At 44.2% G+C, this 144,179-nt stretch overlaps 1 protein-coding gene across 1 annotated transcript; it reads left to right on the forward strand.

Moving 5' to 3' along the window:
- Positions 1-7,549: 7,549 nt before the first annotated feature.
- On the forward strand, positions 7,550-76,744 carry LOC139750925 (roundabout homolog 2-like). Its single transcript, XM_071665838.1, has 4 exons — positions 7,550-7,836; positions 68,140-68,718; positions 68,957-70,486; positions 74,196-76,744. The coding sequence occupies exons 1-4, from the start codon at positions 7,785-7,787 to the stop codon at positions 75,302-75,304; spliced, it is 3,270 nt and encodes a 1,089-aa protein (XP_071521939.1). The 5' UTR covers positions 7,550-7,784; the 3' UTR covers positions 75,305-76,744.
- Positions 76,745-144,179: the final 67,435 nt, after the last annotated feature.

Below are 144,179 nucleotides of genomic sequence, written 5' to 3' on the forward strand. Positions count from 1 at the left end.
TATATATATATATATATATATATTTGATGATAGAGTGGCAGATATAGGGTGTTTTGGTCGAGGTGGTGTGCAAAGTGAGAGGGTTAGGGAATATGATTTGGTAAACAGAGAAGAGGTAGTGAAAGGTTTGCGGAAGATGAAAGCCGGCAAGGCAGCAGGTTTGGATGGTATTGCAGTGGGATTTATTAAAAAAGGGGTGACTGTATTGTTGACTGGTTGGTAAGGTTATTTAATGTATGTATGACTCATGGTGAGGTGCCTGAGGATTGGCGGAATGCGTGCATAGTGCCATTGTACAAAGGCAAAGGGGATAAGAGTGAGTGCTCAAATTACAGAGGTATAAGTTTGTTGAGTATTCCTGGTAAATTATATGGGAGGGTATTGATTGAGAGGGTGAAGGCATGTACTGAGCATCAGATTGGGGAAGAGCAGTGTGGTTTCAGAAGTGGTAGAGGATGTGTGGATCAGGTGTTTGCTTTGAAGAATGTATGTGAGAAATACTTAGAAAAGCAAATGGATTTGTATGTAGCATTTATGAATCTGGAGAAGGCATATGATAGAGTTGATAGAGATGCTCTGTGGAAGGTATTAAGAATATATGGTGTGGGAGGCAAGTTGTTAGAAGCAGTGAAAAGTTTTTATCGAGGATGTAAGGCATGTGTACGTGTAGGAAGAGAGGAAAGTGATTGGTTCTCAGTGAATGTAGGTTTGCGGCAGGGGTGTGTGATGTCTCCATGGTTGTTTAATTTGTTTATGGATGGGGTTGTTAGGGAGGTGAATGCAAGAGTTTTGGAAAGAGGGGCAAGTATGAAGTCTGTTGGGGATGAGAGAGATTGGGAAGTGAGTCAGTTGTTGTTCGCTGATGATACAGCGCTGGTGGCTGATTCATGTGAGAAACTGCAGAAGCTGGTGACTGAGTTTGGTAAAGTGTGTGAAAGAAGAAAGTTAAGAGTAAATGTGAATAAGAGCAAGGTTATTAGGTAGAGTAGGGTTGAGGGTCAAGTTAATTGAGAGGTGAATTTGAATTGAGAAAAACTGGAGGAAGTGAAGTGTTTTAGATATCTGGGAGTGGATCTGGCAGCGGATGGAACCATGGAAGCGGAAGTGGATCATAGGGTGGGGGAAGGGGGCGAAAATCATGGGAGCCTTGAAGAATGTGTGGAAGTCGAGAACATTATCTCGGAAAGCAAAAATGGGTATGTTTGAAGGAATAGTGGTTCCAACAATGTTGTACGGTTGCGAGGCGTGGGCTATGGATAGAGTGGTGCGCAGGAGGATGGATGTGCTGGAAATGAGATGTTTGAGGACAATGTGTGGTGTGAGGTGGTTTGATCGAGTAAGTAACGTAAGGGTAAGAGAGATGTGTGGAAATAAAAAGAGCGTGGTTGAGAGAGCAGAGGAGGGTGTTTTGAAGTGGTTTGGGCACATGGAGAGAATGAGTGAGGAAAGATTGACCAAGAGGATATATGTGTCGGAGGTGGAGGGAACGAGGAGAAGAGGGAGACCAAATTGGAGGTGGAAAGATGGAGTGAAGAAGATTTTGTGTGATCGGGGCCTGAACATGCAGGAGGGTGAAAGGAGGGCAAGGAATAGAGTGAATTGGAGCGATGTGGTATACCGGGGTTGACGTGCTGTCAGTGGATTGAATCAGGGCATGTGAAGCGTCTGGGGTAAACCATGGAAAGCTGTTTAGGTATGTATGTTTGCGTGTGTGGACGTATGTATATACATGTGTATGGGGGTGGGTTGGGCCATTTCTTTCGTCTGTTTCCTTGCGCTACCTCGCAAACGCGGGAGACAGCGACAAAGTATAATAAAAAATAAAATAATAATATATATGTATATATATATATATATATATATATATATATATATATATATATATATATATATATATATATATATATATATATATATATATATATATATATATATATATATATATATATATATATATATATTTTCCAAAAGAAGGAACAGAGAAGGGGGCCAGGTGAGGATATTCCCTCAATGGCCCAGTTCTCTGTTCTTAACGCTACCTCGCAAACGCGGGAAATGGCGAATAGTTTAAAAAAAAAAAGAAAAAAAAAATATATATATATATCCACTGACCGCACGTCAACCCCGGTATACCACATCGATCCAATTCACTCTATTCCTTGCCCGCCTTTCACCCTCCTGCATATTCAGGCCCCGATCACTCAAAATCTTTTTCACTCCATCTTTCCACCTCCAATTTGGTCTCCCACTTCTCCTCGTTCTCTCCACCTCCGACACATATATCCTCTTGGTCAATCTTTCCTCACTCATTCTCTCCATGTGCCCAAACCATTTCAAAACACCCTCTTCTGCTCTCTCAACCACGCTCTTTTTATTTCCACACATCTCTCTTACCCTTACATTACTTACTCGATCAAACCACCTCACACCACACATTGTCCTCAAACATCTCATTTCCAGCACATCCACCCTCCTGCGCACAACTCTATCCATATCCCACGCCTCGCAACCATACAACATATATATATATATATATATATATATATATATATATATATATATATATATATATATATATATATATATATATATATATATATATTAACTTTCTAAAAGGGGAAACAGAAGAAGGAGTCATGCGGGGAGTGCTCATCCTCCTCGAAGGCTCAGATTGGGGTGTCTAAATGTGTGTGGGTGTAAGCAAGATGAGAAAAAAGGAGAGATAGGTAGTATGTTTGAGGAAAGGAACCTGGATGTTTTGGGTCTGAGTGAAACGAAGCTCAAGGGGAAAGGGGAAGAGTGGTTTGGGAATGTCATGGGAATAAAGTCAGGGGTTAGTGAGAGGAGAAGAGCAAGGGAAGGAGTAACACAACTCCTGAAACAGGAGTTGTGGGAGTATGTGATAGACTGTAAGAAAGTATATTGTAGCTTGATATGGGTAAAACTGAAAGTTGATGGAGAGAGATGGATGATTATTGGTGCATATGCACCTGGGCATGAGAAGAAAGATCATGAGAGGCAAGTGTTTTGGGAGCAGCTGAATGAGTGTGTTAGTGGTTTTGATGCACAAGACCGGGTTATAGTGGTGGATGATTTGAATGCAAAGGTGAGTAATGTGGCAGTTGAGGGAATAATTGGTATACATGGGGTGTTCAGTGTTGTAAATGGAAATGGTGAAGAGCTTGGAGATTTATGTGCTGAAAAAGGACTGGTGATTGGGAATACCTGGTTTAAAAAGCAAGATACATAAGTATACGTATGTAAGTAGGAGAGATGGCCAGAGAGCGCTATTGGATTACGTGTTAATTGATTGGCGCGCGAAAGAGAGACTTTTGGATGTTAATGTGCTGAGAGGTGCAACTGGAGGGATGTCTGATCATTATCTTATGGAGGCGAAGGTGAAGATTTGTATGGGTTTTCAGAAAAGAAGAGAGAATGTTGGGGTGAAGAGAGTGGTGAGAGTAAGTGAGCTTGGGAAGGAAACTTGTGTGAGGAAGTATCAGGAGAGACTGAGTATAGAATGGAAAGAGATGAGAACAAAGGAGGTAAGGGGAGTGGGGGAGGAATGGAATGTATTTAGGGAAGCAGTGATGGGTTGTGCAAAAGATGCTTGTGCCATGAGAAGCGTGGGAGGTGGGTTGATTAGAAAGGGTAGTGAGTGGTGGGATGAAGAAGTAAGATTATTAGTGAAAGAGAGGAGAGTAGCATTTGGATGATTTTTGCAGGGAAAAAAAGGAAATGAGTGGGAGATATATTAAAGAAACAGGCAGGAGGTCAAGAGAAAGGTGGAAGAGGTGAAAAAGAGGGCAAATGAGAGTTGGGGTGAGAGAGTATCATTGAATTTTAGGGAGAATAAAAAGATGTTTTGGAAGGAGGTAAATAAAGTGCGTAAGACAAGGGAGCAAATGGGAACTTCATTGAAGGGGGCTAATGGGGAGGTGATAACAAGTAGTTGTGATGTTAGGTTTGTTGAATAGGTTTGATGATAGAGTGGCAGATATAGGGTGTTTTGGTCGAGGTGGTCTGCAAATAGAGAGGGTTAGGGAAAATGATTTGGTAAACAGAGAAGAGGTAGTAAAAGCTTTACGGAAGATGAAAGCCGGCAAGGCAGCAGGTTTGGATGGTACTGCAGTGGAATTTATTAAAAAAGGGGGTGACTGTATTGTTGACTGGTTGGTTAGGCTATTTAATGTGTGTATGATTCGTGGTGAGGTGTCTGAGGATTGGCGGAATGCTTGCATAGTGCCATTGTACAAAGGCAAAGGGGATAAGAGTGAGCGCTCAAATTACAGAGGTATAAGTTTGTTGAGTGTTCCTGGTAAATTATATGGGGGGGTATTGATCGAGAGGGTGAAGGCATGTACAGAGCATCAGATTGGGGAAGAGCAGTGTGGTATCAAAAGTGGTAGAGGATGTGTGGATCAGATGTTTGCTTTGAAGAATGTATGTGAGAAATACTTAGAAAAGCAAATGGATTTGTATGTAGCATTTATGGATCTGGAGAAGGCGTATGATAGGGTTGATAGAGTTGCTCTGTGGAAGGTATTAAGAATATATGGTGTGGGAGGCAAGTTTTTAGGAGTGAAAAGTTTTAATCGAGGATGTAAGGCATTTGCACGTGTAGGAAGAGAGGAAAGCGATTGGTACTCGGTGAAAGTAGAATTGCGGCAGGGGTGTGTGATGTCTCCATGGTTGTTTAATTTGTTTATGGATGGGGTTGTTAGGGAGGTGAATGCAAGAGTTTTGGAAAGAGGGGCAAGTATGTAGTCTGTTGGGGGATGAGAGAGCTATGGAAGTGAGTCAGTTGTTGTTTGCTGATGATACAGCGCTGGTGGCTGATTCATGTGAAAAACTGCAGAAGCTGGTGACTGAGTTTGGTAAAGTGTGTGAAAGAAGAAAGTTGAGAGTAAATGTGAATAAGAGCAAGGTTATTAGGTACAGTAGGGTTGAGGGTCAAGTCAATTGTGAGGTAAGTTTGAATGGAGAAAAACTGGAGGAAGTAAAGTGTTTTAGATATCTGAGAGTGGATATGGCAGCGGATGGAACCATGGAAGCGGAAGTGAATCATAGGGTGGGGGAGGGGGCGAAAATTCTGGGAGCCTTGAAGAATGTTTGGAAGTCGAGAACATTTTCTCGGAAAGTAAAAATGGGTATGTTCGAAGGAATAGTGGTTCCAACAATGTTGTATGGTTGCGAGGAGTGGGCTATGGATAGAGTTGTGCGGAGGAGGGTGGATGTACTGGAAAAGAGATGTTTGAGGACAATATGTGATGTGAGGTGGTTTGACCGAGTAAGTAATGTAAGGGTAAGAGGGATGTGTGGAAATAAAAAGAGTGTGGTTGAGAGAGCAGAAGAGGGTGTTTTGAAATGGTTTGGTCACATGGAGAGAATGATTGAGGAAAGATTGACCAAGAGGATATATGTGTCACAGGTGGAGGGAACGAGGAGAAGTGGGAGACCAAATTGGAGGTGGAAAGATGGAGTGAAAAAGAACATGCAGGAGGGTGAAAGGCGTGCAAGGAATAGAGTGAATTGGAACGATGTGGTACACCAGGGTCGACTTGCTGTCAATGGATTGAACCAGGGCATGTGAAGCGTCTGGGTAAACCATGGAAAGTTCTGTGGGGCCTGGATATGGAAAGGAAGCTATGATTTCGGTGCATTATTACATGACAGCTAGAGACTGAGTGTGAACGAATGGGGCCTTTGTTGTCTTTTCCTAGCGCTACCTCGCTCACATGAGGGGGGAGGGGGTGATTTCAGGTATGACTAGGTGGCGATGGGAATGAATAAAGGCAGACAATATGAATTACGTACATGTGTATATATGTATATGTCTGTGTGTGTATAAATATGTATACATTGAGATGTACAGGTATGTATATTTGCGTGTGTGGACGTGTATGTATATACATGTGTGTGGGGGGTGGGTTGGGCCATTCTTTCACCCGTTTCCTTGCTTTACCTCGCTGACAGCGACAAAGCAAAATAAATAAGAAATATAATATATATATATATATATATATATATATATATATATATATATATATATATATATATATATATATATATATATATATATATTTATATATATATATATATATAATATAATATATATATATATATATATATATATATATATATATATATATATATATATATATATATATATATATATATATATATATATATATATATATATATATATATATATATATAACGCGGGAGACAGCGACAAAGTATAAAAAAAAAAAAAAAAAAAAAAAAAAAAAAATATATATATATATGTATATATATATGTATATATATATATATATATATATATATATATATATATATATATATATATATATATATATATATATATATATATATATATTCCTTCTCTCAAACTATTCGCCATTTCCCGCATTAGCGAGGTAGCGTTAAGAACAGATGACTGGGCCTTTGAGGGAATATCCTCACCTGACCCCCTTCTCTGTTCTTTCTTTTGGAAAATTAAAAAAAAAAATAGAGAGGGGAGAATTTCCAGCCCCCTGCTCCCTCCCCTTTTAGTCGCCTTCTATATATATATATATATATATATATATATATATATATATATATATATATATATATATATATATATATATATTCCTGGGGATAGGGGATTAAGAAAACTTCCCACGTATTCCCTGCGTGTCGTAGAAGGCGACTAAAAGGGGAGGGAGCGGGGGGCTGGAAATCCTCTCCTCTTCTTTTTTTTTTTTTTCATTTTCCAAAAGAAGGAACAGAGGGGGCCAGGTGAGGATATTCCAAAAAAGGCCCAGTCCTCTGTTCTTAACGCTACCTCGCTAACGCGGGAAATGGCGAATAGTTTAAAAGAAAGAAGAAAAGATATATATATATATATATATATATATATATATATATATATATATATATATATATATATATATATATATATATTCCTATGAGTTCACGTGGAAAATGAAACACGATAAGTTCGCATGTGCACTTTCGTGTAATAATCACATCACCAGGTGAGACAGAAGAGAGAAATTAATTCAGTTGATATACAAGGAACAGACGTAGCTAGGACGCCATTTGGTAAACATGTAATTGTCCAAGACAGACAGCGAGCGTATGATAAATGTAATATGTGAAGAAGGGGAATTGTTTACAAATTTTAACAATAAAGTTATCCAATTTGTGTAGAGCTTCACTAATATTAAGATTATCATTCTTTTGTGTATCTAATATATATATATATATATATATATATATATATATATATATATATATATATATATATATATATATATATATATATATATATATATATGTATATATATATATATATATATATATATATATATATATATATATATATATATATATATATATATATATATATATATAAGCAGTGATGGATATCAAGAGGCAAAAGTCCTAGTTGGAAGTGTTAGTGGGATCCATGGTCGGCCCGTCAGCGACTGGCTCCGCCCACCACCACATTACCAATGCCTCAGACCACCAAACGCGCTCAGTGTGACGCCAGACTTCGTAAGTGATGCTCACGTTCGTCCCGGTCAACCAAGCTCGTTGACTTCTGAAGTGAAGACACTAATATTGAGAAACATTTTCATAGATTTTGAAAATAACGAGTGTGAGGTGCATCATACAGAAAATGAAACTGGAATGACTGAATCAAGTGTAATTTCATTATGGAAGAGAATATTCTTGAAATATTCATTCATAGGCTATTCATTGAAAGTTACTGAGGATATTACTGATACTTCAACATGGCTATTTTCTTGCTGCTGTATCTGTTGGGGATGACTGCCGCACAAAGAAGTAAGTAAAGTCTTGGTTATCTTTGAATGCTATATAAGGGCAGTTTACTGTACGTCTAAAGTTCTTTGAAACTCCATGACTGCAACTTCAGAAAAAAATGTTAACAATAAATTGTCAGATTTGACGTAGCACATTAAATTCGAAAAAATTCCAAACCTTTGAGGAACTCACAAAATCTGCCATTTTTATGAAGAACTGAAACTGAGCAGACTTGATGTATCTGATGACATAGCCCCACTTACTACATCAAGACTTTAGTTTTATCCAATGTCTAATATATGAAGGTAAATGATTCATACATACTTATTGTTGGGATAAGACAATGCTTCTGGGGCCTACCAAGGTTACCCGAATTAGGTCCTTTCATCCGTAAATTGATCCAGTCCCATCCTCTCATCCATGAACTGATCCAGTCCCATCCTCTCATCCATGAACTGATCCAGTCCCATCCTCTCATCCATGAACTGATCCAGTCCCATCCTCTCATCCATGAACTGATCCGGTATCATCCTCTCATCCATGAACTGATCCAGTATCTTCCTCTCATCCATGAACTGATCCAGTCCCATCCTCTCATCCATGAACTGATCCAGTCCCATCCTCTCATCCATGAACTGATCCGGTATCTTCCTCTCATCCATGAACTGATCCAGTATCTTCCTCTCATCCATGAACTGATCCAGTCCCATCCTCTCATCCATGAACTGATCCAGTATCTTCCTCTCATCCATGAACTGATCCAGTCCCATCCTCTCATCCATGAACTGATCCAGTATCTTCCTCTCATCCATGAACTGATCCAGTCCCATCCTCTCATCCATGAACTGATCCAGTATCTTCCTCTCATCCATGAACTGATCCAGTCCCATCCTCTCATCCATGAACTGATCCAGTATCTTCCTCTCATCCATGAACTGATCCAGTCCCATCCTCTCATCCATGAACTGATCCAGTATCTTCCTCTCATCCATGAACTGATCCAGTATCATCCTCTTATCCATGAACTGATCCAGTATCTTCCTCTTATCCATGATCTTATCTCTTCCTCTTATCCATGAGCATATCCAACCTGGACAAATGTGGATACACCAACCTTATTTATAACGGGGAAACATGTAAATAATTCAAACTGTGTCATTACCAATGAAAACCTTCTTTTGTAGGAAAATCATTCCTTCATGCTGTCCACAAAACCTGTTCTCGGTCACACAATAAACCTGACTACTCTACAATGTATTGCCTTTGGTGTTAGTTATAACTAACTGTCTTACTGTGAGGTGACTAGGCCTGAAGAGGGTGTGAGATGAGATCTTACACATGAAATTAATAACACGTTTCCATAACCTTGTTGCTCTCATTCGTTCGTCTAACGATGTGTCTGTTATGTTGGATCGGTGAAGGCGAACCTTATCCGCTGTGTTTCTCGCCTCTTCACACTGCATAGAAAAATCAACGATAGCAGACACAGTCAATCCTGTGTCTTGGGAATTTTCATCTTATCAGTGTTGACGTGCAAGTTCTTTATGAGTTTGGCTTATGTGAGGAGTCATATTGCATGCAACTTTATCATGAAATTCCGTACACCAATAATCTACACACGCTATCACTCCAGCACTTCTTTTTAGTTTAAAACAGTATTCGAAATCACTGACGAGAATAACCATCTTTTATATCATCTAAATGATTATAACATGTCACTTCCTATCCCAGTGTCAGATCAACTGTTATAGACCCATCATCACTGACTCATGTCGTACACCATCCCGAGCCTTAGGCCAATCATATTTCATTCCAGTAATGAAAATTATCTCTGCTTTCGATCTTTCAACCATTAACTGACCCAGTCATGAACTTAATCTAATATAACATGTAATTTTGATGCTTGAGGAGGTCCCATGCAAAATACCTGATTGAAACTTTGCTATAGTCAATATATATGATATAATCATCATTATTCATAGCATTTTTCACAGATTAGAAATGTGTGATAGACATGAGAGACACAACATACCGGACTTACACTCACTGTGAGACTGAAGGATCAGTGTGTATTCCTCCAGGTGTCTGTGTATGAGCTTACTGACAATTCTCTCTAATTACTCACATACTAATGAAGTTAGTCTAACTGGTCTACGGTTCCCTAGTTACTCTTTCCCCCTTTCCAAATAAATGGCACAAAAGTTATATTTTCTCAAGATCTGTGGAATTTCTGTGAACTGGAAACACTTAGAAAAGATATTTCCTCAAGCGAGGTAGCGCTAGGAAAAGACAACAAAGGCCCCATTCGTTCACACTCAGTCTCTAGCTGTCATGCAATAATGCCCGAAACCACAGCTCCCTTTTCACATCCAGGCCCCACACAACTTTCCATGGTTTACCCCAGACGCTTCACATGCCCTGATTCAATCCACTGACAGCGCGTCAACCCCGGTATACCACATCGATCCAATTCACTCTATTCCTTGCCCGCCTTTCACCTTCCTGCATGTTCAGGCCCCGATCACTCAAAATCTTTTCACTCCATCTTTCCACCTCCAATTTGGTCTCCCACTTCTCCTCGTTCCCTCCACCTCCGACACATATATCCTCTTGGTCAATCTTTCCTCACTCATTCTCTCCATGTGCCCAAACCATTTCAAAACACCCTCTTCTGCTCTCTCAATCACGCTCTTTTTATTTCCAAACATCTCTCTTACCCTTACATTACTTACTCGATCAAACCACCTCACACCACACATTGTCCTCAAACATCTCATTTCCAGCACATCAACCCTCCTGCGCACAACTCTATCCATAGCCCACGCCTCGCAACCATACAACATTTTTGGAACCACTATTCCTTCAAACATACCCATTTTTGCTTTCCGAGATAATGTTCTCGACTTCCAAACATTCTTCAAGGCTCCCAGGATTTTCGCCCCCTCCCCCACCCTATGATTCACTTCCGCTTCCATGGTTCCATCCGCTGCCACATCCACTCCCAGATATCTAAAACACTTTACTTCCTCCAGTTTTGCTCCATTCAAACTTACCGCCCAATTGACTTGACCCTCAACCTTACTGTACCTAATAACCTTGCTCTTATTCACATTTACTCTTAACTTTCTTCTTTCACACACTTTACCAAACTCAGTCACCAGCTTCTGCAGTTTCTCACATGAATCAGCCACCAGCGCTGTATCATCAGCGAACAACAACTGACTCACTTCCCAAGCTCTCTCATCCACAACAGACTTCATACTTGCCCCTCTTTCCAAAACTCTTGCATTCACCTCCCTAACAACCCCATCCATAAACAAATTAAACAACCATGGAGACATCACACACCCCTGCCGCAAACCTACATTCACCGAGAACCAATCACTTTCCTCTCTTCGTACACGTACACATGCCTTACATCCTCGATAAAAACTTTTCACTGCTCCTAACAACTTGCCTCCCACACCATATATTCTTAATACCTTCCACAGAGCATCTCTATCAACTCTATCATATGCCTTCTCCAGATCCATAAATGCTACATACAAATCCATTTGCTTTTCTAAGTATTTCTCACATACATTCTTCAAAGCAAACACCTGATCCACACATCCTCTACCACTTCTGAAACCACACTGCTCTTCCCCAATCTGATGCTCTGTACATGCCTTCACCCTCTCAGTCAATACCCTTCCATATAATTTACCAGGAATACTCAACAAACTTAAACCTCTGTAATTTGAGCACTCACTCTTATCCCCTTTGCCTTTGTACAATGGCACTATGCACGCATTCCGCCAATCCTCAGGCACCTCACCATGAGTCATACATACATTAAATAACCTTACCAACCAGTTAACAATACAGTCACCCCCTTTTTTAATAGATTCCACTGCAATACCATCCAAACCTGCTGCCTTGCCGGCTTTCATCTTCCGCAAAGCTTTTACTACCTCTTCTCTGTTTACCAAATCATTTTTCCTAACCCTCTCACTTTGCACACCACCTCGACCAAAACACCCTATGTCTGCCACTCTATCATCAAACACATTCAACAAACCTTCAAAATACTCACTCCATCTCCTTCTCACATCACCACTACTTGTTATCACCTCCCCATTAGCACCCTTCAATGAAGTTCCCATTTCCTCCCTTGTCTTACGCACTTCATTTACCTCCTTCCAGAACATCTTTTTATTCTCCCTAAAATTTAATGATACTCTCTCACCCCAACTCTCATTTGCCCTCTTTTTCACCTCTTGCACCTTTCTCTTGACCTCCTGTCTCTTTCTTTTATACATCTCCCACTCAATTGCATATATATATATTGACATTTACAACCTCCGGGTCTGCTATTTTTATCATATTACAAATTTCATTCCCTAGAATTACAGATGTCTGTAGAATTTAAAGTGCCTATGACATCACTTATCTTCAGAATGGTTATTCCGAGTCATAAAACAAATGCGATATATAAACATCACAATTAACTTTCTCACCACTAAACGGCAAGTTTAAAAAGACATGCACCATAAACGCATCTACTTATCACACAAACTCTCCACCCCAACATCACGTATCACACAAACTCTCCACCCCAACATCACGTATCACACAAACTCTCCACACCAACATCACGTATCACACAAACTCTCCACACCAACATCACGTATCACACAAACTCTCCACACCAACATCACGTATCACACAAACTCTCCACACCAACATCACGTATCACACAAACTCTCCACCCCAACATTACGTATCACACAAACTCTCCACCCCAACATCACGTATCACACAAACTCTCCACCCCAACATCACGTATCACACAAACTCTCCATACCAACATCACGTATCACACAAATTCTCCACCCCAACATCACGTATCACACAAATCCTCCACCCCAACATCACGTATCACACAAATCCTCCACCCCAACATCACGTATCACACAAACTCTCCACCCCAACATCACGTATCACACAAACTCTCCAACCAACACGAAATCCATCTTACAGCACAATATTGTTCTTACTCCCATACAACATGCAGGCATCCTAGTAAACATTCGCAAACATTAGCTTTACCACCATGAAACAAAATCACCTTTAAAACACCTTACAAGACCACACACACTTTATATCCGTCGTTACACCTCAACATATTCAACCTCCACATGAACCAACATGGTCCAATACCCACACAATGCTTCACATCAATATTCAACCTCCACATGAACCAACATGGTCCAATACCCACACAATGCTTCACATCAATATTCAACCTCCACATGAACCAACATGGTCCAATACCCACACAATGCTTCACATCAATATTCAACCTCCACATGAACCAACATGGTCCAATACCCACACAATGCTTCACATCAATATTCAACCTCCACATGAGTAGACATAATCCTATAACCATCCAATCTCTCACAACAATATTCAGCTTCCACTTGATGCAACATAGTCCCATAACCACACAGTGCCTCACATCAGTATAACCTCCACATGAGCAAACATGATATCATAAACAGCCAATCCCTCACATCAGTATTCAACCCCGTCATGAACCAACATGGTTCCATAACCATCCAATCCCTCACATCAATATTTAGCTTCCACATATTTGTAAGACAATAACAGACGTCTTGAAACTTAGAAGAAAGAAAATCATCTAACCTACCCTCTTCCTACCGACTCATTTCTCGCCTGTCTCCCGTCTCCTTGAAAGGCAGATTCTTAAACGAATTAACTTTGATAACCAGCTCTCCCCTCACAACACGAGTTCCGCCCCACACACTCCACCACCATACCATCACAAGACATACTAGACTAGCTTCAACCCTCCTAGATCAAGATTCTGCTTCTTACTGTTCACATGAACATAAACGAGGAATTTGTGAGACTACCTCGTCTATATTCACGCACAGACAGAATACTGTTAATCACCGCTATACTGCAGAAGAACGCCAGAAGTGGCAAGGCTTGCGTCAGCATATGTCACAAAATAGAAACTGTACAAGATATACTGGGTGAAGTTAACAACAATGAACAATTATGTACCATAAAAAGGATTCACACATAGCACAAGCCTCTCCATCCAAACTTTGAATCCTGTCCACAACACTATCATTCATATTACTAGACAACATTCAGACATCTTCATAAAAAGAAAACCTCGGAAACATAAATCACAAGTCCACAGAACCGTAAGGGAATATTACCACGAAACATTACGAAAAAAAAATATAAATTTCCGAAACTTGCAACCTCTGACAGAGCGGCGCTAAGCTCCTTCCTACCCCTACTCTCCTCTCTCCCTTCCTCCATCACCCTCCATCACTCTCCCCAACCCATGACTCTCCACCACTCTCCCTAAATCTTGACCCTCTACCACTCTCCCCAATCCTTGACTCTCCGCCACCCTCAGCAATCCCTAACCCTTCACACTCTTCCAACCAATTACCCTTCGCCACTCTCCTTAACCCATGTCCCTCCACCACACTCCCCAACCCATGAACTTCCACTCCTCTTCCCATCTCATGATCCTCCGCCATTCTCACCAACCTTTGACCATCCACCACTTCCAAACCCATCACCCTCCACCACTCTCCCAACCCATGACCATCCGCCACTCTTCCCAAAAAATGACCCTCCTCCACGCTCCCCAACCCATGACCCTCCATCATTCTCCCCAACCCATGATCATCCATCATTCTCCCCAACTCAAGGCCATCCACCACTCTCTCAACCCATGACCCTCCAGCACTCTTCCCAACCCATGACCCTCCCCACTCTCCACATCCTTTGACTCTCAGGTACTCTCCCTAATCCATGATCCTACCTTACTCTCCCCAATTCATGAACCTTCACTACTCTCCCCAGCCCATCTTCCTACCTATGGCCCTTCACTACTCACCAACCCATGACCATCCACCACTCTTCCCAACTCTTGACCCTTCACCACGCTCCCCAACCCATGACCATCCATCATTCTCTCTAACCCATGACCCTCCACCATTCTCCCAACCCGTGACCTTCCGCTACTCTCCCCAACCCATGACCATCCCTCACTCTTCCCAACTCTTCACCACGCTTGCCAACTCATGACCTTCCACTACTTTCCGCAACCCATGACCCTTCATTACTCTCCCCAGTCCAGGACCCTTCACCACTTTCCCAAGCCATGACGTCATCATCCAACACTTTTCGACCATGACCCTCCACAACTCTTCTCATCCCATAATCCTCCGCCACTCTCCCCAATCCTTGGCTCTCAGCCTCTCTCCCCAACTCATGACCCTCCACCACTCTCCCCTAACTCATGACCCTCCACTACTCTCCCCAGCCCATAACCACCCCCACTCTCCCTACCTATGACACTCCATCACTGTAACTAACCCAAGATCATCCCAAATCTCCCAACCCCTGATCATTCGCCACTCTCCCCAACCCATGATCATCCACTACTCTTCCAAACTCACGACAATCTACGACTGTCCCAACCCACACCATCCACTACTCTCCCTAACCCATGACCATTCTCACGCTCTCCAACTCATGACCTCCCACTACGCTCCTAACTCATGATCCTCCATTACTCTTCCCATTCCAGGACCCTCCACCACTCTCCCCAGTCCATGACCATCCACCACTCTTTCCGACAGTAACCCTCCAAAACTCTTTCCAACTCATGACCTTTCGCGCCACTCTCCCAAACCTTTGGCTCGGCCACTCTCCCCAACTCATGACCCTCCCCTAATCTCCCCAGCCCATGACAATCCACACTCTCCTTACCCATGCCCCTCCATCACTCTCACTAACCCAAGACCATCCACCACTTTTACCAACTCATGACCCTCCACCATGCTCCCTAACCCATGACCCTCCATCATTCTCCATAACCCTTGACCATCCACCACCCTCCCAACCCATGACGTTCCACTATTCTATTTAATCCTTGATCCTTCGCCACTATTCTGAACCCATGACCCACCATCACTCTTCCCAACCCATGACCATCCACTACTCTTCCTAACCTATGACCCTCAACCACTCTCTCCAATCCATGACACCCCCAACACTGTCTCCAACCCACCACCACTCTCTCCAAGTCATGATCCTCTACCACTTTCTCCAACTCATGACCATCCACCAATTTTCCCAACCAATGAAGCTCCACCCCTTACCTGGTCGACGACGGTCCAAAACACTTCCTAACTCATGATCCATCCACTACTCTCCAGACCCATGGCCCTTCACATCTCTATCCAACCCATGACAATCCACCACTCTTCCACACCCATAACTATCTCCCACTCTCCTAACCCAGTGCTCTCCACCACTTTCCCCAACCCATGACCTCCCGCCACTCTCCCCACCCCTTGATTCTCAGCCACTCTCTCCAACCCATGACCCTCAGTTACTTTCCCCAACTCATAACCCTCTACTACTCTCTCCAACCCCTGACCATCCCCACTCTCCCTACCCATGATCCTCTATGACTCTGTCTAACCCAAGACCATACACCAGTCTTCCCTACTCATGACCCTCCACCACGCTCCCCAAACCATGACCCTCCATCATTCTTCGTAACCCATAACCATCCACCATTCTCTCAACTCATGACCCTCCACCAACTCCACTACTCTCCCTAATCCTTGACTCTCCACTACTGTTCCCAACCCATAGCCCTCCATCACTCTCCCCAATCCATGACCATCCACTACTTCCTAACCTACGATCCTCCAAATCTCTCCCGAACCCATAGCGCTTCAACACTCTCCCAAACTCACCGCCACTCTCCCAAACTCATGACCATCCACCACTCTTCCTAACCTGTTACCCATCACCACTCTAACCAACCCATGACCCTCAGTCACTCTCTAACCCATGACCATCCACCACTTTTCCCAAACCGTGACTTTCCACTACTTTCCCCAGCCCATGACCCTCCACTACTATCTCCAGCCTTTAACCATCCACCGCGGTCCCAACCGGCGACCATCCAATACACTCCCAACCCATGATACTCCACCACTCTTCCTAACCCTTGACCCTTCAACACTTCCCAACCCATGATCCCCCATCCGTCTCACCAACCATAACCAGCCATCACTCTTCCCTGCCCACGACCATCCACCAGTCTTAGAACCCATGACCATCCACCAATCTTCCCAATCCTTGACCATCCATCACTGTTCCCAACCCATGACCATCCACCACTGTCCCCAACCCATGACCATCCACCACTCTTCCTAACCTATGAGCTTGCACTACTCTCCCAAACCCATGACCCTCCGCCACTCTCCCCAACCCTTGACTTTCAGCCACTTTCCCCAACCCATGAACCTCCACTACACTCCCCAGCCCATGACCATCCTCATTTGCTCTACCCATGACCCACCATAACTCTCACTAACTCAAGACCATCCACCACTTTTCTAAACCCATTACAATCTACCACTCTCCCAACCCATACCCCCCGCCACTCTCCCCAACCCATGACCATTCACCATGCATCTGAACTCATGACCTTCCACTCCTCTCCCCAAACAATAACCCTCCATTACTCTCCTCAATTTAGTACCCTCCACCACTCCCCCCAGTCCATGACCATCCACCACTCTATACGGCCATGACTCTCTAAAACTCTTCCTTCCCAAGCCATGACCCTCCGCCACTCTCCCAAACCCATGACTCTCAGCCACTCTCTTGAACCCATGACCCTCCGCCTCTCTCCCAAACCCTTGACTCTCAGCCACTCTCTTGAACCCATGACCCTCCGCCACTCCCCCAAACACTTAACTCTCAGTCACTTTCACCAACCTATGTTCCTCCTCCACTCCCTCCAACACATGACCCTCCACTTCTCTCCCCAGCCCATGACCACGTGACCATCCCCTCTCTCCCTACCCATGATCCTCCATCACTCTCACCAACTCAAGACCACCCACCACTCTCTCAACCCATAACCTTCCACTATTCTCCCAAATCTTAGAAACTCCACCACTATCCCACACCCATGACCCACCATCACTCTCCCCAACCCATGACCATCCACCACTCCTCTTAACCTATGACCCTCCACCACTCTCCCCAATCCATGACACCCCAACATTGTCCCGAAATCGTGGCCCACTATTATTCTTCAACCCACGGCCCTCCATCACTATCTATAACCCATGACCATCCACCAATTTTTCCAACCAAAGAATTCCACCACTTTCCCCTACCCATGATTCTCCACCGCACACCTCAGCCCATGAAAATCTACCACTCTCCTAAGCAACGACCATCCAAAACACTTCCCAGCCCATGACCATTCACCACTCTCCCGACCCATGACCCTCCACAATTCTCCCCAACGCTAAGTAAGTCATTCATCAGTATTCCAAATCCATTACTGTATACCATTCTCCCAACCCATGACCCTCCACCAAGCTTCCCAACTCATGTCCCTTGCCAGGGTCCCCAACCCATGATCACCCATCATTATCCTCAACCCATAGTATGGATGTCCACCATTGAACCCAACCCATGACTAACCAACACTCTTCCCAACCCATGACCCTCCACAACTCTTCCCAACCCATGACCCTCCGTCACTCTCCCCAACCCTTGACTCTCAGCCACTCTTCCAAACTCATAACCCTCCGCTACTTTCCCCACTTCATGACCCGCAACTACTCTCTCCAACCCTGGACCATCCCCACTCTCCCTCCTACTCATGATCCTCCAGCACTCTAACGCAGTATCATCCACCAGTCTTCCCAACTCATGACCCTTGTCCACGTTCCCCGACCCATGACCTTCCAGACTCTCCATTATTCTCCATTACCCATGACCCTCCATCATTATTCCCAACCCATAATCCTCCAACCCTCTCCCAACCCATGTCCATCCACTACTCTTCTTATCATGTGATCCTCCACCACTCTCCCAAACTCATGACCATCCACCACTCTCCCTAACCCGTGACTCACCACCACTCTCCAAAACCCATGACCCTCAATTACTCTTTAACCCATGACCATCCACCACTTTTCCCCAACCGTGACTCAAACCACACCCCCAAACCTGTGACCACCCACCTCTCTCCCTAACACTTGACCATCCACTACTCTCCCCAGCCCTGGAACTTCCACCATTCTTCTTTAACCCATGGTCACTCGTCACCCTCCCTAACCCATAACCTTTTGACACTCTCCCCAACCTTTGAACATTCCCCACCCTTCCCAACCCATTACCCTTCACCGCTCTCCCAAACCTATGACCCTCAGCCACTCTACCCAACCCGTGGCCGTCCACCACTCTCCCAACCCATGACCTTTCACCTCTCTTCCCAACCAATGATCCTCCAACACTTTCCCCATCCCATGACGATCCACCACTCTCCCCAACCTTTGACCGTCCACCATTCTCCTTAATCCATGACCCTCATCACTCTCCCCAATCTTTGCCGCTCCACTACTCTCCCCTGCCCATAACCCTCCATTACTCTCCCTAATCCATGACCATCCACCACTCTTCCTATCCTGTGGCCCTCCACCACTCTCACAAACCCATGCCACTCCAACACTCTCCCCAACTCATGACCGTCCACCACTCTCCCTAATCCATGACCATCCATCACTCTTCCTAACCCGCGACCTATCACCACTCTCCCCAACCCATAACCCTCCACCACTTTCCTTAACCCATGACCATCTATCACTTTTCCAAATCATGCTTATCCACCGCTCTTCCCAACCCATGACTGTCCATCACTTTCGTAAACCTATGTCAATTCACCACTTTTCCTAACCCATGACTGTCCATCACTTTCGTAAACCTATGTCAGTTCACCACTTTTCCTAACCCATGACCATTCACCACTCTCTCCACCCCATGATCCTTCACCGCTCTCCCAGACCCACAACTACCCACCTCTTCCCACCCATGACCATCCACCACTTCCCTACCCATGACCTTTCAGCTCTTTCCCAACCCATGACCATCCACCACTCTCCCCAACCCAGGAACCTCCACTACTCTCCTCAGTCTATGACCGTTCAATACTCTCCCTAACCTTTAACTCTCCACCATTCTTCTTAATCATGACTCCAACACTCTCCTTAACTCATGACCATCTACCACTCACTACAATCCATGATCCTCCACCATTCTTCTGAACCCATGACAATCCACCACTCTCCCAACCCATGACCCTCCACCATTTTCCCCAATCCTTGACTCTCCACTACCATTCCCAACCCATAACCGTCCATCACTCCTCCCAATTCATGATCATGCATCAACCTCCCCAACCATCAACCACTCTTCCAAACCTGTGACCAACCACCACTCGTCCCAACCCCTGATTATCCACCATTCTCCTCAACCCACGAACCTCCACCACTCTCCCCAACCCATGGCCATTCGCCGCTCTCCTAACGTATAACCTTCTACCACTCTCCTCAACCCTTGAACATTCCCCACCCTTCCCAACCCATGACCCTCCACCAGTCTCCCAAACGTATGACCTTCCACCACTCTACCGAATTCATGACCCTCCACCGCTCTCCCAAACCCATGACGATCCACCACTCTCCCCAACCTCTGACCCTCCACCGCTCTCCCCAACCCTTGACCCTCCACCAGTCTCCTTAGCCTATGACCCTCCACCACTCTCCATACCTCATGACCATCCGCCACTCACCACTACCCATAATCCTCCACCACTCTCCCGAAATCATGACAGTCCACTATCCTTCCAACCCATGACTCTCCCCTGCTCTCCCCGATCTATGACCCTCCACCACTATCCCCAGTCCATAACCCTCCATCGCTCTCCCAACCTATGACCATCCACGCTTTTCCTAACCTATGACCCTCCACCACTCTCCCACACCCATGACACTCCAACACTCTCCCCAATTCATTACCCAACACCGCTCTTCCCAACCCATGACCGTCCACTATTCTTCCTAACCCCTGACCCATCACCACTCTCCCCAACCCAAGAACTTCCACCACTCTTTCCAACCCATGATGATCCACTACTTTTCCCAACCAATGACTCCACTACTCTTCCCAGCCCATGACATTCCACTGCTCTCTCCTACCATGGACCATCCACCACTTTCCTAAACCCATGACAATCCACCATTCTTCCCAACTCATGACCATCACCCATTCTCCCCAACCCATTACCATCCACCACTTCCCTACCCATGACCCTTCAACTTTTTCCCAACCCATGACCATCCACCACACTCCTTACCCCGTGGTCATCCACTACACTCCCTACCCCGTAACCATCCACCACTCTCCCAACACATGACATTTACCGCTCTCCCCAACCCCTGACTATCCTCCAATCTCACCAACCCCGGACCATCCACCACTCTCTCCATCCCAGAACCTCCATCACTCTCCCCAACCCATGGCCATTCTTCATTCTCCCTAACCGTAACCTCCCACCACCCTTCCAACCCTTGGACATCTGCCACCCTTCACAACCCATGACCCTTCACCACTGTCCCAAACCTATGAACTTCAATCACTTTTCCCAACCCTTTACCCTCCACCACTCTCCCCAACCCACGACTCTCCGCCAGTCTCCCAACTCATGATCCTCCACCACTCTCCCCAATCCTTGACCCTTCAAACTCTCCCAAACCCATGCACCTCCACCACTCTTCTTAAACCATGAACCTCAAAAACTCTCCCAAACCCATGCACCTCCACCACTCTCCCCAGCACCTAACCCTCTTTCACTCTCCCCAATCCTTCACCTTTCACAGTCTCCCAAGCCGATAACCTTCTACCACTCTCCCCAACCCATGAACCTCCACTCTCCCCAACCCATGAACCTCCACTCTCCCCAACCCTTGACCTCGTTCTTTCACTATTGACCGTACCATCACAACACAGCTCACCAGAATACTGACTGCCACCAGTTGCTTACAACAATGCCTGAAACTTCTCGAACAATAGCGCCTCGAAAATCTCATTAAGAACCTTGAGTTATCCAGTTGATAATCGACAAACAGGAATCAGTCATACAATTGAGTATCATATTATTCAACCAACTTCTTCCACTTTGGAAAATACTGACAGAACTTGGCAACACATGTCATATATAAATGACTCGCTCTTTTTATGTTAACAATACAAAGACAACATAAACCTGAATGCTGTCATAAGCCTTGCAGGTGCAAAATTCGGCCAACAGAAGAAATCCCTTCTATAACCCAACAACGGTTCAAATGTGGCTCTAAATTGTGTTTCACCAATATTAGTCTTTCCCCATATCTAGAACAACTTGCAAAAGTTCCAAACAACATAAATCCCTAACAACCATCACGTGATGCACTCATACCTAGGTAGTGAAACCCAAATCCTACCACTCTAGACATATTTAGACATGACAGGTAAACAATTTACCTCACCACACACGACCCCATTCATCCCTGCCACCCTCTCACATAGCATCCTGAGATACGAGTCACTCCCAGCCTCACACGTGTACCACCAACTAATACAACAAAACACGTCTATGCCTTCAGTAGCAGGCAAATGCTAAAGTCTTATCTCTCCATCACCATTCTCAACATCCTCCTTCCCCGGTAAACCCCTCCAGAACCTCACTGCCCAAAAAGAAACATGTGCACCATTACTCCTCAGGCCTGGCCACCACCCACCACTACAAACATACAAACACAGAACAGACACCACACAGACCCCTCCTGTTTACGCCGTCACCATCCCACTGAGGACACAAAACATTCTGTCCTCGGCTTCCCATCACCAGCCCAACATAGACAAACAACAATTGTCTGCGACTGTTCGAAAGGCGTGGTAGACTATTTGAGCGCTGCAGGATTTCTGTAGAGTGATATTGGCGGCGTTACAAAGACAATGACACTACACTATTTCTCCTCTGAAGGCAATGAAGTATGTCGGTAATGGAGCGCGTGCGTTGGTCATGTCTTGTTTATATCATCTGTAAAGATCCCGGCATCTCTGGGAATCTGCTGAAGCTCAAGAACTGCGACGTGCCTTCTTCAGTTGGATAGTCAGTCGCTACTTCACTTTAATGTCTTCAGACTGATTATATAATCGACGATCGTAGTCTTATCCTTTACTGAGAGTCTTATAGGAAAGCAGCTTTCAATTACAGTTCTAAGTATGTACAAAATTATTCATCAGCTTCAACTTCCTAGGACTACTGGCCACTAGATGCTCACGGTGAAGGTTCCCGCCTATCCCTTACTGTGACCCGAGTTGAATCTTCATTAATTCTTCGTATCTCTTAATTGTGACAGATAGTGACTATAGATTGATTATATTAAAGTACATCAGAGAAGAAAAGAGTTTTTCGGTTATTTGATATCATTAGACTGATAACTTAAAGCATGTGACACTTGAATAAGACCCGTAAAGGTGGTATTGGTACGTAAAGATAACAGTTGATCGTAATTCTTTCCATGTATGATGATATTTTCTCCTGATACATAAGTTTTTACTTCGTACTAATGAAGCTTTATTAGATTATGATATTAGTATCCAAACGGTTGAAAACATAGAAATGATATAAGATTATATTTATCATTCATTATTTCACTATACTTAACCGCCGACTACCGCGTTAGCGATATAGCGCAAGAAAACAGACGAAGAATGGCCCAACCCACCCACATACACATGTATATACATAAACGCCCACACACGCACATATACATACCTATACATTTCAACGGATACATACATATACATACACAGACATATACATATATACACATGTACATATCCACACATGCTGCCTTCATCCATCTTCTTCGCCACCCCGCCACACACGAAATAGCATTCCTTTCATTACTTACTCAATCAAACCACCTCACACCACATATTGTCCTCAAACATCTCATTTCCAACACATCCACCCTCCAGCCGCACAACTCTATCTATAGCCCACGCCTCGCAACCATATAACATTTTTGGAACCACTATTCCTTCAAACATACCCAATTTTGCTTTCCGAGATAATGTTCTCGCCTTCCACACATTCTTCAACGCTCCCAGAACCTTGGCCCTATCCCCACCCTGTGACTCATTTCCGCTTCCATGGTTCCATCCTTTGTCAAATCCCCTCCCAGATATCTAAAACACTTCACTTCCTCCAGTTTTTCTCCATTCAAACTTACCTCCCAGTTGACTTGTCCCTCAACCCTACTGCACCTAATAACCTTGCTCTTATTCACATTTCCTCTCAGCTTTCCTCTTTCACACACTTTACCAAACTCAGTCACCCGCTTCGGCAGTTTCCCACCCGAATCAGCCACCAGCGCTGTATCATCAGCGCTGTATCATCCTTACAAATTCGTCTAAATGCCTCTCTCTTCTCTTTCACTAATAATCTTACTTCATCGCATCAGTCACTACCCTTTCTAATCTGCCCACCTCCACCTTTATCATGCCACAGGCAGCTTTTGCGCAAGCCATCACTGCTTCCCTGAATACATCCCATTCCTCCCTCCACTTCCCTTACATACTTTGCTCTCACCTTTTTCCTTTCTGACCTCAATCTCTCCTGGTACTTCCTCACACAAGTCTCCTTCCCAAGCTCACTTACTTTCACCACTCTCTGCACCTCAACATTCTCTCTTCTTTTCTGAAGACCTCTACAAATCTTCACATTCGCCTCCACAAGATAATGATTAGACATGCCTCCAGTTGCCCCTCTCAGCACATCATCATCCAGAAGTCTTTCTTTCGCGCGCCTATCAATTAACACGTAATCCAATAACGCTCTCTGGCCATCTATCCTACTTACATACGGATACTTATGTATGTCTCTCTTTTTGACCCAAGTATTTTCAATCACCAGTCCTTTTTCAGTACATAAATCTACAAGCTTTTCACCATTTCCATTTACAACGCTGAACACTCCATGTATACCAATTATTTCCTCAACTGCCAGATTACTCACCTTTGCATTCAAATCTCCCATCATTATAACCCGGTCTCGTGCATCAAAACTGCTAACACACTCACTCAGCTGCTCCCAGAACACTTGCCTCTCATGATCTTTCTTCTCATGATCGGGTGCATAGGCACTAATATTCACCCATCTCTTTCCATCCACTTGCAGTTTTACATATATCAATCCTGTTTCAGGAGTAGTGCTACTCCTTCCTTTGCTTTTGTCCTTTCAGCAACCCTGGACTTTGCTCCCAAGACATTCCCAAACCACTCTTCCCCTTTACCCTTGAGCTTCGTTTCAATCAGAGCCAAAACATCCAGGTTCCTTTCCTCAAACATACTACTACCTATCTCTCCTTTTTTCTCAACTTGGTTACATCCACACACATTTAGACACCCCAATCTGAGCCTTCGAGGAGGATGAGCACTCCTCGCATGACTCCTTCTGTGGAACATAATCGCCCTAAAAGATTTATAAGAGCTATTAACTCCTTAAAAAAAGACAAGGATATACATATTACTAAAGCAGATAAGGCTAACACTGTTGTGATTTTAGACAAATGTAACTATTTATCTAAAATGAATGATCTTTTAAATGATAACACAACGTATTCTAAACTCAGTAAAAATCCCGTAGAAGCAGTTAATTCCCATTTCAGTTAAGAAATGAAGTTGTCGTTGAAAGGTAATGGTTCTCTTATCAAAAGTTTGTCATCTTTGTCCCCTTCATTGCCATATATGTATGGACTTATCAAAACACATAAAAAGAATTTTCCAGCAAGACCTATAGTGAGTTCAGTAAGCTCCATCACATATAAATTGTCAAAATGGTTAGTTTCTCTATTAAGCCCTTTAGTGGGCAAGGTATCAAATTCTGATATCATGAACAATGTAGATTTAGTCAACAAGCTAAACAATATCAATGTTAGTTTTGATTTCAAACTAGTTAGCTTTGATCTTTACTCACTTTTCACAAAAGTTCCAGTTGATGACCTTTTAGAATATTTATTTGATGTCTTGGATGATATTCATTTACCTGTTTCAAAGTCTGTTTGCACTGAACTGATAAAATTGTGTATAAAAGACTGTGTATTTCAATTCAATGGAGATTATTATGCTCAAAAATTTGGTATGGCATTGGGTACCATTCTTTCACCTGTACTAAGTAATCTTTATATGGAATTTTTTGAAACAAAATTACTAAAGGATATCTTAGCTTCTAATGTGATTTGGTTTAGGTATGTAGATGATGTTCTTTGTGTTTGGCCAACAAATGAAAATCTACAAATATTTTTCCCCTTAACAATTTAGTACCTTCCATCAAATTTACTGTAGAAAATGAAAATAATGGTATGTTACCATTTTTAGACTGCATGATCCATAGGCAAGGAAACAAGTTAAGTTTAGCATATATCCATTATTACTCATCTCAACATGACAGAGTTAAATTATCATCATTTCAATCTATGTTCCTTACTGCATTACGTATTACAAATACGTCCAGAGTTTATTGATGATGAGTTTGAGAAGATATATTCTACTGGATCTATGTTAAAGTACCCTAGATCTTTCATTAATAAATCCCTTGAATTAGCAAATAAGTCATTTTATAGAGTTAAGCCCAAACCTCCCATTGACACCAAGAATCTTTTAGTTCTCCCTTTTAATAATAATTTTACTTTACTTCCCATGTTGCTTAAATCCTTTAATGTAAATGTTGCCTTCAGCAACAATAATACTATAAAGAATGTCTTAATCAGGAATTCACCAGAAAATTCTGGATGCATATATAAAGTTCCATGTAGAAATTGTGATACGTTTTATGTTGGGCAGACTGGTGAGGATCTTTCTGTTAGACTTAAACAACATAAGTATAGTATAAGAACGGGACAAAAATCAAATGCCTTGTTTAATCACGTTAAAAACTGTGATTATTGTATTGACAGGAGTAATGCCATCTCAGTTATTAAATCTAACTCTATTACCACGAGAAATATCATTGAATCTTCTATTATTAAATACACAAAGAATTATAATCGTAATATTAGTGATGGTCTATACAAATTAGGTAAATTTATTGTTGATAAAATTTGTAAAATAAGTTTATGAACGCTCGTTGTCTGTCTTGGACAATCGCATATTTACCAAATGGCGTCTTAGCTTCGTCTCTTCGATGTATATCAACTGACTTATATTTCTCTCATGTGTCTCCCCTGATGATGTGATAATTACACGAAAGTGCACTTGGGAACTTATCGTGTTTCATTTTCCCTGTGGACTCATAGGAATATCTTGATCACGCGCAAAATTGTGATCCTTTCCAACATGGATTCCACTCGGCTCTTCTGTTACTTCTCTACAAGCTGTCCTGGACTTTCTCCTTTCGTTACTGCTTTTTCCAAATCGTTAATCAAGACCTACCAACTGAAGTTACGATTTAGATTCCTTAGGAAATGCCTTGATGCACAAGTGATGCCTATATCTGTCCTACCCCAGCGATTGTTGCAGCTGTCTGGTCGACCATTTGACCAATTCCAAAACATCATTTTAAAGAAACACATTGAATTGAAGAAGATCGAAATGGAGGAGGCTTTTTGTATTACAAGAGAGAAGAAACGTGCCTTTCAAATGGCAATACCGACACATTGGGAGAGGCGGATGTTGGACTATTGCTATAATGAATTATGGAATGAACGTAATAGGCTACAAATGAAACTAAATTGTAAGTTGGACCATCTTATTAAAAACGTCGACTGGACTAAGAACACAAACCTTTTTTTTTGTGATAGACCTGTCTAATAAACAACTAGATAAGGATTACTTGGGTGCATTAGGCTATGGTTTAAGTTTTGTGTGCTCTAGCAGGGAAGCCAGCTGTGTTAATGTCACAAAGTCTTTTTGTAATTTAGAGAAATACAGTAATTTAACTAATAATGAAATTAATATCTGTAAGGGTGTAGTGTATGCCAGTTTGCCAAAACCAATGGAACCTAATTGCCCTAAAAGATTTATAAGAGCTATTAACACCTTAAAAAAGACAAAGATATACATATTACTAAAACAGATAAGGCTAATACTGTTGGGATTTTAGACAAATGTAACTATTTATCTAAAATGAATGATCTTCTAAATGATGACACAACATATTCTAAACTTAGTAAAAATCCCTTAGAAGCAGTTAATTCTCATTTCAATAAAGAAATGAAGTTGTTGAAAGTTAATGATTCTCTTATCAAAAGTTTGACATCTTTGTCCCCTTCATTGTCATATATGTATGGACTTATCAAAATACATAAACAAAATTTTCCATCAAGACCTATAGTGAGTTCAGTAAGCTCCATCACATATGAATTGTCAAAATAGTTAGTTTCTTTATTAAGCCCTTTAGTGGGTAAGGTATGATTTAGTCAACAAGCTTAACAGTGTCAGTGTTAATTTTGATTTCAAACTAGTTAGCTTTGATGTTTCCTCACTTTTCTCAAAAGTTGCTGTTGATGACCTTTTAGAATATTTATTTAATGTCTTGGATGATATTCATTTTGAGAATAAAAAGATGTTTTGGAAGGAGGTAAATAAAGTGCGTAAGACAAGGGAGCAAATGGGAACTTCAGTGAAGGGGGCTAATGGGGAGGTGATGACAAGTAGTGGTGATGTGAGAAGGAGATGGAGTGAGTATTTTGAAGGTTTGTTGAATGTGTTTGATGATAGAGTGGCAGATATGGGGTGTTTTGGTCGAGGTGGTGTGCAAAGTGAGAGGGTTAGGGAAAATGGTTTGGTAAACAGAGAAGAGGTAGTAAAAGCTTTGCGGAAGATGAAAGCCAGCAAGGCAGCGAGTTTCGATGGTATTGCAGTGGAATTTATTAGAAAAGGGGGTGACTGTATTGTTGACTGGTTGGTGAGGTTATTTAATGTATGTATGATTCATGGTGAGGTGCCTGAGGATTGGCGGAATGCGTGCATAGTGCCATTGTTCAAAGGCAAAGGAGATAAGAGTGAGTGCTCAATTCACAGAGGTATAAGTTTGTTGAGTATTCCTGGTAAATTATATGGGAGGGTATTGATTGAGAGGGTGAAGGCATTTACAGAGCATCAGATTGGGGAAGAGCAGTGTGGTTTCAGAAGTGGTAGAGGATGTGTGAATCAGGTGTTTGCTTTGAAGAATGTATGTGAGAAATACTTAGAAAAGCAAATGGATTTGTATGTAGCATTTATGGATCTGGAGAAGGCATATGATAGAGTTGATAGAGATGCTCTGTGGAAGGTTTTAAGAATATATGGTGTGGGAGGCAAGTTGTTAGAAGCAGTGAAAAGTTTTTATCGAGGATGTAAGGCATGTGTACGTGTAGGAAGAGAGGAAAGTGATTGGTTCTCAGTGAATGTAGGTTTGCGGCAGGGGTGTGTGATGTCTCCATGGCTTGTTTAATTTGTTTATGGATGGGGTTGTTAGGGAGGTGAATGCAAGAGTTTTGGAAAGAGGGGTAAGTATGAAGTCTGTTGTGGATGAGAGAGCTTGGGAAGTGAGTCAGTTATTGTTCGCTGATGATACAGCGCTGGTGGCTGATTCATGTGACAAACTGCAGAAGCTGGTGACTGAGTTTGGTAAAGTGTGTGAAAGAAGAAAGTTAAGAGTAAATGTGAATAAGAGCAATGTTAGGTACAGTAGGGTTGAGGGTCAAGTTAATTGGGAGGTAAGTTTGAATGGAGAAAAACTGGAGGAAGTGAAGTGTTTTAGATATCTGGGAGTGGATGTGGCAGCGGATGGAACCATGGAAGCGGAAGTGAATCATAGGGTGGGGGAGGGGGCGAAAATCCTGGGAGCCTTGAAGAATGTGTGGAAGTCGAGAAGATTATCTCGGAAAGCAAAAATGGGTATGATTGAAGGAATAGTGGTTCCAACAATGTTTTATGGTTGCAAGGCATGGGCTATGGATAGAGTTGTGCGCAGGAGGGTGGATGTGCTGGAAATGAGATGTTTGAGGACAATATGTGGTGTGAGGTGGTTTGATCAAGTAAGTAATGTAAGGTAAGAGAGATGTTTGGAAATAAAAAGAGCGTGGTTGAGAGAGCAGAAGAGGGTGTTTTGAAATGGTTTGGGCACATGGAGAGAATGAGTGAGGAAAGATTGACCAAGAGGATATATGTGTCGGAGGTAGAGGGAATGATGAGAAGTGGGAGACCAAATTGGAGGTGGAAAGATGGAGTGAAAAAGATTTTGAGTGATCGGTGCCTGAACATGCAGGAAGGTGAAAGGCGGGCAAGGAATAGAGTGAATTGGATCGCTGTGGTATACCGGGGTCGACGTGCTGTCAATGGATTGAATCAGGGCATGTGAAGCGTCTTGGGTAAACCATGGAAAGTTGTGTGGGGCCTGGATGCGGAAAGGGAGCTGTGGTTTCGGACGTTATTGCATGACAGCTAGAGACTGAGTGTTAACGAATGGGGCCTTTGTTGTCTTTTCCTAGCGCTACCTCGCACACATGAAGGGGGAGGGGGATGTTATTCCATGTGTGGCGAGGTGGCGATGGGAATGAATAAAGGCAGACAGTGTGAATTGTGTGCATGTGTATATATGTAGGTGTCCGTGTGTGTATATATATGTGTACATTGAGATGTATGGGTATGTATATTTGCGTGTGTTGACGTATGTATATACATGTGTATGGGGGGGGTTGGGCCATTTCTTTCGTCTGTTTCCTTGCGCTACCTCGCAAACGCGGGAGACAGCGACAAAGTATAATAAAAATATAATAAAAATAATATATTAATTTATTTTGCTTTGTCGCTGTCTCCCGCGTTAGAGAGGTAGCGCAAGGAAACAGACGAAAGAACAGCCCAACCCACCCAGATACACATTTATATACATACACGTCCACACACGCAAATATACATACCTGTACATCTCAGTGTACACATATATATACACACACAGACATATACATATACACACATGTACATAATTCATACTGTCTGCCTTTATTTATTTCCATCGCCACCTCGCCACACATGGAATGACAACCCCCTCCCACCCCATGTGTGCGAGGTAGCGCTAGGAAAAGACAACAAAGGCCCCATTCGTTCACACTCAGTCTCTAGCTGACATATAATAATGCACCGAAACCACAGCTCCCTTTCCACATCCAGGCCCCACAGAACTTTCCATGGTTTACCCCAGACGCTTCACATGCCCTGGTTCAATCAGTTGACAGCACGTCGACCCCGGTATACCACATCGTTCCACTTCACTCTATTCCTTGGACGCCTTTCACCCTCCTGCATGTTTAGGCCCCGACCACTCAAAATCTTTTTCACTCCATCTTTCCACCTCCAATTTGGTCTCCCACTTCTCCTCGTTCCCTCCACCTCTTTCAAATGTATCCTCTTGGTCAATCTTTCCTCACTCATTCTCTCCACTTGACCAAACCATTTCAAAACACCATCTTCTGCTCTCTCCAGCACACTCTTTTATTTCCACACATCTCTTTTACCCTTACATTGCTTACTCGATCAAACCACCTCACAACACATAATGTCCTCAAACATCTCATTTCCAGCACATCCACCTTCTTGCGCACAACTCTGCCCATAGCCCACGCCTCGCAACCATACAACATTGTTCGAAACACTATTCCTTCAAACATACCCATTTTTGCTTTCCGAGATAATGATCTCGACTTCCAAACATTCTTCAAGACTCCCAGAATTTTCGCCCCTCCCCGAACCTATGATGCACTTCTGCTTCCATGGTTCCATCCGCTGCCAAATCCACTCCCAGATATCTAAAACACTTTACTTCCTCCAGTTTTTCTCCATTCAAACTTACCTCCCAGTTGACTTGACCCTCAACCCTACTGTACCTAATAACCTTGCCCTTATTCACATTTACTCTTAACTTTCTTCTTTCACACACTTTACCAAACTCAGTCACCAGCTTCTGCAGTTTCTCACATGAATCAGCCACCAGCGCTGTATCATCAGCGAACAACAACTGACTCACTTCCCAAGCTCTCTTGTCCACAACAGACTGCATACTTGCCCCTCTTTCCAAAACTCTTGCATTCACCTCCCTAACAACCCTATCCATAAACAAATTAAACAACCATGGAGACATCACACACCCCTGCCGCAAACCTACATTCACTGAGAACCAATCACTTTCCTCTCTTCCTACACGTACACATGCATTACATCCTCGCTAAAAACTTTTCACTGCTTCTAACAACTTGCCTCCCACACCATATATTCTTAGTACCTTCCACAGAGCATCTCTATCAACTCTATCATGTGCCTTCTCCAGATCCATAAATGCTACATACAAATCCATTTGCTTTTCTGATCCACACATCCTCTACCACTTTTGAAAACACACTGCTCTTCCCCAATCTGATGCTCTGTACATGACTGCATCCTCTCAATCAATGCCCCCTCATATAATTTCCCAGAAATACTCAACAAACTTATACCTCTGTAATTTGAATACTCACCTTTATCCCCTTTCCCTTTGTACAATGGCACTATACATGCATTCCACCAATCCTCAGGTACTTCACCATGAGCCATACATACACTGAATATCCTCACCAACCATTCAACAACAGAGTCACCCCCTTTTTAAATAAATTCCACTGCAATTCCATCCAAACCTGCCGCCTTGCCGGCTTTCATGTTCTGCTCAGCCTTCTCTGCCTCTTCTCTGTTTACCATACCATTATCCGTGACCCTCTCACGTCGCACACCACCTCGACCAAAACTCCCTATATCTGCCACACTATCATCTAACACGTTCAACAAACCTTCAAAATAGGAAAGTGATTGATTCTCGCTCAACATTGGTTTGCGGCAGGGGTGCGTAAAGTTTCGAAGGTTGTTTAATTTGTGTATGGATGGGGTTGTTAGGGAGGTGAATGCAAGAGTGTTAGAGAGAGGGGACAAGTATGCAGTCTGTTGTGGATATTTAGATATCTGGGGGTGGATTTAGCAGCGGATGGAGCCATGGAAGCGGAAGTGAGTCACAGGGTGGGTGAAGGGGCGAAGCTTCTGGGAGCGTTGAAGAATGTGTGGAAGACCAGATCGTTATCTCCGAGAGCAAAAATAGGTATGTTTGAAGAAATATTCGTTCCAACAAATTTATATGGTTGCGAGGCATGGGCTATAGATAGGGTTGTGCAGAGTAGGATGGATGTATTGGAAATGAAATGTTTGAGGACAGTATGTGGTGTGAGGTGGTTTGATCAAGTAAGTAATGAAAGGGTAAGAAAGATGTGTGGTAATAAAAAGAATGTGGTTGAGAGAGCAGAAGAGGGTGTATTGAATTTTTTGGTCACATGGAGAGAATAAGTGAGGAAAGATTGACAAAGAGGATATATGTGTCAGAGGTGGAGGAAACGAGGAAAAGTGGAAGACCAAATTGGAGGTGGAAGGATGGAGTGAAAAAGATTTGAGTGACTGGGGCCTGGACATGTAGGAGGGTGAAAGGCATGCAAGGAATAGAGTGAATTAGAACGATGTGGTACACCGGGATCGACGTGCTGTCAGTGGATTGAACCAGGGCATGTGAAGCGTCTTGGATAAACCATGGAAAGTCTTATGGAGCCTAGAAGTATGTTCAAGCCTCGATCGCTCAAAATTGTTTTCACTCCATCCTTCCACCTCCAATTTGGTCTCCCACTTCTCCTCGTTCCCTCCACATCTGGCATATATATCCTCTTTGTCAATCTTTCCACACTCATTCTCTCCATGTGACCAAACCATTTGAATACACCCTCTTCTGCTCTCTCAACCACACTCTTTTTATTACCGTACATCTCTCTTACCCTTTGATTACTTACTCGATCAAACCACCTAACACCACATATTGTCCTCAAACATCTCATTTCCATCACATCCACGCTCCTCCACACAACCATATCTATCGCCCATTCCTCACAACCATATATCATTGTTGGCAACCACTATTCCTTCAAACATACCCATTTTTCCTCTCCGAGACAAAATTCTCGCCTCCACACATTCTTCACCGCTCTCAAAACCTTTGCTCCCTCCCCCACCCTCTGACTCACTTCCGCTTCCATGGTTCCCTCCGATGCTAAATCCACTCCCAGATATCTAAAACACTTCAATTCCTCCAGTCCATTCAAACTTTCCTTCTAGTTGACTTGTCCCTCAACCCTACTGAACCTAATATCCTTGCTCGTATTCATATTTGTTCTCAGCTTCCTTCTTTCACACACTTTACCAAACTCAGTTACCAGCTTCTGCAGTTTCTCACCCGAATCAGGCACCAGCGCTGTATCGTCAGCGAAGAACAACTGACTCATTTCTCAAGCCCTCTTATCCACAACAGACTGCTTACTTGCCCCTCTCTCCAAAACTTTTGCATTCACCACCCTATCAACCTCATACTTAATCACCGTCTCCCGCGTTTGCAAGGTAGCACAAGGAGACACACGAGAAAATGGCCCAACCCACGTACATTGATATGTATATACATAAACGCCCACACACGCACATATACATGCATATACATTTCACCGTATACATATATATACATACAGAGACATATACATAAACACACATGTACATATCCATGCTTGCTGCCTTCATCATTTCTCGTCGTCACCCCGCCACACACGAAATAGCATCCCCCCCTTCAGTGACGCAACGCCAGGAACAGACGAAAAAAGCCAAATTCCTTCACACTCAGTCTCTAGCTGTCATGTGCAATGCACCGAAACTACAGCTCACTTTCCACATCCAGGCCCCACAAAACTTTCCATGGTTTACCCCAGAAGCTTCACATGCCCTGGTTCAATTCATTGACAGCACGTTGACCCCGGTATATCACATCGTTCCAATTCACTCTATTCCTTGCACGCCTTTCACCCTCCTATATGTTTAGGCCCCGATCGCTCAAAATCTTTTTCACTCCAGCCTTCCTCCTCCAGTTTGATCTCCTGCTTCTTCTTCCCTCGACCTCTGACACATATATCCTCTTGTCAATCTTTCTTCTCTCATTCTCTCCATGTGTCCAAACCATTTCAAACACTCCCTCTTGTGCTCTTTCAACCACACTTTTCTATTATCACACATCTCTCTTACCCTTTCATTACTTACTCGATCAAACCACCTCACACCACATATTGTCCTCAAACATCTCATTTCCAGCACATCCACCCTCCTCTGCACAAATCTATCTATAGCCCATGCCTCGCAACCATTTAACATTGTTGGAAACACTATTCCTTCAAACATACCCATTTTTGCTTTCCGAGATAATTCTGTCGACTTCCACACATTCTTCAAGGCTCTCAGAATTTTCGCCCCATCCCCCACCCTATGATTCACTTCCGCTTCCATGGCTCCATCCGCTGCCAAATCCACTCCCAGATATCTAAAACACTTCACTTCCAGTTTTTCTTCATTCAAACTTACCTCCCAGTTGACTTAACCCTCAACTCTACTGTACCTAATAGCCTTGCTCTTATTCACTTTTACTCAGCTTTCTTCTTTCACACACTTTACCAAACTCAGTCACCAGCTTCTGCAGTTTCTCACATGAATCAGCCACCAGCGCTGTATCATTAGCGAACAACAACTGACTCACTTCCCAAGCTCATTCATCTACAACAGACTACATACTTGCCCCTCTTTGCAAAACCCTTGCATTCACCTCCCTAACAACCCCATTAATAAACAAATTAAACAACCATGGAGACATCACACACCCCTGCCGCAAACCTACATTCACTGAGAACCAATCACTTTCCTCTCCTCCTACACGTACACATGCCTTACATCCTCGATAAAAACTTTTCACTGCTTCTAACAACTTGCCTCCCACACCATACATTCTTAGTACCTTCCACTGAGCATCTCTATCAACTCTATCATATGCCTTCTCCAGATCCAGAAATGCTACATACAAATCCATTTGCTTTTCTAAGTATTTCTCACATTCTTCAAAACAAACACCTGATCTACACATCCTCTACCACTTCTGAAACTAAACTGCTCTTCCCCAATCTGATGCTCTGTACATGCTTTCACCCTCTCAATCAATACCCTCCCATATAGTTTCCCAGGAATACACAACAAACTTATACCTCTGTAAATTGAGCACTCACTTTTATCCCCTTTGCCTTTGTACACTGGCACTATGCAAGCATTCCGCCAATCCTCAAGCACCTCACCATGAGTCATACATACATTAAACAACCTCACCAACCAGTCAACAATACAGTCACCCCCTCTTTTAATAAATTCCACTACAATACCATCGAAACTCGCTGCCTTGCTGGCTTTCATCTTCCGCAAAGCTTTTACTAACTCTTCTCTGTTTACCAAATCATTTTTCCTAACCCTCTCACTTTGCACACCACCCCGACCAAAACACCCTATATCTGCCACTCTATCATCAAACACATTCAACAAACCTTCAAAATACTCACTCCATACCCTTCTCACATCACCGCTACTCGTTATCACCTCCCCATTAGCCCCCTTCACTGAAGTTCCTATTGATTCCCTCGTCTTACGCACTTTATTTACCTCCTTCCAAAACTTGTTTTTATTCTCCCTAAAATTTAATGATACTCTCTCACCCCAACTCTAATTTGCCCTTTTTTCACCTCTTGCACCTTTCTCTTGACCTCCTGCCTCTTTCTTTTATACATCTCCCATTCATTAGCATTATTTCCCTGCAAAAATCGCCCAAATTCCTCTCTCTTTTCTTTCACTAATAATCTTACTTCTTCATTCCACTACTGACTACCTTTTCTAATCTGCTCACCTCCCACACTTCTCATGCCACAAGCATCTTTCGCGCAAGCCATCACTGCTTCCCTAAATACATCCCATTCCTCCCCCACTCCCCTTACGTCCTTTGTTCTCACCTTCTTCCATTCTGTACTCAGTCTCTCCTGGTACTTCCTCAAACAAGTCTCCTTCCCAAGCTCACTTACTCTCACCACTCTTTTCACCCCAGCATTCTCTCTTCTTTTCTCGAAACCTCTACAAATCTTCACCTTCGCCTCCACAAGATAATGGTCAGACATCCTTCCAGTTGCACCTCTCAGCACATTAACATCCAAAAGTCTCTCTTTCCCGCGCCTATCAATTAACACGTAATCCAATAACGCTCTCTGGCCATCCCTCCTGCTTACATACGTATACTTATGTATATCTCTCTTTTTAAACCAGGTATTCCCAATCACCAGTCCTTTTTCAGCACATAAATCTACAAGCTCCTCACCATTTCCATTTACAACACTGAACACCCCATGTATACCAATTATTCCCTCAACTGCCAGATTACTCACCTTTGCATTCAAATGTCCCATCGCTATAACCCGGTCTTGTGCATCAAAACTACTAACACACTCAGCTGCTCCCATAACACTTGCCTCTCATGATCTTTCTTCTCATGCCCAGGTGCATATGCACCAATAATCACCCATCTCTCTCCATCAACTTTCAGTTTTACCCATATCAATCTAGAGTTTACTTTCTTACACTCTATCACATACTCCCACCACTCCTGTTTCAGGAGTAGTGCTACTCCTTCCCTTGCTCTTGTCTCCTCACTTACCCCTGACTTTACTCCCAAGACATTCTCAAACCACTCTTCCCCTTTACCCTTCAGCTTCGTTTCACTCAGAGCCAAAACTTCCAGGTTCCTCTCCTCAAACATACGACCTATCTCTCCTTTTTTCTCATCTTGGTTACATCCACACACATTTAGACACCCCACCCTGAGCCTTCGAGGAGGATGAGCAGTCCCCGCGTGACTTTTTTCTTTCAAACTATTCGCTATTTCCCACGTTAGCGAGGTAGCATTAAGAACAGAGGACTGGGCCTTTGAGGGAATATCCTCACCTGGCCCCCTTCTCTGTTCCTTCTTTTGGAAAATTAAAGAAAAAACGAGAGGGGAGGATTTCCAGCCCCCCACTCCCTCCCCTTTTAGTCGCCTTGTACGACACGCAGGGAATACGTGGGAAGTATTCTTTCTCCCCTATCCCCAGGGATATATATATATATATATATATATATATATATATATATATATATATATATATATATATATATATATATATATGATACTAGATCGCCATTTCCCGCGTCAGCGCAAGGAAATAGGCGAAGAAGTCACACCCACTCACAGTCGCATATATAGATACATATATGCACATACATTTGCATACATATACTGATACTTATACATTTATACATATGTATATATTCCCTCATCTTCATCCATTCCCAGTGCTACCCCGCCCCATAGGAAACAGCACAAATGCATGAAGTAAAAGAATAAGTATAACATTACTTCTCCTTTCTCCCACACTTGTTGGCCGCCCCCTACTTTTGCGAGGTAGGACAATGAAACAGACGAAGAAAGGCGACATTCTTTCATTTCCATTCTCTAGATCTCATGAGTAATGCACCAACACTACAGCTTCCTATCCATAACCAGGCCCCACAGACCTTTTCACGGTTTACCCCGTGCGTTGCACATGCCCTGGTTCAACCCATTGACGGCACGTTGACTCAGTATACCACATCTTTCCAATTTACTCTATTACATGCACGCCTTTCACCCTTCTGCATGTTCAGGCCCCGATTGCGAAATTTTTTTTAAATTCACCCTTCCATCTCCAATTCGGTCTCCAGTTTCTCCTTGTTTCCTCCACTGCTGACTCATATATCCTCTTTATCAACCTTACCTCACTCATTCTATACATATATCTGAACCATTTCAGCATACCCTCTTCTGCTCTCTCAACACCACTCTTTTCACTGCTATACATCTCTCTTACCCTTTCATTATTCACACCACCTCACACCACATTTTGTCCTCAAACATTTCATTTCCAACACATCCACCCTCCTTCGTACAACCCTGTCTATTGCCCATGCCTCACAACCATATTTTGTTGGAATTACTATTCCTTCAAACATTGCCTCCCATCCTATAACACACTTCCACTTCTATGGTTCCATTGGCTGCCAAGTCCACTCCCAGATATCTAAAAGACTTCACTTCCTCCAGTTTTTCTCCATTCAAACTTAGTACATCCGAGGTAACTTATCGCCGAACCCCGCTGAACCTAATAACCTTGCTTTTATTCTCATTTACTCTCAACTTTTTCCTATTACACACTCTCCCAAACTGAATCACCAGCTTCAGCAATTTCTCATTCCGATCTGCTGCCAGCTCTGTGTCATCAGCAAACAACAAATGACTTACTTCCCAGATCCCTTCACTCCCTACAGACTGCATACTTGTCCCTCTCTCCAAGACTCTTGCATTTACCTCCCTAACCATCCCATCCATAAAACAAAAGAAACAACCATAATGACATCACACAACCCCTGCCGCAGACCAACATTCACTCTCCTACTCGTACACACGCCTTACACTCTAAGTAAAAACATCTTACTTCTTTTAAGTTTTCCTTAAAACCATCTTAAAACCCTTCTTGAATCGTTCCAAAACGCGTATCTATCAGTGTTGTCATATGCTTTCTCCAGATCTATGAATGCCACATACAAATAATTTTGTTTCGTTATTTCTCTCACATAGTATTTACAGCAACCATCTGATACACACATCGTCTACCACTTTCGAAACACACTTCTCCTCCCCTTTCTGAGGCTCTATACATGTCCTCACCCTGTTAGTCACTACTCTTCGGTTCAACTTACCCAGTACACCAGGGAAACTAATGTTTCTGTAGTTTGAACAATCACCCTTATTTCCCTTGCCTTAATAGAATGACACTGTGAGTGCATTCTGCCAACCCTCAGGCACCTCACCATGATCCATACTAACTAACCAATCAACAACGCAATCACTCCCTTCTTTAAGAAATTCAACTGCAGTGCCATCAACTCCAGTCGCCTTGCTCCATTTCATCTTACGTAAGACTTTCACTACGTCTTTCTTCTTCTCTGAACCATCCTTCATGACTCTTTCACTTCGCATAGCAATCTGTCCCGAACACCCTGTCTCTACCATCCTATAGTCAAACACATTGAACAGTCTTTCATAATACCTACTCCATCCCCTCCTCACTTCATTCCTATATATTACCACTTTCCCATTTGCCCCCTTTACCTTTGTTCTTATCAGTTCTTATGTTTTTTTTTTTCTTTCACACAATCAGCCTCCTTCCAAAACATCTTTCAATTCTGCCTGAAGTTTGCTAATACTTAGTCACAAAAGCAATGTTTGAAGGGAATAATAGCCTTTTTACTAATTGCCTAGGAACACAAAATGTGTTACACAGTGAATTATCCGCCTCAGTTCATATATCTTTGATCTGTTAAGCCCGTCCCGAGACCCGCTCATGATCAGCTACTAGACGTTAATTTTCCTCCTTCAGAGTAAGTCAAGGACGCAAAAAGACCGCAGGAAAAGAATATATTGTTACGGCGAACAGTGCTCTCTATACCACACTCCAGCAAAGTCTTGGGTTATTAATCATAGTACCTGTGCACACCCGCAGAACAATGGCGCCCTCAACATAGTGGCATTGTGTGGACGTGACTCGACATTTACACCTGGTAACCTGTTGTTCTCCTGGCGTGATATCCATTAACATAATGGTTCCTTTGTGGAGAAGATCTACAATAACGTATATCGTCCGTGGACTCTTGTGTCCCTCACGTGGTTCCCCAACAGAATGGTCTCATTATGAACGTGTCATAACTAGTTAAATATGGTGAGCCCTAACCATGCCAGTCCCTGTATGATAGCATCCTCACAAAACCTGAGAAAAATGGGTACTAAGTTGATTGTACAGTCAAAGGAAGAGAAACAGATTTCGCAATAAGGAAAGTATACGTCACAAGCTTCTAGCGTATTATCTATATATTTCTCAACACCAACACAACTTTCATTTTTCTCAACACTAACACGACTTTCTATTCAGCCTTTGAAATCAATCAACTTAGACACACTACACAGCACTACGCTACGCTCTCTAAATGCAACACCCATTATGACTCTTTTTGTGACTCTTTTGAACTCGACGTCATATTATACGATTATGCTGATCACATCTGTTGATCTACTTCAGAATTGTTATACTTTCGGCTTTCATGGCGTTTACTCTTGCCTGTCTTTACTAAGTTCGCCGATTTTAACTCTAAAATTTCCCTCTGTTGTCTGTAGAGACATAAACGTGATTACCATTATTCCATCCAATTTAGCTTAGAAATGCGATGAAAGTTCAAAGTAACCAAAAAACCTGCTCGGAAAGACATTCAATTTGGCTGCCATTTGGGTTCTACAGATTTGACTAAACAGATGTAAATTTTCTGTAAACGCTTCGGACATTCCCAGAGAATGTGATATAAAATGACTAAGTACAAGCAATCCTCTATATCCTTCTTTAAAAAGTGGTGTTGACTAACTAAGGTTGCAAAGATATTAACTAAAAAACAAAACTTGAAACATTTCAGTATTGGCTCTTCGTCTGTGGTTACGAAGGTCTGTAGGATTATCAGTTTTGGTGAATCATTGACTTAGAAAGGGTTGTGATTGGAAAAAAGATGGTGTATATGGGCAATACCTACAGGATAGTAGTGCAAATGATTGGAACATGTTGGAGAAAAGCGGCAAGAGGTAGAGGAAGGTGCAGGAGTGGAAAAGGAGGGCAAATGAGAGTTGGGGTGAGCAAGTCAACCAGCTCCACATAGTTTTCGGCCTTGTGATCGCCCAGGAAGCCCCACACCACTGTAACACAGCTGAACCAAGCTGCTCTCTCCTTCCTAGTGAGCTTCTTGGGGAATTCTTCGCACTCCAGGATCTTCTTTATCTGTGTCCGACGAAGACACCGGCTTTGACCTTTGCCTCAGACAGCTTAGGGAAGAAGTCTTGCAGGTACTTGAGGGTTGCAAACTCCTTATCTAGATCTGTGACAAATTGTTTCATAAAGCCGGATTTCATATGTAGTGAAGGTCCGGATACGTGTTAGCAGATGCAGTCTTGCCAGTCCGACGCTTCAGTGGTCAGTGGGTTTCCGCCAAATTTTTGGGATAGAAAACTTCATGGCTCTTTTCTCTCCTCTGTACCATCCTGGAAAAAATAGGAAACTGCAATTACGAAAAGAAAATTGTATACTTATAAATTTATTTCATCCAATATATTCCATATATGATATTTCTTTTTAATGATATTGAAAATTTCAAAAAGATTTAGATTAAAAGAATTATGTGTGAAGAATTCTAAAAAATTCTATAAAAAAATTTCGTCGTCCAAACGAGCAACAATTTTTTATCTTACCTTCCAGATTGTTGCAATCCTTGCAGGTGAAATGACGTGCCTAAAATTTGTCTTAATTCCCGAAAGTCATGACCAAATATACCTTGTAGACCTCGTACATCTTAGCTGATGCTGCCACGCAGACATAACAAACTGCGTCTGCCGGATGCCTGTAGCCTCAAGATGCCATCTAAGACACATGTGTGTATATGTCTTGACTTAGGCAGCTTGATTAAACTGAACTGGTTGGCTTAAGGCTCTTACATTGTACTACTATCTATATTGCTAGAAACTTCTAGAAAGTTCTATATCACCTACTCAGCGCTGAATCTATGTGGAATGTTCTGAAAAATGGGTAAATTTGATAGTATCACGGTCCTGATCACAAAGCAAATTTTCAAGGGAATGATAGACATCTTCTATACTTTTTAGACATAATCAGCTGGAGTGATATATGATGGAGATGACGTGATGCTATCGCTGGAGAGTGTGGGTGTGCAGACAAGTCAGTGTGAGCTGGTATGCTCAGGTGATGTGAGCTGAGGTAATCTCATGAGAGGTGAGAGTGTGTAGGGAGGTTATACATTTGAGCTAAAGCGGGAGACATGTGGTAGTGTAGTTTCGCCTGAGGGAGTAGACAGAGACCGCAAAGATTAGCTAGGGGTGTGGACGGTCCGATGTGCGCAAAGGCAGGGAAGGAAGCCATGCGGTTTTCGCTGGAGTAGGTGAAAACCACTGATGAAGGTGGCCTGAAATGAGTTAAGGGTACAGAGAGGTGACCCAGTGTGAGCTGAAAGGGTCACAGGAGGCGACTGACCTGAGAAAACTGGTGCATTCAACCAGGTGTGATGACGACCGACGTAGACAGACAGACAGTAGAGAGGAAGCGTCCGTCCGTTGTTCTACCCGACACCATGCATGCCATCATATCATGACATCGTTCTCCTCTTACCACCACCACCACAGGAGGGTAGGAATTCATATGTGGTCTTGTAGTGACACATGGAGGGAGATATTCAGTCCCTCTCGTCGTCCATTTAGACTCGTCGATCTTGACATGGTGTAGTGATGATTCCTCTCGTTTTATTCTGTACCGAGGAAGTTAGTGCTTCTGTAGTCATTATATTCCATGGACTGTGTACACACAGGTTGTGCTTGACTCACAGTTTTCTCTGTGTTACGTGTCAGTTCTGTACGTTGAACTGATATCCATTTCTGCAGGTCAGACTGTACACAACAACACTCACACTACAGCTAGTCTCCTGTATCTTCATCACATTCCGCTGTCCCTAAAGACGGTCATAGATCTAAAGAGGGAAACTAATCCTTGTATTACCATAAGATGGCAGAGAAATTATGGTTCCCTCATAATATTATGCAAGAGTTATCGTGCAAGGGTTGAATAAGAGGGCAAATGAGAGTTGGAGGGAGAGAGTATTATTAAACATTAGGGAGAGTAAAAACATGTTTTAGAAGGAGGTAAATAACGTGCGTAAGACAAGAGAACAAATGGGAACATCGGTGAAGGGCTCAGTAAAGTGATAACAGGTATCGATGAATTGAGGAGATGGAGTGAGCATTTTGAAGGTTTGTTGAATATGTTTGATGATGCAGTGACAGATATAGGGTTTGTTCGAGTTGGAGTGCGAAGTGAGAGGGTAAGGGAGAATGGTTTGGTTAAGAGAGAAGACGCAGTGAAAGCATTGCGGAAGATTTGAAGTTTTGGATGGTTTTTATACACACACACACACATATATATATATATATATATGTATATATATATATATATATATGTATGTATGGTGTGGGAGGCAAGTTGATAGAAGCAGTGAAAAGTTTTTATCGAGGATGTAAGGCATGTGTACGTGTAGGAAGAGAGGAAAGTGATTGGTTCTCAGTGAATGTAGGTTTGCGGCGGGGGTGTGTGATGTCTCCATGGTTGTTTGATTTGTTTATGGATGGGGTTGTGAGGGAGGTGAATGCAAGAGTTTTGGAAAGAGGGGCAAGTATGCAATCTGTTGGGGATGAGAGAGCTTGGGAAGTGAGTCAGTTGTTGTTCGCTGATGATACATCGCTGGTGGCTGATTCATGTGAGAAACTGCAGAAGCTGGTGACTGAGTTTGGTAAAGTGTGTGAAAGAAGAAAGCTGAGAGTAAATGTGAATAAGAGCAAGGTTATTAGGTACAGTAGTGTTGAGGGTCAAGTAAATTGGGAGTTAAGTTTGAATGGACAAAAACTGGAGGAAGTGATGTGTTTTAGATATCGGGGAGTGGATCTGGCAGCGGATGAAACCATGGAAGCAGAAGTGAATCATAGGGTGGGGGAGGGGGCGAAAATTCTGGGAGCCTTGAAGAATGTGTGGAACTCGAAAACATTATCTCGGAAAGCAAAAATGGGTATGTTTGAAGGAATAGTGGTTCCAACAATGTTGTATGGTTGCGAGGCGTGGGCTATGGATAGAGTTGTGCGCAGGAGGGTGGATGTGCTGGAAATGGGATGTTTGAGGACAATATGTGGTTTGAGGTGGTTTGATCGAGTAAGTAATAATAGGGTAAGAGAGATGTGTGGTAATAAAAAGAGTGTGGTTGAGAGAGCAGAAGAGGGTGTTTTGAAATGGTTTGGTCACATGGAGAGAACGAGTGAGGAAAGATTGACCAAGAGGATATATGTGTCAGAGGTGGAGGGAACGAGGAGAAGTGGGAGACCAAATTGTAGGTGGAAAGATGGAGTGAAAAAGATTTTGAGTGATCGGGGTCTGAACATGCAGGAGGGTGAAAGGCGTGCAAGGAATAGAGTGAATTGGAACGATGTGATATACCGGGGTCGACGTGCTGTCAATGGATTGAATCAGGGCATGTGAAGCGTCTGGGGTAAACCATGGAAAGTTCTGTGGGGCCTGGATGTGGAAAGGGAGCTGTGGTTTCAGTGCATTATTACATGACAGCTAGAGACTGAGTGTGAACGAATGGGGCCTTTGTTGTCTTTTCCTAGCACTACCCCGCACAAATGAGGGGGGAGGGTGTTGTTATTCCATGTGTGGCGGGGTGGCGATAGGAATGAATAAAGGCAGACAGTATGAATTATGTACATAGGTATATATGTATATGTCTGTGTGTGTATATATGTGTATACATTGAGATGTATAGGTATGTATATTTGCGGATGTGGACGTGTAAGTATATACATGTGTATGTTGGTGGGTTGGGCTGTTCTTTCGTCTGTTTCCTTGCGCTACCTCGCAAACGCGGGAGACAGCGACAAAGCAAAATAAATAAAATATATATATATATATATATATATATATATATATATATATATATATATATATATATATATATATATATATATATATATATATATTCTTTTTTCTTTTAAAGTATTCGCCATTTCCCGCGTTAGCGAGGTAGCGTTAAGAACAGAGGACTGGGCCTTTCTTGGAATATCCTCACCTGGCCCCCTCTGTTCCTTCTTTTGGAAAATTAAAAAGAAAAAACGAGAGGGGAGGATTTCTAGCCCCCCGCTCCCTCCCCTTTTAGTTGCCTTCTACGACACGCAGGGAATACGTGGGAAGCATTCTTAATCCCCTATCCCCAGTTATATATATATATATATATATATATATATATATATATATATATATATATTTTTTTTTTTTTTTTGCTTTGTCGCTGTCTCCCGCGTTTGCGAGGTAGCGCAAGGAAACAGACGAAAGAAATGGCCCAACCCGCCCCCATACACATGTATATACATACGTCCACACACGCAAATATACATACCTACACAGCTTTCCATGGTTTACCCCAGACGCTTCACATGCCTTGATTCAATCCTCTGACAGCACGTCAACCCCGGTATACCACATCGCTCCAATTCACTCTATTCCTTGCCCTCCTTTCACCCTCCTGCATGTTCAGGCCCCGATCACACAAAATCTTTTTCACTCCATCTTTCCACCTCCAATTTGGTCTCCCTCTTCTCCTCGTTCCCTCCACCTCCGACACATATATTCTCTTGGTCAATCTTTCCTCAATCATTCTCTGCATGTGCCCAAACCATTTCAAAACACCCTCTTCTGCTCTCTCAACCACGCTCTTTTTATTTCCACACATCTCTCTTACCCCTACGTTGGATGGATGGAACCATGGAAGCGGAAGTGGATCATAGGGTGGGGGAGGGGGCGAAAATCCTGGGAGCCTTGAAGGATGTGTGGAAGTCGAGAACATTATCTCGGAAAGCAAAAATGGGTATGTTTGAAGGAATAGTGGTTCCAACAATGTTGTATGGTTGCGAGGCGTGGGCTATGGATAGAGTTGTGCGCAGGAGGGTGGATGTGCTGGAAATGAGATGTTTGAGGACAATGTGTGGTGTGAGGTGGTTTGATCGAGTAAGTAACGTAAGGGTAAGAGAGATGTGTGGAAATAAAAAGAGCGTGGTTGAGAGAGCAGAAGAGTGTGTTTTGAAATGGTTTGGGCACATGGAGAGAATGAGTGAGGAAAGATTGACCAAGAGGATATATGTTTCGGAGGTGGAGGGAACGAGGAGAAGTGGGAGACCAAATTGGAGGTGGAAAGATGGAGTGAAAAAGATTTTTTTGTGATCGGGGCCTGAACATGCAGGAGGGTGAAAGGAGGCCAAGGAATAGAGTGAATTGGATCGATGTGGTATACCGGGGTTGACGTGCTGTCAGTGGGTTGAATCAGGGCATGTGAAGCGTCTGGGGTAAGCCATGGAAAGCTGTGTAGGTATGTATATTTGCGTGTGTGGACGTATGTATATACATGTGTATGAGGGTGGGTTGGGCCATTTCTTTCGTCTGTTTCCTTGCGCTACCTCGCAAACGCGGGAGACAGCGACAAAGCAAAAAAAAAAATATATATATATATATATGTATATATATATATATATATATATATATATATATATATATATATATATATATATATATATATATATGTATACATATATATATATATGTATACATATATATATGTATATATATATATATATATATATATATATATATATATATATATATATATATATATATAATATTCCTATGAATGCACGGGAAAAACGAAACACAATAAGTTCCCAAGTGCACTTTCCTGTAATAATCAAATCATCAGGGGAGATGCAAGAAAGAAATATGAGTCAGCTGATATACAACGACGAGACGTAGCTAGGACGCCATTTTGGTAAACACTTAATTGTCCAAGACAGACAACGAGCGTATCATAACATTATTATGTGGACAAGAAGGGGAATTGTTTGCAAATTTTATCAACAATAAAGCTATCCAATTTGTATAGACCTTCACTGATATTAAGGTTATAATTCTTTGTGTATTCAATAATAGAAAATTCAATGATATTTCTCGTGGTACTGTAGCTAGAAGTAATAACTGAGATGGCATTCCGCCAGTCTGTACAATGATCTTAGTTTTTACGTGATTGAACAAGGCATTTGATTCTTGTCCCGTTCTTATACTATATTTATGTTGCTTAAGTCTAACAGAAAGATCCTTGCCAGTCTGCCCAGCATAAAACTTATCACAATTTCTACATGGCACTTTATAGATGCATCGAGGAGAAATTTTTGGTGAGTTCCTGATTAAGTAAAGTAAGATTATTATAAAAAAGAACTAAAAGATTCTTGGTGTCAATGGGAGCTTTGGTTTCAACTCTATAAAATGATATATATATATATATTTTTTATTTATTTTGCTTTGTCGCTGTTTCCCGCGTTAGCGAGGTAGCGCAAGGAAACAGACGAAAGAATGGCCCTACCCACCCACATACACATGTATATACATACACGTCCACACCTGCAAATATACATATTTATACATCTCAGTATATACATATATATACACACACAGACATATACATATATACACATGTACATAATTCATACTGTCTGCCTTTATTTATTCCCATCGCCACCTCGCCACACATGGAGTAACAACCCCCTCCCCCTTCATGTGTGCGAGGTAGCGCTAGGAAAAGACAACAAAGGCCCCATTCGATCACATTCAGTCTCTAGCTGTGATGTAGTAATTCACCGAAACCACACCTCCCTTTCCACATCAAAGCCCCACAGAACTTTCCATGGTTTACCCTAGACGCTTCACATGCTCTGGTTCAATCCATTGACAGCAGGTCGACCCCGGTATACCACATCGTTCCAAATCACTCTATTCCTTGCACGCCTTTCACCCTCCTGCATGTTCAGGCCCCGATCGCTTAAAATCTTTTTCACTCCATCTTTCCACCTCCAATTTGGTCTCCCACTTCTCGTTCCCTCCACCTCTGACACATATATCCTCTTGGTCAATCTTTCCTCACTCATTCTCTCCATGTGACCAAACCATTTCAAAACACACTCTTCTGCTCTCTTAACCACACTCTTTTTATTACCACACATCTCTCTTACCCTATTATTACTTACTCGATCAAACCACCTCAAACCACATATTGTCCTCAGACATCTCATTTCCAGCACATCCACCCTCCTGCGCACAACTCTATCCATAGCCCACGCCTCGCAACCATACAACATTGTTGGAACCACTATTCCTTCAAACATACCCATTTTTGCTTTCTGAGATAATGTTCTCGACTTCCAAACATTCTCCAAGGCTCTCAGAATTTTCGCCCCCTCCCCCACCCTATGATTCACTTCCGCTTCCATGGTTCCACTGCCAAATCCACTCCCAGATATCTAAAAAACTTTACTTTCTCCAGTTTTTCTCCATTCAAACTTACCTCCCAATTGACTTGACCCTCAACCCTATTGTACCTAATAACCTTGCTCTTATTCACATTTACTCTTAGCTTTCTTCTTTCACACACTTTACCAAACTCAGTCACCAACTTCTGCAGTTTCTCACATGAATCAGCCACCAGCGCTATATCATCAGCGAACAACAACTGACTCACTTCCCAAGCTCTCTCATCCACAACAGACTTCATACTTGCCCCTCTTTCCAAAACTCTTGCATTGACCTCCCTAACAACCCCATTCATGAACAAATTAAACAACCACGGATACATCACACACCCCTGCCGCAAACCTACATTCACTGAGAACCAATCACTTTCCTCTCTTCCTACACGTACACATGCCTTACATCCTCGATAAAAACTTTTCACTGCTTCTAACAACTTGCCTCCCACACCATATATACTTAATACCTTCCACAGAGCATCTCTATCAATGGTGCGAGTAAGTGATATATATATATATATATATATATATATATATATATATATATATATATATATATATATATATATATATATATATATATATATATATATATATATGAAAAAAGATGAAAAGTGGCGTTGATGCTTCATCTTTGGGCTTTATGCAGTGGACGGGGGAGAGAATCAAAACCAGCTGAAGACCACCTCACTCCTGCTCCTGCGCACTGTGGCCTTCAAGCTTCACAACCCTCATTAGAATTGCCTCATGTCCCGGCCACCTTCCAGCCCTTCACCTTGCTCTCAACCCTCCCCACGTCTGAGGCGGTCGGAGCAACGCTGGTCAGCGGGGGGTCGACAACCAACTCCTGCAAGCCGGGAGAGCACAGCGGTACAGCAGCACAGCGGTACAGCAGCACAGCGGTACAGCAGCACAGCGGTACAGCAGTACAGCAGCACAGCAGTACAGCAGCACAGCAGTACAGCAGCACAGCAGTACAGCAGCACAGCAGTACAGCAGCACAGCAGTACAGCAGCACAGCGGTACAGCAGCACAGCAGTACAGCAGCACAGCAGTACAGCAGTACAGCAGTACAGCAGCACAGCAGTACAGCAGCACAGCGGTACAGCAGCACAGCAGTACAGCAGCACAGCAGTACAGCAGTACAGCAGTACAGCAGCACAGCAGTACAGCAGCACAGCGGTACAGCAGCACAGCAGTACAGCAGCACAGCAGTACAGCAGCACAGCAGTACAGCAGCACAGCAGTACAGCAGCACAGCGGTACAGCAGCACAGCAGTACAGCAGCACAGCAGTACAGCAGCAATATTAGTGATGCTACTACGTTTGTGAATCAAGAACCATTGCAACACAAACCTCGCCAGGTGGTAGAGTGTCCCGCAGTGTATCGAGACAGACTTCCCCAGAACTTTTTTAAAGGGAAAGTAAATGTTTATAGTTGTGTTACTGGAGTGATAGTTTTCATACATGGTGCTTTGACAAGAAAATAGTGAAATTGGAAAAAATGTAGCTTAGACATTGAAGCTTATTGATACAGTGGTTAAATTGATGAGAACTACTATTGACGTTTTTGTAAATAAATTATACATTTCCCTTTTCCATAGGTAGAGGTTGAACCATTATGTGACATTCATTTTCTCATTTTATTTCAAGCTAAAAGTTTCAGTTTCCTAAATTATTTCTTACATTTTTCATATGTATATATATGTATGTGTGTGTGTGTGTATGTGTGTGTATATGTGCGCGTGTATGTGTATGTGTATATGTATGTATATATATATATATATATATATATATATATATATATATATATATATATATATATATATATATATATATATTATCCCTGGGGATAGGGGTGAAAGAATACTTCCCACGCATTCCTCGCGTGTCGTAGAAGGCGACTAGAGGGGACGGGAGCGGGGGGCCAGAAATCCTCCCCTCCTTGTATTTTTTAACTTTCTAAAATGGGAAACAGAAGAAGGAGTCGCGCGGGGAGTGCTCATCCTCCTCGAAGGCTCAGACTGGGGTGTCTAAATGTGTGTAGATGTAACCAAGATGTGAAAAAAGGAGAGATAGGTAATATGTTTGAGGAAAGGAACCTGGAAGTTTTGGCTCTGAGTGAAACGAAGCTCAAGGGTAAAGGAGAAGAGTGGTTTGGGAATGTCTTGGGAGTAAAGTCAGGGGTTAGTGAGAGGACAAGAGCAAGGGAAGGAGTAGCAGTACTCCTGAAACAGGAGTTGTGGGAGTATGTGATAGAATGTAAGAAAGTAAATTCTCGATTAATATGGGTAAAACTGAAAGTTGATGGAGAGAGATGGGTGATTATTGGTGCATGTGCACCTGGGCATGAGAAGAAAGATCATGAGAGGCAAGTGTTTTGGGAGCAGCTGAATGAATGTGTTAGTGGTTTTGATGCACGAGACCGGGTTATAGTGATGGGTGATTTGAATGCAAAGGTGAGTAATGTGGCAGTTGAGGGAATAATTGGTATACATGGGGTGTTCAGTGTTGTAAATGGAAATGGTGAAGAGCTTGTAGATTTCTGTGCTGAAAAAGGACTGGTGATTGGGAATATCTGGTTTAAAAAGCGAGATATACATAAGTATACGTATGTAAGTAGGAGAGATGGCCAGAGAGCGTTATTGGATTACGTGTTAATTGACAGGCGCGCGAAAGAGAGACTTTTGGATGTTAATGAGCTGAGAGGTGCAACTGGAGGGATGTCTGATCATTATCTTGTGGAGGCTAAGGTGAAGATTTGTATGGGTTTTCAGAAAAGAAGAGTGAATGTTGGGGTGAAGAGGGTGGTGAGAGTAAGTGAGCTTGGGAAGGAGACTTGTGTGAGGAAATACCAGGAGAAACTGAGTACAGAATGGAAAAAAGTGAGAACAATGGAAGTAAGGGGAGTGGGGGAGGAATGGGATGTATTTAGGGAATCAGTGATGGATTGCTCAAAAGATGCTTGTGGCATGAGAAGAGTGGGAGGTGGGTTGATTAGAAAGGGTAGTGAGTAGTGGGATGAAGAAGTAAGATTATTAGTGAAAGAGAAGAGAGAGGCATTTGGACGATTTTTGCAGGGAAAAAATACAATTGAGTGGGAGATGTATAAAAGAAAGAGACAGGAGGTCAAGAGAAAGGTGCAAGAGGTGAAAAAGAGGGCAAATGAGAGTTGGGGTGAGAGAGGATCATTAAATTTTAGGGAGAATAAAAAGATGTTCTGGAAGGAGGTAAATAAAGTGCGTAAGACAAGGGAGCAAATGGGAACTTCAGTGAAGGGCGCAAATGGGGAGGTGATAACAAGTAGTGGTGATGTGAGAAGGAGATGGAGTGAGTATTTTGAAGGTTTGTTGAATGTGTTTGATGATAGAGTGGCAGATATAGGGTGTTTTGGTCGAGGTGGTGTGCAAAGTGAGAGGGTTAGGGAAAATGATTTGGTAAACAGAGAAGAGGTAGTAAAAGCTTTGCGGAAGATGAAAGCCGGCAAGGAAGCAGGTTTGGATGGTATTGCAGTGGAATTTATTAAAAAAGGGGGTGACTGTATTATTGACTGGTTGGTAAGGTTATTTAATGTATGTATGACTCATGGTGAGGTGCCTGAGGATTGGCGGAATGCGTGCATAGTGCCATTGTACAAAGGCAAAGGAGATAAGAGTGAGTGCTCAAATTACAGAAGTATAAGTTTGTTGAGTATTCCTGGTAAATTATATGGGAGGGTATTGATTGAGAGGGTGAAGGCATGTACAGAGCATCAGATTGGGGAAGAGCAGTGTTGTTTCAGAAATGGTAGAGGATGTGCGGATCAGGTGTTTGCTTTGAAGAATGTATGTGAGAAATACTTAGAAAAGCAAATGGATTTGTATGTAGCATTTATGGATCTGGAGAAGGCATATGATAGAGTTGATAGAGATGCTCTGTGGAAGGTATTAAGAATATATGGTGTGGGAGGCAAGTTGTTAGAAGCAGTGAAAAGTTTTTATCGAGGATGTAAGGCATGTGTACGTGTAGGAAGAGAGGAAAGTGATTGGTTCTCAGTGAATGTAGGTTTGCGGCAGGGGTGTGTGATGTCTCCATGGTTGTTTAATTTGTTTATGGATGGGGTTGTTAGGGAGGTGAATGCAAGAGTTTTGTAAAGAGGGGCATGTATTAAGTCTGTTGGGGATGAAAGAGCTTGGGAGGTGAGTCAGTTGTTGTTCGCTGATGATACAGCGCTGGTGGCTGATTCATGTGAGAAACTGCAGAAGCTGGTGACTGAGTTTGGTAAAGTGTGTGAAAGAAGAAAGTTAAGAGTAAATGTGAATAAGAGCAAGGTTATTAGGTACAGTAGGGTTGAGGGTCAAGTCAATTGGGAGGTAAGTTTGAATGGAGAAAAACTGGAGAAAGTAAAGTGTTTTAGATATCTGGGAGTGGATGTGGCAGCGGATGGAACCATGGAAGCGGAAGTGGATCATAGGGTGGGGGAGGGGGCGAAAATTCTGGGAGCCTTGAAGAATGTGTGGAAGTCGAGAACATTATCTCGGAAAGCAAAAATGGGTATGTTTGAAGGAATAGTGGTTCCAACAATGTTGTATGGTTGCGAGGCGTGGGCTATGGTTAGAGTTGTGCGCAGGAGGATGGATGTGCTGGAAATGAGATGTTTGACGACAATGTGTGGTGTGAGGTGGTTTGATCGAGTAAGTAACGTAAGGGTAAGAGAGATGTGTGGAAATAAAAAGAGTGTGGTTGAGAGAGCAGAAGAGGGTGTTTTGAAATGGTTCGGGCACATGGAGAGAATGAGTGAGGAAAGATTGACCAAGAGGTTATATGTGTTGGAGGTGGAGGGAACGAGGAGAAGTGGGAGACCAAATTGGAGGTGGAAAGATGGAGTGAAAAAGATTTTTTTGTGATTGGGGCCTGAACATGCAGGAGGGTGAAAGGAGTGCAAGGAATAGAGTGAATTGGATCGATGTGGTATACCGGGGTTGAAGTGCTGTCATTGGATTGCATCAGGGCATGTGAAGCGTCTGTGGTAAACCATGGAAAGCTGTGTAGGTATGTATATTTGCGTGTGTGGACGTATGTATATACATGTGTATGGGGGTGGGTTGGGCCATTTCTTTTTTCTGTTTTCCTTGCGCTACCTCGCAAACGCGGGAGACAGCGACAAAGCAAAATAAAAAAAAAATATATATATATATATATATATATATATATATATATATATATATATATATATATATATATATATATATATATATATATATATATATATATATATATATATATATATATATATATATATATACATATATATATATATATATGGAGGTTGAGGCTAATGTACTTTGTCGACGGAGGCGTCACGCCACTGGCCCTCAGAATACATCCCATCAGCGAAAACTCTGGTATCAAAGTGCAAGAAGTGGATACGCTGCTTAGAAGTAGAGTGGCTCCTTGGGAGCCCTCTAACATGAAAATAAACTGTTTCCCTACTAAAGACTAATGCGCCGGTGGGAGAGGAAACTAAACAAATCCAGGTGTTATGAGGCGGAACCTGGGCTCCGTGCTGCTACTGCTGCGGTGGTAGTCTCCCTCCCACCAGGGACTACAGGATTATGTGCTGAGTGACAACATCCCGGCCCCGGGGTGCAGCGGGAAGGTACTGTGTAATGGTGTAGTGCAGCTGGATGTTAACAGTCACCAGTGTCAAACACACACACCCACCGAAGCAGTACAGAAAGCTTAAGCGTCGCGTCATGAGAAGAACCATCATAATGGAGTTGCACGGACTGTGATCCTTGCTGTGGTTACAAGAATGTTCTTCCGCCCACCAGTGATGCTACTACGTTTGTGAATCAAGAACCATTGCAACACAAACCTCGCCAGGTGGTAGAGTGTCCCGCAGTGTATCGAGACAGACTTCCCCAGAACTTTTTTAAAGGGGAAGTAAATGTTTATAGTTGTGTTACTGGAGTGATAATTTTCATACATGGTGCTTTGACAAGAAAATAGTGAAATTGGAAAAAATGTAGCTTAGACATTCAAGCTTATTGATACAGTGGTTAAACTGATGAGAACTACTATTGACGTTTTTGTAAATAAATTATACATTTCCCTTTCCATAGCCGGAGGTTGAACCATTATGTGACATTCATTTTTTTCATTTCATTTCAAGCTAGAAGTTTCAATTTTCTAAATTATTTCTTACATTTTTCACATGTATGTGTGTGTGTGTGTGTGTGTGTGTGTGTGTATGTGCGTGTGTGTGTGTGTATGTGTGTGTATGTGTATATATATATGTATATTATCCCTGGGGATAGGGGTGAAAGAATACTTCCCACGCATTCCTCGCGTGTCGTAGAAAGCGACTAGAGGGGACGGGAGCGGGGGGCCAGAAATCCTCCCCTCCTTGTATTTTTTTAACTTTCTAAAATGGGAAACAGAAGAAGGAGTCACGCGGGGAGTGCTCATCCTCCTCGAAGGCTCAGATTGGGGTGCCTAAATGTGTGTGGATGTAACCAAGATGTGAAAAAAGGAGAGATAGGTAATATGTTTGAGGAAAGGAACCTGGATGTTTTGGCTCTGAGTGAAACGAAGCTCAAGGGTAAAGGGGAAGAGTGGTTTGGGAATGTCTTGGGAGTAAAGTCAGGGGTTAGTGAGAGGACAAGAGCAAGGGAAGGAGTAGCAGTACTCCTGAAACAGGAGTTGTGGAAGTATGTGATAGAATGTAAGAAAGTAAATTCTCGATTAATATGGGTAAAACTGAAAGTTGATGGAGAGAGATGGGTGATTATTGGTGCATATGCACCTGGGCATGAGAAGAAAGATCATGAGAGGCAAGTGTTTTGGGAGCAGCTGAATGAGTGTGTTAGTGGTTTTGATGCACGAGACCGGGTTACAGTGTTGGGTGATTTGAATGCAAAGGTGAGTAATGTGGCAGTTGAGGGAATAATTGGTATACATGGGGTGTTCAGTGTTGTAAATGGAAATGGTGAAGAGCTTGTAGATTTATGTGCTGAAAAAGGACTGATGATTGGGAATACCTGGTTTAAAAAGCGAGATATACATAAGTATACTTATGTAAGTAGGAGAGATGGCCAGAGAGCGTTATTGAATTACGTGTTAATTGACAGGCGCGCGAAAGAGAGACTTTTGGATGTTAATGTGCTGAGATGTGCAACTGGAGGGATGTCTGATCATTATCTTGTGGAGGCGAAGGTGAAGATTTGTATGGGTTTTCAGAAAAGAAGAGTGAATGTTGGGGTGAAGAGGGTGGTGAGAGTAAGTGAGCTTGGGAAGGAGACTTGTGTGAGGAAGTACCAGGAGAGACTGAGTACAGAATGGAAAAAGGTGAGAACAATGGAAGTAAGGGGAGTGGGGGAGGAATGGGATGTATTTAGGGAATCAGTGATGGATTGCGCAAAAGATGCTTGTGGCATGAGAAGAGTGGGAGGTGGGTTGATTAGAAAGGGTAGTGAGTGGTGGGATGAAGAAGTAAGAGTATTAGTGAAAGAGAAGAGAGAGGCATTTGGACGATTTTTGCAGGGAAAAAATGAAATTGAGTGGGAGACGTATAAAAGAAAGAGACAGGAGGTCAAGAGAAAGGTGCAAGAGGTGAAAAAAAGGGCAAATGAGAGTTGGGTTGAGAGAGTATCATTAAATTTTAGGGAGAATAAAAAGATGTTCTGGAAGGAGGTAAATAAAGTGCGTAAGACAAGGGAGCAAATGGGAACTTCAGTGAAGGGCGCAAATGGGGAGGTGAAAACAAGTAGTGGTGATGTGAGAAGGAGATGGAGTGAGTATTTTGAAGGTTTGTTGAATGTGTTTGATGATAGAGTGGCAGATATACGGTGTTTTGGTCGAGGTGGTGTGAAAAGTGCAAGGGTTAGGGAAAATGATTTGGTAAACAGAGAAGATGTAGTAAAAGCTTTGCTGAAGATGAAAGCCGGCAAGGCAGCAGGTTTGGATGGTATTGCAGTGGAATTTATTAAAAAAGGGGCTGACTGTATTGTTGACTGGTTGGTAAGGTTATTTAATGTATGTATGACTCATGGTGAGATGCCTGAGGATTGGCGGAATGCGTGCATAGTGCCATTGTACAAAGGCAAAGGGGATAAGAGTGAGTGCTCAAATTACAGAGGTATAAGTCTGTTGAGTATTCCTGGCAAATTATATGGGAGGGTATTGATTGAGAGGGTGAAGGCATGTACAGAGCATCAGATTGGGGGAGAGGAGTGTGCTTTCAGAAGTGGTAGAGGATGTGTGGATCAGGTGTTTGCTTTGAAGAATGTATGTGAGAAATACTTAGAAAAACAAATGGATTTGTATGTAGCATTTATGGATCTGGAGAAGGCATATGATAGAGTTGATAGAGATGCTCTGTGGAAGGTATTAAGAATATATGGTGTGGGAGGCAAGTTGTTAGAAGCAGTGAAAAGTTTTTATCGAGGATGTAAGGCATGTGTACGTGTAGGAAGAGAGGAAAGTGATTGGTTCTCAGTGAATGTAGGTTTGCGGCAGGGGTGTGTGATGTCTCCATGGTTGTTTAATTTGTTTATGGATGGGGTTGTTAGGGAGGTGAATGCAAGAGTTTTGGAAAGAGGGGCAAGTATGAAGTCTGTTGGGGATGAGAGAGCTTGGGAAGTGAGTCAGTTGTTGTTCGCTGATGATACAGCGCTGGTGGCTGATTCATGTGAGAAACTGCAGAAGCTGGTGACTGAGTTTGGTAAAGTGTGTGAAAGAAGAAAGTTAAGAGTAAATGTGAATAAGAGCAAGGTTATTAGGTACAGTAGGGTTGAGGGTCAATTCAATTGGGAGGTGAGTTTGAATGGAGAAAAACTGGAGGAAGTGAAGTGTTTTAGATATCTGGGAGTGGATCTGGCAGCGGATGGAACCATGGAAGCGGAAGTGGATCATAGGGTGGGGGAGGGGGCGAAAATTCTGGGAGCCTTGAAGAATGTGTGGAAGTCGAGAACATTATCTCGGAAAGCAAAAATGGGTATGTTTGAAGGAATAGTGGTTCCAACAATGTTGTATGGTTGCGAGGCGTGGGCTATGGATAGAGTTGTGCGCAGGAGGATGGATGTGCTGGAAATGAGATGTTTGAGGACAATGTGTGGTGTGAGGTGGTTTGATCGAGTAAGTAACGTAAGAGTAAGAGAGATGTGTGGAAATAAAAAGAGCGTGGTTGAGAGAGCAGAAGAGGGTGTTTTGAAATGGTTTGGTCACATGGAGAGAATGAGTGAGGAAAGATTGACCAAGAGGATATATGTGTCGGAGGTGGAGGGAACGAGAAGAGGGAGACCAAATTGGAGGTGGAAAGATGGAGTGAAAAAGATTTTGTGTGATCGGGGCCTGAACATGCAGGAGGGTGAAAGGAGGGCAAAGAATAGAGTGAATTGGAGCGATGTGGTATACCGGGGTTGACGTGCTGTCAGTGGATTGAATCAAGGCATGTGTATGGGGGTGGGTTGGGCCATTTCTTTCGTATGTTTCCTTGCGCTACCTCGCAAACGCGGGAGACAGCGACAAAGCAAAAAAAAAAAAAAAATATATATATATATATATATATATATATATATATATATATATATATATATATATATATATATTATATATATATATATATTTATATATATATATATATATATATATATATATATATATATATATATATATATATATATATATATATATATATATATATATAAATATATAAATATATATATATATATATATATATATATATATATATATATATATATATATATATATATATATATATATATATTTTTTTTTTTTTTTTTTTTGCTTTGTCGATGTCTCCCGCGTTTGCGAGGTAGCGCAAGGAAACAGACGAAAGAAATGGCCCAACCCACCCCCATACACATGCCTTGATTCAATCCACTGACAGCACGTCAACCCCGGTATACCACATCGCTCCAATTCACTCTATTCTTTGCCCTCCTTTCACCCTCCTGCATGTTCAGGCCCCGATCACACAAAATCTTTTTCACTCCATCTTTCCACCTCCAATTTGGTCTCCCTCTTCTCCTCGTTCCCTCCACCTCCGACACATATATCCCCTTGGTCAATCTTTCCTCACTCATTCTCTCCATGTGCCCAAACCATTTCAAAACACCCTCCTCTGCTCTCTCAACCACGCTCTTTTTATTTCCACACATCTCTCTTACCCTTACGTTACTTACTCGATCAAACCACCTCACACCACACATTGTCCTCAAACATCTCATTTCCAGCACATCCATCCTCCTGCGCACAACTCTATCCATAGTCCACGCCTCGCAACCATACAACATTGTTGGAACCACTATTCCTTCAAACATACCCATTTTTGCTTTCCGAGACAATGTTCTCGACTTCCACACATTCTTCAAGGCTCCCAGAATTTTCGCCCCCTCCCCCACCCTATGATCCACTTCCGCTTCCATGTTTCCATCCGCTGCCAGATCCACTCCCAGATATCTAAAACACTTCACTTCCTCCAGTTTTTCTCCATTCAAACTCACCTCCCAATTGACTTGACCCTCAACCCTACTGTACCTAATAACCTTGCTCTTATTCACATTTACTCATAACTTTCTTCTTTCACACACTTTACCAAACTCAGTCACCAGCTATTGCAGTTTCTCACATGAATCAGCCACCAGCGCTGTATCATCAGCGAACAACAACTGACTCACTTCCCAAGCTCTCTCATCCCCAACAGACTTCATACTTGCCCCTCTTTCCAAAACTCTTGCATTCACCTCCCTAACAACCCCATCCATAAACAGATTAAACAACCATGGAGACATCACACACCCCTGCCGCAAACCTACATTCACTGAGAACCAATCACTTTCCTCTCTTCCTACACGTACACATGCCTTACATCCTCGATAAGAACTTTTCACTGCTTCTAACAATTTGCCTCCCACACCATATATTCTTAATACCTTCCACAGAGCATCTCTATCAACTCTATCATATGCCTTCTCCAGATCCATAAATGCTACATACAAATCCATTTGCTTTTCTAAGTATTTCTCACATACATTCTTCAAAGCAAACACCTGATCCACACATCCTCTACCACTTCTGAAACCACACTGCTCTTCCCCAATCTGATGCTCTGTACATGCATTCACCCTCTCAATCTATACCCTCCCATATAATTTGCCAGGAATACTCAACAAACTTATACCTCTGTAATTTGAGCACTCACTCTTATCCCCTTTGCCTTTGTACAGTGGCACTATGCACGCATATATATATATATATATATATATATATATATATATATATATATATATATATATATATATATATATATATATATATATATATATATATATATATATATATATATATATATACATATATATATATATATATATATATATATATATATATATATATATATATATATATATATATATATATATATATATATATATCCCTGGGGATAGGGGAGAAAGAATACTTCCCACGTATTCCCTGCGTGTCGTAGAAGGCGACTAAAAGGGAAGGGAGCGGGAGGCTGGAAATCCTTCCCTCTCATTTTTTTTAAGTTTCCAAAAGAAGGAACAGAGAAGGGGGCCAGGTGGGGATATTCCCTGAAAGGCCCAGCCCTCTGTTGTTAACGCTACCTTGCTAATACGGGAAATGGCGAATAGTATGAAAGAAAAGAAAGCTATATATATATATATATATATATATATATATATATATATATATATATATATATATATATATATATATATATATATATATATATATATATAAATATATATATATATATATATATATATATATATATATATATATATATATATATATATATATATATATAAATATATATATATATATTTATATATATATATATATATATATATATATATATATATATATATATATATATATATATATATATATATATTTTTTTTTTTTTTTTTTTCTCCAAAAGAAGGATCAGAGAAGGGGGCCAGGTGAGGATATTCCCTCAAAGGCGCAGTCCTCTGTTCTTAGCGCTACCTCGCCGACGCGGGAAATGGCGAATAGTATAAAAAAAAGAAATATATATATATATATATATATATATATATATATATATATATATATATATATATATATATATATATATATATATATATATATACTTATATATATATATTCAGAAAAGCAAATGGATTCGTATGTATGGATCCATAGAAAGCATATGATAGAGTTGATAGAGATGCTCTCTGGAAGGTAGTAAGAATATATTGTATGGGGCGGAAGTTGTTAGAAGCAGTGAAAAGTTTTTATCGAGGATCTAAGGCATGTGTACGTGTAGGAAGAGAGGAAAGTGATTGGTTCTCAGTGAATGTTGGTTTGCGGCAGGGGTGTGTGATGTCTCCATGGTTGTTTAATTTGTTTATGGATGTGGTTGTGAGGGAGGTGAATGCAAGAGTTTTGGAAAGACGGGCAAGTATGCAGTCTCTTGTAAATAAAAGAGCTTGGGAAGTGAATCAGTTGTTGTTCGCTGATGATACAGCGCTGGTGGCTGATTCTTGTGAGAAACTACAGACTCTGGTGACTGAGTTTGGTAAAGTGTGTGAAAGAAGAAAGCTGAGAGTAAATGTGAATAAGAGTAAGGTTATTAGGTACAGTAGGGTTGAGGGACAAGTCAATTGGGTAGTAAGTTTGAATGGAGAAAAACTGGAGGAAATGAAGTGTTTTAGATATCTGTGAGTGGATTTGGCAGCAGATGTAACCATGGAAGCGGAAGTGAATCATAGGGTGGGGGAAGGGGCGAAAGTTCTAGTAGCGTTGAAGAATGTGTGGAAGTCGAGAACATTATCTCGGAAAGCACAAATTGGTATGTTTGAAGGAATAGTGGTTCCAACAATGTTATATGGTTGCGAGGCGTGGGCTGTACGTGGTGTTTGCGCAGGAGGGTGGATGTGCTGGAAATGAGATGTTTGAGGACAATATATGGTGTGAGGTGGTTTGATCGAGTAAGTAATAATAGGGTAAGAGAAATGTGTGGTAATAAAAAGAGTGTGGTTGAGAGAGCAGAAGATTGTGTTTTGAAATGGTTTGGTCATATGGAGAGAATGAGTGAGGAAAGATTGACCAAGAGGATATATGTGTCAGAGGTGGAGGGAACGATGAGAAGAGGGAGACCAAATTGTAGGTGGAAAGATGGAGTGAGAAAGATTTTGAGTGATCGGGGTCTGAACATGCAGGAGGGTGAAAGGCGGGCAATGAATAGAGTGAATTGGAACGATGTGGTATACCGTGATCGACGTGCTGTCAATTGATTGAACCAGGGCATATAAAGCGTCTGTTGTAAACCATGGAAGATGAAAGCCAGCAAGGCGACGGTTTTGGATGGTATTGCAGTGGAATTTTTTAAAAAAAGGGGGGTAACTGTGTTGTTGACTGGTTGGTGTGGATATTCAAAGTATGTATGGCTCATGGTGAAGTGCCTGAGGATTGGCGGAATGCATGCATAGTGCCATTGTACAAAGGCAAAGGGGATAAATGTGAGTGTTCAAATTACAGAGGTATAAGTGTGTTGAGTATTCCTGGGAAATTATATGGGAGGGTATTGATTGAGAGAGTGAAGGTATGTACAGAGCATCAGATTGGGGCAGAGTAGTGTGGTTTCAGAAGTGGTAGCGGATGAGTGGATCAGGTGTTTGCTTTGAAGAATGCATGTGAGAAATACTTCAAAAAGCAAATGGATTTGAATGTAGCATTCATAGATTTGAAGAAAGCGTATGATAGAGTTGATAGAGATGCTCTGTGGAAGGTATTGAAAATATATGGTGTTGGAGGCAAGTTGCTAAATGCAGTGAAAAGTTTTTATCGAGGATGTAAGACATGTGTACGATTAGAAAGAGAGGGAAGTGTTTGGTTCTCAGTGAATGTCGGTTTGTGGCAGGGGTGTGTAATATCTCCATGACTGTTTAATATGTTTATAGATGTGGTTGTTCGGGAGGTGAATTCAATAGTTTTGGAGAGAGGTGCAAGTATGCAGTCTGTTGTGGATGAGAGGGCTTGGGAAGTGAGTCAGTTGTTGTTCGCTGATGATACAACACTAGTGGTTGATTCGTATGAGAAACTGCAGAAGCTGGTGACTGAGTCTGTTAAAGTGTGTGAAAAAAGAAAGTTGAGATTGAATGTGAATAAGAGCAAGGTTATTAGGTACAGTAGGTTTGAGGGACAAGTCAATTTGGAGGTAAGTTTGAATGGAGAAAAACCGGAGGAAGTGAAGTGTTTTAGATATATAGGAATTGATTTAGCAGCGGATGGATTCATGGAAGCGGAAGTGAGTCACAAGGTGGGGGAGGGGGCGAAGGTTCTGGGAGCGTTGAAAAATGTGTGGAAGGCAAGAACATTATCTGGGAAAGCACAAATGGGTATGTTTGAAGGAATAGTGGTTCCAACAATGCTATATTGTTGCGAGGCTTGTGGTATAGATAAGGTTTTGAGGAGGAGGGTGGATGTGTTGGAAATGAGATGTTTGAGGACGATATGTGGTGTGAGGTGGTGTGATCGAGTAAGTAATGAAAGGGTAAGAGAGATGTGTGGTAATAAAAAGAGTGTGGTTAAGAGAGTAGAGTAGGGTGTTTTGAAATGGTTTGGTCACATGGAAAGAATGAGTGAGGAAAAGATTGACCATGAGGATATATGTGTCTGAGGTGGAGGGAACGAGGAGAATGGGAGACCAAATTGGAGGTGGAAGGATGGAGTGAAGATTTTGAGTGATTGGGTGATTGGGGCCTGAACATGTAGGAGGGTGAAAAGCGTGCATGGAGTAGAGTGAACTGGAACGATATGGTATACCGGGTTCGACGTGTTGTCAATGTATTGAACCAGGGCATGTGAAGCGTCTGGTGTAAACAATTGAAAGTTTGGTGGGGCCTGGATGTGGAAATGAAGCTGTGGTTTCGGTGCATTATACATGACAGCTTGAGACTGAGTGTGAACGAATGTGGCCTTGTTGTCTTTTCCTAGCGCTACCTCGCGCGCGTGCGGCGGGAGGGGGTTGTCATTTCATGTGTTGCGGTGTGGCGACGGGAAAGAATAAAGGCGGCAAGTATGAATTATGTACATGTGTATATGTCTGTGTATGTACATGTGCGTGTACATATATGTGGACGTGTATGTATATACATGTGTATGTGGTTGGGTTGGGCCATTCTTTCGTGTATTTCCTTGCGCTGTCTCGCTAACACGGGAGACAGCGACAAAGTGGATTTCATTAAAAAAGGGGGTGACTGTTATTAAATGTATGTATGACTCATGATGAGGTGCCTGAGGATTGGGGGAGAGCTTCCATAGTGCCATTGTGAAAAGGCAAATGGGATAAAAGTGAGTGCTCAAAAATCAGAGATATAAGTTTGTTGAGTATTCCTAGGAAAGTATATGGGAGAGTATTGATTGAGAGGGTGAAGGCATGTACAGAGCATCAGATTGGTGAAGAGCAGTGTGCTTTCAGAAGTGGTAGAGGATGTGTGAATCAGGTGTTTGCTTTGAAAAATGTATTTGAGAAATACTTAGAAAAGCAAATGGATTTGTATGTAGCATTTATGGATCTGGAGAAGGCATATGATAGAGTTGATAGAGATGCTCTATGGAAGGTATTAAGAATATATTGTGTGGGAGGCAAGTTGTTCGAACCAGTGAAAAGTTTTTATCGAGGATGTAAGGCATGTGCATGTGCAGGAAGAGAGAAAAGTGATTGGTTCTTAGTGAATACTGGTTTGCGGCAGGGGTGTGAGATGTCTCCATTGTTGTTTAATTTGTTTATGGATGGGGTTGTTAGGGAGGTGAATGCAAGAGTTTTGGAAAGAGGTGCAATTATGCAGTCTGTTGTGGATGAGAGAGCTTGGGAAATGAGTCAGTTGTTGTTCGCTGATAATACAACGCTTGTGGCTGATTCGTGTTAGAAACTGCAGAAGCTGGTGACTGAGTTTGGTAAAGTGTGTGAAAGAAGAAAGCTGAGAGCAACTGTGAATAAGAGTAAGGTTATTAGATACAGTAGGGTTGAGAGGCAAGTCAATTGGGAGGCAAGTTTGAATAGAGAAAAATTGGAGAAAGTGAAGTGCTTTAGATATCTGGGAGTAAATTTGGCAGCAGATGGAACCATGGAAGCAGAAGTAAATCATAGGGTGGGGGATGAGGCGAAAGTTCTGGATGCGTTGAAGAATGAGTGGAAGTCGAGAACATAATCTTGGAAAGCAAAAATGGGTATGTTTGAAGGAATAGTGGTTCCAACGATGTTATATGGTTGCGAGGCGTGGGCTATAGATAGAGTTGTGCGCAGGAGGGTGGATGTGATGGAAATGAGATATTTGAGGACAATACATGGTGTGAGGTGGTTTGATCGAGTAAGTAATGTAAGGGTAAGAGAGTTGCGTGGTAATGAAAAGAGTGTGGTTGAGAGAGCAGAAGAGGGTGTGTTGAAATGGTTTGGTCACATGGAGAGAATGAGTGAGGAAAGATTGACCAAGAGGATATATGTGTCAGAGGTGGAGGGAACGAGGAGAAGTGGGAGAGCAAATTGTAGATGGAAAGATGGAGTGAAAAAGATTTTGAGTGATCGGGGTCTGAACATGCAGGAGGGTGAAAGGCGTGCAAGGAATAGAGTGAATTGGAACGATGTGGTATACCGGGGTCGACGTGCTGCCAATGGATTGAACCAGTGCATGTGAAGCGTCTGGTATAAACCATGGAAAGTTTTGTGGGCCTGGATGTGGAAAGGGAGCTGTGGTTTCGGTGCAATATTACATGACAGCTAGTGACTCAGTGTACGAATGTGGCCTTGTCGTTTCCTAGCGCTACCTCGCGCCCATTCTGGGGGGGGGGGTTGTTATTTCATATGTGGCGGGATAGCGATGGGAATGAATGAAGGCAGACAGTATGAATTATGTACATGTCTATATATGTATATGTCTCTGTGTGTATATATTTGTATATGTCAGTGTGTTTATACATATGTATACGTTGAGACGTATAGGTATGTATATTTGCATGTTTGGACGTATATGTATATAACTGTGTATGTGGGTCGTAGAAGGCGAGTAGAGGGGACGGGAGTGGGGGGCTGGAAACCCTTCCCTCCTTGTATTTTAACTTTCTAAAAGGGGAAACAGAAAAAGGATTCACGCGGGGAGTGCTCATCCTCCTCGAAGGCTCAGATTGGGGTGTCTAAATGTGTGTGGATTTAACCAAGATGAGAAAAAAGGAGAGATAGGTAGTATGTTTGTGGAAAAGAACCTGGATGTTTTGGCTTTGAGTGAAACGAAGCTCAAGGGTAAAGGGGTAGAGAGGTTTAGGAATGTCTTGGGAGTAAAGTCAGGGGTTAGTGAGAGAAGAACGAGGGAAGGAGTAGCACTATTCCTGAAACAGGAGTGGTGGGAGTATGTGATAGAGTGTAAGAAAGTAAACTCTAGATTGATATGGGTAAAACTGAAAGTGGATGGAGAGAGATGGGTGATTATTGGTACATATGCATCTGGGCATGAGAAGAAAGATCATGAGAGGCAAGTGTTTTGGGAGCATCTGAGTGAGTGTGTTAGTAGTTTTGATGCACGGGACCGGGTTATAGTGATGAGTGATTTGAATGCAAAGGTAGGTAATGTGGCAGTTGAGGGAATAATTGGTGTACATGGGGTGTTCAGTGTTGTAAATGGAAATGATTAAGAGCTTGTAGATTAAACAACCGTGGAGACATCACACACCCCTGCCGCAAACCTACATTCACTGAGAACCAATCACTTTCCTCTCTTCCCACACGTACACATGCCTTACATCCTCGATGAAATCTTTTCACCGCTTCTAACAGCTTGCCTCCCACATAATATATTCTTATTACCTTCCTCAGAGCATCTCTATCAACTCTATCATATGCCTTCTCCAGATCCATAAATGCTACATACAAATACATTTGCTTTTCTAAGTATTTCTCACATACGTTCCTCAAAGCAAACACCTGATCCACACATCCTCTACCACTTCTGAAACCACACAGCTCTTCCCCAATCTGATGCTCTGGACATGCCTTCACACTCTCAATCAATACCCTCCCATATAATTTCCAGGGAATACTCAACAAACTTATATCTCTGTAATTTGAGCACTCACTCTTATCCCCTTTGCCTTTGTACAAAGGTACTATGGAAGCATTCCGCCAATCCTCAGGCACCTCACCATGAATCATACATACATTAAATAACCTTACCAACCAGTCAACAATACAGTCACCCCCTGTTTTAATAAATTCCATTGCAATACCATCCAAACCCGCTGCCTTGCCGGCTTTCATCTTCTGCAAAGCTTTTACTACTTCTTCTCTGTTTACCAAATCATTCTCCCTAACCCTCTCACTTTGCACACCACCTCGACCAAAACACCCTATATCTGCCACTCTATCATCAAACACATTCAACAAACCTTCAAAATACTCACTTCATCTCCTTCTCACATCACCACTACTTGTTTTCACCTCCCCATTAGCCCCCTTCACTGAAGATCCCATTTGTTCCCTTGACTTACGCACTTTATTTACCTCCTTCCAAAACATCTTTTTATTCTCCGTAAAGTTTAATGATACTCTCTCATCCAAACTCTCATTTGCCCTCTTTTTCACCTCTTGCACCTTTCTCTTGACCTCCTGCCTCTTTCTTCTATACATCTCCCGGTCATTTGCACTATTTTCCTGCAAAAATCGTCCAATGCTTCTCTCTTCTCTTTCACCAATAATCTTACTTCTTCACCCCACCACTCACTATCCTTTCTAATCTGCCAACTCCCACGCGTCTCATACCACAAACATCTTTTGCGTAAGCCATCAATGCTTCCCTAAATACATCCCATTCCTCCCCCACTCCCCTTACATCCTTTGCTCTCATCCTTTTCCATTCTGTATTCAGTCTCTCCTGGTACTTCCTCGCACAAGTCTCCTTCCCATGCTCACTTTCTCTCACCACTCTCTTCTCCCCTACATTCTCTCTTCTTTTCTGAAAACCTCTACAAATCTAGACCTTCGCCTCCACAAGATAATGATCAGACATCCCTCCAGTTGCACATCTCAGCACATCAACATCCAAAAGTCTCTCTTACGCGCGCCTGTCAATTAACACGTAATCCAATAACGCTCTATGGCCATCTCTCCTACATACATACGTATGCTTATGTATATCTCTCTTTTTAATCCAGGTATTCCCAATCACCAATCCTTTATAGCAAACAAATCTACAAGCTCTTTACCATTTCCATTTACTCTGCTGGAGGGGATATACTGCACTCATTCTAGTTGTACTTGTTACTGCAGTACTCTTATCATCACAATCTAGTAAAGCATAATCTTGTTACCACAGGCAGACCGCCGGTGATCAAGGAGCACCCGAGCAGCATTGTGGCGCGCCGCAACGACCCCGCCACCCTCAACTGTGCCGCCTCAGGTGCCGCCCGCATCAGGTGGTTCCGTGATGGTGAGGAAGTGGCCACATCGACGCAAGACTCCCGCTCCCACCGTGTCCTCCTGCCCTCGGGCTCCCTCTTCTTCCTCCGTGTCACAGCCACCAAGAGGGAAAGTGACGCCGGCACGTACTGGTGCGTGGCTTCCAATAGTTATGGCGTCGCGCGCTCTCACAACGCCACACTGACTGTGGCTACATTAGCCTACGATTTCCAGAGGCAGGCGGAGCCCTTGGTGAAGGTTCGCGTCGGGGATTCCCTGATCCTACCTTGCCAGCCTCCCAAGGGCTCCCCACCGCCAGAATTGACCTGGTTTAGGGACGGACTCCAGGTCAGCAACTCAAGCCGCGTCAGCCTCACTGAGGCGGGTGACCTGGTCATCATCCAGGCCGTCCAGGAAGACTCTGCAGCCTACGTGTGTCGCGCCCACAACGCCGCAGGCACCCGGGAGTCCCCGCCCACCCAACTCACCGTCATGAGTAAGTTGTTTTATTTTGTGTTGATGTGCCGTAAAGCGCTCACAACATTCAAGACAGTATAAAACTTTTCTTAGAGTTTTAGCTTTCCGTACAACTGATTTGCTCGTCGATGTCATTATTGTAACAGTAACAAAGAATCTAAATCACTATATAATGTTTACAAATAACAGTAACTCAGCAGTCATACTTTTCTGACACCGCAGTAACCCAAGATATTTTGGTTATCATATTCCTTCAGCACCACCGTGGTTAGAAGAGCGGCCAGCCAACGTGACGGTCCCGTCAGGTGTGATGGCGGAGCTGGTGTGTCGAGCCCGAGGGTTTCCCGCGCCCACGTTGACCTGGCGACGACTGGACGGCAAGATTCCTCTGGGGCGCTCCACGATAGAGGATGAGAGGTTGATGCTGGAGCAGGTAACATCCGTGGACTCTGGCGTGTACGTGTGTGAGGTGGAAAATGAGGCAGGCATTACAGGAGCACAGGCTACACTCACGGTCATCGACGCTCCCCAACTCACACAACGGCCTCAAGACATTCAGGTAATGGCTGGCGTTGCGGCTCAAATTTCATGTTATATGGAAGGTATGCCTCAGCCGCTGGTGTTGTGGCGCCTTCCCACCTTAGACAGGACTGCTCTCCTTACTGCCGGACAGAGCAGCGGCCATGTCTCTATATCTAATGACGGCCACACCCTTAAGTTGAAGCCCACAGCTACACAGGACAGCGGGACCTACTACTGCTGGGGAGTGAGCAGTGGCGGAGGTGTAAATGGAAAAGCGGAGGTGGTAGTGGTGCCGGCCCACCCGCCACCCGCGATGGGTGTGGGCCCCCAAGACCTCACAGTAGCCCCTGGGAGTGTTGCCTCCTTTCCATGTGAGGTAGTGAGTGAAGCAGCCGAAGTCACCATCTCCTGGTGGTACCGTGCAGCCGCCCACCTACCACCTCGCCAACTTTCACAGGACTCCGCCGACCCCCGGTTCTCTCTCCCAGACAATGGCGCCCTCATCATCAAGGATGTGCGTCGAGATGACGCAGGCATTTACACCTGCCACGTCACGGCGACCACGGGCACCGTGGAACAGGAGGCGATTCTACAGGTAAAGGAGGACGCATATGCAGTCGGGCCACTACTGCTGCCTCCTCCTCCCACTAAGCCTCGTCTTGTAGCCGTCAACCAGACGGCGGTGCAGTTGAGCTGGCTACCCAACTCCCAAGTAGGTGAAAACCTAAACCAGTGGTACACCGTGGAGTACTGGCGGCAGGGCTGGGACGAGTGGCGGGTGGCAGATGCAGTCATCAAGCAGGAGTCATGTGTAGTAAGCCATCTCACCCTTGGATACACCTACACCTTCATGGTCCGCGCCGTCAGTAACAGAGGGGCATCATTCCCTAGCCCTTGGTCAGACCCTGTCAACACCCGCTCTCCCCGCGACCCCAGCCTCACTATGGATCAGGTGCGCCGAGCCCGCCGACGCCTCTCTCGTCCAATCGTCACCATCACCAGTGCTGTTATCACAGCCCCTGACAGCGTTCAGCTCAACTGGAACTTCCTGGCCCCGACCGACGAGTCCGTAGAGGGCGTGTTAATATATTCGTTAGCCGAGATACGCACTGTGCAAGTGGCTACCGTCCTCGGCACCTCATCTTTCTCCCATCTCCTGCACGACCTACGTCCACACACTCCTTATATTTTTTTCGTCGTCCCTTTCTGGCGCAGCGTCGAGGGCACCCCCTCCAACTCTTACTCACTCACCACACCTGAGGATAGTAAGTCAATATTAAAGTGTTCTGATTGTTTACACCTACAGGAAACCTGCCTATGCATATGTTCACACATTATCTTTGCCCTAACAACAGAATATTCATTCGTATCCAGTCCTAATTCGTCTCTCTTTACAAGAGGTAAACATTGTTTCTTTAGGTTTCTTTTTGTTATCACTACTTTTATCTAACTTTGGTTGTACGATATATGTAAGTGTACTTTCAGTTTCGGGGCCTTTAACTTTACACACAAGATTCAGGATAAAGACCTTTGGTGTTGAGTGTCGTGAAGATGAGTGAGTAGTTTGGTGAGGATGAGTGTTATCAAAAACAGGTCAGACTTATTTTCACTATGTTTCAGGGCCTTTGACTTATGAATCAGGTCATAGGTCATGTGAGGTCAATGGTTTAGGGAAGATTATGGTCTAATGAAGACTGCCCTTGGGCTGTACCATAAGGGTTGAGTGTAAACTCAGTCACAAGGAGGATGTAGTGAAGGTGACTCATAAGGGTCAAGTCAAAGGCCACTTATGTCAAGTGTGTCGTAAGAGGGTGAACACCACATACGTTTGGCCTATGATCTGACCCGTAAAGGTCAAATCAAAGAATATCATAGATGCATTCATCCAGTGAAGGTCAGTGATATTAAGTATCACTCACTAACATGGCCAAGACTTTAAGGCCAGGCCAGATGTAGTTGAGTGTATAGTGATGAGTAATATGATATTTGATCTGATCCATAAGATGTAGGTGCCGGTGTCAATGGTAAATTTGAAGTGGGTTTATCGAGGAAACAGTGAAGATGTATTTCTCGAAGACAAAAAGAATTCAGGTTAATCTAGGGCATAGCGAAGATTTGTTCATCCAGTGAAATTGAAGATTCATTTGATAAGGTGAGATGAATTTAGGATTATTGAGAGTGTGGTGAAGTCGTGTATGGTGGTGACTCCCTCCGCAATGAATAGGATAGTGGATGATAGTGCGGAGAGATACATGATACTGTGAAAGCGCGGAAGGATACATGATGGTGAGTGATAATGAGGAGGAACACATGATGGTGAGTGATAATGAGGAGGAACACATGATGGTGAGTGATAATGAGGAGGAACACATGATGGTGAGTGATAATGAGGAGGAACACATGATGGTGAGTGATAATGAGGAGGAACACATGATGGTGAGTGATAATGAGGAGGAACACATGATGGTGATTGATAGTGAGTGATAGTGCGGAGGGATGCATGATAGTGAGTGATAGTGCGGAGGGATGCATGATAGTGAGTGATAGTGCGAAGGGATGCATGATAGTGAGTAATAATGCGGAGGGATGCATGATAGTGAGTAATAATGCGGAGGGATACGTGATGGTAAGTGATTGTTCGGAAAGATACATGATGGTGATTGATTGTGCGGAGGGACACATGATGGAACGTGATTGTCTTGAGAGATACATGATGGTCAGCGATTCCGCGGAGAGATACATGATGGTGAGTTATATGCGGATGGATACATGATGGTGAATGATAGTGCTGAGGGATACACGATGATGAGTGATAGTAAGGAGGGACACATGATGGTAAGTGATAGTCCGGAGAGATACACGATGGTGAATGATAGTGCGGAGGGATACATGATGGCCAGTGATAGTGCCAAGGGATACATGATGGTGAGTGATAGTTTGGAGAGATACATGATGGTGAATGAAAGCGCGAAATGATACATGATGGTGAATGAAAGCGCGAAATGATACATGATGGTGAATGATAGTGCGGAGGGATGCATGATGGTGAGTGATAATACAGAAGGACACATGATGGTGAGTGTTAATGCGGAGAGATGTATGAAGGTGAGTGATAGTGCGGAGGGACACATGATGGTAAGTGATAGTTCGCAAAGATATATAATGGTGTGTAATAGTGCAGAGAGATACATGATGGTGACTGATAGTGCAGAGGGATACATGATAGTGTGTGATAGTGCGGAGGGATACATGATGGTGTGTGATAGTGTGGAGGGATACATGATGGTGTGTAATAGTGCAGAGAAATACTTGATGGTGACTGATAGTGCAGAGGGATACATGATAGTGTGTGATAGTGCGGAGGGATACATGATGGTGTGTGATAGTGTGGAGGGATACATGATGGTGAGTGTTAGTGTGGAGGGGCACGGTGGTGAGTGATAGTGTGGAGGGATACATGATGGTGAGTGATAGTGTGGAGGGATACATGATAGTGTGTGATAGTGCGGAGGGATACATGATGGTGAGGGCACGGTGGTGAGTGATAGTGTGGAGGGATACATGATGGTGAGTGATAGTGTGGAGGGATACATGATAGTGTGTGATAGTGCGGAGGGATACATGATGGTGAGTGTTAGTGTGGAGGGATACATGATGGTGAGTGATAGTGCGGAGGGATACATGATGGTGTGTGATCGTGTGCAGGGATACATGATGGTGAGTGTTAGTGTGGAGGGATACATGATGGTGAGAGATAGTGTAGAGGGATACATGATGGTGAGTGATAGTGTGGAGGGACACGGTGGTGAGTGATAGTGTGGAGGGATCATGATGGTGAGTGATAGTGTGGAGGGACACGGTGGTGAGTGATAGTGTGGAGGGATACATGATGGTGAGAGATAGTGTAGAGGGATACATGATGGTGAGTGATAGTGTGGAGGGACACGATGGTGAGTGATAGTGTGGAGGGATCATGATGGTGAGTGATAGTGTGGAGGGACACGATGGTCAGTGATAGTGTAGAGGGATACATGATGGTGAGTGATAGTGTGGAGGGACACGGTGGTGAGTGATAGTGTGGAGGGATCATGATGGTGAGTAATAATGTGGAGAGACACGGTGGTGAGTGATAGTGTGGAGGGATACATGATGGTGAGTGAGAGTGTGGAGGGATACATGATGATGAGCGATGGTGTGGAGGGATACATGATGGTGAGTGATCGTGTGCAGGGATACATGATGGTGAGTGATAGTGTGGAGGGACACGATGGTGAGTGATAGTGTGGAGGGATACATGATGGTGTGATAGTGTGGAGGGATACATGATGATGAGTGATAGTGTGGAGGGATACATGATGGTGAGTGATAGTGTGGAGGGATACATGATGGTGAGTGACAGTGTGGAGAGATACATGATGATGAGTGATAGCGTGGAGGGATATATGATGGTGAGTGATAGTGTGGAGGGATACATGATGGTGAGTGATAGTGTGGAGGGATACATGATGGTGAGTGATAGTGTGGAGGGATACATGATGGTGAGTGATAGTGTGGAGGGATACATGATGGTGAGTGATAGTGTGGAGGGATACATGATGGTGAGTGATAGTGTGGAGGGATACATGATGGTGAGTGATAGTGTGGAGGGATACATGATGGTGAGTGATAGTGTGGAGGGATACATGATGGTGAGTGATAGTGTGGAGGGATACATGATGGTGAGTGATAGTGTGGAGGGATACATGATGGTGAGTGATAGTGTGGAGGGACACATGATAGTAAGTGATAGTTCGGAGAGATACGTGATGGTGAGTGATAGTGTTGAGAGATACATGATAGTGAGTGCTAATGTGGAGGGACACATTTCTTGCAATCGTTGTTAATATTGGCATTTTTAGTTTGCTGTTATTTCGTGCATCCATCTTAGATCAGCGTCATTCCTCGATAATAAATCCTTTTTCACCTTGTTTACAGTTCCGATGGCTGCCCCTGGTGATGTGCGCGTGACGGTGCGGGAGGAAGGCTTTGTGCTCATCAGGTGGTCAAGCCTGAGTGTTGAGGAGGCCCGTGGGGAGGTGCTGGGTTACCAGGTAACAATAAGCCACAACGGCAGCCACACCACAGAGACTGTGGTGAACCTCTGGCTGGAGGCTCGCGGCCTCCTTCCTGGCCGCCTCTACACCGTGCGTGTGGCGGCCCTCACAGGGGCGGGTCTCGGGCCCTTCAGTAACCCAACACTGGTAGATGTTAGATACAATGGTGCCAACAGTCGTCCGACCGACGCCCGAGACGATGATGCTTCGCCCCATCCAGCATGGCTGGCTTACTTGATAATACCGATGGTACTTTTACTCTTGTTGTCCACGTTGTGGTATGTGAGGCGGCTGGGTCATCAGACACCATCCTCCCACCCACCGCACGCACCTTCCCTCTATCAGGAGCAGTCTATCTACTGCCATCACTCCGTCATGTATAGTGAACCAAAGCTGTGGTACTCATCAGAGAATGATAAGGATAATAATCTATCGTCGACTCTGCTCATGCATCCAGATCAACTGGTGAGTGAGTATGCAGAGCCACGGGCGCAGCAGCAGAGCCAGTCGATGGCAGAGCCGTACGCCACTGCAGCGCTGTTAGCGCCGGAATCGCCCAGGTTAAAGCATGACATATCTTGGCGATGCAACAGCGATGACTCCGGCGTGCAGGTCAACTGGGCAGATATTCTTCCACCACCACCATCTTGTCCACCACCTATTGACCTTGACCTAGGCGATCCGACCAGTGACAGTGACCTCCAGCGCACCCGAGGGTTTTCTTCTCCCTCACGGTGCATCACTATGGATGGGTCGTCACAGTGCATCACTATGGATGGGTCGTCACAGTGCATCACTATGGATGGGTCGCAACCCCGCGCTCGTTCGTCCGACGCCACCTCTGGGCACACATACATGCAAGTCATTCCTGGAGACAGTAGCGATGGGGTCATCGCGTTCAGTACTCAACGAGGGCACGACTACCATAAAGTTCAGGCTGAATTTCACATTCCACGGCAAGAAAACAAACCACAGAGCAGCACACACTAATGCCAATATCACTTGTTCCAACAGACCAACTGTACAACATTGCTGCCCCCAGTTTGGTCAACATTATTAAGGATAGCAACCGGGCAGAAGACTACATGATGGTAGTGCCAGGGGAGCCAACAGGTATCAATATACTAGTGCCACTTCTGACAAAAAGATAAGACCCGCCATACCGGAGAGCACATCAGTGGCAGTGACTGTAAAGACAATAGTCTCATGACAATGCAACTCTCACTGATGCCAGTAATGTCAGCAAGGAGACGAACCCCATCACGCATGACAACATGCTAGTGGTAGAGGTCAGCAGACATATCTCCGAGTAAAACTGTCCCAATCTGGAGAGAAAACCCAGCAAACAGCACAACACACTTCTGACAGTGCCAGCAAGACCAAAGGATTTGCCGCGGAACAACGCGCACAGTGGTGTCATTAGCAACTGGATAGAGATCTAGCAGAGAGCAGGACATCCGAATGATAGTGCTAGTTAAGCCAGCAAACATGACGGACATCAACACTATAAGTCTGTCACTCTAAGTGATCAAGTATCTCGGAGACCTTCAGTCTTAGACGAACGTAGATAGTGTGACCTGTAAATCATAGATATATTATAGTATCTGTATGGCACTTGCTAATGTCTCAGCTGATGAAAGCTCTATATATCCACCCGACAACACTGTTACACACACCTCACCTCAGTAATACAAGCACTACATCTATCAAACCTCGACGAGGTGTCCAGCTTACAATAATGGTACACTAAGCATACCCTTGTACTAATGGCCTTAACCTTCATAACAACATCATACATACCATCTGAGGGCACCACTTCTACCTTCACTACACCCCATAATATTATCGTATTTTACCTCAACTATACCTTAGAGATGCACATTACACGCCCATAATATCATATGTACCTCCACTACACCCGAGAGATATACATTACACCCAGATTATAATTTACCTCCGCTACAGGCAAGGTATACACGGAACACGCCCATATTACCATATTCACCTAAACTTTAACCAGGCGATACACAGTACATTCAGACATCCTGGTGATCCAGCCGTGATATCTATGTTACCAACCCCGTCTCCATTACGTACGTTGTGATACTGCTGCAACACCTACCATATAACTACCCTTACATTACCTCTATGACCATGCTCCTGCAACACCTCCTGCACCTTAGTGATACTTCGCCAACCTCCACCACACACATGACGTGTGACTACAACAACCAACACATTCTAGTTGTACACCAGACGGAATTCAGTGTCACAACCGCAGGTTCATTACACGTTAGTAATGAAACATCTCGCCCTACCACACCCAAGTGATAAAACTCCCACTCTAGTGATAAACTACCACACCCAAGTGATAAAACTCCCACTCTAGTGATAAACACCACACCCTAGTAATGAATGACCACACCTCACCACGTCCTAGTGATAAACACCACACCCTAGTAATGAATGACCACACCTCACCACGTCCTAGTGATAAACACCACACCCTAGTAATGAATTACCACACCTCACCACGTCCTAGTGATAAACACCACACCCTAGTAATGAATTACCACACCTCACCACGTCCTAGTGATAAACACCACACCCTAGCTAATGAATTACCACACCTCACACGTCCTAGTGATAAACACACACCCTAGTAATGAATTACCACACCTCACCACGTCCTAGTGATAAACACCACACCCTAGTAATGAATTACCACACCCTCAACCCGTCCTAGTGATAAAACACCACACCCTAGAATGAATTACCACACCTCACCACGTCCTAGTGAAAACCACCAACACCCTAGTAATGAATTACACACCCTCACCACGTCCTAGTGATAAACACCACACCCTAGTAATGAATTAACCACACCTCACCACGTTCCTAGTGATAAACCACACACCCTAGTAATGAATTACCACACCTCACCAACGTCCTAGTGATAAACACCACACCCTAGTAATTGAATTACCACACCTCACCACGTCCTAGTGATAAAACACCACACCCTAGTAAAGAATTACCACACCTCACCCACGTCCTAGTGATAAACACCACACCCTAGTAATGAATTACCCACCCTCACCACGTCCTAGTGATAAACACCACACCCTAGTAATGAATTACCACACCTCACCACGTCTAGTGATAAACACCACACCCTAGTAATGAATTACCACACCTCACCACGTCCTAGTGATAAACACCACACCCTAGTAATGAATTACCACACCTCACCACGTCCTAGTGATAAACACCACACCCTAGTAATGAATTACCACACCTCACCACGTCCTAGTGATAAACACCACACCCTAGTAATGAATTACCACACCTCACCACGTCCTAGTGATAAACACCACACCCTAGTAATGAATTACCACACCTCACCACGTCCTAGTGATAAACACCACACCCTAGTAATGAATTACCACACCTCACCACGTCCTAGTGATAAACACCACACCCTAGTAATGAATTACCACACCTCACCACGTCCTAGTGATAAACACCACACCCTAGTAATGAATTACCACACCTCACCACGTCCTAGTGATAAACACCACACCCTAGTAATGAATTACCACACCTCACCACGTCCTAGTGATAAACACCACACCCTAGTAATGAATTACCACACCTCACCACGTCCCTAGTGATAAACACCACACCCTAGTAATGAATTACCACACCTCACCACGTCCTAGTGATAAACACCACACCCTAGTAATGAATGACCACACCTCACCACGTCCTAGTGATAAGATTTAACACGGTACCACGTCCGGGTAATGAATCGACCACACCCTACCACATCTTAGTAATAAAACTACGCTTTAGTGACAGAACCTTAAGCCCTAGTGATATAACCATACGCCCCAGTGATAAACCCCAAACCCTAGTGCTAAATCCTTACATTGTGCCACATCCTAATGATAAAACCTCACGCTCTAGTGATATTACATAGTGATAAAACCTTACACTGTAGCGATACAACCCTACACCCTGGTGATAAACCCCTACTCCTCAGTGACGAAATCTTACACACTAGAGATTAAAAGTCGCACCCATCCACATCCTAGGAATAAAAATCACATAGCTGTAACACCCTCGTGATACAAGCCCACACCCGACCACTAAACTGACGTGGTGTACCCATCACCATGTGAACACCATCATCCACTCTACACCAAACTGATCCGGGTGATATACGCCGAATACGACCTATAACCACTACAAGTTGTTGCTGACGCTTCCTCCATCACGACCATGCCAGCAACAACCATACACACCCTGATGATACACTCCACACACATTGTGCTACTAAGCTTCCCTCCGCTAGTGATCCTACCCAACACCAACCACTGATAAGTAATGCGCTCAGTCACTACACCATCATGCTTCTGTCTCTTCCTCCACACATGATCCTCATCACCCCTACATTCTGACGCAGCAGCAGCAGCAGCAGCAGCAGCAGTACACACTCACCACACTGATATATTTGTACAGTGGTGCCACATAGGCTGTGTGCCACTTGACTCCTAGCACTGTCTGTTTTACTACTAGTCACTTGTTGTACATATGTATATTAAGATTATTTTTCTATTAAAAATTTCCTTAAGATGTATTTCGTCATTCCTACCTATGAGTTAACATAAGGAGAAGGTAAATAACGTGAGTAAGAGAAGAGACTAAATGGGAACATCGGTGAAGGGAGCAAGCGAGGAAGTGGTAACAGGTAGTGACAGAGTGAGAAGGTGGAGTGAGTATTTTGAAGGTTTGCTGAATGTGTTTGACGATAGAGCAGCAGATATAAGGTGTTTTGGTCGTAGTGGTGCATGAGGTGAGAGCGTCAGGGAGAATGGTTTGGGGAAGAGAGAAGAGGTAGCGAAAGCTTTGCGGGAGATGAAAGCCGGCAAGGCCCCGGGTTTTGGATGGCATTGCAGTGGAATTTATTAAAGAATGGGGTCACTGTGTTGTTGACTGGTTGGTGAGGATATTCAGTATATGTATGGACCATGGTGAAGTGCCTGAGGATTCAGGGAATGCATGCATAGTGCCAGTGTACAAAGGCAAAGGGGATGAAGGTGAGTGTTCAAATTACAGAGGTATAAGTTTGTTGAGTATACCTGGGAAATTATACGGGAGGGTATTGATCGAGAGGGTGAAGGCATGTGCAAAGCATCAGATTGGGGAAGAGCAGTGTGGTTTCCGAAATGGTAGAGGATATGTGGATCAGGTATTTGCTTTGAAGAATGTATGTGAGGAATACTTAGAGAACAAATGGATTTGTATGTAGCACCTATGTATCTAGAGTAGGAATATGATAGGGTTGATAGAGGTGCTTTGCGGAAGGTTATAAGAGTATATGATGTGGGAGGTAAGTTGCTAGAAGCGGTGAAAAATTTTAATTGAGGATGTAAGTCATGTGCACGAGTAAGAAGAGAGGAGAGTGATGGGTTCCCAGTGAATGTTGGTCTGCGGCAGGAGTGTGTGATGTCCCCATGGATGTTTAATTTGTTTATGGATGGGGTTGCAAGAGTTTTGGAGAGAGGGCAAGAATGCATTCTGTTGAGGATGAGAGGGCTTGGGAAGTGAGTCAGTTGTTGTTCGCTGATGATACAACGCTGGTGACTGATTCGGGTGAAAAACTGCAGCGGTTAGTGACCGAGTTTGGAGAAGTGTGTGAAAGGAGTTGAGAGTAAATGTGAATAGGAACAAGGTTATTAAGTTCAGTAGGGTTGAGGGACAAGTAATTGAGATGTAAGTTTGAATGAAGAGAAATTGGAGGAAGTAAAGTGTTTTAGATATCTGGGAGTGGATTTGGCAGCGGAAGCGAGTCACAGGGTGGGGAGGGGCGAAGGTTCTGGGAGCGATGAAGAATATGCAGGAGAGAAATTTACCTCGGAGAGCAAAAATGGGTAAGTTTGAAGGGATAGTGGTTCCGACAATGTTATATGGTTGCGAGGCATGGGCTATAGATAGGGTTGTACGGAGGAGGATGGATGTGTTGGAAATTAAATGTTTGAGGACAATATGCGGGGTGAGGTGGTTTGATCGAGTAAGCAATGTAAAGGTAAAAGAGATGAGTGGAAATAAAACGGGTATGGTTGAGAGAGCAGAGGAAGATGTGTTGAAATGGTTTGGTCACATGGAGAGAATGAGTGAGGAAAGATTGACAAAGAGGATATATGTGTTAGAGGTGGAGGGAAGGAGAAGCGAGAGACCAAATTGGAGGTGGAAGGATGGAGTGAAGTGATTTTGAGCGATCGAGGCCTGAACATATACGAGGGTCGACGTGCTATCAATGGGCTGAACCAAGGCATGTGGAGCGTCTGGGGTAAACCATGGAAAATTTTGTGGGGCCTGGATGTGGATAGTGAGCTGTGGTTTCGGTGCATTACACATGACAGCTAGAGACTGGGTGTGAACAAATGTGGCCTTTTTGTCTGTTATCCTGGCGCTACCTCGCTGAAGCATGGGGTAGCGATGCTGTTTGCTTGGGGGTGGGGGACGACAGGAATGGATGAAGGCTACCTTTTATGAATATGTACTTGTGTATGTATGTGATGTATGCGTAATGTGTATGTATATGTATGTATATGTTGATATCTCTAAGTATGTATATGAGCGTGCATAGGCGTTTATGTAAATATATGTGTATATCAGTGGGTTGGGCCATTTTATCGTGTTTCCTGGAGCTACCTCGCTAACGCGGGAAACAGCGATTACGTATAATAAATAATGAATATATATATATATATATATATATATATATATATATATATATATATATATATATATATATATATATATATATATCTTTCTTTCATACTATTCGCCATTTCCCGCGTTAGCAACGTAGCGTTAAGAACAGAGGACTGGGCCTCTGAGGGAATATCCTCACCTGGCCCCGTTCTCTTTTCCTTCTTCTGGAAAATTTAAAAAGGAAAAAAACGAGAGGGGAGGATTTCCAGCCCCCCGCTCCCTCCCCTTTTAGTCGCCTTCCACGACACGCAGGGAATACGTGGGAAGTATTCTTTCTCCCCTATCCCCAGGGATAGGGGAGAAAGAATATATATATATATATATATATATATATATATATATATATATATATATATATATATATATATATATATATATATATATATATATATATATATATATATATATATATATGTATATATATATATATATATATATATATATATATATATATATATATATATATATATATATATATATATATATATATATATATATATATATATATATATATATATATATATATATATATCGCTTTTTAAACCAGGTATTCCCAATCATCAATCCTTTTTCAGCACATAAATCTACAAGCTCTTCACCATTTCCATTTACAACACTGAACACCCCATGTATACCAATTATTCCCTCAACTGCCACATTGCTCACCTTTGCATTCAAATCACCCATCACTATAACCCGGTCTCGTGCATCAAAACCACTAACACACTCATTCAGCTGCTTCCAAAACACTTGCCTCTCATGATCTTTCTTCTCATGCCCAGGTGCATATGCACCAATAATCACCCACCTCTCTCCATCAACTTTCAGTTTTACCCATATTAATCGAGAATTTACTTTCTTACATTCTATCACATACTCCCACAACTCCTGTTTCAGGAGTATTGCTACTCCTTCCCTTGCTCTTGTCCTCTCACTAACCCCTGACTTTACTCCCCAGACATTCCCAAACCACTCCTCCCCTTTACCCTTGAGCTTCGTTTCACTCAGAGCCAAAACATCCAGGTTCCTTTCCTCAAACATACTACCTATCTCTCCTTTTTTCACATCTTGGTTACATCCACACACATTTAGGCACCCCACTCTGAGCCTTCGAGGAGGATGAGCACTCCCCGCGTGACTCCTTCTTCTGTTTCCCATTTTAGAAAGTTAATACAAGGAGGGGAGGATTTCTGGCCCCCCGCTCCCGTCCCCTCTAGTCGCTTTCTACGACACGCGAGGAATACGTGGGAAGTATTCTTTCACCCCTATCCCCAGGGATAATATACATATATATATATACATATACACATACACACACATACACATACATACGCACATAACAACTACTAGTGTATAAAATTCTGAGCCTGTTTCCAACAAGTTATGCTTTATCAATATGAAAAAAGCTAACATACTTTACCACTGACTCCTATATATATATATATTGCCAAGGCTTGCTAAACTCTACAGCACTTGGCGCTTCACATACAAAACTTTGGTCAACTAAACTCATAATGATTAGAGTTTTCCATAAATTACAGAAAAGACATGAGTAAAAAAGAAAGAACATGACTAAGAATTTATAAATGAAAGCATTCACAAGCTATACGCACAATCTACATCATGCCATTTCACGGAAAACACAAAATTACTTCTCTTAAGTTTCAATTTTTTTTTCATATTTCATTATGTTATCGTTCATAATTCAGAAATTCACTTTCCAATCTGGAATATATACAGTAACACATATTCAAGTGGCCTAACTACATAGATATTACAACCCAACCCACCCCCATACACATGTATATACATACGTCCACACACGTAAATATACATACCTACACAGCTTTCCATGGTTTACCCCAGACGCTTCACATGCCCTGATTCAACCCACTGACAGCACGTCAACCCCGGTATACCACATCGATCCAATTCACTCTATTCCTTGCCCTCCTTTCACCCTCCTGCATGTTCAGGCCCCGATCACACAAAATCTTTTTCACTCCATCTTTCCACCTCCAATTTGGTCTCCCACTTCTCCTCGTTCCCTCCACCTCCGACACATATATCCTCTTGGTCAATCTTTCCTCACTCATTCTCTCCATGTGCCCAAACCATTTCAAAACACCCTCTTCTGCTCTCTCAACCACGCTTTTTTTATTTCCACACATCTCTTACCCTTACGTTACTTACTCGATCAAACCACCTCACACCACACATTGTCCTCAAACATCTCATTTCCAGCACATCCATCCTCCTGCGCACAACTCTATCCATAGCCCACGCCTCGCAACCATACAACATTGTTGGAACCACTATTTCTTCAAACATACCCATTTTTGCTTTCCGAGATAATGTTCTCGACTTCCACACATTCTTCAAGGCTCCCAGAATTTTCGCCCCCTCCCCCACCCTATGATCCACTTCCGCTTCCATGGTTCCATCCGCTGCCAGATCCACTCCCAGATATCTAAAACACTTTACTTCCTCCAGTTTTTCTCCATTCAAACTTACCTCCCAATTGACTTGACCCTCAACCCTACTGTACCTAATAGCCTTGCTCTTATTCACATTTACTCTTAACTTTCTTCTTTCACACACTTTACCAAACTCTGTCACCAGCTTCTGCAGTTTCTCACATGAATCAGCCACCAGCGCTGTATCATCAGCGAACAACAACTGACTCACTTCCCAAGCTCTCTCATCCCCAACAGACTGCATACTTGCCCCTCTTTCCAAAACTCTTGCATTCACCTCCCTAACAACCCCATCCATAAACAGATTAAACAACCATGGATACATCACACACCCCTGCCGCAAACCTACATTCACTGAGAACCAATTACTTTCCTCTCTTCCTACACGTACACATGCCTCACATCATCGATAAAAACTTTTCACTGCTTCTAACTACTTGCCTCCCACACCATATATTCTTAATACCTTCCACAGAGCATCTCTATCAACTCTATCATATGCCTTCTCCATATCCATAAATGCTACATACAAATCCATTTGCTTTTCTAAGTATTTCTCACATATATTCTTCAAAGCAAACACCTGATCCACACATCCTCTACCACTTCTGAAACCACACTGCTCTTCCCCAAACTGATGCTGTGTACATGCCTTCACCCTCTCAATCAATACCCTCCCATATAATTTACCAGGAATACTCAACAAACTTATACCTCTGAAATTTGAGCACTCACTCCTATCCCCTTTGCCTTTGTACAATGGCACTATGCACGCAATCCGCCAATCCTCAGGCACCTCACCATGAGTCATACATACATTAAATAACCTTACCAACCTGTCAATAATACAGTCACCCCCTTTTTCAATAAATTCCACTGCAATACCATGCAAACCTGCTGCCTTGCCGGCTTTCATCTTCCGCAAAGCTTTTACTACCTCTTCTCTGTTTCCCAAATCGTTTTCCCTAACCCTCTCACTTTGCACACCACCTCGACCAAAACACCCTATATCTGCCACTCTATCATCAAACACATTCAACAAACCTTCAAAATACTCATTCCATCTCCTTCTCACATCACCACTACTTACTATCACCTCCCCATTTGCGCCCTTCGCTGAAGTTCCCATTTGCTCCCTTGTCTTACGCACTTTATTTACCTCCTTCCAGAACATGTTTTTATTCTCCCTAAAATTTAATGATACTCTCTCACCCCAACTCTCATTTGCCCTCTTTTTCACCTCTTGCACCTTTCTCTTGACCACCTGTCTCTTTCTTTTATACTTCTCCCACTCAATTGCATTTTTTCCCTGCAAAAATCGTCCAAATGCCTCTCTCTTCTCTTTCACTAATAATCTTACTTCTTCATCCCACCACTCACTACCCTTTCTAATCAACCCACCTCCCACTCTTCTCATGCCACAAGCATCTTTTGCGCAATCCATTACTGATTCCCTAAATACATCCCATTCCTCCCCCACTCCCCTTACTCCCTTCTTCTCACCTTTTACCATTCTGTGCTCAGTCTCTCCTGGTACTTCCTCACACAAGTCTCCTTCCCAAGCTCACTTACTCTCACCACCCTCTTCACCCCAACATTCACTCTTCTTTTCTGAAAACCCATACAAATCTTCACCTTAGCCTCCACAAGATAATGATCAGACATCTCTCCAGTTGCATCTCTCAGCACATTAACATCCAAAAGTCTCTATTTCGCGCGCCTGTCAATTAACACGTAATCCAATAACGCTCTCTGGCCATCTCTCCTACTTACATACGTATACTTATGTATATCTCGCTTTTTAAACCAGGTATTCCCAATCACCAGTCGTTTTTCAGCACATAAATCTACAAGCTCTTCACCATTTCCATTTACAACACTGAACACCCCATGTATACCAATTATTCCCTCAACTTCCACATTACTCACCTTTGCATTCAAATCACCCATCACTATAACCCGGTCTCGTGCATCAAAATCACTAACACACTCATTCAGCTGCTCCCAAAACACTTGCCTCTCATGAACTTTCTTCTCATGCCTAGGTGCATATGCACCAATAATCACCCATCTCTCTCCATCAACTTTCAGTTTTACCCATATTAATCGAGAATTTACTTTCTTACATTCTATCACATACTCCCACAACTCCTGTTTCAGGAGTACTGCTACTCCTTCCATTGCTCTTGTCCTCTCACTAACCCCTGACTTTACCCCCAAGACATTCCCAAACCACTCTTCCCCTTTACCCTTGAGGTTCGTTTCACTCAGAGCCAAAACATCCACGTTCCTTTCCTCAAACATACTACCTATCTCTCCTTTTTTCACATCTTGGTTACATCCACACACATTTAGACACCCGAGTTTGAGCCTTCGAGGAGGATGAGCACTCCCCGCGTGACTCCTTCTGTTTCCCATTTTAGAAAGTTATATATATATATATATATATATATATATATATATATATATATATATATATATATATATATATATATATATATATATATATATATATATATATATATTCTTTTTCCTTTCGTACTATTCGCCATTTCACACGTTAGCGAGGTAGCGTTAAGAATAGAGGACTGGGCCTTTGAGAGAATATCCTCACCTAGCCCCCTTCTCTGTTCCTATTTTTGGAAAATTGAAAAAAACGAGAGGGGGGGGATTTCCAGCCACCCCGCTCCCTCCCCTTTTAGTCGCCTTTTACGACACGCAGGGAATACGTGGGAAGTATTCTTTCTCCCCTATCCCCAGGGATAATATATATATACATATATATATATATATATATATATATATATATATATATATATATATTTTTTTTTTTTAAACTATTCGCCGTTTCCCGCGTTAGCGAGGTAGCGTTAAGAACAGAGGACTGGGCCATTGAGGGAATATCCTCACCTGGCCCCTTCTCTGTTCCTTCTTTGGAAAATTAAAAAAAATTGAGAGGGGAGGATTTCCAGCCCCCCGCTCCCTCCCCTTTTAGTCGCCTTCTACGACACGCAGGGAATACGTGGGAAGTATTCTTTCTCCCCTATCCCCAGGGATATATATATATATATATATATATATATATATATATATATATATATATATATATATATATATATATTATATATTATATATATATATATATATATATATATATATATATATATATATATATATATATATATATATATTTATATATATATATATATATATATATATCCCTGGGGATAGGGGAGAAAGAATACTTCCCACGTATTCCCTGCGTGTCGTAGAAGGCGACTAAAAGGGGAGGGAGCGGGGGGCTGGAAATCCTCCCCTCTCAATTTTTTTTTAATTTTCCAAAAGAAGGAACAGAGAAGGGGCCAGGTGAGGATATTCCTCTCAATCAATACCCTCCCATATAATTTACCAGGATACTCAACAAACTTATACCTCTGTAATTTGAGCACTCACTCTTATCCCCTTTGCCTTTGTACAATGGCACTATGCACGCATTCCGCCAATCCTCAGGCACCTAACCATGAGTCATACATACATTAAATAACCTTACCATCCAGTCAACAATACAGTCACCCTCTTTTTTATTAAATTCAACTGCAATACCATCCAAACCTGCTGCCTTGCCGGCTTTCATCTTCCGCAAAGCTTTTACTACCTCTTCTCTGTTTACCAAACCATTTTCCCTAACCCTCTCACTTTGCACATCACCTCGACCAAAACACCCTATATCTGCCACTCTATCATCAAACACATTCAACAAACCTTCAAAATACTCACTCCATCTCCTTCTCACATCACCACTACTTGTTATCACCTCCCCATTTTGGCCCTTCACTGAAGTTCCCATTTGCTCCCTTGTCTTACGCACTTTATTTACCTCCTTCCAGAACATCTTTTTATTCTCCCTAAAATTTAATGATACTCTCTCACCCCAACTCTCATTTGCCCTTTTTTTCACCTCTTGCACCTTTCTCTTGACTCCTGTCTCTTTCTTTTATACATCTCCCACTAAATTGCATTTTTCCCTGCAAAAATCGTCCAAATGCCTCTCTCTTCTCTTTCACTAATACTCTTACTCAAGGAAACAGACGAAAGAAATGGCCCCAACCACCCCATACACATGTATATACATACGGTCCACAACATGCAAAATATACATACCTACACAGCTTTCCATGGTTCACCCCAGACGCTTCCATGCCCCGATTCAATCCACTGACAGCACGTCAACCCCGGTATACCACATCGCTCCAATTCACTCTATTCCTTGCCCTCTTCACCCCGCCTGCATGTTCAGGCCCCGATCACACAAATCTTTTTCACGCCATCTTTCCACCTCCAATTTGTCCCCTCTTCTCCTCGTTCCCTCCACCTCCGACACATAATATCCTCTTGGTCAAATCTTCCTCACTCATTCTCTCCATGTGCCCAAACCATTTCAAAACACCCTCTTCTGCTCTCTCAACCACGCTCTTTTTATTTCCACACATCTCTCTTACCCTTACGTTACTTACTCGATCAAACCACCTCACACCACACATTGTCCTCAAACATCTCATTTCCAGCACATCCATCCTCCTGCGCACAACTCTATCCATAGCCCACGCCTCGCAACCATACAACATTGTTGGAACCACTATTCCTTCAAACATACCCATTTTTGCTTTCCGAGATAATGTTCTCGACTTCCACACATTCTTCAAGGCTCCCAGAATTTTCGCCCCCTCCCCCACCCTATGATCCACTTCCGCTTCCATGGTTCCATCCGCTGCCAGATCCACTCCCAGATATCTAAAACACTTCACTTCCTCCAGTTTTTCTCCATTCAAACTCACCTCCCAATTGACTTGACCCTCAACCCTACTGTACCTAATAACCTTGCTCTTATTCACATTTACTCTTAACTTTCTTCTTTCACACACTTTACCAAACTCAGTCACCAGCTTCTGCAGTTTCTCACATGAATCAGCCACCAGCGCTGTATCATCAGCGAACAACAACTGACTCACTTCCCAAGCTCTCTCATCCCCAACAGACTTCATACTTGCCCCTCTTTCCAAAACTCTTGCATTCACCTCCCTAACAACCCCATCCATAAACAAATTAAACAACCATGGAGACATCACACACCCCTGCCGCAAACCTACATTCACTGAGAACCAATCACTTTCCTCTCTTCCTACACGTACACATGCCTTACATCCTCGATAAAAACTTTTCACTGCTTCTAACAACTTGCCTCCCACACCATATATTCTTAATACCTTCCACAGAGCATCTCTATCAACTCTATCATATGCCTTCTCCAGATCCATAAATGCTACATACAAATCCATTTGCTTTTCTAAGTATTTCTCACATACATTCTTCAAAGCAAACACCTGATCCACACATCCTCTACCACTTCTGAAACCACACTGCTCTTCCCCAATCTGATGCTCTGTACATGCCTTCACCCTCTCAATCAATACCCTCCCATATAATTTACCAGGAATACTCAACAAACTTATACCTCTGTAATTTGAGCACTCACTCTTATCCCCTTTGCCTTTGTACAATGGCACTATGCACGCATTCCGCCAATCCTCAGGCACCTCACCATGAGTCATACATACATTAAATAACCTTACCAACCAGTCAACAATACAGTCACCCCCTTTTTTAATAAATTCCACTGCAATACCATCCAAACCTGCTGCCTTGCCGGCTTTCATCTTCCGCAAAGCTTTTACTACCTCTTCTCTGTTTACCAAATCATTTTCCCTAACCCTCTCACTTTGCACACCACCTCGACCAAAACACCCTATATCTGCCACTCTATCATCAAACACATTCAACAAACCTTCAAAATACTCACTCCATCTCCTTCTCACATCACCACTACTTGTTATCACCTCCCCATTTGCGCCCTTCACTGAAGTTCCCATTTGCTCCCTTGTCTTACGCACTTTATTTACCTCCTTCCAGAACATCTTTTTATTCTCCCTAAAATTTAATGATACTCTCTCACCCCAACTCTCATTTGCCCTTTTTTTTCACCTCTTGCACCTTTCTCTTGACCTCCTGTCTCTTTCTTTTATACTTCTCCCACTCAATTGCATTTTTTCCCTGCAAAAATCGTCCAAATGCCTCTCTCTTCTCTTTCACTAATACTCTTACTTCTTCATCCCACCACTCACTACCCTTTCTAATCAACCCACCTCCCACTCTTCTCATGCCACAAGCATCTTTTGCGCAATCCATCACTGATTCCCTAAATACATCCCATTCCTCCCCCACTCCCCTTACTTCCATTGTTCTCACCTTTTTCCATTCTGTACTCAGTCTCTCCTGGTACTTCCTCACACAAGTCTCCTTCCCAAGCTCACTTACTCTCACCACCCTCTTCACCCCAACATTCACTCTTCTTTTCTGAAAACCCATACAAATCTTCACCTTAGCCTCCACAAGATAATGATCAGACATCCCTCCAGTTGCACCTCTCAGCACATTAACATCCAAAAGTCTCTCTTTCGCGCGCCTGTCAATTAACACGTAATCCAATAACGCTCTCTGGCCATCTCTCCTACTTACATAAGTATACTTATGTATATCTCGCTTTTTAAACCAGGTATTCCCAATCATCAGTCCTTTTTCAGCACATAAATCTACAAGCTCTTCACCATTTCCATTTACAACACTGAACACCCCATGTATACCAATTATTCCCTCAACTGCCACATTACTCACCTTTGCATTCAAATCACCCATCACTATAACCCGGTCTCGTGCATCAAAACCACTAACACACTCATTCAGCTGCTCCCAAAACACTTGCCTCTCATGATCTTTCTTCTCATGCCCAGGTGCATATGCACCAATAATCACCCATCTCTCTCCATCAACTTTCAGTTTTACCCATATTAATCGAGAATTTACTTTCTTACATTCTATCACGTACTCCCACAACTCCTGTGTCAGGAGTACTGCTACTCCTTCCCTTGGCCTTGTCCTCTCACTAACCCTGGACTTTACTCCCAAGACATTCCCAAACCACTCTTCCCCTTCACCCTTGAGCTTCGTTTTCACTCAGAGCCAAAACATCAGGTTCCTTTCCTCAAACATACTACCTATCTCCTCTTTTCACATCTTGGTTACATCCACACACATTTAGGCACCCCAATCTGAGCCTTCGAGGATTTATGAGCACTCCCCGCGTGGACTCCTTCTTCTGTTTCCCATTTTAGAAAGTTAAAAAAATACAAGGAGGGGAGGATTTCTGGCACCCGCTCCCGTCCCCTCTAGTCGCTTTATATATTATATATATATATATATATATATATATATATATATATATATATATATATAATATATATATATATATATATATATATATATATATATATAAATATATATATATATATATAATATATATATATATAGATATATATATATATAATGTGGCAGTTGAGGGAATGGTGTTTAGTGTTGTAAAATGAAAGGTGAATAGCTTGTAGATTTATGTGCTGATAAGGTCTGGTGATTGGGAATACCTGGTTCAAAAAGCGAGATTACATAAGTATACGTATGTAAATAGGAGAGATGGCCAGAGAGCGTTATTGGATTACGTGTTAATTGATAGGCGCGCAAAAGAGAGACTTTTGGATGTTAATGTGCTGAGAGGTGCAACTAGAGGGATGTCTGATCATTGTCTTGTGAAGGCGAAGGTGAAGATTTGTATGGGTTTTCAGAAAAGAAGAGAGAATGTTGGGTGAAGAGAGTGGTGAGAGAAAGTGAGCTTGGGAAGGAGACTTGTGTGAGGAAAGTACCAGGAGAGACTTGAATACAGAATGGAAAAAGTGAGAACAAAGGATGTAAGGGGAGTGGGGGTGGAATGGGATGTATTTAGGGAAGCAGTGATGGCTTGCGCAAAGATGCTTGTGGCATGAGAAACGTGGGAGTGGGCAGATTAGAAAGGGTAGTTGAGTGGTGGATGAAGAAGTAAGATTATTGGTGAAAGAGAAGAGAGAAGCATTCGGACGAATTTTTGCAGGGAAATAATGCAAATGAGTGGGAGATGTATAAAAGAAAGAGGCAGGAGGTCAAGACGTAAAAAAAAAGGGCAAATGAAGAGTTTGGGTGAGAGAGTATCATTAAATTTTAGGGAGAATAGAAAGATTGTTGAAAGGAGGTAAATAAGGTCGTAAGACAAGGGAACATAAGGGATCTTCAGTGAGAAGTGCGCTAATGGGGAGGTGATAACAAGTAGTGGAGATGTGAGAAGGAGATGGAGTGAGTATTTTGAAGTTTTGTTGAATGTGTTTGACGATAGAGTGGCAGTATATAGTGTGTTTTGGTCGAGGTGGTGTGCCAAGTGACAGGGTTAGGGAAATGATTTGGTAAACAGAGGAAGAGTAGTAAAAGCTTTGCGGAAGATGAAAGCCGGCAATGGCCCCGGGGTTTTGGATGGCATTGCAGTGGAATTTATTAAAGAATGGGGTCACTGTGTTGTTGACTGGTTGGTGAGGATATTCAGTATATGTATGGACCATGGTGAAGTGCCTGAGGATTCAGGGAATGCATGCATAGTGCCAGTGTACAAAGGCAAAGGGGATGAAGGTGAGTGTTCAAATTACAGAGGTATAAGTTTGTTGAGTATACCTGGGAAATTATACGGGAGGGTATTGATCGAGAGGGTGAAGGCATGTGCAAAGCATCAGATTGGGGAAGAGCAGTGTGGTTTCCGAAATGGTAGAGGATATGTGGATCAGGTATTTGCTTTGAAGAATGTATGTGAGAAATACTTAGAGAACAAATGGATTTGTATGTAGCACCTATGTATCTGGAGTAGGAATATGATAGGGTTGATAGAGGTGCTTTGCGGAAGGTTATAAGAGTATATGATGTGGGAGGTAAGTTGCTAGAAGCGGTGAAAAATTTTAATTGAGGATGTAAGTCATATGCACGAGTAAGAAGAGAGGAGAGTGATGGGTTCCCAGTGAATGTTGGTCTGCGGCAGGAGTGTGTGATGTCCCCATGGATGTTTAATTTGTTTATGGATGGGGTTGTTAGGGAGGTAAATGCAAGAGTTTTGGAGAGAGGGCAAGAATGCATTCTGTTGAGGATGAGAGGGCTTGGGAAGTGAGTCAGTTGTTGTTCGCTGATGATACAACGCTGGTGACTGATTCGGGTGAAAAACTGCAGCGGTGAGTGACCGAGTTTGGAGAAGTGTGTGAAAAGAGTTGAGAGTAAATGTGAATAGGAACAAGGTTATTAAGTTCAGTAGGGTTGAGGGACAAGTAATTGAGATGTAAGTTTGAATGAAGAGAAATTGGAGGAAGTAAAGTGTTTTAGATATCTGGGAGTGGATTTGGCAGCGGAAGCGAGTCACAGGGTGGGGAGGGGAGAAGGTTCTGGGAGCGATGAAGAATATGCAGGAGAGAAATTTACCTCGGAGAGCAAAAATGGGTAAGTTTGAAGGGATAGTGGTTCCGACAATGTTATATGGTTGCGAGGCATGGGCTATAGATAGGGTTGTACGGAGGAGGATGGATGTGTTGGAAATTAAATGTTTGAGGACAATATGCGGGGTGAGGTGGTTTGATCGAGTAAGCAATGTAAAGGTAAAAGAGATGAGTGGAAATAAAACGGGTATGGTTGAGAGAGCAGAGGAAGATGTGTTGAAATGGTTTGGTCACATGGAGAGAATGAGTGAGGAAAGATTGACAAAGAGGATATATGTGTTAGAGGTGGAGGGAAGGAGAAGCGAGAAACCAAATTGGAGGTGGAAGGATGGAGTGAAGTGATTTTGAGCGATCGAGGCCTGAACATATACGAGGGTCGACGTGCTATCAATGGGCTGAACCAAGGCATGTGGAGCGTCTGGGGTAAACCATGGAAAATTTTGTGGGGCCTGGATGTGGATAGTGAGCTGTGGTTTCGGTGCATTACACATGACAGCTAGAGACTGGGTGTGAACAAATGTGGCCTTTTTGTCTGTTATCCTGGCGCTACCTCGCTGAAGCATGGGGTAGCGATGCTGTTTGCTTGGGAGTGGGGGACGACAGGAATGGATGAAGGCTACCTTTTATGAATATGTACTTGTGTATGTATGTGAAGTATGCGTAATGTGTATGTATATGTATGTATATGTTGATATCTCTAAGTATGTATATGAGCGTGCATAGGCGTTTATGTAAATGTATGTGTATATCAGTGGGTTGGGCCATTTTATCGTGTTTCCTGGAGCTACCTCGCTAACGCGGGAAACAGCGATTACGTATAATAAATAATGAATATATATATATATATATATATATATATATATATATATATATATATATATATATATATATATATATATATATCTTTCTTTCATACTATTCGCCATTTCCCGCGTTAGCAACGTAGCGTTAAGAACAGAGGACTGGGCCTCTGAGGGAATATCCTCACCTGGCCCCGTTCTCTTTTCCTTCTTCTGGAAAATTTAAAAAGGAAAAAAACGAGAGGGGAGGATTTCCAGCCCCCCGCTCCCTCCCCTTTTAGTCGCCTTCCACGACACGCAGGGAATACGTGGGAAGTATTCTTTCTCCCCTATCCCCAGGGATAGGGGAGAAAGAATATATATATATATATATATATATATATATATATATATATATATATATATATATATATATATATATATATATATATATATATATATATATATATATATACATATATATATATATATGTATATATATATATATATATATATATATATATATATATATATATATATATATATATATATATATATATATATATATATATATATATATATATATATATATATATATATATATATATATATATATATATATATATCGCTTTTTAAACCAGGTATTCCCAATCATCAATCCTTTTTCAGCACATAAATCTACAAGCTCTTCACCATTTCCATTTACAACACTGAACACCCCATGTATACCAATTATTCCCTCAACTGCCACATTGCTCACCTTTGCATTCAAATCACCCATCACTATAACCCGGTCTCGTGCATCAAAACCACTAACACACTCATTCAGCTGCTTCCAAAACACTTGCCTCTCATGATCTTTCTTCTCATGCCCAGGTGCATATGCACCAATAATCACCCACCTCTCTCCATCAACTTTCAGTTTTACCCATATTAATCGAGAATTTACTTTCTTACATTCTATCACATACTCCCACAACTCCTGTTTCAGGAGTATTGCTGCTCCTTCCCTTGCTCTTGTCCTCTCACTAACCCCTGACTTTACTCCCCAGACATTCCCAAACCACTCTTCCCCTTTACCCTTGAGCTTCGTTTCACTCAGAGCCAAAACATCCAGGTTCCTTTCCTCAAACATACTACCTATCTCTCCTTTTTTCACATCTTGGTTACATCCACACACATTTAGGCACCCCACTCTGAGCCTTCGAGGAGGATGAGCACTCCCCGCGTGACTCCTTCTTCTGTTTCCCATTTTAGAAAGTTAATACAAGGAGGGGAGGATTTCTGGCCCCCCGCTCCCGTCCCCTCTAGTCGCTTTCTACGACACGCGAGGAATACGTGGGAAGTATTCTTTCACCCCTATCCCCAGGGATAATATACATATATATATATACATATACACATACACACACATACACATACATACGCACATAACAACTACTAGTGTATAAAACTCTGAGCCTGTTTCCAACAAGTTATGCTTTATCAATATGAAAAAAGCTAACATACTTTACCACTGACTCCTATATATATATTGCCAAGGCTTGCTAAACTCTACAGCACTTGGCGCTTCACATACAAAACTTTGGTCAACTAAACTCATAATGATTAGAGTTTTCCATAAATTACAGAAAAGACATGAGTAAAAAAGAAAGAACATGACTAAGAATTTATAAATGAAAGCATTCACAAGCTATACGCACAATCTACATCATGCCATTTCACGGAAAACACAAAATTACTTAAGTTTCAATTTTTTTTTCATATTTCATTATGTTATCGTTCATAATTCAGAAATTCACTTTCCAATCTGGAATATATACAGTAACACATATTCAAGTGGCCTAACTACATAGATATTACAACCCAACCCACCCCCATACACATGTATATACATACGTCCACACACGTAAATATACATACCTACACAGCTTTCCATGGTTTACCCCAGACGCTTCACATGCCCTGATTCAACCCACTGACAGCACGTCAACCCCGGTATACCACATCGATCCAATTCACTCTATTCCTTGCCCTCCTTTCACCCTCCTGCATGTTCAGGCCCCGATCACACAAAATCTTTTTCACTCCATCTTTCCACCTCCAATTTGGTCTCCCACTTCTCCTCGTTCCCTCCACCTCCGACACATATATCCTCTTGGTCAATCTTTCCTCACTCATTCTCTCCATGTGCCCAAACCATTTCAAAACACCCTCTTCTGCTCTCTCAACCACGCTTTTTTTATTTCCACACATCTCTTACCCTTACGTTACTTACTCGATCAAACCACCTCACACCACACATTGTCCTCAAACATCTCATTTCCAGCACATCCATCCTCCTGCGCACAACTCTATCCATAGCCCACGCCTCGCAACCATACAACATTGTTGGAACCACTATTTCTTCAAACATACCCATTTTTGCTTTCCGAGATAATGTTCTCGACTTCCACACATTCTTCAAGGCTCCCAGAATTTTCGCCCCCTCCCCCACCCTATGATCCACTTCCGCTTCCATGGTTCCATCCGCTGCCAGATCCACTCCCAGATATCTAAAACACTTTACTTCCTCCAGTTTTTCTCCATTCAAACTTACCTCCCAATTGACTTGACCCTCAACCCTACTGTACCTAATAACCTTGCTCTTATTCACATTTACTCTTAACTTTCTTCTTTCACACACTTTACCAAACTCTGTCACCAGCTTCTGCAGTTTCTCACATGAATCAGCCACCAGCGCTGTATCATCAGCGAACAACAACTGACTTACTTCCCAAGCTCTCTCATCCCCAACAGACTGCATACTTGCCCCTCTTTCCAAAACTCTTGCATTCACCTCCCTAACAACCCCATCCAAAAACAGATTAAACAACCATGGAGACATCACACACCCCTGCCGCAAACCTACATTCACTGAGAACCAATTACTTTCCTCTCTTCCTACACGTACACATGCCTCACATCATCGATAAAAACTTTTCACTGCTTCTAACAACTTTCCTCCCACACCATATATTCTTAATACCTTCCACAGAGCATCTCTATCAACTCTATCATATGCCTTCTCCATATCCATAAATGCTACATACAAATCCATTTGCTTTTCTAAGTATTTCTCACATACATTTTTCAAAGCAAACACCTGATCCACACATCCTCTACCACTTCTGAAACCACACTGCTCTTCCCCAAACTGATGCTGTGTACATGCCTTCACCCTCTCAATCAATACCCTCCCATATAATTTACCAGGAATACTCAACAAACTTATACCTCTGAAATTTGAGCACTCACTCCTATCCCCTTTGCCTTTGTACAATGGCACTATGCACGCAATCCGCCAATCCTCAGGCACCTCACCATGAGTCATACATACATTAAATAACCTTACCAACCTGTCAATAATACAGTCACCCCCTTTTTCAATAAATTCCACTGCAATACCATGCAAACCTGCTGCCTTGCCGGCTTTCATCTTCCGCAAAGCTTTTACTACCTCTTCTCTGTTTCCCAAATCATTTTCCCTAACCCTCTCACTTTGCACACCACCTCGACCAAAACACCCTATATCTGCCACTCTATCATCAAACACATTCAACAAACCTTCAAAATACTCATTCCATCTCCTTCTCACATCACCACTACTTACTATCACCTCCCCATTTGCGCCCTTCGCTGAAGTTCCCATTTGCTCCCTTGTCTTACGCACTTTATTTACCTCCTTCCAGAACATCTTTTTATTCTCCCTAAAATTTAATGATACTCTCTCACCCCAACTCTCATTTGCCCTCTTTTTCACCTCTTGCACCTTTCTCTTGACCTCCTGTCTCTTTCTTTTATACATCTCCCACTCAATTGCATTTTTTCCCTGCAAATATCGTCCAAATGCCTCTCTCTTCTCTTTCACTAATAATCTTACTTCTTCATCCCACCACTCACTACCCTTTCTAATCAACCCACCTCCCACTCTTCTCATGCCACAAGCATCTTTTGCGCAATCCATTACTGATTCCCTAAATACATTCCATTCCTCCCCCACTCCCCTTACTTCCATTCTTCTCACCTTTTACCATTCTGTGCTCAGTCTCTCCTGGTACTTCCTCACACAAGTCTCCTTCCCAAGCTCACTTACTCTCACCACCCTCTTCACCCCAACATTCACTCTTCTTTTCTGAAAACCCATACAAATCTTCACCTTAGCCTCCACAAGATAATGATCAGACATCTCTCCAGTTGCATCTCTCAGCACATTAACATCCAAAAGTCTCTCTTTCGCGCGCCTGTCAATTAACACGTAATCCAATAACGCTCTCTGGCCATCTCTCCTACTTACATACGTATACTTATGTATATCTCGCTTTTTAAACCAGGTATTCCCAATCACCAGTCGTTTTTCAGCACATAAATCTACAAGCTCTTCACCATTTCCATTTACAACACTGAACACCCCATGTATACCAATTATTCCCTCAACTTCCACATTACTCACCTTTGCATTCAAATCACCCATCACTATAACCCTGTCTCGTGCATCAAAATCACTAACACACTCATTCAGCTGCTCCCAAAACACTTGCCTCTCATGAACTTTCTTCTCATGCCTAGGTGCATATGCACCAATAATCACCGATCTCTCTCCATCAACTTTCAGTTTTACCCATATTAATCGAGAATTTACTTTCTTACATTCTATCACATACTCCCACAACTCCTGTTTCAGGAGTACTGCTACTCCTTCCATTGCTCTTGTCCTCTCACTAACCCCTGACTTTACCCCCAAGACATTCCCAAACCACTCTTCCCCTTTACCCTTGAGGTTCGTTTCACTCAGAGCCAAAACATCCACGTTCCTTTCCTCAAACATACTACCTATCTCTCCTTTTTTCACATCTTGGTTACATCCACACACATTTAGACACCCGAGTTTGAGCCTTCGAGGAGGATGAGCACTCCCCGCGTGACTCCTGTTTCCCATTTTAGAAAGTTATATATATATATATATATATATATATATATATATATATATATATATATATATATATATATATATATATATATATATATATATATATATATATATATATATATATTCTTTTTCCTTTCGTACTATTCGCCATTTCACACGTTAGCGAGGTAGCGTTTAGAATAGAGGACTGGGCCTTTGAGAGAATATCCTCACCTAGCCCCCTTCTCTGTTCCTATTTTTGGAAAATTGAAAAAAACGAGAGGGGGGGATTTCCAGCCACCCGCTCCCTCCCCTTTTAGTCGCCTTTTACGACACGCAGGGAATACGTGGGAAGTATTCTTTCTCCCCTATCCCCAGGGATAATATATATATACATATATATATATATATATATATATATATATATATATATATATATTTTTTTTTTTTTAAACTATTCGCCGTTTCCCGCGTTAGCGAGGTAGCGTTAAGAACAGAGGACTGGGCCATTGAGGGAATATCCTCACCTGGCCCCTTCTCTGTTCCTTCTTTTGGAAAATTAAAAAAAATTGAGAGGGGAGGATTTCCAGCCCCCCGCTCCCTCCCCTTTTAGTCGCCTTCTACGACACGCAGGGAATACGTGGGAAGTATTCTTTCTCCCCTATCCCCAGGGATATATATATATATATATATATATATATATATATATATATATATATATATATATATATATATATATATATATATATATATATATATATATATATATATATATATATATATATATATATATATATATATATATATTTATATATATATATATATATATATATATCCCTGGGGATAGGGGAGAAAGAATACTTCCCACGTATTCCCTGCGTGTCGTAGAAGGCGACTAAAAGGGGAGGGAGCGGGGGGCTGGAAATCCTCCCCTCTCAATTTTTTTTAATTTTCCAAAAGAAGGAACAGAGAAGGGGCCAGGTGAGGATATTCCTCTCAATCAATACCCTCCCATATAATTTACCAGGAATACTCAACAAACTTATACCTCTGTAATTTGAGCACTCACTCTTATCCCCTTTGCCTTTGTACAATGGCACTATGCACGCATTCCGCCAATCCTCAGGCACCTCACCATGAGTCATACATACATTAAATAACCTTACCATCCAGTCAACAATACAGTCACCCCTTTTTTAATAAATTCAACTGCAATACCATCCAAACCTGCTGCCTTGCCGGCTTTCATCTTCCGCAAAGCTTTTACTACCTCTTCTCTGTTTACCAAACCATTTTCCCTAACCCTCTCACTTTGCACATCACCTCGACCAAAACACCCCATATCTGCCACTCTATCATCAAACACATTCAACAAACCTTCAAAATACTCACTCCATCTCCTTCTCACATCACCACTACTTGTTATCACCTCCCCATTTTTGCCCTTCACTGAAGTTCCCATTTGCTCCCTTGTCTTACGCACTTTATTTACCTCCTTCCAGAACATCTTTTTATTCTCCCTAAAATTTAATGATACTCTCTCACCCCAACTCTCATTTGCCCTTTTTTTCACCTCTTGCACCTTTCTCTTGACCTCCTGTCTCTTTCTTTTATACATCTCCCACTAAATTGCATTTTTTCCCTGCAAAAATCGTCCAAATGCCTCTCTCTTCTCTTTCACTAATACTCTTACTCAAGGAAACAGACGAAAGAAATGGCCCAACCCACCCACATACACATGTATATACATACGTCCACACATGCAAAATATACATACCTACACAGCTTTCCATGGTTCACCCCAGACGCTTCACATGCCCCGATTCAATCCACTGACAGCACGTCAACCCCGGTATACCACATCGCTCCAATTCACTCTATTCCTTGCCCTCCTTTCACCCTCCTGCATGTTCAGGCCCCGATCACACAAAATCTTTTTCACTCCATCTTTCCACCTCCAATTTGGTCTCCCTCTTCTCCTCGTTCCCTCCACCTCCGACACATATATCCTCTTGGTCAATCTTTCCTCACTCATTCTCTCCATGTGCCCAAACCATTTCAAAACACCCTCTTCTGCTCTCTCAACCACGCTCTTTTTATTTCCACACATCTCTCTTACCCTTACGCTACTTACTCGATCAAACCACCTCACACCACACATTGTCCTCAAACATCTCATTTCCAGCACATCCATCCTCCTGCGCACAACTCTATCCATAGCCCACGCCTCGCAACCATACAACATTGTTGGAACCACTATTCCTTCAAACATACCCATTTTTGCTTTCCGAGATAATGTTCTCGACTTCCACACATTCTTCAAGGCTCCCAGAATTTTCGCCCCCTCCCCCACCCTATGATCCACTTCCGCTTCCATGGTTCCATCCGCTGCCAGATCCACTCCCAGATATCTAAAACACTTCACTTCCTCCAGTTTTTCTCCATTCAAACTCACCTCCCAATTGACTTGACCCTCAACCCTACTGTACCTAATAACCTTGCTCTTATTCACACTTACTCTTAACTTTCTTCTTTCACACACTTTACCAAACTCAGTCACCAGCTTCTGCAGTTTCTCACATGAATCAGCCACCAGCGCTGTATCATCAGCGAACAACAACTGACTCACTTCCCAAGCTCTCTCATCCACAACAGACTGCATACTTGCCCCTCTTTCCAAAACTCTTGCATTCACCTCCCTAACAACCCCATCCATAAACAAATTAAACAACCATGGAGACATCACACACCCCTGCCGCAAACCTACATTCACTAAGAACCAATTACTTTCCTCTCTTCCTACACGTACACATGCCTTACATCCTCGATAAAAACTTATGACTGCTTCTAACAACTTGCCTCCCAAACCATATATTCTTAATACTTTCCACAGAGCATCTCTATCAACTCTATCATATGCCTTCTCCAGATCCATAAATGCTACATACAAATCCATTTGCTTTTCTAAGTATTTCTCACATACATTCTTCAAAGCAAACACCTGATCCACACATCCTCTACCACTTCTGAAACCACACTGCTCTTCCCCAATCTGATGCTCTGTACATGCTTTCACCCTCTCAATCAATACCCTCCCATATAATTTACCAGGAATACTCAACAAACTTATACCTCTGTAATTTGAGCACTCACTCTTATCCCCTTTGCCTTTGTACAATGGCACTATGCACGCATTCCGCCAATCCTCAGGCACCTCACCGTGAGTCATACATACATTAAATAACCTTACCAACCAGTCAACAATACAGTCACCCAATTTTTTTAATAAATTCCACTGCAATACCATGCAAACCTGCTGCCTTGCCGGCTTTCATCTTCCGCAAAGCTTTTACTACCTCTTCTCTGTTTACCAAATCATTTTCCCTAACCCTCTCACTTTGCACACCACCTCGACCAAAACACCCTATATCTGCCACTCTATCATCAAACACATTCAACAAACCTTCAAAATACTCACTCCATCTCCTTCTCACATCACCACTACTTGTTATCACCTCCCCATTTTTGCCCTTCACTGAAGTTCCCATTTGCTCCCTTGTCTTACGCACTTTATTTACCTCCTTCCAGAACATCTTTTTATTCTCCCTAAAATTTAATGATACTTTCTCACCCCAACTTTCATTTGCCCTTTTTTTTTTCACCTCTTGCACCTTTCTCTTGACCTCCTGTCTCTTTCTTTTATACTTCTCCCACTCAACTGCATTTTTTCCCTGCAAAAATCGTCCAAATGCCTCTCTCTTCTCTTTCACTAATACTCTTACTTTTTCATCCCACCACTCACTACCCTTTCTAATCAACCCACCTCCCACTCTTCTCATGCCACAAGCATCTTTTGCGCAATCCATCACTGATTCCCTAAATACATCCCATTCCTCCCCCACTCCCCTTACTTCCATTGTTATCACCTTTTTCCATTCTGTACTCAGTCTCTCCTGGTACTTCCTCACACAAGTCTCCTTCCCAAGCTCACTTACTCTCACCACCCTCTTCACCCCAACATTCACTCTTCTTTTCTGAAAACCCATACAAATCTTCACCTTCGCCTCCACAAGATAATGATCAGACATCCCTCCAGTTGCAACTCTCAGCACATTAACATCCAAAAGTCTCTCTTTCGCGCGCCTGTCAATTAACACGTAATCCAATAACGCTCTCTGGCCATCTCTCCTACTTACATAAGTATACTTATGTATATCTCGCTTTTTAAACCAGGTATTCCCAATCATCAGTCCTTTTTCAGCACATAAATCTACAAGCTCTTCACCATTTCCATTTACAACACTGAACACCCCATGTATACCAATTATTCCCTCAACTTCCACATTACCCACCTGTGCATTCAAATCACCCATCACTATAACCCGGTCTCGTGCATCAAAACCACTAACACACTCATTCAGCTGCTCCCAAAACACTTGCCTCTCATGATCTTTCTTCTCATGCCCAGGTGCATATGCACCAATAATCACCCATCTCTCTCCATCAACTTTCAGTTTTACCCATATTAATAGAGAATTTACTTTCTTACATTCTATCACGTACTCCCACAACTCCTGTTTCAGGAGTACTGCTACTCCTTCCCTTGCTCTTGTCCTCTCACTAACCCCTGACTTTACTCCCAAGACATTCCCAAACCACTCTTCCCCTTCACCCTTGAGCTTCGTTTCACTCAGAGCCAAAACATCCAGGTTCCTTTCCTCAAACATACTACCTATCTCTCCTCTTTTCACATCTTGGTTACATCCACACACATTTAGGCACCCCAATCTGAGCCTTCGAGGAGTATGAGCACTCCCCGCGTGACTCCTTCTTCTGTTTCCCATTTTAGAAAGTTAAAAAAATACAAGGAGGGGAGGATTTCTGGCCCCCCGCTCCCGTCCCCTCTAGTCGCTTATATATATATATATATATATATATATATATATATATATATATATATATATATATATATATATATATATATATATATATATATATATATATATATATATATATATATATATATATATATATATATATATATATATATATATATATATATATATATATAATGTGGCAGTTGAGGGAATGGGTGTTTAGTGTTGTAAATGGAAATGGTGAATAGCTTGTAGATTTATGTGCTGATAAAGGTCTGGTGATTGGGAATACCTGGTTCAAAAAGCGAGATATACATAAGTATACGTATGTAAATAGGAGAGATGGCCAGAGAGCGTTATTGGATTACGTGTTAATTGATAGGCGCGCAAAAGAGAGACTTTTGGATGTTAATGTGCTGAGAGGTGCAACTAGAGGGATGTCTGATCATTGTCTTGTGAAGGCGAAGGTGAAGATTTGTATGGGTTTTCAGAAAAGAAGAGAGAATGTTGGGGTGAAGAGAGTGGTGAGAGAAAGTGAGCTTGGGAAGGAGACTTGTGTGAGGAAGTACCAGGAGAGACTGAATACAGAATGGAAAAAGTGAGAACAAAGGAGGTAAGGGGAGTGGGGGTGGAATGGGATGTATTTAGGGAAGCAGTGATGGCTTGCGCAAAAGATGCTTGTGGCATGAGAAACGTGGGAGGTGGGCAGATTAGAAAGGGTAGTGAGTGGTGGGATGAAGAAGTAAGATTATTGGTGAAAGAGAAGAGAGAAGCATTCGGACGATTTTTGCAGGGAAATAATGCAAATGAGTGGGAGATGTATAAAAGAAAGAGGCAGGAGGTCAAGACGTAAAAAGAGGGCAAATGAGAGTTTGGGTGAGAGAGTATCATTAAATTTTAGGGAGAATAGAAAGATGTTTTGAAAGGAGGTAAATAAAGGTCGTAAGACAAGGGAACAAAAGGGATCTTCAGTGAAGTGCGCTAATGGGGAGGTGATAACAAGTAGTGGAGATGTGAGAAGGAGATGGAGTGAGTATTTTGAAGTTTTGTTGAATGTGTTTGACGATAGAGTGGCAGATATAGTGTGTTTTGGTCGAGGTGGTGTGCCAAGTGACAGGGTTAGGGAAAATGATTTGGTAAACAGAGAAGAGGTAGTAAAAGCTTTGCGGAAGATGAAAGCCGGCAAGGCAGCGAGTTTAGATGGTATTGCAGTGGAATTTATTAAAAAAGGGGGTGACTGTATTGTTGACTGGTTGGTAAGGTTATCTAATGTGTGTATGACTCATGGTGAGGTGCCTGAGGATTGGCGGAATGCTTGCATAGTGCCATTGTACAAAGGCAAAGGGGTTAAGAGTGAGTGCTCAAATTACAGAGGTATAAGTTTGATGAGTATTCCTGGTAAATTATATGGGACGGTATTGATTGAGAGGGTGAAGGCATGTACAGAGCATCAGACTGGGGAAGGGCAGTGTGGTTTCAGAAGTGGTAGAGGATGTGTGGATCAGGTGTTTGCTTTGAAAAATGTATGTGAGAAATACTTATAAAAGCAAATAGATTTGTATGTAGCATTTATTGATCTGGAGAGGGCATATAATAGAGTTGATAGAGATGCTCTGTGGAAGGTATTAGGAATATATGGTGTGGGAGGCAAGTTGTTAGAAGCACTGAAAAGTTTTTATCGAGGATGTAAGGCATGTGTACGAGTAGGAAGAGAGGAAAGTGATTAGTTCTTAGTGAATGTAGGTTTGCGACAGGGGTGTGTGATGTCTCCATGGTTGTTTAATTTGTTTATGGATGGGGTTGTTAGGGAGGTGAATGCAAGAGTTTTGGAAAGAGGTGCAAGTATGCAGTCTGTCGTGGATGAGAGAGCTTGGGAAGTGAGTCAGTTGTTCGCTGATGATACAGCGCTGGTGGCTGATTCATGTGAGAAACTGCAGAAGCTGGTGACTGAGTTTGGTAAAGTGTGTAAAAGAAGAAAGTTGAGAGTAAATGTGAATTAGAGTAAGGTTATTAGGTACAGTAGTGTTGAGGTTCAAGTCAATTTGTAGGTAAGTTTGAATGGAGAAAAACTGGAGGAAGTAAAGTGTTTTAGATATCTGGGAGTGGGTTTGGCAGCGGATGGAATCATGGAAGTGGAAGTGAATCATAGGGTGGGGGAGGGGGCGAAAATTCTGGGTGCGTTGAAGAAGTTGTGGAAGTCGAGAACATTATCTCGGAAAGCAAAAATGGGTATGTTTGAAGGAAGAGTGGTTCCAAAAATGTTGTATGGTTGTGAGGCGTGGGCTATAGATAGGGTTGTGCGCAGGAGGATGGATGTGCTGGAAATGAGATGTTTGAGGACAGTATGTCGTGTGAGGTGGTTTGATCGAGTAAGTAGTGATAGGGTAAGAGAGATGTGTGGTAATAAAAAGTGTGTTTGAGAGAGCAGAAGAGGGTGTTTTAAAATGGTTTGGTCACATGGAGAGAATGAGTGAGGAAAGATTGACCAAGAGGATATATGTGTCAGAGGTGGAGGGAACGAGAAGTGGGAGACCAAATTGTCGGTGGAAAGATGGAGTGAAAAAGATTTTGAGTGATCGGGGTCTGAACTTGGAGGAGGGTGAAAGGCGTGCAAGGAATAGAGTGAATTGGAACGATGTGGTATACCGGGGTCGACTTGCTGTCAATGGATTGAACCAGTGTATGTGAAGCGTCTTGGGTAAACCATGGAAAGTTTTGTGGGGCCTGGATGTGGAAAGGGAGCTGTGGTTTTGGTGCATTATTACATGACAGCTAGAGACTGAGTGTGAACGAATGGGGCCTTTGTTGTCTTTGTTGTCTCACACATGAGGGGGGGAGGGGGTTGTTATTCCATGTGTGGCGGGTGGCGATGGGAATGAATAAAGGCAGACGGTTTGAATTATGTACATGTGTATATATGTATATGTGTGTGTGTGTATACATATATGTATACATTGAGATGTATAGGTATGTATATTTGAGTGTGTGGACGTGTATGTATATACATGTGTATGTGGGTGGGTTGGGCCATGCTTTCGTCTGTTTCCTTGCGCTACCTCGCTAACGCGGGATACAGCGATAAAGAAAAATAAAATAAAAAAAAAAAAATATATATATGTATATATATATATATATATATATATATATATATATATATATATATATATATATATATATATATATATATGTGCTGGAAATGAGATGTTTGAGGACAATGTGTGGTGTGAGGTGGTTTGATCGAGTAAGTAACGTAAGGGTAAGAGAGATGTGTGGAAATAAAAAGAGCGTGGTTGAGAGAGCAGAAGAGGGTGTTTTGAAATGGTTTGGGCACATGGAGAGAATGAGTGAGGAGAGATTGACCAAGAGGATATATGTGTCGGAGGTGGAGGGAACGAGGAGAAGAGGGAGACCAAATTGGAGGTGGAAAGATGGAGTGAAAAAGATTTTGTGTGATCGGGGCCTGAACATGCAGGAGGGTGAAAGGAGGGCAAGAAATAGAGTGAATTGGAGTCATGTGGTATACAGGGGTTGACGTGCTGTCGGTGGATTGAGGCAGGGCATGTGGGGCGTCTGGGGTAAACCATGGAAAGCTGTGTAGGTATGTATATTTGCGTGTGTGGACGTGTGTATGTACATGTGTATGGGGGGGGGGTTGGGCCATTTCTTTCGTCTGTTTCCTTGCGCTACCTCGCAAACGCGGGAGACAGCGACAAAGTATAAAAAAAAAAAAAAAAAAAAAAATATATATATATATATATATATATATATATATGTATACATATATATATATATATATATATATATATATATATATATATATATATATATATATATATATATATATATATATCTTTCTTTTCTTTTAAACTATTCGCCATTTCCCGCGTTAGCGAGGTAGCGTTAAGAACAGAGGACTGGGCCTTTTTTGGAATATCCTCACCTGGCCCCCTCTGTTCCTTCTTTTGGAAAAAAAAAAAAATGAGAGGGGAGGATTTCCAGCCCCCCGCTCCCTCCCCTTTTAGTCGCCTTCTACGACACGCAGGGAATACGTGGGAAGTATTCTTAATCCCCTATCCCCAGGGATAATATATATATATATATATATATATATATATATATATATATATATATATATATATATATATATATATATATATATATATATACGAATAAAGTGTATATGAACGCGCACCTTCATAGAACATACAAACCTCCAACAGCCAAGATCGAACCCGGGACCCCTGTGCAAGAGGCAGGCATGCTAACCGCTAGGCTATGGGCCTGGCTAATAGGAAACAACTATTCGAATACTAAGCACTCGAATACCCTTCGTCTCACAATGGTGAGCAACGGGGTCTATACCGATTATTTCCCAACAGGCGCACATAGCCAGCTGATAGCGTTTTCCCGAACCTAACTGTACAACGCGGAGGTATATGTTCTATGAAGGTGCGCGTTCATATGCACTTTATTCGTATTCATATACCTCCGCGTTGTACAGTTAGGTTAGGTAAAACGCTATCTGCTGGCTGTGTGCGCCTGTTGGGAAATAACCGGTATAGACCCCGTTGCTCACCATTGTGAGACGAAGGGTATTCGAGTACTTAGTATTCGAATAGTTGTTTCCTATTAGCCAGGCCCATAGCCTAGCGGTTAGCATGCCTGCCTCTTGCACAGGGGTCCCGGGTTCGATTCTGGCTGTTGGAGGTTTGTATGTTCTATGGAGATATATATATATATATATATATATATATATATATATATATATATATATTTTATCTATTTATCTATTCATTTACGTACTATACTTTGTCGCTGTCTACCGCGTTAGCGAGGTAGCGTAAGGAAACAGACGAAAGAATAGCCCAACGCACCAACATACACATGTATATACATACACGCATACACACAGCACATATACATACCTATACATCTCATACATATACATACACAGACATATACATATTTACACATATACATAATTCACATTTGCTGCCTTTAATCATTCTCGTCGCCACCCCACCACACATGAAATGACAACCCCCTCCTCCCGCATGCGCGCGAGGTACCGCTAGGAAAAGACAACAAAGGCCACATTCGTTCACACCCAGTCTCTAGTTGTCATGTATAATGGACCGAAATCACAGCTCCCTTTCCACATCCAGGCCCCAGAAAACATTCATGTTTTACCCCAGACGCTTCACATCCCCTGGTTCAATCTATTAACAGCACGTCGACCCCGGTATACCACATCGTTCCAATTCACTCTATTCCTTGCACGCCTTTCACCCTCCTACATGTTCAGGCCCCTATCGCTCAAAATCTTTTTCACTCCATCTTTCCACTTCCAATTTGGCTTCCCACTTCTCCTCGTTCCCTCTACCTTCGTCAATCTTTCCTCACTCATTCTCTCCATGTGACCAAACCATTTCAAAACACCCTCTTCTGCTCTCACAACAATGCTCTGTTTATTACCTCACATCTGTCTCTTACCCTTTCATTACTAACTCGATCGAGCCACCTTACACCATAGATTGTGCTCAAACATCTCATTTCCAGCACATCTACCCTCCTCCGCACAGCTCTATCTATAGCCCACGCCTGGCAACCATATAACATTGTTGGGACCATTATTCCTTCAAACATACCCATTTTTGCCTTCCGAGATAATGTTCTTGCCTTCCACACACTTTTGAACGCTCCCAGAACTTTCGCCCCCTCCCCCACCCTGTGACTCACTTCCGATTCCATTGTTCCATCCGTTGCCAAACCCAATCCCAGATATCGAAAACACTTCACTTCCTCCATTTTTTCTCAATTCAAACTTATCTCCTAACTGATTTGTCCCTCAACCCTACTGTACCTAATAACCTTGCTCTTATTCACATTTACTCTCAGCTTTCTTCTTTCACACGCTTTACCAAACTCAGTCACCAGCTTCTGCAGTTTCTCACATGAATCAACCAACAGCGCTGTATCATCAGCGAACAACAACTGACTCACTTCCCAAGCCCTCTTATCCACAACAGACAGCATACTTGCCCCTCTCTCCAAAACTATTGCATTCACCTCCCTAACAACACCATCCATAAACAAATCAAACAACCATAGAGACATTACGCAACCCTGCCGCAAACCGACATTCCCTTAGAACCAATCACTTTCCTCTCTTCCTACTCGTACACATGCCTTACATCCTCGATAAAAACTTTTCACTGCTTCTAGCAACTTGCCTCTCACATCATATACTCTTAATACCTTCCACAGAGCATCTCTGTCAACTCTATCATATGACTTTTCCAGATCCATAAATGCGACATACAAATTCATTTGCTTTTCTAAGTATTTCTCACATACATTCTTAAAGGCAAACACTTGATCCACATATCCTCTACCACTTCTGAAACCACACTGCTCTTCCCCAATCTGATGCTCTGCACATGCCTTCACCCTCTCAATCAATACCCTCCCATATAATTTACCAGGAATACTCAACAAACTTATACCTCTGTAATTTGAGCACTCACTCTTATCCCCTTTGCCTTTGTAAAATGGCACTATGCACGCATTCCGCCAATCCTCAGGCACCTCACCATGAGTCATACATACATTAAATATCTTTACCAACCAGTTACCAACACATTCACCCCCTTTTTAATAAATTCCACTGTAATACCATCCAAACCCGCTGCCTTGCCGGCTTTCATCTTCCGCAAGGCTTTTACTACCTCTTCCCTGTTTACCAAATCATTCTCTGTATTTAGAGAAGCAGTGATGGCTTGCGCAAAGAAGCTTGTGGCATGAGAAAGGTGGAAGGTGGGCAGATTAGAAAGGGTAGTGAGTGATTGATTGAAGAAGTAAGATTGTTGGTGAAAGAAAAGAGAGAGGCGTTTGGAAGATATTTGCAGGGAAGTAGTGCAAATGAATGGAATATGTAGCAAACAAAGCGGCAGGAGGTGTAGAGAAAGGTGCAAGAGGTGAAAAAGAGGTCAATTGAGAGATGGGGTGAGAGAGTATCATTACATTTTAAGGAAGACAAAAAGATGTTTTGGAAGGAGGTAAATAAAGTGCGTAAGACAAAAGATCAAAGGGGAACTTCGGTGAAGGGGGCAAATGGGGAGCTAAAAACAAGTAGTGATGAGGAGTGAGTATTTTGAAGGCTTGTTGAATGTGTTTGAAGATAGAGTGGCATATATAGGGTGTCTTGGTCGGGGTGGAGTGCGAAGTGAGAGGGTCAGGGAGAATGGTTTGGTAAACAGAGAAGTTGAAAGCTGGCAAGGCGGCTGGTTTAGATGGTATTGCAGTGGACTTTATCAAGAAAGGGGATGACTGTGTTGTTGACTGGTTGGTGAGGATATTCAGTGTATGTATGGATCATGGTGAAGTGCCTGAGTATCGGCGAAATACATGCATAGTGCCACTGTACAAGGGCAAAGGGGATAAAGGTGAGTATCAAATTACAAAGCCATAAGTTTGTTAGGTATTCTTGGGAAATTTAATGAGAGGGTGAAGGCATGTACAGAGCATCAGATTGGGGAAGAGCAGTGAGGTTTCAGAAGTGGTAGAGGATGTGTGGATCAGGTGTTTGCTTTGAAGAATGTATGTGAGAAATACTTAGAAAAACTAATTGATTTGTACGTAGCATTTATGGATCTAGAGAAGGCATATGGTAGATCTGATAGAGATTCTCTGTGGAAGGTTTTAAGAATATATTGTGTGAGAGGCAAGTTGTTAGAAGCAGTGAAAAGTTTTTATCGAGGATGTAAGGCATATGCACGATTAGGTAGAGAGGGAAGAGTTGCCAAGTGGCTAGAACGACAACACCATCATGGCCAGACCTGCTGCCAGCACCAGTGTGGCAAAACCAACTTCCAACACTAGAGTTGCCAGACTTATTGCCAGCACTAGCGTGGCCTGTCCTACTGCCAAAATCAGCGTAGCCAGATCGAATAGCAGAACCAGATCGGCCGGATCTACTTCCAACCCCAGAGTTGATTGATCTCCTGCCAGGTGAGTAACCAGACTTACTTGCAACACAGTGATGGTCAGCACCAGACTGGCCAGACATAATGCCAAAACCAGTGTGACCAGACTTATTCTAAAGATCATCGTAGCCAGATCTAATGCCAACGCCAGAGAATCATGACCCGCTGCACAACTAGCATGGTCATCCCCTCTGCCAGAACCAGAATGAGGAAACCTACTGTAAACACCAGCTTCGCCAAACCGATTACCAACACCAAAGTTACCACATCTACTACCGGCACCAACAAAGCAAGGCTTATTGCAAATACCTGCGTTACCAGACATACTGCCCACACCAGCGTGGACAAATTTACTAGAATCACTAGTATGGCAATACCAGCTTACACCAGAGAGGTCAGAGCTAATTCCAACACTATCGTGGCTGGATGTACTGCTAGCACCAAATTGGTCAAACCTATAGTCAACACCAACGTGTCCTAGACCCACTGCCAACACCAGGTCGGCCAGATATACCACCATTACCATCATGACCAGACCTACTGTTAGCACATAAAAGGCCAGATAGATTGCCAAAGCCACTGTGACCAGACCTAATACCAACACCAGCGTAGCCAGACCTACTGCTAGCACCAAAGTGGTCAGACTTGCTGTTAGCACCAGCGTAGGTCAGTTTCTGTGTCCGCAGCAACGCGACCTGGCCTACTGTCAGCAACAGAATGGCCAGACCTACGGCCAGCACCACCATAGCCAGACCTACTTCCAGTATCTGAGTGGCAAGACCTATTGCCAGATCCAGATTTGCCAAATTTCCTGCCGATTCCAGCATCAGTGAAACCCGTGCCCATTGTCAGCACCAGCGTTGCCAGACCTACTGCCAACACCAGAGTAGCCAGACATAATGTCAACACTAACGCTTCCAATCCTTCTGACAACACCAGAGTGACCAGACCTACTTCTAACACCAGATAAGTCAGACTTACTGCCAGCAACAGCATGGCAAGACCTACTTTCAACACCAGCTTGGCTAGACCTGCCAACACCAGAATGACCAGACACATTGCCAGCATTAGTATGGCCAGACCTACTGCCATCACCACTGTGGCCAGACCTACCGCCAGCATCAGTGTGGTAAGACCATATGCAACATCAGAGTGGCCGGACCTGCAGCCAACACCACCATGGCCGGACCTACTGCCAACACCAGAGTAGACAGACCTACTTCTAGCACCAGAATGACTGCAATTACTGCCAGAACCAGCATGGCAAGACCTACTACCAACATCAGCGTAGCCAGACCTGCTGCCATCACCTGCACGGCCAGACCTAATGCAACCATCAGAGTGGCTAGATCTATTGCCAACTCTGTCACTGCCAGACCTACTGCCAACTCCAGATTGACCAGACCTATTGCCAGCACCACCATGACCAGGCCTACTGTTAGCACCAGCGTGGCACGACCAGTTGCCAGAACCAGCGTGGCCAGGCCTACTGACAATACCATCTTGGCCAGACCAAGTGTTAGCACCAGCGTGGCCAGACCTACTGCCAGCACCAGAATGGTCTGATTTACTAATTACACCAGCATGGACAGACTTACTGCCAGCATCAGCATGACAAATCCTACAGCCATCACATGCCGGACAGACATACTACCAGCACCAGAAAGGCCAGCATGGCCAGACCTACTTCCAATATCAGAGTGGCTAGACCTATTGCCAAACCAGGCTTTGACAGATCTCCTGCCGAGTCCAGGATCAGCGAGACCCGCGCCTATTGCCAACACCAGCGTGGCTAAACCATTGCCAACACCAAAGTGGCCAAACATACTGCTAGGACCATCTTCGCCAGACCTTGGTTAGACATACTGCTAACTCCAGTGTGACCTGACCTTCTGGCAACACTATAATGGACAAACCTACTGCCAATGCCTGTGTGGCCAGACCTACTGCCAGTACAAGAGTGACCAGACCTAATGCCTATAACAGAGTTGCCAGTCCTACGGCCAACAAGAACGTGGCCAGATCTGTCAGTACTAGGGAGGCCAGGCCTAGTACAAACACCACTGTGGCCAAACTTACTGCCAACACCAGCGTGCTCATCTACTGCCAATACGCTTGGGTCAGGCCGGCTACCAACAGCAAAACGACCAGACCTATTGCCAGCACTATCGTGTCCACTTCGACTGCCAACGCAAGCGTTGCCAGACGAACGACTAGCATCCGCGTGGCAAAATCTTTTACCAACACCAGAGGGGCCAGAATTACTGCAAGCACCTGCGTGGCCAAATCCATTGCTAAGTCCAGCGTAGAAAAATCCACTGCCAACACCAGAGTTGCCAGACATATTGCCAGCAACAGAGTGATCAGTCCTTCTGCCAACATCACCATGGCCAGATCTACTGCCAGCAACAGAACGGCCAGACCTACTGCAGCACCAGCGTGTCCAGACCCTATGACCAAGACCAGAGTTGTCAGACTTTCAGGCATTACTAGAGTGGATAAACCCGCTGCCAACACAGAAGTGGCCAGACTTTTTGCCAACAGCACAGTGTCAAGACATACTACCAGCACCTGAGTGGCTAAAACTACTTTCCAGGAGTAGCGCGGTCAGACTAAACGTCAGCACCAACGTGGCAAAGCCTACTGTTATAACGTGTTGACAGACGTACTACCAACACCAGAGTGGCCAGACGTATTGCCATCACTTGCGTTGTCCTACCTACATCGAAAACCAATTTGACGAGTCCTACTGCCAACACCAGCGTGGTCAGACTTACTGCTGAGAACAGAGAGGCCAGATCTATTGCCAGCACCAGCGTGGCCAGTATTCTTGCTAACATTAGAGCGGCCATACCTACTGCCACAACCAGTGTTCAGACCTACTAACACAAGCATGGTTAGACCTTTGTCAGCACCGCAGTGGCCAGACTTACTGCCAAAACTACAGTGGCCAAAACAAGTAGCAGAACCAGAGTAGCAAAGTCTACTGCCAACACCTGTGTGGTCAGACCTACTACCAGCACTAGAGCGACCAAACCTACTGTCAGCACCAGAGTCGGCCACTTTCATTGCTATCATCAGCGTTGCCAAACATACTGTAAACGCCAACATGGCCAGGCCTACTGCCAACACCAGCGGGGCCTGACCCACTGCTAGCACAAGATTAGCCGGACCTACTACCAACACTCGTTTAGCGAGACCTGTTACCAACACCAGTTTGCCAGACTTACTGCCAACATCAGTGTGGCCAGATCTACTTCCAACATCGGAGTGGTCAAGCCTCCTGCCAGCAACAGGTTAGCTTTAACTACTGGCAACACCAGAGTGGCAAAACCAACCACCAACATCGGAGAGGCAAGACCTACTGCCAACACTAGTGCGGGCAGTATTACTGTCAAAATCAGCGTGGCCAGACTTACTGCTAACACCAGGATGACCGGACCTACAGCGAACACTAGTGTCACTGAACTTAATGTTAGCATCAGTGTCGCCAGACTTACTGTCAACACCAGCGTCCCAGACCTCCTTCCAACACAAGGAATGCCAGACCTAATGCATGCAGCTGTGTGGTAAGATCTACTGCCAACACTAGCGTAGCGAGACTTAATGCCAAATCCAGTGCGGCCAGACCTACTTCCAGATCAGCTAGACATACTGCCATCAGCAGCATGGCCAGACCAACTGCCACCACCAAAATTCTAGACGTATTACCAGCACCAGGGTGACAATTCCTACGGCTAACAACATCTTAGCCAGATCTTCTGCCAACACCAAAGTGGCAAGGCCTACTGACAAAGTCCTTGTGGCCAGTCTTACTGCCAACACCAGCTTGGACAGACATACTGCCAACACTGACGTGAAAAGACCTACTGCCAACACTAGCTTGGCCAGACCTAATACCAGTATCAGAATGAACACCCATACTGCCAACACCAACATGGCGTGGCAGACCTATTGCCAACAAAACCATGGTCAGACCTGTTGCCAACAGAATCTTGGCCAGACCTACTGCCAACACCAGAGTAGCCAGACCTATTGCCAACAAAACCTTGGCCAGACCTACTGATCACCAAAGTAGCCAGACCTACTGCCAACAAAACCATGGCCAGACCTACTATCGGCTCCAGAGTAACTGATCTATTGCCTGCCCCAGAGTGAAAATTCCTACAACTAACAAAACAATGGTCAGAATTACTGCCAACGTCAGCTTGGCCAAATATGCTGCTAACACTAGCGTGGTCAGACCTACTGCAAGCAGCAGGGTGGCAAGACATACTGACAAAACCCGTGTGGCAGGACCTACTGCCAACAGTGTGCCAAACCTACAGCCAGCATCATCGTGGCCAGTTCTAATGACAACACCAGCGTGACCAGACTTAATACCAACACCAGAGTGGCATGACTGATTGCCAGAACCAGAATCGACAGACCTTCTGGCAACCACAGCTTGGCCAGACCTATTGCCAACACCAGCGTGGCCAAACCTAATGCCAGCACCAGCGTGGCCAGCCTATTGCCAGCACCAGCGTGGCCAGACCTAATGCCAGCACCAGCGTGGCCAGACCTAATGCCAGCACCAGCGTGGCCAGACCTAATGCCAGGGGTACAGCAAACACCAGCGCGGCCAGGCCAACTGCCAATACCACCGTCGCCAGACCTTCAGCTAAAACCAGACTGGTCAGACCTAATGCCAACACGTCCTTGGCCAGAGCTGTTGTCAGCAGCAGAGTGGTCAAGACCGCTGCCAGTGCCAGCATAGCAAAACCTACTGTCAGCACAAGCATGGCCAGACATCCTGCCAGCACCAGAGTCTCCAGGTTTACTTCCAACACCAGGTTGGAAAGACTTACTGCCAACACCACCATGGTCAGATCTACTGTCAGCATCAGTTAGGCCAGACCAGCTCTCTATACCATCCTTGCCAGAACTACTGCCAACGTAACGGTGACCAGCACCATCGTTGCCAGTCCTACTGACAACACAAGCGTGGTCAGACCTACTTCCAAACTCGGAGTGACCAGACCCACTGCCTTTACAACAGTGGTTAGACCTACGGCCAAAACCAGCGTTGACAGAGCTGTTGCCAGTACCAGAGTTGTTAGCTCAGCTGCCAAAGCTAGTGTGGCCAGACCTGCTGCCATCACCACAATGATCACACCTACTGCCAGCACCAGAGTGGCCAATCTTTCTGCCAACATATGCGTGGCCAGACTAACTGCCAAAATCTGCATGATTAGATTTAATGCCAACACAAGTGTGGTTAGACCTGCTGCCAGCACAAGAGTGGCCATACCTACCACCAACACCAGCGTGGCCATTCCTACTACTAACATCAGCGTGGTCAACACTACTGCCAGAGTCATTAGAGATATTGCCAACGCCGGCGTGACCATTTCTACAGCTAAACCAGCGATTCCGGAGTTATTGACAACACTGGCGTGACCGATTTCTACAGCTAAACCAGCGATACCGGAGTTATTGCCAACACCAGCGTAGACACAGATGCGTAGCCAGAAACACTAACAGCACAACCGTGGCCAGATTAACCACCAATTCTAGCGAAGCAAACCTACTGATAGCTCAGTGAGCCAAGACATAACGCCAGCAGCAGAGGGCCAGATTAAGCCAGCAGCAGAGAGGCCAGACATACTGCCAGCAGCAGAGAGGCCAGGCATACTGCCAGCAGCAGAGAGCCAGACATACTGCCAGCAGCAGAGAGGCCAGACATACTGCCAGCAGCAGAGAGGCCATACAACTGCCAGCAGCAGAGAGGCCAGACATACTGCCAGCAGCAGAGAGGCCAGACATACTACCAGCAGCAGAGAGGCCAGACATACTGCCAGCAGCAGAGAGGCCAGACATACTGCCAGCAGCAGAGAAGCCAGACATACTGCCAGCAGCAGAGAAAGCCAGACATACTGCCAGCAGCAGAGAGGCCAGACATACTGCCAGCAGCAGAGAAGCCAGACATACTGCCAGCAGCAGAGAGGCCAGACATACTGCCAGCAGCAGCAGAATCCCGCAGAGAAGCCAGACATACTGCCAGCAGCAGAGAGGCCAGACATACTGCCAGCAGCAGAGAAGCCAGACATACTGCCCGCAGCAGCGAGGCTAGACATACTGCCAGCAGCAGAGAGGCCAGACATACTGCCAACAGCAGAGAGGCCAGACATGCTGCTAGCAGCAGAGAAGCCAGACATACTGCCAGCAGCAGAGAAGCCAGACATACTGCCAGCAGCAGAGAAGCTATACATACTGCCAGCAGCAGAGAGGCCAGACATACTGCCAGCAGCAGAGAAGCCAGACATACTACCAGCAGCAGCGAGTCCATATATACTGCCAGCAGCAGAGAAGCCAGACATACTGCCAGCAGCAGAGAAGCCAGACATACTGTTAGCAGCAGAGAGCCCAGACATACTGCCAGCAGCAGAGAAGCCAGACACACTGCCAGCAGCAGAGAAGCTAGACATACTGCCAGCAGCAGAAAAGCCAGACATACTGCTCGCAGCAGAGAAGGCAAACATACTGCCAGCAGCAGAGAGCCCAGACATACTGCCAGCAGCAGAGAGGCCAGACTTACTGCCGGCAGCAGAGAAGCCAGACATACTGCCAGCAGCAGGGAAGCCAGACATAATGCCAGCAGCAGAGAGGCCAGACATACTGCCAGTAGCAGAGCGGACATACATACTACCAGCAGCAGAGAGGCCATACATACTACCAGCAGCAGAGAGGCCATACATACTACCAGCAGCAGAGAGGCCAGACATACTGCCAGCAGCGGAGAAGCCAGACATACTTCTAGCAGCATAGAGACCAGACACGCTGTCAGCAGCAGAGAGGCCATACATACTGCCAGATTCAGATGGGCCAGACATACTGCCAGCAGCAGATAAGCCAGACATACCGCCAGCAGCAGAGAAGCCAGACATACTGCCAGCAGCAGAGAAGGCAGACATACTGTCAGCAGCAGAGAGGCCAGACATACTGGCAGCAGCAGAGAAACTAGACATGCCGCCAGCAGCAGGGAAGCCAGACATATTGCGAGCAGCAGAGAGACCAGACCTACTGCCAGCAGCAGAGAAGCCAGACATACTGCTAGCAGCAGAGAGGCGAGACACGCTGCCAGCAGCAGAAAGGCCAGACATACTGCCAGCAGCAGAGAGGCCAGACATACTGCCAGCATCAGAGAGGCCAGACATACTGCCAGCAGCAGAGAAGCCAGACATATTGCCAGCAGCAGAAAAGCCATACATACTGCCAGCAGCATAAAGGCCAGACATGCTGCCAGTAGCAGAGAAGCCAGACATACTGCCAGCAGCAGAGAAGCCAGACCTACTGCCAGCAGGAGCAAGGCCAGACATACTGCCAGCAGCAGCTAAGCCAGACATACTACCAGCAGCAGAGAGGCCATATATACTGCCAGCAGGAGAGAAGTCAGACATACTACCAGTAGCAGGGAAGCCAGACATACTGCCAACAGCAGAGAAGCCACACATACTGCCAGCAGCAGAGAAGCCACACATACTGCCAGCAGCAGAGAAGCCAGACATACTGCCAGCAGCAGAGAAGCCAGACATACTGCCAGCAGCAGAGAAGCCAGACACACTACCAGAGAAGAGAGGCCACATATACTGCCAGCAGCAGAGACGCCAGACATACTGCCAACAGCAGAGAAGCCAGACATACTGTCAGCAGCAGAGAAGCCAGACATACTGCCAGCAGCAGAGAAGCCAGACATACTGCCAACAGCAGAGAAGCCAGACATACTGCCAGCAGCAGCGAGGCCATATATATTGCCAGCAGCAGAGAAGCCAGACATACTGCCAGCAGCAGAGAAGCCAGACATACTGTTAGCAGCAGAGAGCCCAGACATACTGCCAGCAGCAGAGAAGCCAGACATACTGCCAGCAGCAGAGAAGCTAGACATACTGCCAGCAGCAGAAAAGCCAGACATACTGCCAGCAGCAGAGAAGGCAAACATACTGCCAGCAGCAGAGAAGCCAGATATACTGCCGGCAGCAGAGAGGCCAGACATACTGCCCGCAGCAGCGAGGCCAGACATACTGCCCGCAGCAGAGAGGCCAGACTTACTGCCGGCAGCAGAGAAGCCAGACATACTGCCAGCAGCAGCGAGGCCAGACAAATTGCCAGCAGCAGAGAGGCCAGACATACTGCCAGCAGCATAGAAGCCATATATACTGCCCGCAGCAGAGAAGCCAGACATAATGCCAGCAGCAGAGAGGCCAGACATACTGCCAGCAGCAGAGAGGCCATACATACTACCAGCAGCAGAGAGGCCAGACATACTGCCAGCAGCAGAGAAGCCAGATATAATGCCAGCAGCAGAGAGGCCAGACATACTACCAGCAGCAGAGAGGCCAGACATACTGCCAGCAGCAGAGAGGACATACATACTACCAGCAGCAGAGAGGCCATACATACTACCAGCAGCAGAGAGGCCAGACATACTGCCAGCAGCGAAGCCAGATATACTGTCAGCAGCATGGAGGCCAGACATACTGCCAGCAGCAGAGAAGGCAGACATACTGCCAGCAGCAGAGAAGCCAGACATACTGCCAGGAGCAGAGAAGCCAGACATACTGCTAGCAGCATAGAGACCAGACACGCTGTCAGCAGCAGAGAGGCCATACATACTGCCAGATTCAGAGTGGCCAGACATACTGCCAGCAGCAGAGAAGCCAGACATACTGCCAGCAGCAGAGAAGCCAGACATACTGCCAGCAGCAGAGAAGCCAGACATACTGTCAGCAGCAGAGAGGCCAGACATACTGGCAGCAGCAGAGAAACTAGACATACCGCCAGCAGCAGGGAAGCCAGACATATTGCCAGCAGCAGAGAGACCAGACGTACTGCCAGCAGCAGAGAAGCCAGACATACTGCTAGCAGCAGAGAGGCGAGACACGCTGCCAGCAGCAGAAAGGCCAGACATACTGCCAGCAGCAGAGAGGCCAGACATACTGCCAGCAGCAGAGAAGCCAGACATACTGCCAGCAGCAGAGAAGCCAGACATACTGCCAGCAGTAGAGAAGCCAGACATACTGCCAGCAGCAGAGCAGCAGAGAAGCCAGACATACTGCCAACATCAGAGAAGCCAGACATACTGCCAGCAGCAGAGAAGCCAGGCATACTACCAGCAGCAGAGAAGCCAGACATACTGCCAACAGCAGAGAAGCCAGACTTTCCGCCAACACCACCAAGAAATACTTTCTCTTGCATCAGAGACACGACAACTTTATTCAGCTCTAGCATGGTGACATCCGCTGCGAGCACTAGAGCGGTAAATCTACTGCCTGCAGCAGCGTAGTCAGTCCTTCTACCACCACAGGAGGAGCCTGAGTTCCTGCTGATACCATCGTGGCCAGACCTACTACCACCACATAGTAACCAGACCCTATTACCAGCACCTGCATAACCGTCTTGTTGCCAACACTAGCGTGACTGGACATATTGCCAACACCAAAGTGGCCAAAGCGACTGCCAAACCCAGCGTGGTCAGACTCACTGTCAGCACGAGAATGGTCAGACCTATCGCCAAACCCAGCGTGGTCAGACTCACTGTCAGCACGAGAATGGTCAGACCTATCGCCAAACCCAGCGTGGTCAGACCCACTGTCAGCACGAGAATGGTCAGACCTATCGCCAATACCAGCGTGGTCAGACCCACTGTCAGCACGAGAATGGTCAGACCTATCGCCAAACCCAGCGTGGTCAGACTCACTGTCAGCACGAGAATGGTCAGACCTATCGCCAAACCCAGCGTGGTCAGACCCACTGTCAGCACGAGAATGGTCAGACCTATCGCCAATACCAGCGTGGTCAGACCCACTGTCAGCACGAGAATGGTCAGACCTATCGCCAATACCAGCGTGGTCAGACTCACTGTCAGCACGAGAATGGTCAGACCTATCGCCAAACCCAGCGTGGTCAGACCCACTGTCAGCACGAGAATGGTCAGACCTATCGCCAATACCAGCGTGGTCAGACCCACTGTCAGCACGAGAATGGTCAGACCTATCGCCAATACCAGCGTGGTCAGACTCCACTGTCAGCACGAGAATGGTCAGACCTATCGCCAAACCCAGCGTGGTCAGACCCACTGTCAGCACGAGAATGGTCAGACCTATCGCCAAACCCAGCGTGGCCAGACCCACTGTCAGCACGAGAATGGTCAGACCTATCGCCAAACCCAGCGTGGTCAGACCCACTGTCAGCACGAGAATGGTCAGACCTATCGCCAAACCCAGCGTGGTCAGACCCACTGTCAGCACGAGAATGGTCAGACCTATCGCCAAACCCAGCGTGGTCAGACCCACTGTCAGCACGAGAATGGTCAGACCTATCGCCAAACCCAGCGTGGTCAGACCCACTGTCAGCACGAGAATGGTCAGACCTATCGCCAAACCCAGCGTGGTCAGACCCACTGTCAGCACGAGAATGGTCAGACCTATCGCCAAACCCAGCGTGGTCAGACTCACTGTCAGCACGAGAATGGTCAGACCTATCGCCATAAGCGGGTCAGCCCTGTCGCGAGAAGCAGACTATCGCCAAACCGCGGCAGCCCAGTCAGCAGGAAATGTAACCATCGCCAATACCAGTGTCAGACCCACTTCGCACGAGAATGGTCAGACTATCGCCAATACCAGCGTGGTCAGACCCACGCAGACAATGGTCACTACCCAATACAGAGTCAGACCACGCAGACGAAATGCAAAAACCTATGCCAATACCGGTGGTCAGACCCACTGTCAGCACGAGAATGGTCAGACTACGCAAACCAGCGTGGTCAGACCCAGCAGCACGAGAAAGGTCGGGACCACGCCAATCCAGCGTGGCAGCCACTGTCGCACGAAAAGGTCAACCTACGCCAATACCGCGTGGTCAGACCACTGTCACCGAAATGGTCAGGCCTACGCCAACCACGTGGAACCATTCACACGAGATGGCGACAACAATACCACTGGTGACTCACTCAGCACGAAAGGTCAACCTTCGCAAACCAGCGTGGTCCAACCCAGTCAGCAGAAGAGATGGAAGACTATGCCAAATACCAGCGGGTAGCCAAAGTCACACGGATGGCAACCTAGCCAATCCCAGCGTGGCGACCACTTCACACGAAATGGCACCTACGCCAATCCAGCGTGGTCAGACTCACTGTCAGCACAGAATGTCAGCCTATCCCCCAAACCACGGGTCAGACCCACTGCGCACAGATGGTAACAACCTCAGGTGCGTTGTCAGACAAAAAGGTCAGATTTTGCCATCCAAATGCAACCCCCACTTCACACAGAATGGAAACCATCGCCAAACCGGTTCAGAATTTAAACCCCGGAAGGTTAAATTTTCCCATACCGGGGCGGGGTCAACCCTGTCAGGGGAAGGCCAGCCTTTTACCCCCCATCCCCCAACGTCCACAAAAATGGCAGCCTATGAAAACCCAGCGTGGTCAACCCCACTTCAGACAAAGGCCCGGGACCTACTTCCAAACTCGGAGTGACCAGACCCACTGCCTTTACAACAGTAGGTTAGACCTACGGCCAAAACCAGCGTTGACAGAGCTGTTGCCAGTACCAGAGTTGTTAGCCCAGCTGCCAAAGCTAGTGTGGCCAGACCTGCTGCCATCACCACAATGATCACACCTACTGCCAGCACCAGAGTGGCCAATCTTTCTGCCAACATATGCGTGGCCAGACTAACTGCCAAAATCTGCATGATTAGATTTAATGCCAACACAAGTGTGGTTAGACCTGCTGCCAGCACAAGAGTGGCCATACCTACCACCAACACCAGCGTGGCCATTCCTACTACTAACATCAGCGTGGTCAACCCTACTGCCAGAGTCATTAGAGATATTGCCAACGCCAGCGTGACCATTTCTACAGCTAAACCAGCGATTCCGGAGTTATTGCCAACACCAGCGTAGACACAGATGCGTAGCCAGAAACACTAACAGCACAACCGTGGCCAGATTAACCACCAATTCTAGCGAAGCAAAACCTACTGATAGCTCAGTGAGGCCAGACATACTGCCAGCAGCAGAGAGGCCAGACATACTGCCAGCAGCAGAGAGGCCAGACATACTGCCAGCAGCAGAGAGGCCAGGCATACTGCCAGCAGCAGAGAGGCCAGACATACTGCCAGCAGCAGAGAGGCCAGACATACTGCCAGCAGCAGAGAGGCCATACACACTGCCAGCAGCAGAGAGGCCAGACATACTGCCAGCAGCAGAGAGGCCAGACATACTGCCAGCAGCAGAGAGGCCAGGCATACTGCCAGCAGCAGAGAGGCCAGACATACTGCCAGCAGCAGAGAGGCCAGACATACTGCCAGCAGCAGAGAGGCCAGGCATACTGCCAGCAGCAGAGAGGCCAGACATACTGCCAGCAGCAGAGAGGCCAGACATACTGCCAGCAGCAGAGAGGCCATACACACTGCCAGCAGCAGAGAGGCCAGACATACTGCCAGCAGCAGAGAGGCCAGATATACTGCCAGCAGCAGAGAAGCCGCACATACTACCAGCAGCAGAGAGGCCAGACATACTGCCAGCAGCAGAGAGGCCATACACACTGCCAGCAGCAGAGAGGCCAGACATACTGCCAGCAGCAGAGAAGCCGTACATACTGCTAGCAGCAGAGAAGCCAGACATACTGCCAGCAGCAGAGATGCCAGACATACTGCCAGCAGCAGAGAAGCCAGGCATACTGCCAGCAGCTGAGAGTCCAGACATACTGCCAGCAGCAGAGAGGCCAAACATACTGCCAGCAGCAGAGAGGTCAGACATACTGCCAGCAGCAGAGAAGCCGCACATACTACCAGCAGCAGAGAGGCCAGACATACTGCCAGCAGCAGAGAAGGCAGACATACTGCCAGCAGCAGGGAGGCCAGACACACTGCCAGCAGCAGAGAAGCCAGACGTACTGCCAGCTGCAGGGAGGCCAGACATACTTAAAGGAGCAGAGAAGCCAGACATGCCAGCAGCAGAAAAGTCAGGCATACTGCCAGCAGCAGAGAGGCCAGACGTACTGCCAACAGCAGAGAGTCCAGACATACTGCCAGTAGCAGGGAAGCCAGACATACTGCCAGCAGCAGAGAAACTAGACATACTGCTAGCAGCAGAGAGGCCAGACATACTACCAGCAGCAGAGAGGCCAGACATACTGCCAGCAGCAGAGAGCCAGACATACTGCCCGCAGCAGAGAAGCAGACATACTGCCAGCAGCAGCGAGGCTAGACATACTGCCAGCAGCAGAGAGGCCAGACATACTGCCAACAGCAGAGAGGCCAGACATGCTGCTAGCAGCAGAGAAGCCAGACATACTGCCAGCAGCAGAGAAGCCAGACATACTGCCAGCAGCAGAGAGGCCATACATACTGCCAGCAGCAGAGAGCCAGACATACTGCCAGCAGCAGCGAGGCCAGATATACTACCAGCAGCAGCGAGCCAGACATACTGCCAGCAGCAGAGAAGCCAGACATACTGTTAGCAGCAGAGAGCCAGACATACTGCCAGCAGCAGAGAGCCAGACATACTGCCAGCAGCAGAGAAGCAGACATACTGCCAGCAGCAGAAGAAGCTAGACATACTGCAGCAGCAGAAAAGCCACATACTGCCGCAGCAGAGAGGCAAACATACTGCCAGCAGCAGAGAGCCCAGACATACTGCCAGCAGCAGAGAGGCCAGACTTACTGCCGGCAGCAGAGAAGCCAGACATACTGCCAGCAGCAGGGAAGCCAGACATAATGCCAGCAGCAGAGAGGCCAGACATACTGCCAGTAGCAGAGCGGACATACATACTACCAGCAGCAGAGAGGCCATACATACTACCAGCAGCAGAGAGGCCATACATACTACCAGCAGCAGAGAGGCCAGACATACTGCCAGCAGCGGAGAAGCCAGACATACTTCTAGCAGCATAGAGACCAGACACGCTGTCAGCAGCAGAGAGGCCATACATACTGCCAGATTCAGATGGGCCAGACATACTGCCAGCAGCAGATAAGCCAGACATACCGCCAGCAGCAGAGAAGCCAGACATACTGCCAGCAGCAGAGAAGGCAGACATACTGTCAGCAGCAGAGAGGCCAGACATACTGGCAGCAGCAGAGAAACTAGACATGCCGCCAGCAGCAGGGAAGCCAGACATATTGCGAGCAGCAGAGAGACCAGACGTACTGCCAGCAGCAGAGAAGCCAGACATACTGCTAGCAGCAGAGAGGCGAGACACGCTGCCAGCAGCAGAAAGGCCAGACATACTGCCAGCAGCAGAGAGGCCAGTACATACTGCCAGCATCAGAGAGGCCAGACATACTGCCAGCAGCAGAGAAGCCAGACATTGCCAGCAGCAGAAAAGCCATACATACTGCCAGCAGCATAAAGGCCAGACATGCTGCCAGTAGCAGAGAAGCCAGACATACTGCCAGCAGCAGAGAAGCCAGACCTACTGCCAGCAGAGCAAGGCCAGACATACTGCCAGCAGCAGAGAGGCAGACATTACTCCAGCAGCAGGGAGGCCAGACACACTGCCAGCAGCAGAGAAGCCAGACGTACTACCAGCTGCAGGGAGGCCAACATACTGCAGCAAGCAGCAGGAGAAGCCACACATTGCCAGCACAGAGAAGCAGCCATACTGCCAGCAGCAGAGAGGCCAGACTTACTGACCAGCAGCAGAGAGCCTGACATACTGCCAGCAGCAGGGAAGCCAGACAGACTTGCCAGCAGAAGAGAGGCTAACATATACTGCAGCAGCAGAGACGCCAGACTTAGGACCAGCAGCAGAGAGGCCTGACAGACTGTCTGAAGCAGAGGAGGCCTGACATTCTGCCAGCAGCAGAGAAGCCAGACATACTGCCAGCAGCAGCGAGGCTAGACATACTGCCAGCAGCGAGAGGCCAGAATACTGCCAACAGCAGAGAGCCAGACATAGCTGCCTAGCAGCAGAGAAGCCAGACATACTGTAGCAGCAGAGAAGCCAGACATACTGCCAGCAGCAGAGAAGCTATACATACTGCCAGCAGCAGAGAGGCCAGACATACTGCCAGCAGCAGAGAAGCCAGACATACTGCCAGCAGCAGAAAGGCGATACATACTGCTAGCAGCAGAGAAGCCAGACATTCTGCCAGCAATAGAGAGGCCATACATACTGCCCGCAGCAGCGAGGCCAGACATACTGCCCGCAGCAGAAAGGCCATACATACAGCCAGCAGCAGAGAAGTCAGACATACTGCCGGCATCAGAAAAGACAGACATACTGCTAGCAGCAGAGAAGCCAGACATTCTGCCAATAACAGAGAGGCCATACATACTGCCAGCAGCAGAGAAGCCAGACATACTACCAGCAGCAGCGAGTCCATATATACTGCCAGCAGCAGAGAAGCCAGACATACTGCCAGCAGCAGAGAAGCCAGACATACTGTTAGCAGCAGAGAGCCCAGACATACTGCCAGCAGCAGAGAAGCCAGACACACTGCCAGCAGCAGAGAAGCTAGACATACTGCCAGCAGCAGAAAAGCCAGACATACTGCTCGCAGCAGAGAAGGCAAACATACTGCCAGCAGCAGAGAGCCCAGACATACTGCCAGCAGCAGAGAGGCCAGACTTACTGCCGGCAGCAGAGAAGCCAGACATACTGCCAGCAGCAGGGAAGCCAGACATAATGCCAGCAGCAGAGAGGCCAGACATACTGCCAGTAGCAGAGCGGACATACATACTACCAGCAGCAGAGAGGCCATACATACTACCAGCAGCAGAGAGGCCATACATACTACCAGCAGCAGAGAGGCCAGACATACTGCCAGCAGCGGAGAAGCCAGACATACTTCTAGCAGCATAGAGACCAGACACGCTGTCAGCAGCAGAGAGGCCATACATACTGCCAGATTCAGATGGGCCAGACATACTGCCAGCAGCAGATAAGCCAGACATACCGCCAGCAGCAGAGAAGCCAGACATACTGCCAGCAGCAGAGAAGGCAGACATACTGTCAGCAGCAGAGAGGCCAGACATACTGGCAGCAGCAGAGAAACTAGACATGCCGCCAGCAGCAGGGAAGCCAGACATATTGCGAGCAGCAGAGAGACCAGACGTACTGCCAGCAGCAGAGAAGCCAGACATACTGCTAGCAGCAGAGAGGCGAGACACGCTGCCAGCAGCAGAAAGGCCAGACATACTGCCAGCAGCAGAGAGGCCAGACATACTGCCAGCATCAGAGAGGCCAGACATACTGCCAGCAGCAGAGAAGCCAGACATATTGCCAGCAGCAGAAAAGCCATACATACTGCCAGCAGCATAAAGGCCAGACATGCTGCCAGTAGCAGAGAAGCCAGACATACTGCCAGCAGCAGAGAAGCCAGACCTACTGCCAGCAGGAGCAAGGCCAGACATACTGCCAGCAGCAGAGAAGCCAGACATACTACCAGCAGCAGAGAGGCCATATATACTGCCAGCAGGAGAGAAGTCAGACATACTACCAGTAGCAGGGAAGCCAGACATACTGCCAACAGCAGAGAAGCCACACATACTGCCAGCAGCAGAGAAGCCACACATACTGCCAGCAGCAGAGAAGCCAGACATACTGCCAGCAGCAGAGAAGCCAGACATACTGCCAGCAGCAGAGAAGCCAGACATACTACCAGCAGAAGAGAGGCCACATATACTGCCAGCAGCAGAGACGCCAGACATACTGCCAACAGCAGAGAAGCCAGACATACTGTCAGCAGCAGAGAAGCCAGACATACTGCCAGCAGCAGAGAAGCCAGACATACTGCCAACAGCAGAGAAGCCAGACATACTGCCAGCAGCAGCGAGGCCATATATATTGCCAGCAGCAGAGAAGCCAGACATACTGCCAGCAGCAGAGAAGCCAGACATACTGTTAGCAGCAGAGAGCCCAGACATACTGCCAACAGCAGAGAAGCCAGACATACTGCCAGCAGCAGAGAAGCTAGACATACTGCCAGCAGCAGAAAAGCCAGACATACTGCCAGCAGCAGAGAAGGCAAACATACTGCCAGCAGCAGAGAAGCCAGATATACTGCCGGCAGCAGAGAGGCCAGACATACTGCCCGCAGCAGCGAGGCCAGACATACTGCCCGCAGCAGAGAGGCCAGACTTACTGCCGGCAGCAGAGAAGCCAGACATACAGCCAGCAGCAGCGAGGCCAGACAAATTGCCAGCAGCAGAGAGGCCAGACATACTGCCAGCAGCATAGAAGCCATATATACTGCCCGCAGCAGAGAAGCCAGACATAATGCCAGCAGCAGAGAGGCCAGACATACTGCCAGCAGCAGAGAGGCCATACATACTACCAGCAGCAGAGAGGCCAGACATACTGCCAGCAGCAGAGAAGCCAGATATAATGCCAGCAGCAGAGAGGCCAGACATACTACCAGCAGCAGAGAGGCCAGACATACTGCCAGCAGCAGAGAGGACATACATACTACCAGCAGCAGAGAGGCCATACATACTACCAGCAGCAGAGAGGCCAGACATACTGCCAGCAGCGAAGCCAGATATACTGCCAGCAGCATGGAGGCCAGACATACTGCCAGCAGCAGAGAAGGCAGACATACTGCCAGCAGCAGAGAAGCCAGACATACTGCCAGCAGCAGAGAAGCCAGACATACTGCTAGCAGCAGAGAAGCCAGACATACTGCCAGCAGCAGAGAAGCCAGACATACTGTCAGCAGCAGAGAGGCCAGGCATACTGCCAGCAGCAGAGAAGCCAGACATACTGTCAGCAGCAGAGAGGCCAGACATACTGGCAGCAGCAGAGAAACTAGACATACCGCCAGCAGCAGGGAAGCCAGACATATTGCCAGCAGCAGAGAGACCAGACGTACTGCCAGCAGCGGAGAAGCCAGACATACTTCTAGCAGCATAGAGACCAGACACGCTGTCAGCAGCAGAGAGGCCATACATACTGCCAGATTCAGAGTGGCCAGACATACTGCCAGCAGCAGAGAAGCCAGACATACTGCCAGCAGCAGAGAAGCCAGACATACTGCCAGCAGCAGAGAAGCCAGACATACTGTCAGCAGCAGAGAGGCCAGACATACTGGCAGCAGCAGAGAAACTAGACATACCGCCAGCAGCAGGGAAGCCAGACATATTGCCAGCAGCAGAGAGACCAGACGTACTGCCAGCAGCAGAGAAGCCAGACATACTGCTAGCAGCAGAGAGGCGAGACACGCTGCCAGCAGCAGAAAGGCCAGACATACTGCCAGCAGCAGAGAGGCCAGACATACTGCCAGCAGCAGAGAAGCCAGACATACTGCCAGCAGCAGAGAAGCCAGACATACTGCCAGCAGCAGAGAAGCCAGACATACTGCCAGCAGCAGAGCAGCAGAGAAGCCAGACATACTGCCAACATTAGAGAAGCCAGACATACTGCCAGCAGCAGAGAAGCCAGGCATACTACCAGCAGCAGAGAAGCCAGACATCCTACCAGCAGCAGAGAAGCCATATATACTGCCAGCAGCAGAGAGGCCAGACATACTGCCAGCAGCAGAGAAGCCAGACATACTGCCAACAGCAGAGAAGCCAGACTTTCCGCCAACACCACCAAGAAATACTTTCTCTTGCATCAGAGACACGACAACTTTATTCAGCTCTAGCATGGTGACATCCGCTGCGAGCACTAGAGCGGTAAATCTACTGCCTGCAGCAGCGTAGTCAGTCCTTCTACCACCACAGGAGGAGCCTGAGTTCCTGCTGATACCATCGTGGCCAGACCTACTACCACCACATAGTAACCAGACCCTATTACCAGCACCTGCATAGCCGTCTTGTTGCCAACACTAGCGTGACTGGACATATTGCCAACACCAAAGTGGGCAAACCGACTGCCAAACCCAGCGTGGCCAGACCCACTGTCAGCACGAGAATGGTCAGACCTATCGCCAATACCAGCGTGGTCAGACCCACTGTCAGCACGAGAATGGTCAGACCTATCGCCAATACCAGCGTGGTCAGACCCACTGTCAGCACGAGAATGGTCAGACCTATCGCCAAACCCAGCGTGGTCAGACCCACTGTCAGCACGAGAATGGTCAGACCTGTCGCCAATACCAGCGTGGTCAGACCCACTGTCAGCACGAGAATGGTCAGACCTATCGCCAAACCCAGCGTAGTCAGATCCACTGTCAGCACGAGAATGGTCAGACCTATCGCCAATACCAGCGTGGTCAGACTCACTGTCAGCACGAGAATGGTCAGACCTATCGCCAATACCAGCGTGGTCAGACTCACTGTCAGCACGAGAATGGTCAGACCTATCGCCAATACCAGCGTGGCCAGACTCACTGTCAGCACGAGAATGGTCAGACCTATCGCCAATACCAGCGTGGTCAGACCCACTGTCAGCACGAGAATGGTCAGACCTATCGCCAATACCAGCGTGGTCAGACACACTGTCAGCACGAGAATGGTCAGACCTATCGCCAATACCAGCGTGGTCAGACTCACTGTCAGCACGAGAATGGTCAGACCTATCGCCAATACCAGCGTGGTCAGACCCACTGTCAGCACGAGAATGGTCAGACCTATCGCCAATACCAGCGTGGTCAGACCCACTGTCAGCACGAGAATGGTCAGACCTATCGCCAATACCAGCGTGGTCAGACCCACTGTCAGCACGAGAATGGTCAGACCTATCGCCAATACCGGCGTGGTCAGACTCACTGTCAGCACGAGAATGGTCAGACCTATCGCCAATACCAGCGTGGTCAGACCCACTGTCAGCACGAGAATGGTCAGACCTATCGCCAATACCAGCGTGGTTAGACTCACTGTCAGCACGAGAATGGTCAGACCTATCGCCAATACCAGCGTGGTCAGACCCACTGTCAGCACGAGAATGGTCAGACCTATCGCCAATACCAGCGTGGTCAGACCCACTGTCAGCACGAGAATGGCCAGACCTATCGCCAATACCAGCGTGGCCAGACTCACTGTCAGCACGAGAATGGTCAGACCTATCGCCAATACCAGCGTGGTCAGACTCACTGTCAGCACGAGAATGGTCAGACCTATCGCCAAACCCAGCGTGGTCAGACCCACTGTCAGCACGAGAATGGTCAGACCTATCGCCAATACCAGCGTGGTCAGACTCACTGTCAGCACGAGAATGGTCAGACCTATCGCCAATACCAGCGTGGTCAGACCCACTGTCAGCACGAGAATGGTCAGACCTATCGCCAATACCAGCGTGGTCAGACTCACTGTCAGCACGAGAATGGTCAGACCTATCGCCAATACCAGCGTGGTCAGACCCACTGTCAGCACGAGAATGGTCAGACCTATCGCCAATACCAGCGTGGTCAGACCCACTGTCAGCACGAGAATGGTCAGACCTATCGCCAATACCAGCGTGGTCAGACCCACTGTCAGCACGAGAATGGTCAGACCTATCGCCAAACCCAGCGTGGTCAGACCCACTGTCAGCACGAGAATGGTCAGACCTATCGCCAATACCAGCGTGGTCAGACCCACTGTCAGCACGAGAATGGTCAGACCTATCGCCAATACCAGCGTGGTCAGACCCACTGTCAGCACGAGAATGGTCAGACCTATCGCCAATACCAGCGTGGTCAGACCCACTGTCAGCACGAGAATGGTCAGACCTATCGCCAATACCAGCGTGGTCAGACCCACTGTCAGCACGAGAATGGTCAGACCTATCGCCAATACCAGCGTGGTCAGACCCACTGTCAGCACGAGAATGGTCAGACCTATCGCCAATACCAGCGTGGTCAGACTCACTGTCAGCACGAGAATGGTCAGACCTATCGCCAATACCAGCGTGGTCAGACCCACTGTCAGCACGAGAATGGTCAGACCTATCGCCAATACCAGCGTGGTCAGACCCACTGTCAGCACGAGAATGGTCAGACCTATCGCCAATACCAGCGTGGTCAGACTCACTGTCAGCACGAGAATGGTCAGACCTATCGCCAATACCAGCGTGGTCAGACCCACTGTCAGCACGAGAATGGTCAGACCTATCGCCAATACCAGCGTGGTCAGACCCACTGTCAGCACGAGAATGGTCAGACCTATCGCCAATACCAGCGTGGTCAGACCACTGTCAGCACGAGAATGGTCAGACCTATCGCCAATACCAGCGTGGTCAGACTCCACTGTCAGCACGAGAATGGTCAGACCTATCGCCAATACCAGCGTGGTCAGACCCACTGTCAGCACGAGAATGGTCAGACCTATCGCCAATACCAGCGTGGTCAGACACACTGTCAGCACGAGAATGGTCAGACCTATCGCCAATACCAGCGTGGTCAGACCCACTGTCAGCACGAGAATGGTCAGACCTATCGCCAATACCAGCGTGGTCAGACCCACTGTCAGCACGAGAATGGTCAGACCTATCGCCAATACCAGCGTGGTCAGACCCACTGTCAGCACGAGAATGGTCAGACCTATCGCCAATACCAGCGTGGTCAGACCCACTGTCAGCACGAGAATGGTCAGACCTATCGCCAATACCAGCGTGGTCAGACCCACTGTCAGCACGAGAATGGTCAGACCTATCGCCAATACCAGCGTGGTCAGACCCACTGTCAGCACGAGAATGGTCAGACCTATCGCCAATACCAGCGTGGTCAGACCCACTGTCAGCACGAGAATGGTCAGACCTATCGCCAATACCAGCGTGGTCAGACTCACTGTCAGCACGAGAATGGTCAGACCTATCGCCAATACCAGCGTGGTCAGACCCACTGTCAGCACGAGAATGGTCAGACCTATCGCCAATACCAGCGTGGTCAGACCCACTGTCAGCACGAGAATGGTCAGACCTATCGCCAATACCAGCGTGGTCAGACTCACTGTCAGCACGAGAATGGTCAGACCTATCGCCAATACCAGCGTGGTCAGACCCACTGTCAGCACGAGAATGGTCAGACCTATCGCCAATACCAGCGTGGTCAGACCCACTGTCAGCACGAGAATGGTCAGACCTATCGCCAATACCAGCGTGGTTCAGACTCACTGTCAGCACGAGAATGGTCAGACCTATCGCCAATACCAGCGTGGTCAGACCCACTGTCAGCACGAGAATGGTCAGACCTATCGCCAATACCAGCGTGGTCAGACCCACTGTCAGCACGAGAATGGTCAGACCTATCGCCAATACCAGCGTGGTCAGACTCACTGTCAGCACGAGAATGGTCAGACCTATCGCCAATACCAGCGTGGTCAGACCCACTGTCAGCACGAGAATGGTCAGACCTATCGCCAATACCAGCGTGGTCAGACCCACTGTCAGCACGAGAATGGTCAGACCTATCGCCAATACCAGCGTGGTTAGACTCACTGTCAGCACGAGAATGGTCAGACCTATCGCCAATACCAGCGTGGTCAGACCCACTGTCAGCACAGAGAATGGTCAGACCTATCGCCAATACCAGCGTGGTCAGACCCACTGTCAGCACGAGAATGGTCAGACCTATCGCCAATACCAGCGTGGTTAGACTCACTGTCAGCACGAGAATGGTCAGACCTATCGCCAATACCAGCGTGGTCAGACCCACTGTCAGCACGAGAATGGTCAGACCTATCGCCAATACCAGCGTGGTCAGACCCACTGTCAGCACGAGAATGGTCAGACCTATCGCCAATACCAGCGTGGTTAGACTCACTGTCAGCACGAGAATGGTCAGACCTATCGCCAATACCAGCGTGGTCAGACCCACTGTCAGCACGAGAATGGTCAGACCTATCGCCAATACCAGCGTGGTCAGACCCACTGTCAGCACGAGAATGGTCAGACCTATCGCCAATACCAGCGTGGTTAGACTCACTGTCAGCACGAGAATGGTCAGACCTATCGCCAATACCAGCGTGGTCAGACCCACTGTCAGCACAAGAATGGTCAGACCTATCGCCAATACCAGCGTGGTCAGACCCACTGTCAGCACGAGAATGGTCAGACCTATCGCCAATACCAGCTGGTTAGACTCACTGTCAGCACGAGAATGGTCAGACCTATCGCCAATACCAGCGTGGTCAGACCCACTGTCAGCACGAGAATGGTCAGACCTATCGCCAATACCAGCGTGGTCAGACCCACTGTCAGCACGAGAATGGTCAGACCTATCGCCAATACCAGCGTGGTTAGACTCACTGTCAGCACGAGAATGGTCAGACCTATCGCCAATACCAGCGTGGTCAGACCCACTGTCAGCACGAGAATGGTCAGACCTATCGCCAATACCAGCGTGGTCAGACCCACTGTCAGCACGAGAATGGTCAGACCTATCGCCAATACCAGCGTGGTCAGACCCACTGTCAGCACGAGAATGGTCAGACCTATCGCCAATACCAGCGTGGTCAGACCCACTGTCAGCACGAGAATGGTCAGACCTATCGCCAATACCAGCGTGGTCAGACCCACTGTCAGCACGAGAATGGTCAGACCTATCGCCAATACCAGCGTGGTCAGACTCACTGTCAGCACGAGAATGGTCAGACCTATCGCCAAACCCAGCGTGGTCAGACCCACTGTCAGCACGAGAATGGTCAGACCTATCGCCAAACCCAGCGTGGTCAGACTCACTGCCAGGGTCGAGTGGCCTAAGTCACTAGCAGTAAGAGCGTGACCAGAAATTCTGCCAACAAAAGCGAGGCCAGATCTACTGGTACCGCTAGAGTGGCCAAACCAAATGTTGACACCATTATGGCCAAACCTTTTGACAGCATCAGAGAGGCCAGACCTTTCGGCAGCACCAGCATAGCCAGTCCTGCTGCCAACACCAGCGTGGCCGGACCTACGCCAACACCAACGTGGCAGACCATCTTTCAAATCCAACTTTCCCAGATCACCTGCCAACACCAGAATGGTCAGACTTACTGCCAACACCAACTTGACCAGATACATTGTCAGAACCAGACTGGCCAGACCTAATGCCAACAACATCGTAGCCAAAACTACAGCCAAAATCAGTGTGGCTAGACCAACTACCAACACCTGCGAGACCAGACCTGCTGCTACCGCACGGGTAGCCAGACCATGACCATCTATCAACGCCACCATGGCCAAACATTCTGCTGGCATCAGAGTGGCCAGACCTCCTGCCAGTACCAGAGTGACCACACCAATTGCCAACACCAGCGTTTTCAGACCTAATGCCAACACCAGCGTGGCCAGAAATACCACTAGCACCACTGTGGTGAGACTTACTGCCAGTACATGCCTGGCCACATCTATTAGCAACAAAATTAAACAAGAAAATATCGGATTCAAAAAGAGTTTACAAGGAGAAGGTTGAGGGTTTATCTAGAACACATCGTGTGAAATATACGTGGAGAGAATTAAACACATTATGTGGCTATAATAAAACATTATGTGGTTATAATAAAACATTTTGTGGTTATAATAAAACATTATGTGGTTATAATAAAACATTTTGTGGTTATAATAAAACATTATGTGGTTACAATAAAACATTTTGTGGATATGATAAAAAATTATGCGGTTATGATAAAAAACTTGTAGTTACATAACATTTTGTGGTTATAATAAAACATTATGTGGTTATGATAAAACATTTTGTGGCGATGATAAAACATTATGTGATTATAATAAAACATTATGTGGTTATAATAAAGCATTATGTGGTTATGATAAGATATTTTGTGGTTATAATTAAAAATTATGTGGTTACAATAAAACATTTCGTGGATATGATAAAGCATTATGTGGTTGTAATAAAATAATTGTGGTTATATAACATTCTGTGGTACTAAAACATTATGTGGTTATTACAAAACATTTTGTAGTTATAGTAAAACATTATGTGATTATAATAAAACATTATGTGGTTATGATAAAACGTTTTGTGGTTATAATGAAATATTTTGTGGTTATAAAAAAAAATTTTGTGGACATAATAAAACATTATGTGGTTACTATAAAACATAATGAGGTTATAATAGAATATTATGTGGTCATTATCAAACATATTGTGGTTATGATAAAACATTCAATAGTTATGATAAAAATCATGTAGTTACAATAAAACATTTTATTGATATAATGGAACATTATGTGGTTATGATAAAAATGTTGTGGCTATGATAAAGCATTTTGTGGTTATGATAAAACATTATGTGGTTATAATAAAAAACATTGTGGTTATATAACATTTTGTGTTTATAATAAAATATTTTGTGGTTATAATACAATATTTGTGGTTATGATAAAACATTATGTGATTATGCTGAAACATTATGTGGCTATATTGAAATATTTTGTGGTTATAATAAACATTTTGTGGTTATCATAAAACATTATGTGGTCATAATAAAACATTATGTGGTTATAATAGAACATTATGTGGTAATAATATAACATATTGTGGTTATATTAAATTTTTTTGTTTATAAAACATTATGTGGATATGATGAAACATTTTGTGTTATGATATAGCATTTTGTGGTTATAATAGAATATTATGTGGTTGTAATAAAAATTTTGTGGTTATGATAAAACATTTTGTGGTTATAGTAGAAATTTTGTGGTTATGATAGAACATTATGTGGTTACAATAAAACATCATGTGGTTATGATAAAAGCTTATGTGGTTATAACAAAACATTATGAGTTTATGATAAAACATTATGTGGTTATAATAAAACATTATGTGGTTATAATAAAAATCATGTGGCTATGATTGAACATTTTGTGGTTATGATAAAACATTATGTGGTTATGATAAAACATTTTATCATGACAAAACATTATGTGGTTATAATAAAACATTATGTGATTATGATAAGATATTATGTGATTATGATGAAATACTATGTGGTTACAATTAAACATATTGTGGTTATAATAAAACATTAAGTGGTTATAATAAAAGAATTGCGGTTATATTAAATCATTTTGTGGTTATGATGAAACATTATGTGGTTATGATAAAAAATTTTGTGGTTATGATAAACATTATGTGGTCATAATAAAACATTATGTGGTTATAATAAAACACCATGTGGTTATAATAAAACAATTTGTGGTTATGATAACACATTGTGTGGTTATAATGAAACATACTGTGGTTATAGTAAATTTTTTTGGTTATAGATTATTATGTGGTTATAATAAAATATTTTGTGGTTACAGTAAAGCATTTTGTGGTCATAATAAAACATTATGTGGTTATGATAAAAATTTTGTGGTTATAATAAAACATTTTGTGGTTATGATAGAACATCTTGTGGTTATGATGGAACATTATGTGGTAACAATAAAACATTATGTGGTTATGGTAAAACATTGTGTGATTATAACAAAACATTATGAGGTTATGATAAAACATTATGTGGTTATAATAAAACATTACGTGGTTATAATAAAAATCATGTGGTTATGATAAAACATTTTGTTATAATAAAACATTATGTGGTTGTAATGAAACATCATGTGGTTATAACAAAACATTATGTGGTTATAATAAAACATTATGTGGTTATAATAGAACATTATGTAGTTATAATAAAACACCATGTGGTTATAATAAAACCATTTGCGGTTATGATAACACATTTTGTGGTTATAATGAAACATACTGTGGTTATAGTAAATTTTTTTGCTTATAGATTATCATGTGGTTATAATGGAATATTTTGTGGTTACAATAAAGCATTTTGTGGTCATAATAAAACATTATGTGGTTATGATGAAAATTTTTTGGTTATAATAAAACATTTTGTGGTTATAATAGAACATCTTGTGGTTATGATGGAACATTATGTGGTAACAATAAACATTATGTGGTTATGGAAAAACATTATGTGATTATAACAAAACATTATGAGGTTATGATAAAATATTATGCGGTTATAATAAAACATTATGTGGTTATAATAAAATCATGTGGTTATGATAAAACATTTTGTTATAATAAAACATTATGTGGTTGTATGAAACATCGTGTGGTTATAACAAAACATTATGTGGTTATGATAAAACATTATGTGGTTATAATAAGACATTTTGTTATGATGAAACATCATGTGGTTATAATAAAATATTATGTGGTTATAATAAAACATTATGTGATTTTAATGGAATACTATGTGGTTATGATTAAATATATTGTGTTTATAATAGAACATTATGTGGTTATAATAAAACATATTGTGTTCATAATAGAACATTTAGTGGTTATAATAAAACATTATGTGATTATAATAAAACATATTGTGGTTATAATAGAATATTATGTGGTTATGATAAAACATGTGTTTATAATAAAACATATTGTGGTTATGATAAAACATTATGTGGTTATAATAAAACATTATGTGGTTATGGTGATACATATTGTGGTTATAATAGAACATTATGTTGTCATAATAAAACATTATGTGGTTATGATAGAACATTATGTAGTTATAATGAAACATATTGTGGTTATAATAGAACATTGTGTGGTTATGATAGAACATTATGTAGTTATAATGAAACATATTGTGGTTATAATAGAACATTATGTGGTTATGATAAAACATTTTGTTGTTATAATAAAACATTATGTGGTGAGAATAAAAATCATGTGGCTCTGATAAGACATTTTGTTGTTATAATAAAACATCATGTGGTTATAATGAAACATCAGCTATAACAAAACATTTTGTGGTTATGATAAAACATTATGTGGTTATAATAAAACATTTTGTTGTTATGATAAAGCATTATGTGGGTATAATAAAACATTAGTGGTTATGATAAAGCATATTGTGGTTATGATAGAACATTATGTGGTTTTGATAAAACATTATGTGGTTATCATAAGATATTATTTAGATATAATAAAACATTATGTGGTTATCATAAAACATATTGTTGTTGTAATAGAACATAATGTGGTTATAACAAAATATTATGTGGTTATAATAAAACATACTGTGGTTATGATAGAACATTATGTGGTTATGATAAAACATTATGTGGTTATGATAAAACCTTATGTAGTTATTATAAAACATATTGTGGTTATAATAGAACATTATGTGATTATAATAAAACATTATGTGGTTATAATAAAACATATTGTGGTTATGATAGAACATTATGTGGTTACAGTAAAACATTATGTGGTTATAATAAACATATTATAATAAACATATTGTGGTTATAATAGAACATTATGTGGTTGTAATAAAAACTGAACGTTACTGAGTCAGAAAACATTGACGCATATGTTAATGATATAAATTCATTTTTTTTGTAAGATTTGAAAGAAATGATTGTAGTGAAGATTGCAGTAATTGTTGTGTCAGTTATTCAAGAAAGAAGTGATGATAGAATCGTGATATCGTCCGAACATGTATTGCAGTCCCTGATGCGTATTAGACCTGGGTGCCAGCCAAGGCACTACAGTGTTGTGCTGAACAATTGGCAACACCCATACTTCAGCTACTGTTTCATGACTCACTAGATCAAGGGGCAGTGCCTGACACCAGCGTGACCAGATATGCTGCCAAAACTAGAATGGCTAGACCCCTCGACAGCACCAACGGGAGTAAAGTGACTGCCAAAACCAAAGTGGTCAAACCTACTGACTCTAAATGAGTGGTTAGACATACTGCCAGCACTAGAGTGGTTAGACCTACTGCCAGTACTAGAGTGACCAGACGAACTGCCAGTACTAGAGTGGCCAGACCTACTGCTAGCACCAGAGTGGCCAGACCTACTGCTAGTACCAGAGTGACCAGACCTACTACCAGCACTAGAGTGGCCAGACCTACTGCCAGCACAAGCGTGGCCAGACCTACTGCCAGCACTGTAGTGGTTAGACCTACTGCCAGCACAAGCGTGGCCAGACCTACTGCCAGCACTGTAGTGGTTAGACCTACTGCCAGCACAAGCGTGGCCAGACCTACTGCCAGCACTGTAGTGGTTAGACCTACTGCCAGTACTAGAGTGTTCAGGCCTACTGCGAGCACTAGAGTGACCAGACCTCCTGCCAGTACTAGAGTCTAGGCCAGACCTACTGCCAGCACAAGCGTGGCCAGACCTACTGCCAGCACTGTAGTGGCCAGACCTACTACCAGCAGTAGAGTGGCTAGACCTACTACCAGCACTAGAGTGGCCAGACCTACTGCCAGCGCTAGAGTGGCTAGACCTACTGCTAGCACTAGAGTGGCCAGACCTACTGCCAGCGCTAGAGTGGCTAGACCTACTGCCAGCACTAGAGTGGCCAGACCTACTGCCAGCGCTAGGGTGGCTAGACCTACTGCCAGCACTAGAGTGGCCAGACCTACTGCCAGCTCTAGAGTGACTAGACCTACTGCCAGCACCAGAGTGACTAGACTTTCTGCCAGTACCTGTGTGACCAGGCCTACTGCCAGCACCAGAGTAACTAGACCTACTGCCAGCACCTGTGTGACCAGACCTACTGCCGTTACCTGTGTGACCAGACCTAGTGACAACACCTGTGTGACTAGACCTGCTGCCAGTACCTGTGTGACCAGACCTATTGACAACACCTGTGTGACCAGACCTATTGCCAGTGCCTGTGTGACCAGGCCTACTGACAACACCTATGTGACCAGACCTACTGGCAGTACCTGTGTGACCAGGACTATTGACAGCACCAGTGTGGCTAGACCTGTTGGCGTTGGCAACACCAGCATGGCCAATTCTACAGCCAACAAGAGAGACCAGACTTGTTACCTGCTCCAGCGTGGCCATTCCTGCTGCCAACACCAAAGTGGCCAGACTTACGGCCAGCACCAGATTGGCAAAACATTTTGCCAACTCCAGTATGGTCAAGCCCACTGCCAACACCACTGTGGACAGATTTACTACCAACATCATGGTGGCCAGATCTACAGCTAGCATCAGCGTAGCAAGACCTACTGCCAACACCAGTATGACCAGACCTACTGTCAGCACCATAGTAGCCAAACCTACTGCCAACAACAGAATGACCATAGTATCATAGTAGCCAAACCTACTGCCAACACCAGTATGACCAGACTTACTGCCAGCACCATAGTAACCAAACCTACTGCCAACAACAGAATGACCTGACCTACTGTTAGCAATAAAATGCTGCCGTTACTAACGTGGTTAACTTACTTTCAACACCCGAGTGGCCAGACCTACTGCCAACACAGGTGTGACCAGACTTACTACCAGCATCAGAGTGGTCATAACTACTGCAAGCACCAACCTCAGCAGTCCTACTGCCAACGTCAGTTCGGCCAGATCTTCTGTCAGTTTCAGCGTGGCCAAACTTACTGCCAACACCACCATGGCCAGACCTACTGCCAGCAGCAGGAAAACTTGAACTACTGGTAGCACTATCGTGGACAGACCTGCTGCTAGAACCAGCCAGGCCAGGACCTACTGCCAACACCAGCCAGGCCAGACACACTGCCAACACCAGCCAGGCCAGACCTACTGCCAACACCAGCCAGGCCAGACATACTGCCAACACTAGAGTGTTCAGACTTACTGCTGACACCAACGTAACCAGACCTACTGCTAACACCAGAGTGGTCAGACCTACCGCTAGCGCCAGCGGGGCCAATTTTACTGCCAACACCAGCGTGGCAAGATGTAGTACCAGAACCAGTAACTAGACCTTTTGCCAGCACGAACGTGGCCAGTTTTACTGCCAACACTAACGTGGTCAGGCCTACCACCAGTTCCAACTTGACTAGAAATATTGCAACACCAGCTTGGCCAGACATCCTACCAGCAACAGCGTGGCCGGTGTCACTGCGAACGCCACCCAGGCCATACCTACTGTCAGTACCTGAGTTGTGAGACCAATTGCCACCACAAGAGTAGCCCGACCAATTGCCATCAACAGTGTAGTCAGTCCTACTGCCAACACCTGCGCGGCCAAACCTACTACGAACAACAGCGTAGCTAGACCTGTTGTCAGCACCAGCGTGGCCAGACCTATTGCCGACACCGGGTTGGCTTGACCTACTGGCAACGCCAGTGTGGCTAGTCCTATTGCTAGAACCAGCGGGCCAACATCTACTGCCAACACCAGCTCGGCCAGAACCTTTGCCAGTACCAGCGTGGCAAGACCCACTACCAACACCAGTGTAGCCAGACATACTGCCAACATCAAGGTGGCCATATCTACTGCCAGTACTAGCTTGGCTAGTCCTACTGCCAGCACCAGAGTGGCCTGAACTACTGCCAACACCACCATGGGCAGATACTACTATCACCAGAGTGGCCAGACCTACTGCCAACACCACCATGGGCAGATACTACTATCACCAGAATGGCCTGAACTACTGACAGCACCATCGTGGCCAGACCTGCTGCCAGCACCAGTTTGGCAAACCATGCTGCCAACACCAGCGTGTCCACACATACTTCTAACACCAGAATGGCCAGATTTATTGCCAACGCGAGCGAAACCAGACTTATTGTCAGTATCAACATGATGAGATGTACCACCAGGACCAGCGAGGCCAGGCATAGTATCAACATGATGAGATGTACCACCAGGACCAGCGAGGCCAGGCATACTTCCAGCGCCAGCGTGAACAGACTTACTGCAAGTACCAGCAACACCAGGGTGGCCAGATCTGACAGCACTAGCGAGGTCAGACTTACTGTCAGCATCAAAGAGGCTAGACCTACTGCCAACACTAACGTGGTCAAACCTACTGCCAACGTCAGAGTGGCTAGACTTAATTTCAGCGGGCAGCGTGACTAGATCTGCTCTCAGGGCCAGTTGGCAGAACCTACTGCCAATCCCAGAGTGGTCAGACGTACTGCCAACACCACTGTGGTCAGACTTGCTGCCAGCACAAGGATGGGTAGATTTCCTGTTAGCTAGCATCAGCTTAGCCTTACCTGTTGCCAGCACCAAATGGCAAAAATTACTGCCATCACCAGCTTGGCCAGACCTACTGCCAATACCAGCTTATATATATATATATATATATATATATATATATATATATATATATATATATATATATATATATATATATATATATATATATATATATATATATATATATATATATATATATATATATATATATATATATATATATATATATATATATATATATATATATATATATATATATATATATATATATATATATATATATATATATATATATATATATATATATATATATATATATATATATATATGTATATATATATATATATATATATATATATATATATATATATATATATATATATATATATATATATATATATATATATATATATATATATATATATATATATATATTTTTTTTTTTTTTTATACTTTGTCGCTGTCTCCCGCGTTTGCGAGGTAGCGCAAGGAAACAGACGAAAGAAATGGCCCAAACCCCCCCCCATACACATGTATATACATACGTCCACACACGCAAATATACATACCTACACAGCTTTCCATGATTTACCCCAGACGCTTCACATGCCTTGATTCAATCCACTGACAGCACGTCAACCCCGGTATACCACATCGCTCCAATTCACTCTATTCCTTGCCCTCCTTTCACCCTCCTGCATGTTCAGGCCCCGATCACACAA

This window comes from Panulirus ornatus, chromosome 10 (genome assembly GCF_036320965.1).
Source record: "Panulirus ornatus isolate Po-2019 chromosome 10, ASM3632096v1, whole genome shotgun sequence".
In the NCBI taxonomy this organism is placed as follows: Eukaryota; Metazoa; Arthropoda; class Malacostraca; order Decapoda; family Palinuridae; genus Panulirus; species Panulirus ornatus.

Coding starts and splice junctions, on each gene's coding strand:
- LOC139750925 (XM_071665838.1), top strand. CDS start 7,785: ATGGCTATTTTCTTGCTGCTGTATCTGTTGGGGATGACTGCCGCACAA. Junction 7,837..68,139: donor GATGACTGCCGCACAAAGAA/GTAAGTAAAGTC, acceptor TTGTTACCACAG/GCAGACCGCCGGTGATCAAG. Junction 70,487..74,195: donor ACTCACCACACCTGAGGATA/GTAAGTCAATAT, acceptor CCTTGTTTACAG/TTCCGATGGCTGCCCCTGGT.